Source organism: Coffea arabica, chromosome 3e (assembly GCF_036785885.1).
Source record: "Coffea arabica cultivar ET-39 chromosome 3e, Coffea Arabica ET-39 HiFi, whole genome shotgun sequence".
Classification (NCBI taxonomy): domain Eukaryota; kingdom Viridiplantae; phylum Streptophyta; class Magnoliopsida; order Gentianales; family Rubiaceae; genus Coffea; species Coffea arabica.
Window position 1 is genome coordinate 27,380,377 of NC_092315.1, and position 144,179 is coordinate 27,524,555.

A 144,179-nucleotide genomic window follows, 5' to 3' on the forward strand; every position below is an offset into this window, starting at 1 on the left:
ATGTTGAAGAGGGACCCTCAGTCCAGTTTGCAACGTATCTAGGTCAAATTTACCAAAACAATCCCAGATTTTCCAGTTCGCAGCTTACTGTGAAATTCAATGAGCAGTCCTGATTCATTCAATCATATCTCAGCACATATGACTCCAATTCAAGTGATTCCATAGCCATATGAAAGCTAAGATACCAGGATATAATTCTTACGAAGACATCGACAACCAAATCAGTAGTATTCCCGGTCAAACTAGCCAATTACAGAAGCTGATTATCAGGTTCGGACAGAAACAGGGCTGCAGGGGTATTTCGGTCTTTTCATAGGCTACGTTACTCCAATGGGACTGAAATTTTGTAGAAAACTATAAAACTTCATTTCCTACAACTTTCATGTTTTAGTCTAAGGCTGATTCGGCCTTTATCATGCTCAAATAAATTCGGATAGAACAGGCCTGTTTGGAACCCTAATCTGGAATTTTAGTTTCAAACCAACAATTTTTCACAAACATTCACTTCCAACACATACCAACTCCATCTTACACTATAGCAAACCATTAATCCATGACTAAACATGACTAAACAATAATTTATATATTAAAACAGAAAATCCTCAATAAATAGAAAAAAATTAGACAACTCCACCATAATACATGAAATACCCCACAAAATGGCATCTTTAACTACTAACACCTACTAAATTCACATGAGAACCAACAAAGAAACCATTCCTTAACCACTCACCTTATGAACACAAGCTACAAGGTAGATGAGAGTCTTTCCCCTCCAAACAAAACCACCAAGCACTTCAATACTACCTAGCAAGTTAGTTTTATGGAGGAATTTGGAAGATTAATGGTTGGGTTTCAAGATTGGAGCAAGTAAATGAAGCAAAAGTTGGAAGCTTTCTTTCCTTTCTCTTCCTAAGTTGCACGGCCAAGAGGATGAAAATGGAGAAGAATTTTGATCAAAATTGAATTCGTAAAGGCAATGAAGACTAGTCAAAATTCTAGCTTCCAATAGGATTGAAACATGTGGCACTTCTCAAGCTTATCTCCTTCCTTTGTTTCCAATACATAATTAACTAGCTAACCTCTAATTAGCTCATAATACAAAGTAGTAAAACTCCGTATATAAAATTTTCCCCAAACTACATTTACTGTACCAATCGCCCTAGTGGGTCCCACATCCACTGTACACCCCTATAACCACATAACTTGACTTATTTCAAGAAAATGATTTAAAATTCATGTGGTCTCATAAAAATCCCCAGAAAATGCACATATTAAGGAAAACACTAGAATTAAGCCCAAAAGCCTAAAACAAACACCTAGAAAATAAGAAAATTTTCGGGGTCTCATTGGGAGAAAGGACTAAACCTAAGGTGCCAGCTCGAGTGTACTCGTTAGAGCCTTAGCAAGTCTCAGATTCCTTCGAGGTCGTAGACGATACGATCCCTATATTCCACCGCTTTGCAAAGGTTTTAGTAGATCCCAGTGCCACCCATTCCTTTGTTAACCCTAATTTCATGTGTGGCATTGACATAAAACCCGCTAGTTTACCTTATGACCTAGAAGTTAGTACACCTACGGGGGATCAGCATTTGGTTACTAGTATGGTTTATAAAGATTGTGAAGTATGGGTAGGAGAGAGGAGATTGTTAGGGGATTTGATAAGCCTGTCCATTAAGGGGTATGATGTGATTTTGGGCATGGACTGGTTAGCCAGGTATAACGCCCAACTAGATTGTAAGAAGAAGATGGTAGAATTCCGCATTCCTGGAGAGGCAACCCTAAGGTTGGATATAAGAGGTAGGTTAGCCTCATCTGTTTTGATTTCGGGCATTTGGGCTAGAAAACTGCTAAGTAGAGGGGCGCAAGGATTTTTGGCCTTTCTAATCAATACCCCCACGGATAAATTGAAGGTAGAGGATGTGCACATAGTATGAGAATTTTTGGATGTATTCCCTGATGAGTTAGTAGCCCTACCTCCGGTGAGAGAGATAGAATTGAGAGAGATAGAATTCAAGATCGACCTGTTACCGGGAACCTTGCCTATCTCAAAAATCCCGTATCGGATGGCCCCTGCGGAGCTGAAGGAGCTGAAATTGCAATTACAAGACCTTTCGGAGCGGGGGTTCATTCAAGAGAGTGGGTCTCCTTGGGGAGCCCCTATGTTATTTATAAAGAAAAAGGACGGAAGTTTGAGGATGTGTATCGACTATCGGAGCCTGAACAATGTCACGGTTAAAAATAAGTATCCACTGCCCCACATTGATGAGTTGTTCGACCAGTTGCAAGGACCAATAGTCTTCTCGAAACTGGACCTTCGCCAAGGGTATTACCAGTTGTTAATCAGGAAGGAGGATATCCCGAAAACCGCTTTCAATTAAAGATATGGACATTACGAGTTCGCAGTTATGCCCTTTGGACTAACCAATGCTCCTGCCGCCTTCATGGACTTAATGCATAGGGTTTTCAAGCCCTATTTGGATCGATGTGTCGTAGTCTTTATCGATGACATTTTGGTTTACTCCAAGACACGTGAAGAGCATGAGCAGCATTTGAGAGTTATTTTGCAGACCCTAAGGGAGCATCAGTCGTACGCCAAGTTCAGTAAGTGTAAATTTTGGTTGGAGAAAATCTCTTTCTTAGGGCACGTAATTTCCCAAGAAGGCATCTCGGTTGACCCGGCGAAAGTAGAGGCCGTGACCAATTGGAAGAGGCCAGAAAACCCCACAGAGATCCGCAGCTTTCTAGGGCTGGCTGGGTACTACCGGCGTTTCATTAAAGATTTCTCCAAACTAGCCGGTCCTTTAACCGACCTGATAAAGAAACATGGTCAGTTCGTATGGAATGCTTGATATGAGGCAAGTTTCCAAGAGTTAAAGAAAAGATTGACCATGACTCCAGTTCTAGTCTTGCCTAACGGAGTAGACGGGTTTGCCGTTTATACCGATGCGTCGCGAGAAGGCCTGGGATTCTTTTTAATGCAAAACCAGAATGTGATATCTTTTGCTTCAAGAAAGTTGAAACTCCACAAGCAGAATTATCCGACCGACGATCTGGAGCTAGCCGTCGTCGTTTTCGCTCTGAAAAAGTGGAGACACTACCTATATGGGGTGACCTTCGAGGTTTACTCAAACCACAAGAGCCTTAGGTACCTCTTCTCGCAGAAGGAATTGAATATGAGGCAGCGACGGTGGATGGAATTTCTGGAAGATTACGACTGCACAATCAACTACCATCCGGGGAAGGCGAACGTGGTAGCCGATGCTTTAAGTCACAAGGCTCAAATAGCAGGGTTAGTGATTAAAGAGTGGGATTTGTTGGAATCCGTTTGTGAGTGGAAACCCTGCCTTGGGAGCCATAAGGTGATTTTTGGTAATATTAAGGTAACATCCACCCTGCTGGAACGCATTAAAGAAGCGCAAAAGGAGAATTTGATGGTGCGGAAGTGGGGAGAGAAGGTGGAAAAAGGGGAATTGACTGACTTCAACTTTAGTCCTAAGGGTATTCTAAAATATCGAAATCAAGTGGTGGTACCTAAAGATGAGACGATAAAAACGGAGATCTTAGAGGAAGCTCATCGGTCCAAGTATACAATCCATCCGGGTAGTAGCAAGATGTATCAGGATCTGAAAGGAGCCTATTGGTGGGACAATATGAAGAAGGAAATCGCTCTGTACGTGCAGAAATGTCTCGTTTGCCAACAAGTTAAGGCGGAGCATCAAAAACCATCAGGCTTACTACAACCTCTTGAAATACCTGAATGGAAGTGGGAAAACGTCACAATGGATTTCGTTTCAGGTTTGCCGTGAACGCAACGAGGACACGATTCTGTTTGGGTGATCGTCGATCGATTAACCAAATCGGCCCATTTCTTACCGGTAAACATGAAATACTCCATGGAGAAATTAGCTCAGGTGTACATAGACGAGATCGTAAGGCTACACGGCGTTCCTGTGAGCATCGTTTCAGACAAAGATCCCCGCTTCGTATCTAGGTTTTGGCAGAAATTCCAAGAGACTCTGGGGACCAAACTCAACTTAAGCACCACCTATCACCCGCAGACGGATGGACAATCGGAGCGAACAATCCAAACTCTTGAGGACATGTTAAGGACCTGTATTCTGGATTTTGGGGGTAACTGGGGTCAACATATGACCTTAGTGGAGTTTACGTACAATAATAGCTACCATTCGTCGATTCAAATGGCTCCATACGTGGCACTATATGGACGGAAATGCCGGTCACCGATCTATTGGAACGAAGTTGGCGAGAGGAAGGCGCTAGATCCAGCAACTATTCCATGGATGGAGAAGGCTTGAGAAAAGGTTAAGTTAATACGACAACGACTCCAAACAGCTCAAAGCGAACAAAAGAGCTACGCAGATAATCGAAAAAAAGACTTGGAGTTCGAAGTGGGAGACCATGTTTTCCTCAAGGTCACACCGTTACGGAGCATCACAGCGGGTAGAGGAAAAAAGCTCCAACCGAGGTTTGTTGGACCTTTCAAGATTCTCCAAAGGGTTGGTAAAGTAGCGTATCGCCTGGAACTACCGTCCAGTCTCTCTCGAATTCACGACGTCTTCCACGTCTCGATGCTTAAGAAGTACTATCCCGACCCATCCCATATCTTACAGCCAGAGAAAATCGAAATAGATGAATCGCTTACTTACGAAGAGAAACCTGTACAATTGCTTGACCAGAGAGTTAAAGAGTTGAGAAACAAGCAGATTCCGTTGGTTAAGATACTGTTGAGGAATCATGGGGTGGAGGAAGCTACCTAGGAGGTGGAAGAAGAAATACAAAAGAAATACCCTGAACTTTTCATGAGTCAAGGTGAGAAATTTCGATGGCGAAATTCTTTTAAGGGGGAGAGGGTGTGAGACCCAGTAAATTTTCTTATTTTCTAAGTTTTATTCTATTTAATTGCATGCTTTTTCGCATTTTCTTTATTAGGAAAATTTTTTAGATAATTTTTATGAGTAAATATAGTTTTTAAATTATTTTTCTAGTATCGGTTAGTTTTTGAGAAATTAAGAGCGTGTACCAGACGTGGGACCCGCTAGTGCGGGAATTTCGGTAAAATTCGGCCAGTTAGGTTTTGTTTTGTATACCGGATTTATTTTACCAGGTGTTAAGAGATAATTAGAGGTTGCCCAATGGATGAGAGTTGGAGAGACAAAAGGATAGCTTTGCATGAATGAGAGTGACATGTGTCAATTGGTGATTCAATCTTGATTTTGACCACTATTCATCACTTTACCAATTAAACTAAAAATTGACCCAAAATTATCCTTCATTTCAAGCTTCTTGGCCGGCCATCTTCAAAAGGAAAAGAAGAGAAAACTCACAACTTTCTTACCTCCAATCTTGTTCAATCGATTAAACTTGGATTTCCTCCATAAAAACCCTTAGTTTAGTGGTAGTAAGGTTGGTTGTGGAGTGATTTGGAAGACCTAGGTGCTAAGTTGGTTTTTTCTTGAGTTTGCAAGGTAAGTGACCAAGACACCTTTCCTTTGATCTTAATGGTGTTCAATTGGTAGCTTGTGTGAGTTAAAGAGCTAGTTTTAAGTGATATTTCATGACTCTTGGTTGAGATTCGGGAATTTTTCTATTTATTCATGATTTTTCTATTTTTATATGTTTAGTATTGTGTGGCCATGGATGATGGCTTGGGATAGTCTAGAATGAAGCCATAGTGCGTAAATTGTAGCTAATTGCGGAAAATTTCCACTTTGTGCGGAAAATTCCAGATTAGGGTTTCAATTAACCCCATTCTGCCCGGTACTGTTTGGATAGGAAGAAGGCCAAATTAGCCTTGGGTTAAAACATGAAAGTTGTAGCAAATAATTTTTATAGTTTCCTGTAAAATTTCAGCCCAATCTGAGCTCGGTAGCCTGAGAAAAGACAGAAATGCCCGGACTGCTGTAGGTAGAGTTCGGTGAACAGGGTTGACTTTTCACCCGATCTGACCGTGTCTGTTTATCTTGATACGTACTGATTTAACCTTTGGTCAAAACATAAAAATTTTAGTGCTGTGTCTTAGCTTTCCAACGCCCTTGGAAACGCCCCAATTGGACTTCGGTAGCCTGAGTTATGGTCATTTAACCAGAATGCGGTTTGCTAACCTGTTTAGCCTGAGTTCTGGTTTGGTACATTGAAATTTTGACCTAGTTGCACTACAAACTGGACTGAGTGACCTTCTTCAACATTGTAGCCCTTTCTTTTAGCTTCGAAACGGTATATATTACACCTCAATCCGACAAGGGTAGCTTTAGTTGTATTATTTCCGCTAAGCGATAGCAAATCTGCCTTTTGTTTTCCAATCTAAACTTCGTTTCCGCACATGTCCTAGTTTGATTTTGCACTTATACGTTCCATTTGATTTTACTTTAGTAGTATGTGGATTCGGTTTATGACTCGTATTCGAGTCTCATTGTGCTTGTTTGAATGTTTTAGGGCGTGACGGTGATTCAAGACGCTCTTTGGGCGGAAGTGTATGAAATTTCATTTGCTTGCTTGGTGAGTATACCACTCACTTGCTTGTTACTATGTGGCTTTGTTACACTTGAAATTGATGCCTTGAATGCTTATTTGCACCGTTGAAATTGGTTCAAGTGAGGGTGTACTTGATCACTCTCACCCTTTATGTCTTACATATGACTGTTTACTGTGTTACTGGAATGGTATATGAATATATTGGAATTGGTGTCGTTTAGACGAGTATCCAACGGCCATTACTGTTATCACTGAGCTCAACCCCATTGGTAGTCAATTGAATCGAGCCGGCAAGGGCTTGGTCATGAAAATTGACGAGCCATGGGGACTGTTATATGGAATCTTGTAGTATGAGACTCTCGATTCCGGTATACTCGAGTAGTACCAATTTTCCACTGTTTGGAGTTCGGGCCCGGTAGAGGTATGTTGGGTGGAAGGAATGGAAGTAAAGTGGAGTCTATGTTTGGTTATACTTTGTACATTGACGGAGGGTCAATGAGATACAATCAAGTATGGCGAGCGAGGAAAGGGGCTCTTGAGAGTCGTCCGTATCCTTTTACCATTGTTATTGATATGTGACTTTATTTAGCTTCCTTAATGAATGATTTGGGATTGATCGACTCCATGCATAATTGAGCTTCCTTGCTTGAGTGAAAGTATCTCACTGGGCGTAAGCTCACCCTATTACTTTTGTTTTCCTTACAGGGGTTTGAAACTTTTGAGAGACTAGGACCTTTGGTTGCCGAGTTGAGCTTGAGTAAATACATTTTGCATAGCTCCTTATTGGACAAAACCTTAAGTGCAATTTGATCCAACCTTTTCGTTTGAGTTGTAATTTGCAAACCGGACTTGTATAAACTTGTTGGATAACTTTTGTATGCTATTCTGACGTGTCCGGCACTGTTCATGTCGGTTCCGATTTTCGTTTCTTTTATTTTGTGATTTTGACTTGTTTGAGCGCGCTTTTATTTTCCCGGAACGTTTGAGATCGTGTTTAACTGCACCGTTAGTCCTGGCGAGAGTTGGGTAGGCAGTCCGCTAACCTCTTTGGTTCGCCTTAGAGGAAGGTGGGGCTGTCACACAATCTAATAAGTGTAGCTTCAATTGTGATCAAAACGCCAAAAGATGGCAAAGCTGCCATCTTCATTGTTTCTCGTTGCCTTTCTTTTGTTTGCCATTTCCTTGGTCCGACTTAACATGTACTTTTCAGGTTTTCTAAACCTGATTTCTAACATTCTAAACTAGTATTCAAAACATGGTTTGAGTTGCATATATTGGTTTTGAACTTAACAGTTTTTGATCATTTTCTTTTACAAATTATATGTGCACCTTGCCTATATGACTTACTATACTTTTCATGCCTTTTTCCTTTGATATAGAAATATAAGTTATGCAGCTTGCACTCTTGTATGATTGGCTCTTTGTGGACAATATTTGATGCAGATTTCGAGAGTGATCAAGGTGCCGACCCTGAACTGAATTTTGATAAAACGTGACTTGTTTAGAGTGAGTGTTTCTTGCATGTTTGTATATTAAATGACTGTGTACTTGTTGTGAATATTTGATTGAGTGTTAAATGCTTTCCAATGATTGCTAAATGGATTTTCGACGGGCAAGTGTGTACTTTATCGCACTCGACCCAAACAAAAGTGAATTTTCAATGATTGAATGCTACTTGTGCATGGATGTAAGCCTTTTGGCTGAACTGAGCCATTGCCCTTCATTGCCAGTCGACTCGAGCCAGAAATGGATTCGGTCGAGCGACTGGTGACTCTGGGATAATGTTTGGTATACTCGAGTATGACCACGAAGGTTAGTGGAGAACTAGCCAGTGAATTGGCTAGTGGCGGGAAATGAAATCAATGAATGAATGTCAAGAACACTGAGGAGTTTTCACTTGCAAATATTTTTCTAATATTGGAGGGATAAGGAAAATGGTTGGTGAATGAATGAACAAATGGCTCCACGTGAGCATGTATTCTTTTAATGAGTGTGTTCTCATTGCTTTTATATTGTGAACGTTTTCTCGATTGATTGTTATTAAATGACTAATGTCCTTGTTTCAATTGCTTGATTATGTGTATGGGAACCTCACTGAGCTTTAGCTCATCCCTCTATTCCATTACATTTGTTTTCCTTACAGGGTTTGAGAGCAAGGGCGAGTGATTAGAGGAAGACTAAACTTTTGACTAGAACTTTTGATGTGTAATAGTAATAGTATTAGTAGTTGGTTGGATCCTGAACTTTTGTACTAACCTTGAGAATTGTACATCTGTGTTAAAGTTTGTATATGTGACGACCCCACCGCACCCAGAGGCGTACCAGAGGGCTTAGCGGACCGTCTGCCTAGCTCGCGCCAGGACTCGAAAATGCAAAGCAATGAAAGCCATATAAACCAAAAGAGTACTATTCACAATATATATATTGGCAAAATGTGACGCCCCGAAAGTATAAGTGTGAGAACCCGAAAATTTTCTAATTTTCTAGGGTTTATTTTATTTAATCGCCCGCCTTTTCTACATTTTCTTTATTAGAAAAATTCCCCAGATAAAGTTTATGAGCAAATATAGTTTTAAAATGATTTTTCTTGTATCGGTTAGTTTTTGAGAAATTAAGAGCGTATTTTGAACATGGAACCCGCTAGTGCGGGAAATGCATTATATTTTTGACAACTTGTTGGAATTTTGTATTAAGTGATATTATTTTACAAGGTGTTAAGATATTTGTATTGGAGAGACAAAAAGATAAGTTTTGAACCAAAAGGTGACAAGTGTCACCTTGTGATTTAATCTTGGACTTTGACCATTTGACTTTACCTTTACCTTTACCAAATAAATACCAAAAATTGATCAAAATAAGCTTCAATTTGCAAGCTTCTTGGCCGAATGTTCTTGCTCAAGAAAGAAAGAAAAGCTCTCAATTTTTTCCTTCTATTTCTTGCTCAATCTTCAAATCCAACCAATAAAACTCCAAATCATTCCATAAAATCTCTTTGCTAAGTGGTCTTGAGGTGTTTTGTGGAGTTGTTTGGAAAGTTAAGGTGACTAGTTGCTCTATCTCTTGTATTGCTAAGGTGAGTTTTGAATGTTTTAATATGAGCATGATTGTGTGGCTATGTATGATGATTGGAAATGATGTTTAGTGACTCTAGGAGGTGGAAAAAGTGATTAATTGCAATCAATTTCTGTTTTGGAAGGAAAAGTGGAAAACTAGGTTTCAATGTTCTTCATTCTGTCCGAATTTATAGCTCATAGATAGAGTCCGAATTAGCCTTGGCTTAAAACATGAAAGTTGTAGGGAATGATATTTTAGAGGTGCCTACAAAATTTCAGGTCAATCGGAGTAGTGTAGAGTGAGAAAGTCAAAATTACTATTGCTGTTCTGGTTTTACCCGAATGTAAGAATTGCGCCTGTAATTGGTTGTTTTGGTCAGGATTGCTTCCGAATTGGTTGTTGAGGTCTTCTGATGAAATGTAGCCCTGTTTCTTATCTTTCATCTGGTTTTAGAATTTCTGGATTTGGACTTGTATGGCCTGATTTATGATGTTTCCGCTAGAATGCGTTCTGTGAATCTATTTTTGTGATTCTGGTGTAGTATCTTGCATTTTTGACCTGGTTACACTCGAAACTGGGTTGAGTGACCTTCTGTAATATTGTAGCCCTATCTATTAGCTTCGAAACGGTGGATCTTGCACCTTCATCCGACCATCGTAGTGCCTTTGGTACCATTACCGTAAAATGACGTCAAAACCTATTTTTCTGGTACTACTTGGAATTTAACTTTCATTTCCGGACTTTTCCCTAGCTTGACTTGTACTAGTACTACTTGGAGTGCTGAATGGCTATTGGATGAACTTGTTGTTGTGTGTGTACCTTTGGGTTGGAATGAGGAAATAATGAAGCCATGATGGCTGGAAAAGTTAGCAAATTCAGGGGAAGTGCTGTCCGAACTTTGAAGGGACTTGTTTGCACTGAGTTTGTGATCTAAGACTTGGATTTGAGTAAGGCAATGTTATATGATGGATGATTTCTGAGCCATTGAGGTGAGTGACCTTAAATGATTTCTAAAGTTATTTATGAATCGTTTCCTGCATTATTTACTTTTGGACTATTTCCAAAGTTACTTTTGAACCGTTTTCTTGCATTATTTACCTTTAAACTGTTTCCAAAGTTACTTTTGAACTGTTTTCTTGCATATCATGCGTGCTTGCATATGAGTGTTCCTTATTTGCTATATCCCTTGACTTATTGGCTTGTTATTATTGATTGAAAATGTGTTAAGTGCTTTCAATGATTGTTAAAACGAGTTTTCTAGGCGAGTGTGTACTTTATCGCACTCGACCTAAATAAATATGAAATTTTCAATGATTAATGGTTAAATGCTAGTTGCGCATGAATGTAAGCCGTTTGGCTGAACTGGCCACTGCCCTTCGTTACCGATCGACTCGAGCCAGAAGCGGACTCGGTCGGGCGATATGGTGATCCTGGGTGAATTCGGTATATTCGAGTATTACCTTGTAGTCCGGCTACGTCCGGATGGGTGGAGTCCGGTCAACGTCCGTAAAGGGGATGAACAAACAAAAGGATGAACGAGGGATTCTACTTACAAAAAAAAAAATGTATTTTCAAACGATTGGAGGAATAAGGGGGAATGTCAGGAAAACGAATAAACGAACAAATAGCTCCATGTGGGCCCGTATCCTTTTAATGAATGTTACTATCGCTTTCCATTGTAAATGTTTCTTGAATTATTGATACTCCATCATGGATTTATGACATCATTGAAATGAACTAATGTGAAACCGATTTGATTATTGATTTTTCTGGTTACTCGCTGAGCTTCTAGCTCACCCCAAAAATATTTTATTCCCCTCCACAGGGCTCAAGGTGAAGGAAGGGCTTGTAATACTTATTCACGTGAATGGATGGCCTATATCTTGTACAATTTGGATTTGAAATCATTTTATGTATAGTTGGGAATTGTTTCCGCTGCATTTGTGACATGTAATTATTGGAGACTTGGATGTATATTTGTGGACCATGTGATGTATATTTGAGTTATAATCGGGATTTATATTGTAATCTGTTTGAGGAATATAGTGAACGACTGAGTCCCGGCGAGAGCCGGGCAGGCGACCCGCCGAACCCTCTGGTTCGCCTTAGGGGGAGGTGGGGCCGTCACAGTTGGTATCAGAGCTTAGGTTTCAGATCTCTGTAGTGTATCCTAGGCTTGAAGTTTAGGATGCCGGACAGTGGGTTTGGTTCGAAATATTAGTGATTCTTGCGGAATGTCTTGACTTGATTGGTACAAGAGGGAATGTCGAGGACGACATTCTTTTAAGGAGGGGAGTTTGTGACACCCCGAAAGTATAAGTGTGAGAACCCGAAAATTTTCTAATTTTCTAGGGTTTATTTTATTTAATCGCCCGCCTTTTCTACATTTTCTTTATTAGAAAAATTCCCCAGATAAAGTTTATGAGCAAATATAGTTTTAAAATGATTTTTCTTGTATCGGTTAGTTTTTGAGAAATTAAGAGCTTATTTTGAACGTGGGACCCGCTAGTGCGGGAAATGCATTATATTTTTGACAACTTATTGGAATTTTGTATTAAGTGATATTATTTTACAAGGTGTTAAGATATTTGTATTGGAGAGACAAAAAGATAAGTTTTGAACCAAAAGGTGACAAGTGTCACCTTGTGATTTAATCTTAAACTTTGACCATTTGACTTTACCTTTACCTTTACCAAATAAATACCAAAAATTGAACAAAATAAGCTTCAATTTGCAAGCTTCTTGGCCGAATGTTCTTGCTCAAGAAAGAAAGAAAAGCTCTCAATTTCTTCCTTCTATTTCTTGCTCAATCTTCAAATCCAACCAATAAAACTCCAAATCATTCCATAAAATCTCTTTGCTAAGTGGTCTTGAGGTGTTTTGTGGAGTTGTTTGGAAAGCTAAGGTGACTAGTTGCTCTATCTCTTGTATTGCTAAGGTGAGTTTTGAATGTTTTAATATGAGCATGATTGTGTGGCTATGTATGATGATTGGAAATGATGTTTAATGACTCTAGGAGGTGGAAAAAGTGATTAATTGCAATCAATTTCTGTTTTGGAAGGAAAAGTGGAATACTAGGTTTCAATGTTCTTCGTTCTGTCCGAATTTATAGCTCATAGATAGAAGCCGAATTGGCCTTGTCTTAAAACATGAAAGTTGTAGGGAATGATATTTTAGAGCTGCCTGCAAAATTTCAGGTCAATCGGAGTAGTGTAGAGTGAGAAAAGTCAAAATTACTATTGCTATTCTGGTTTTACCCGAATGTAAGAATTGCGCCTGTAATTGGTTGTTTTGGTCAGGATTGCTTCCGAATTGGTTGTTGAGCTCTTCTGATGAATGTAGCCCTGTTTCTTATCTTTCAGCTGGTTTTAGAATTTCTGGATTTGGACTTGGATAGCCTGATTTATGATGTTTCCGCTAGAATGCGTTCTGTGAATCTGTTTTTGTGATTCTGGTGTAGTATCTTGCATTTTTGACCTGGTTACACTCGAAACTGGGTTGAGTGACCTTCTGCAATATTGTAGCTCTATCTCTTAGCTTCGAAACGGTGGATCTTGCACCTTCATCTGACCATCGTAGTGCCTTTGGTACCATTACCACAAAATGACGTCAAAACCAGTTTTTCTGGTTTTGAGTTTAACTTTCATTTCCGGACTTTTCCCTAGCTTGACTTGTACTAGTACTACTTGGAGTGCTGAATGGCTATTGGATGAACTTTTTGTTGTGTGTGTACCTTTGGGTTGGAATGAGGAAATAATGAAGCCATGATGGCTGGAAAAGTTAGCAAATTCAGGGGAAGTGCTGTCCGAACTTTGAAGGGATTTGTTTGCATTGAGTTTGTGATCTAAGACTTGGATTTGAGCAAGGCAATGTTATATGATGGATGATTTCTGAGCCATTGAGGTGAGTGACCTTAAACGATTTCTAAAGTTATTTATGAATCGTTTCCTGCATTATTTACTTTTGGACTGTTTCCAAAGTTACTTTTGAACCGTTTTGTTGCATTATTTACCTGTAAACTGTTTCCAAAGTTACTTTTGAACTGTTTTCTTGCATATCATGCGTGCTTGCATATGAGTGTTCCTTATTTGCTATATCCCTTGACTTATTGGCTTGTTATTATTGATTGAAAATGTGTTAAGTGCTTTCAATGATTGTTAAAACGAGTTTTCTAGGCGAGTGTGTACTTTATCGCACTCGACCTAAATAAATATGAAATTTTCAATGATTAATGGTTAAATGCTAGTTGCGCATGAATGTAAGCCGTTTGGCTGAACTGGCCACTGCCCTTCGTTACCGATCGACTCGAGCCAGAAGCGGACTCGGTCGGGCGATATGGTGACCCTGGGTGAATTCGGTATACTCGAGTATTACCTTGTAGTCCGGCTACGTCCGGATGGGTGGAGTCAAGCTACGTCCGGATGGGTGGAGTCCGATCAACGTCCGGAAAGGGGATGAACGAACAAAAGGATGAACGAGGGATTCTACTTACAAAAAAAAAATGTATTTTCAAACGATTGGAGGAATAATGGGGAATGTCAGGGAAACGAATAGACGAACAAATAGCTCCATGTGGGCCCGTTTCCTTTTAATGAATGTTACTATCGCTTTCCATTGTAAATGTTTCTTGAATTATTGATACTCCATCATGGATTTATGACATCATTGATTTATGACATCATTGAAATGAACTAGTGTGAAACCGATTTGATTATTGATTTTTCTGGTTACTCGCTGAGCTTCTAGCTCACCCCAAAAATATTTTATTCCCCTCCACGGGGCTCAAGGCGAAGGAAGGGCTTGTAGTACTTATTCACGTGAATGGATGGTCTATATCTTGTACAATTTGGATTTGGAATCATTTTATGTATAGTTGGGAATTGTTTCCGCTGCATTTGTGACATGTAATTATTGGAGACTTGGATGTATATTTGTGGACCATGTGATGTATATTTGAGTTATAATCGGGATTTATATTGTAATCTGTTTGAGGAATATAGTGAACGACTGAGTCCCGGCGAGAGCCGGGCAGGCGACCCGTCGAACCCTCTGGTTCGCCTTAGGGGGAGGTGGGGCCTTCACACAAAAGAGTTCTATTTACACCCTCAAAAGTAGATATCCAGACTGCTACATCACCTTGTGATAATAACCAAAATCAGAAAGTAGACCCGAAGAAGAGTCCTTACACGGATCACTATAACAAGAAGAACCAGTTTAATTGTCCGGTTATTACAACCTAAACCTAGCTATACTAGTGACAGTGCTCAAGAGTTTTCCGCGTCGGCCCCTGTTAAGGAAACAAAGTGATACGAATCGACCCAGCAAGAACCTGTTTTAAAGAACCAAGTCGATCAGGCAGCGGAAGGATCTATCTTGACCAGGTTATAGAACAATAACTACCTTGCTAGACCTAAAGAGAACCCGTCTCTCAAAACCTAGTGGATTGGTTATTGGTTATGGAACAATAACTACCTTACTAGACCTAAAGAGAACCCGTCTCTAAAAACCTAGTGGATTGGTTATTGGCTTGAAAGAACAAGATGATGTGATCATCTTGCCTTGAACACCACAAGTATCCAAGCTAAATACTTGATACTGTTCAAGGAGAAACGCAAGTTCCATCAAGGAACTCCATAAAAGGAGACAACTCTCTTTTTATTAATTCATATTCCATCTCCCTCAATAGTTAAATAAAGTTGGCTATTTATAGCCTTATAAGACTCAAAACCCTAATCTAAATTGGAAACAATACAAGCTTCCTTATTTGACTTGACACAACTTCCTAAATAAATTTGAAAGTAATTAACTACTTTTCTAAAACTCTAATTCAATTAGAATAGGAAACTAACTGACTCAATGGATTTAACTATGGTCAACATGACCTTAGCCTTTATTTCCCTTAATAACTCAAGACTAACTAACAAGTATTGCTGGAAACTTACTTAAATAAATAACAAGAAATAAGCATGACAAATCTTCAATGATTCTTGAACCCGATTGCACCATCAACCATCAATTGAATTTTCTTGAATTTGAAAGGAATCCAAATCTTCATGTTCTCATCATTCCCCTCCTCTTGAAAGACGATTTGTCCTCAAATCGAGTGCTTGTTTACAAAATAGTAACTCGGAGAATGTCTTGATAAATGCAATCCAAGAACCATGTCACCAACTCAACTTGATTATGAACGCGAACCATTGCACATGCTCCATTTGTCAAGAATATCTTCACCCAATTGTACTTGGCTAGAATTTGGAAGTCAACCAATATTTGGAAATCTATCTTCACCCAATTGTACTTGGCCAGAATTTGGAAGTCAACCAATATTTGGAAATCAATCAAGATTTGGCAATCAATCAGGATATCAATCAAGATTTGGAAATCAATCAAGATTTCAATCAAGATTTAGAAACCATTCAAGGCAAGGCTGCCTCTCTCTTTTTTTTTTCCTTCTTTCTTCCTTTTATTGTTTTTCTAACTTGCCAATTCAAGAAAATAAGGTAGCCGCACTTCAAGATTCAAAAGGATGATTTTTAGGGTTTTCAAAGTATCAAGATTTTTTTTTTTCAAGAACCCACCATGCAATCCAAGAACTTCAAGAAATTACCAAATCAACTACAAGAAACAAACACAAGGTAAAAAAATTTTTTAAAAAAAAAATTCGGATGAACAGTACTGCTACAGTAGCATCGGATGAACAGTACTGCTACAGTCATAAATAGTGCCGATGAATAGTACCGTCGTGAACAGTCCGTTTTTTTTTTTTTTTTGCTTTTTGCTTTTGATGACTCAACACAAGGTTACGACTTCACTTGGAAGAAATTTAATGGGAGTTAAACCCTTGAAAAACCTATTTTCAAGAATGTAATCACACCAAAAAATTCCAACCTCGATCAATCACAGGATAGGTTAGATTCAAGTGATAAAATCAAGAGAACAAGAATCAAAATTTATTTTTTTGTTTCTTTTAAATCAAAAGGCGGCTAGGGTTTTGGTAGAAAAATAAATAGAAGAAAAAAAAAGAAAAGAAAAGGATATTAACCTGAATCAAGAGCCGAAGCTCTGATACCAGATGATACGAATCGACCCAGCAAGAACCTGTTTTAAAGAACCAAGTCGATCAGGCAGCGGAAGGATCTATCTTGACCAGGTTATAGAACAATAACTACCTTGCTAGACCTAAAGAGAACCCGTCTCTCAAAACCTAGTGGATTGGTTATTGGTTATGGAACAATAACTACCTTACTAGACCTAAAGAGAACCCGTCTCTAAAAACCTAGTGGATTGGTTATTGGCTTGAAAGAACAAGATGATGTGATCATCTTGCCTTGAACACCACAAGTATCCAAGCTAAATACTTGATACTGTTCAAGGAGAAACACAAGTTCCATCAAGGAACTCCATAAAAGGAGACAACTCTCTTTTTATTAATTCATATTCCATCTCCCTCAATAGTTAAATAAAGTTGGCTATTTATAGCCTTATAAGACTCAAAACCCTAATCTAAATTGGAAACAATACAAGTTTCCTTATTTGACTTGACACAACTTCCTAAATAAATTTGAAAGTAATTAACTACTTTTCTAAAACTCTAATTCAATTAGAATAGGAAACTAACTGACTCAATAGATTTAACTATGGTCAACATGACCTTAGCCTTTATTTCCCTTAATAACTCAAGACTAACTAACAAGTATTGCTGGAAACTTACTTAAATAAATAACAAGAAATAAGCATGACAAATCTTCAATGATTCTTGAACCTGATTGCACCATCACCATCAATTGAATTTTCTTGAATTTGAAAGGAATCCAAATCTTCATGTTCTCATCATCACTCCACTCGACAAACAAGAGACCCAGGGTTCGTTACCCATCGACCAAGCCCTTACCGACTCGAATCGAGTAACTTGCCGCAGGGTTTCTGGAATTCCAGGAAGTGCGCACATCATGAACAAGTATATCAAATCAATTTCAACAATAAACAAGTATATATCAAATAAGGGCAAGTGCGATAAAGTACACTCTTGCCCGATCAAACCAATCATATATCATTTCATCATATTGATCAAGTATTGTAAACAAGTGTCCAGTTCAATCAGGTATTTGGAAGCACTCACCAAAATGAAGTGCCCCTAGTAATCACGTCTGGGTTATACTCCGGGTTTTGGAGTCTAAATCTGCGATAAAACTTTGTTTCAGAACTTTAAAAATCGACTAAGGTTCGAAACGTAGACGTTTCGTTCAATAAGAATCAAGACATGGAAATTCACTTGGAGAATATTTGTGAAACACTCGCTCGCTTTTCAAACTATATAACTTTGTACTTGGAAAATGCCATTTGAGTCGAAAGTACAAGGAAAACGTATTTCTAGTAGTCATGGTTGTATTTCTCAAGGGTACAAGTTCGGCCAAATCCTTACCTATATACCTCGATAAAAGAAGACGCAAATATCCTAGATAGTTCAAGTGGTAATCGATCTTAACCCTTACTCAAGCAACAAGTATGTCTACCTAGCCCTTGAGCGTAAATTTGGGCAGCACACCCTTTGTATTTTCCTATTTTCCAGCCATTTATGGCTTCATTCTTTTCCTCAATCAAACCCAAAGTTACACACAAAATAATTTCATTTCAATAGCCGTTCAATAGGCACAAGGTAATGCAATTACAAAAATCAAGCTAACGACATGTGCGGAAATGAAGTCTAGCAAAAGACAAATTTGACGTGGTTTTGCGTAACGGACACAACCGAGGCTACGCTTATCGGATTGATGTGCAACTTATACCATTTCGAAGCTAAGACAAAGGGCTACAATTTTGATGAAAACTACTCAGTCCAGTTTGTGACAGCCCCACCTTTCCCTAAGGCGAACCCTAGGGTGTCAGCGGACTGTCTGTCCAACTCTTGGCGGGACTCAGTCGATCAAAGTACTAATAACTCAAATGAGGCGGACGAAACATCTTCCATGCAAGGAAGTATAACCCTAAATAAAACATAATCACTTCACCAATTCTCCAAAAGCTTAGTATACATATAGCCAAAAGTCAACTTACATAGCAAGAGTCAAACTTACGGATACAAACTTACCAATCTGCTTAAACAAAAGTTACAACCTCAAAACACAAGTACAAGCAAAATAAAGCCAAGAAAGCTCTTGATTAAGTCCTTTCCCAATCTGTTAAGGAAAACAAAGGGAATGGGGTGAGCTAAAGCCCAGTGAGGTTCCAAATAAAGCAAATAAACACATAGCCACATAAGGTCACAAAATAACCAAATAACACCGTACAGTAGAATAACAGTTTAATCACAGTTCAATTCAAGGATACGGGTGACTTTCAAAAGCCAAAGATCCACTTGAGCTTGATCATAATTGCCTCCTGTTGACACTCCGTCAACACTTGTATGCACAGTATATAGGGTCCATAGAACACCACTTTCACCAATCTCCGTCCACCAATCAACCCCCTACCGGGCCCGAACTCCATAAACAGTAGTTTGGTAATATTCGAGTATACCGATTTCCAGTGTACAGTAAACAGTCCTCAAGGTTTATCGGCCTTCACGACCAAGCCCTTGCTGGCTCGATACGACCGACTCACCGATGAGGTTGGGTACCCAAACAGTAGCAGTAGTTGATGCGATATCGCCCAAACAACTCAATCACAGGCATTCATGGAGATATCACATCTCATAATAACCGTGTATATATAACTTCAGTGAAAACAAGAGAGATTGAGTGCGGTAAAGTACACACTCGCCTCCATTTTATCAAAACAGTGTTTCGATAAAATGGGTGAGGTTCCAAATAACAGTGAGCTAAAGCCCAGTGAGGTTCCAAATAAAGCAAATAAACACATAGCCACATAAGGTCACAAAAAAACCAAATAACACCGTACAGTAGAATAACAGTTTAATCACAGTTCAATTCAAGGATACGGGTGACTTCCAAAAGCCAAAGATCCACTTGATCTTGATCATAATTGCCTCCTTTTGACACTCCGTCAACACTTGTATGCACAGTATATAGGGTCCATAGAACACCACTTTCACCAATCTCCGTCCACCAATCAACCCCCTACCGGGCGCGAACTCCATAAACAGTAGTTTGGTAATACTCGAGTATACCGATTTCCAGTGTACAGTAAACAGTCCTCAAGGTTTATCAGCCTTCACGACCAAGCCCTTGCTGGCTCGATACGACCGACTCACCGATGAGGTTGGGTACCTAAACAGTAGCAGTAGTTGATGGGATATCGCCCAAACAACTCAATCACAGGCATTCATGGAGATATCACATCTCATAATAATAGTGTATATATAACTTCAGTGAAAACAAGAGAGATTGAGTGCGGTAAAGTACACACTCGCCTCCATTTTATCAAAATAGTGTTTCGTTCCAACGGTTATCAATCAAGTATTTCAGATATTTCACATAACAGGTAGCAGGTAGGGGAACACTCACCTGTCAAGTAATGCAATAGTCAAACATCAAGTATCTCAATTACGACCACCTTTGTTTCCCAATCTTAGGGCAACGAGTGAAATTGTTAACATATCAGGTTCATTTCCCACTCAATCGTAGGCTCATTAAGAGACCAAGTGAGCGGTTAAAGTCACTCAATTCATCATGTAAATTAGGCCCAAAATGCAGTAAAAGTTCATGAGAAAACAAGTTCAATAAGTGCATGAAAGTTGGGCAAAAGAAAAGTTTCATTCAAGCTTAAGAGTTTCTTCTCGGGTTGAACAGTCTTGCCCTGGCAGTCTTAGGAAAATGATCATAACTCACTGTAGAAAGGTCGGAATTTGGTGCCGTTGGTGGCGTTGGAAACTAGACTCGAAGGGATTTCCAACGGTATCAAGATCACACCATGGTTCATCCCCTATAAAAAACAGTAACTCAGAAAAGGTGGCTGTTTTTCCAACCCTGGATCAGCAATGACCGCATTCCAAACTACTCTAGTTCTAGATGCTAACTTCGTTTGTTTTGGTCCAAATTTACCCAAATCACTCCTCAAGTGATCATATACAAGGATTCAAGTCACCTAGAATCAATGGAGTTCACAACATGACACACAACATGATTTAAGGCAGCCACAATGGTCTTATAACTACAAGAATCCCAAAACAGTCTACTAATGGTTTAAGAGCACCACTTTACTTGCTTCAATTCCATTCCAACTCACTCATAGGCTTAACCAATAGTTAACCTAGTTTATTAGGCTTGATTAGGGCATAATTTAACAACAAATTTGAGGGAAAACCCCTCCTTCAAGAACCGGTCAGCCAAGAACAAAAGCAACCAGCCCACACTTTCCAACATTTGTTCAACTTTCAACCTTACATGTTTTTCACTCAAATCATCATATCAAGTGGTAGATCTAGCGTAAAAGAGGTTTAAAACATAATAATACCTTATAAACAAACATGAACAAGATTCAAACATTTCATCAAACACTTGGTGTGCATACTAAGAAACTTAACTACTACTTGTTTAATCCAAGAGACTAGCCCAAAATCTCAACCAAACAACTTGTATTTTTGCCATTAACACTTCAAGTGCATGATTTATCATCAAAAACCAAGATTTAAAGAACATATACCTCTCTTGTGGTGAGCTTGAACCACCAAAATCAATCCACCAAAGTAAGTCTTCAAGCTTGAATCAAGCACTTAAAGTTGGAGGAAACTCTCTTACTAACTCAAATCTTTCTCTTTTGATTTTTATTCTTGATTTGCTAGGGTAAGAAGGCAAAGTTATGGAGCTCACTCTCTCTCTCTCTTGAGGCTAAGAGGTTCGGCCATCATAAGAAGGAAAAGAGCCAAGTTTAGTTTTTTTTTTATTTTGTCTACCAATCCTTAGTCAAACCAACCCATGGCTAGGGTTTTGCCACATGGCCCTATTCTTGTCCAAACCTTTCTTAACCTTTGACTAATGGTGTCTTAACCTTTCCAATTGCACCAATAATTCTTTAACACCTCTAATCCTACATGTAAAGTCTCTACCACTAATATAAGGACATTTGGTAAAATGCAAGTAGTGAATTATTTAAAACCAATCCAAGAAAAAATGTTTTACTTCAAGTAAAAAGGAAATGAAATGGAATACATAAAAATGTTGTAACACATAGGGAATATAATGCAAGGGCATATAATGAGTGGTTTAAATCTTAGAATAAGGCATGTATTTTAGGGAAATTATATTTTAAAATGAGGGTTCTCACACAGTTTGTAGTGTAGCTAGGTCAAGCATTTCGAAGTACTAAACCAGAAGTGCACAAACGGGTCAGTTAACTGCGCTATGGTTAAACACCAATAACTCAGGCTACCGAACACCAATCGAGGTGATTCCAGGGGCGTTGAAAATCTAAGACAAAGTACTAAAACTTTCATGTTTTGGCTCAAAGCTAGTTCAGTACGTATCCAGGTGAACAAATGCAACCAACTTAGTGTACTGTCAAAACTGTCCACTGACTTTACTCCTAGGGCAGTCAGGGTATTTTCATCTTTTCACAGCTACGTTGCTCCGATTGAGCTGAAATTTTGTAGACAACCATAAAATGTCATTCTCTACAACTTTCATGTTTGTGCTAAGCCTAATTCGGCTTCTAATATGATGAAATGGAATCGGGCAGAACTGAAGCTACAATTTCCAGAAATCTGGAATTTTGCTATATTCAAGCTATACTTCTCATTTTTATCTTGAAACTACCACTACTATCTCCTTTACAAGATTATATACCACATATATACATCATACAACTCCTAACCCGCAAGAAACCTAACTCAAAAGTCATCCATCTAATCATCAAAATCACTTGAAACAAACATCACAAGCACAATACTACTATTAATACCCAACTTAATCATGATTAATGGGGAAAGAAAAGTTGATCAGCCATTATACCTCAAGATAAGAGCTTGCAAGAATGATCCTCCACCTTTCCTTGAAATTTTTTGTTCCTTAAGCTTCCCAAACTTCTAAGCTAGTGATTGATCGGTTTAGTTTTTCTTGTTTGCATTAAAAAGGATGGATTCAAGGTTGAAGATGGAAAACTCTCTTCACTCTCCTCCCTCTCCTTGCTCTCGGCTGACCAGAAAAAAAAATGAGGAAGAATGAGCTCAAATGGAGGATAAGAAGGCAAGACAAAAGGTTGGTCAAGGAACCATAGGTGGTTGACACTTGTCATCACCAAAACCAACTAAAATTTTGTTTTCTTTTCCTTGAATTTTGGCCACATATTTTGGTTATATGGATGAGGATGAGGGGGGATATTTTGTAAAGGTATGTGGTGGTCAAGTGGTGAGTTCAATCGGTAGTGATCGATATCTGTCGGTTCGAGCCGATTTTTCTTAAATCACGTATACTAGGGTTTTTGCCTTCTAATCACTAACTTATTATTATCACTTCTAATCATATAATATTTCCTCATTCAAAAGTCACTTTTACTCACCAATTTTGATCCTCACTCCGTATTGAATAGTCACACTACGGAAAAACGTGAAAACCATAATTCGCGCTAACTTAAAAACGAAAAGGGAAAACCTTTACTTTCATGTTCATTTGCACTTATTGTGGGGTGATTGGGTGGTAGTGCTATTATAAAATCATAATTTTCAATTAAAAGGAGATTTTTAAGAAAAACGTGAGGGATTTTACAATTCCATAAATTGAATTTAGGGTTTTGGTTGAAATATGAGAAATTTGAGAAAACGGTTAGTCACAAGTAAAAACTAGGGTTTTGATTAAACTTTAGGGTTTCTAGAATTTAGGGTTTCTAAAAAAATTGTTTTTAAAACAAAACAATGTCTTAAAATAAAAATAAACTAAAGAAATCGTAATATCCTCTTTGAAACTAAACAAAAATAATATCCTAAAAGTTGGGGTATCACATAAACTCCCATCTTTCTTCTTGAGAAATAAGACCGGGGCTCCCCACAGTTAATCACTCTCCTTTATAAAACCCTGTTCCAGTAAATCCTGTAATTGCTGTTTCAACTCTTTCAATTCAGCTGGAGCCATTCTATACGGTGTCTTAGAGATAGGTGCCACTCCCGGAGTCACATCAATCTTAAAAACTATATCTCTTTCCGGTGGTAAAGACTCTAACTCTTCGCGAAAGACATCTGGATACTCCTTCACTACGGGCATGTCTTCTAATTTCACTTTATCACTAGGGGTATTGATAAGAAAAGCCAAGTATCCCTGAGCTTCCTTACTTAACTTTTTCCTAACTCGGATCCCTGAGATAAGTGCAGATGAGGCTAACCTACCCCTTATATTCAATTTTAGGGTTGTCTCTTTTGGAATGCACAATTCTACTGTTTTCATCTTACAGTTCAACTGAGCATTATAACGGGCTAACCAGTCCATTCCTAGGATCACATCATACCTCTTAATCGCTAAACCTATCAGATCAGCCAATAATTTCTGTTCTCCAACCCATATCTCACAATTCTTATACACCAAATTAGCTAGTAAACTTTGATCCCCAGTAGGTGTTCTAACCTCTAAATCATAAGGTAACTTAATTGGTTTCAAGTCTATTCCACTCATGAAATTAGGGTTTACAAAAGAATGCTTTGCACTTGGGTCAATTAAAATCTTAGCTAAATGGTGGAAAATAGAGATCGTACATTCAACCACCTCAGTTGCATCGGAAATCTGTTGATGATCTAGAGCATAAACCCTAGCCGGTACTTTAGGTCGATTTCCTCCAGCACTAGTCTGCTTAGACGTTGACTTTTTTGGCTTTTAAGTGCTACCTTCTATTTTTGACGCCTTCGGACAACTTGCGAGTTGATGTTCAGCGCTACCACAGAACAAACATTTCCCAGACTTTCTCCAACAATCATTCTCTGAGTGGTTGGGTTTACCACAGTAACCACAAGTAACTTGCGGTGTCACTACCGAACAACTAAAAGGCACTCCTCTCGCTTGAACTGGCCCACTACGACCTCCTCTAGATAAAACTCCCCTTGAAGCTCCAGCAGTCCTCACTCCTTCCATTCCTCTTCCCATCTTGGAAGGTTGTGTACTCTTACTAGCCTGTCCAGAAGTGTGACTAGAAAAGTTCCTTTTCTTATTGTGGAAGTCCCTAACTTGCATTCTTGCACTCTCGACCCTTTGCGCTTTCTCTAGAGCCTCAGTAAATGTAGAGATTTGGGCCGCAGCCAAGCCCTCCTGGATTTCTACATTAAGCCCTTGCACAAACCGTCTTATCCTTTTCCGCTTGTTGGTCACCAATTCGGGAGCGTACTTAGAAAACTCAGTAAACTTCCCTTCATACTCAGCCACACTAAGAGTTCCTTGTTTCAACTTGATGAACTCATCCTCCCTCTTCTCTTGGATTAAAAAGGTGAAAGAAATTTCTCATTAAATTCCCTCGTGAAATTCTCCCAAGTTCAAGGGGTTTGGGCTCTCTCCCACTTTCCCTTTATCACGTCCCACCAAGCACGTGCTGTGCTACTCCCTCAAATTGGAAAATAGCAAAATTCACTCGCCTATCTTCAGTATAGTCTAAGGCGGGGAATATGTTGTTCATCCTCTCCAACCAATTCTCCGCTACCTCAGGATTAGGTTCACCAGTGAAGTTAGGCGGGTTAAATTTCAGGAACCTCTCCAAGGCTCTATCTTCCCCTCTATCCTAACTCCCAAGTTGGTTAAGTGGTCCTGGACCTTGTCTCACTGCTAACTGTTCAAGGATATCAGTCATCCTATTAATAGCAGTAGCCACTTGATTACCCTCCAAATTTCCTTGTCCTTGAGTTGGCTCAGTTGCCGATCCCTGATCATCTCCTTGAGGTTGGGCTTGCCTAGACCCTCGCCCACGATCTCGACCTCTCCTTTGTCCGTCCATAATTCTAATGGTGCCTAGTGCAAAAATAAAAGTGATTACGCAAGGAAATACTCAAAATAAGAGTCAATCGAGAAACATTGGAAATAATAATAATTTACATTCATTAACACTTCAAAGTTCATACAATTAGCAAGTCATGTGCGAATTTACAAAAATATAGCACATAGGTCCACAAAAGTACTTTTAGTCACATACGACTAAAGTAAAGTCAAGTGCCTCAAAAGTAGGCTACACAGTCAAATAAAAATACAATGGCCTTGGCACTAGCATCACCCCAGATAATTCTAACTATATCAGTCAAAAGGTCGGTCACTCTAAGCCGAGTCCTCAGGGGCTATCAGGTGGAACCTCCTCCTCAGGGTCCTCCTCCTGAATTGGGCTCTGGACAACCTCCATCACCTCATCTATCAGTATAGTGGCATCGGCCATGATCCCGGAAGCCCGATCACGGACCTCCTCACAGATCCTAGTAAGTCGAGCCCTACCTCTCTGAAGTTCATCATGGGTGGCCTCAGTCCTAGCCACCTCGTCCACTAGTGTCCCCTCCAGCTTAGCAATCCTAGCGCTTTGAGCATTCACCATAATGCTCAGCTCCTCTACCTCTTGGAGTAGATCTCGGTTGGCATCCACCAACTGACGGCGCTCATCGTCAAGAACAAATACAAGGTGGTTCGGGTAAGCATGTGTCCTCCTATAGACACATTTGGGGAACCTAGTAGAGGGTGAGTAGCGTACACGAGTTCCTCTGTCCTGTGCGCTATAGTAAATGGATCTAAGAGGCTCTATATGGCCATTAGCATGGCCATTACCATCAGCAGCAGGTCCTCCATTTCCATTCTCCATCCCTGCAAAACAACCACAATTTCTAGATTAGAAACTTAAAGTTACGAATTCACTTAAATATAACTTAGGGTATGACTAAGTCATCTCATCTCAAATCTTAAGGGTAAAGTCCCTAACACATCTCCCAATTAGGTCTCTAACCTAGCGCTCTGATATCAACTGTGACGCCCCCACTTCTCCCAAGGGCAAACCCAAGGGTATTCGCGAGACGCCTGCTCAGCTCTCGCCAGGACTCAAATCAATTCAATTCAAACTTAACGATACATACCAAATTAATACAAGTCTAAATAAAGAAAAGTCGTTTCCTTAATCGAATATCCAAATCTTACATTAGGTTCTCAAAAGATACATCAAGTCCCAAAATACAACCATTAAAAAGTCGACTAAATAGTTACAACCAAGATTCCAATCAAAACATAACCTATTCGGCTTTTCATAATCTTCCAATCCACCTGTTAAGGAAAACAAACTAAATGAGCCAATACTCAATGAGGCCAAGAAACATACATGCAGGCACATTGTCCGAGTAACAATCCCATTTAACAAATAAACAGTAATATTCAAGTAAATAACAATTCGGGCGAGAAAAGTAAATAGAAACAATTCAAGGATATAAGAGCTCTCATGAGCTATTTTCCACTTGCACGATCAAGAACCTCCACAAGTTGACACTCCGTCAATCGGGTAGGTTATAATGCGTAGACCTTCACTTACTCGTTTCCCGATCACCATTACATACCCCTGTATCAGGCCCACCTGTCTTTTATTTAAGGTGATACTACTCGAGTATGCTGAGCAAGATCTCCCTATTAGATCAATCTTATACACGTTTCTCATGGCTCACCAAGCTTCTCGACCGTGCCCATGCCGGCTCGAGTTGCAAGGTCGGCCGATGAGATTTGGGCGTCCCCCACTAGTATCACTAGGAGTCAAGGAGATTCACTCCAATCGACTTATGCAGCCATAGCATAATTAATCATCGAAACACTTCACTTAATTCACTTAATGAGTCATTTCAAGTAATTCAATTATACTTCACGTAAATATTCATTTCAAGTATTTCATGTCAAGTAATTCAGGTACACTTCACTTTAATGAGAACGAGTGCGGTAAAGTACACACTCAACTCAGCATTTTCAAATTACTCAATTTCCAATCACAATTAAACACGTAACACGTTTTCACACACTTGACACTCACCTAATCAAAATGAGAGTGGTACTCAATTCAAGTGTTTAAGCGTCCGTTGTGAGGTCCTCTTGAAGGTCTCCTTGAATGCCTGAATAAACAATAATTATCTATCACACACTGTGATGCCCCCACTTCTCCCTAAGGTGAACCAAAGGGTATCAGCGGGACGCCTGCCCAACTCTCGTCAGGACTCAAGCAATTTACGTTCAAACTTATAGCGATACTAGACGTCACAACCAAATAATATAAATGCAATTTGTGCGGAAGCGTTCAAACTTAACAATATTTAACAATTATCCAATCCATACATCAGGTTTCCATAATACAACCCAAAATACACCATAGCTACAAGTTCTACTCAAAAGAATTGGAGCTCTGTTACAAAAGTCCCAAAAGTACATAAAAGGAAATTCCCTCCGAGTCTCATTCCAAGCCCAATCCTGTTAAGGAAAACAAATCTACAAGGTGAGTAAAACGCTCGTGAGGCCAAGAACACACAGGTAAGTACATTGTTCAAATAACAATCCCAATTTACTAGCCAAGCAATAATAATTCAATAATTAACAATTTACTGGAAAGATAAACAGAAACAACTCAAGGATACTGGAGCTCTCAGGAGCTATATTCCACTTGCACGATCAATAACTTCCACGAATTGACACTCCGTCAATCGGGTAGGTTTAGTCCGTAGAACTCCACTTAACCTGTCCCCTTTCACCTTACATACCCCTGTATCAGGCCCGCCTGTCATTTGTTTGTGGCGATACTATTCGAGTATGCCAAGCAAGACCTCTCAACAGGTCAAGCTTATTTATCTCATGGCTCGCCAACGTTCCCGACCAAGCCCATGCCGGCTCGAGTCCAAGGTCGGCCAATGAGATTTGGGCGTCCCCATGTGCATTTGTGTGTCGAGGAGATTCACTCCAACGACGTATGCAGCCATAGCATACCATATCATGTATCAAGCATTGATATATACAAGCAATCGATGTATTCAAGCAATCGATATATTCAGGCAATTTGAGCACGAGTTAAATCATTTCGAATGAGAATGAGTGCGATAAAGTACACACTCGACTCCATTTTCCAAAATCTCAAGTCATCAATAACAAGTAAACGTACATTGAGTTCACAATAGTTCAAATAACATGCACTTGACACTCACCCAGTAGCAAGAAGAAATGGCACTCGAAGTTCAAGCGTCCACCGAGGGATCCTCTTGAAGTTCCTCTTGTGTGCCTAAGCAATTTAACAATAGACTATCACTGATAATCCCCAAGCGATGAGGAACGTTGTACACTAGTATGGTCTAGAAAATATCTTAAAAATCAAGATTGGGTTCCCTTTTAAAATCGAGACTCAAAAGAGTTACAAAATTCGAGTAAAAATGGTTTATTATCCTTAAAATCATTGGACGGGAACAGTACGTGCGAATAGATTTCAAAACGAACAACCGAAATCGGAAGAGGGCTGGCCACGTCACAATTCGGCCGGATTGGAGGTAGTGACCAAGCCTCTATTTTTTTCAATTTCCATCACCAATCCGGCCGACTATCCGGCCAAGAACTGGCCGGATTCTAGTGAATAGTTTCCCGTGCGGATTTCCTTTCAAATGGTCACAATTTTCGATTTTTGGTGCAATCTTTGAAAAATCATAACTTACTCCCTGGTTGTCCAAAATTGGAAACTTTGGTACCGTTGGAAACGTCTTTCAAAGTACTAAAAGTTCTATAAGACACCTTTCCAAGAATCTAAGTGGAAGGCATTCAAATTTTGGCTTGAAGTTGATAACTTGAGTTATCAAGACAGTTTTAAGTTTGTTTTTGGCCAACATTGAAAATTCGGCAAAATTCACTCAATTTGAACCAGCCTTTGCAATTTGGAACTCTATTAGAGTTGCAATCCATGTTTAGAGCAAAACAAACAGAACGAGAATTGAAGTTTTGAGCACCCAGATATGGTGACCCAAAGTTACCAAAATTTCCTTGTTAAACAAGGGTTTCCCAAACTCAAATCATGAACTTTGGAAATCTAGTTGAACAATGAAACGAACTCGGAATAGCACCAAATTTGGTATGATTATTCTACCATATAAGGGTTATCCCTCTACCAAATTTCATGGATAAATAAGCACGGAAAGTCACTTAACAAAATCACTGAAGTTCCCAAAATTTCAAGGCAAAGCTGCCTTGTGCATGGAAATTTCTTTTTCTAAACTTGTGACCAAGGAAAATGCCTAAAACATGTCCCATTTAGGATAATCAAATCTAGTAAGGGTTCAAGACATATTTGGTAGGTGAGTTACACCAAGAATTTCGAGTACAAGTCCCAAACCAAGATTAGTCAAGGATTAGTCCAAAGTAAAGGATTCCATTACTGAGTCAGTCCAAAACTTTGGCCACAACTCCCTCAATTTAACTCGGAATTGAGCATGGTTGATGGTGTTGAAAACTAGATTCATAGGGCTATATTTTCTCAGAAGAAACTGTTTTCAAAATCTGTCCGTACCCAGCTCATTCGTGAGCATCAAGTTACAGCTCATGTGCTGCCTTCCAGGAAACAATGAAACAGGACAGCAATTTTCAAACGAGTGGTTTGGCTCCGTCAGATGGAACCAGAATGTGCATTTTATACCGTTGGAAAACTGGGAATGTCTAGTTTCCAGTGCCACAAATAGCACTCGATTTTGACATTGGAGTAAAAATATATAGCCGAAACAAAAACACTGCCTGGGTGAATACGGGAATAGTTTCCAGATTTCTAAGCTTTCGTAAATCCAACATTTGGGTGACCAAATCAAGTTATTTTTCAATGAAAATTTTTACACACTCAATATAACATGTAAACAACATAAGAAAGCCATTAGAACCTCAAAATTTCACACCAAAATGCTCGAACAAAGCGGTGGTAAAATGGTCACTTTTGGTCATTGCACCATCCTTGAGTTTCTATCAATAACCCAACATTAATCCACTAGTTTAAGCACTAAATAAACATTATTACCATCAAAACATCACAAATCAGTCCATATATCCAAGGTGGGACTTCATAGAACCCACACAACCAAATTTTCCTCAAAATAATGCTACCCACTAACATGCATGAGCATATATGAGCACTAGAACTTCCATAAACCAAGTTTTCAAGGTTTGATCGTTACCTACTTCACTTGGTGTGCAAAACTGAAATTTTCGGTCCCTCCTTGCTCCAAGAAAACCGTGAAAAGCTCCCCCTTTTTTAGCTAGATATAATCTCCAAGTGTTCAACTAGGTGTAGTTCAATTTTGGTTTGATTTGGTTGATGATTTGTGCAAGATTTGGAGATGGAAAAATGAAGAGCTCTTGGGTTATTTTTGCAGCTTGATGGCCGGCCAAGAGAGACTAGGAGAGAGAATGTATTGATCAAATGAAGCTTCCTTGAGAAGCTTTAATGTGTGGCCCAAGTTGGTGCAAAAGTCAACTCTCCTTCGCGCGTGTACGCGCGCGTTTTGTGCTCGATTCCTCTTGAGTTTATTTCACTAGTGCACTAAACCTCCAATACACTTATATTCATATAAATATTATTCACTCTTAATTGTCCCAAAATGAGGGTCTAAAGTCTCTCAATAAAATCGCGCATGTGAAAACGCGTATTTCCAAATTAAGCGCGATAAAGCGAAACCTCCAAGAATTTCTTATAACGATAGTACTAATAACTATCACTTGAGTATTTAAACATAAAATTACCTATTTTAGGACCATTGTGTAAGTCTCCAATTTTCCAAACTTATTGTACTCTCAATCGATTAAAATTTCCAAACACATTTTCACTATTTTCACTAAACGAGTTTTCAAAAATTAATTTTTGAAACAAGTCACTTTAAAAATATAATGAAGCTATAACTCCATGTATTTAGGTCTAATAAGGTTAGAAAATATTATTCGGGGCAAATATCCAAATAAATAATTAAATGAGCCAAAAATAGGGGTTTGAAATAAGAATTTTACGAGTCCTCACACACACTATCGCTTAAGACCCCCCTCAATTATCAAGGAAGATTGTACTCTTGTACAATCTAAGAAAATATCATGAAAATGAGCCTTAATTACTTGTAAATTGAGACTCAAAAGTGGGGTTTAATAATACAAGGAAAAACTAATTTTCATCTTTGAAATCAAGTGTAAAATGGTCAAGCAATATCAAAGAGAAATGGAGAGTTCTAAAAACCCAATTTCCTTTTAAGTTCAGAAATTTCAGATTTGAGGTGCATTCTTTGAAAAATCATATCTCAATCTCCATAGGTCAAAAATTGGAACCGTTGGAAACTACTTCCAAAGTACTAAAAGTTCCTAGAAGACACTTTTCCATGATTCTAAATGGAAGACACTCAAATTTCGGCTTAAATCTACTGACTTGCACTTCCAAGACAGATTCGGGGTTGGTTTTTGGTAAACTTTGGAAATTTGGTAAAATTCACAAAATGTGAACTAACCTCTAAAATTTGAAACTCAATTAGAGTTACAATCAAAGTTTAAAACACACCAAATGGAACAAGAATTGGAGTTTTAAGCGCCAAGATATAGCAGCTCAAAGTTAGTTCAAAATGAAGACCATTGGGCAATTTTCCAGATTTGAAACATAAATTTTGGGACTTCAGTTGGGCATCGAAATGGACTTGGAGTGGCACCAAATTTGGTATGATTACACTACCATATAAGGACTACTCCTCTGTCAAATTTCATGCAAAAATTCATACGGGAAGTCAGTTAACAAGACCACTAAATATCCAGGAATTTTCAAGGCAATTCTGCCTTATGCTTCTGTTTTCTTTTTTTCGAACCTTTGGCCAATGAAATCATCTCAAACATGGTTCATTTATGAATGAAAGGTCTAAGAAACATCCAACATACACTTGGTAGGTGATTAGCACCAAAAGTTTCAAAATAACAAGTCCCAATTCGAGCTAAGCCATTCGGCTAGCCACAATTAGGGTTTTCTATCACTGGTGCGGTTCTGTAATTTGGCCATAACTCAGTCATTTCAATTTGGAATTGGGCATGGTTGGTGGTGTTGGAAACTACATTCATAAGGTTACATTTCATCAGGAGATATTGTTTTGAAATTCAGTTCATAGCTGGCTCAAATTCAAGCAACAAGTTCCAGTACATCACTGACTCTCTAGCACAGCCGTAAAACAGAACAGGTAACTTTAAAGAACTGGTATGGCTCACTCAAGCCAAATCAGGGGATAAATTTTATACCGTTAGAAAACTGGAAGTGTCTATTTTCAAATTCCACAAACGGCACTCGATTTCGATGTCGGAGCAAGGAGTTATGATCGTTCAAAGTTGCTGCCAGGTAACCCCTGTTACCCGTTTTCCAGCTTTGAAGGATTTTCGAAAATGCAACTTTCACCCAACCAAATCAAGTGATTTTTGGTGGAAACTTTCCACACAACCTATACAACATATATACATCAAAATCAAGGTCATTTGGTCACAAAAAAATCGCATCAAGTGCTCTGCAAAAATAGGGTAGAATTCGGCCCTTTCTCATGAAAGCTTTCCTTTGATTTTCTTTTCACTTTTTCAACTTATTTCCACTAGTTTAACACTTAATCAACATAAATAACACCTAAAATCATCATATCAGTCCAAAATATCCATTGTGGGATTTCATAGAGCTCACTCAAATGATTTCCAACAAAATAAAGATACCCACATGAAGCTACAAGCTTCCAAGTGAAATCTAACTCACTAGAATCAAGTTTCAAAGGTTGGATGATTTACTACCTCTTAGTTGATGAAACTCAGAAATTTCGACCACTAAGAGCTCCAAGAAAACCGTGGAAATGATGCTCTCTTCCTAGTCCAAGTGAGTCTCCAAGTTGTTGTGAGTTTGTGTAGTGAATTTGGAGTGAAAATGTGCAAGATTTGAGTGAGATGAGATAAAGTTTTGCTCCTTCTTCTTCCTTGAGGGTTTTGGCAGCTTTGAGAGAGAAAAGAGAGAGATGGTGCTGATATGGGAAGCTTGGTAGTTGTAATTCAAATTTTGGCACAAAAGTTAACTCTCAATAGTGCGCGTACGCGTGCGTTTCGTGCCCGTTTCCTCTCGGGTTTGTTTCACTTGTACACTAAACCTCTAATGCACTTCTTTTAACACTCTTAATAGTCCAACAATAATTTTCTAAAGTCTCTCAATTAATCGCGAGCACGAAAACGCGAACTTCCAATTTGTGCGCGATAAAGTGAAATTTCTAAGAAATTATTGTAACGATAGTATAACTAACTAATACTTGGGTGATTAATCATAAAAATAACTATTTTAGGGTAAACCAATAAATAAGTGAATAAATCGATAAAATAAAAAAATAAAATAAAATACGAGTCCTCACGTAGTATAGCTAGTATAGCTCATCCCTCTTGTACTAATAGCTAGATTTGGATGAAGATTTGAGGAGCAAAGATGGAGAGTTGGAGCTCATGTGACAAGGGTGACTTCTCTCCTATCACTTTCTCTTTTATATTTGATTTCATGTTTAGCTATAATACAAGTTTGGTGTTTGTTTTCATGTGTTGCTAAAGTTTATGCCTAGAGTTATAGATGAACATTCTATATCTTATTTGTGATATTTGCTTGGTTATTTGACGATATTATTTTGAGTAAGTTATTTAGCACTTTTACTTTTCTAATCATTATTAACTGGCCATTAATTGTGATAATCTAAAGGTATTAAGTTTGCAATGAAAATTGGAATTTGACACTAGTTCAAGAAATGCTAAACCTAGGGAGTTCAATCACGAGAGTTGAGGAGTACCTTTGTGCCTCTAGTGACTTATTTCATGTAATTTCATAGAAGAAATGAAGTTGTAGTTACTTTTATAATCACGCGAGTAGGTATGGGTTAATTAGAAGTAGAGTTGATTCATTCTGAGGGTAGATTTCACATACATTAGGAAATTAAACCATAACTAGCCAAGATAATAACATTTAATTAATCGGTAATTTCATTTGCAAAAGTAGTGTTGGAATTCCATATTGTTACATGAGGAGCTTTCTATTGTTATTTTTATTACTTTTATTTCATGTTTGTAGTGTAGTTTTAATCTTTTGCATTGGTGGTAGTATAAATAATAAAGGAGTTTGAAAATCGTCGATAATTATTCAATCTTCCCTGTGGATTCGACCCTTAATACCCTATACCCGTTCATGACCTGTATACTTGCAGAAAATCGCATGTGGGGTATTTAGAATTTTATAAATATAAAACTTGATTGTGGAATGAGTTTAATTGTTATTTGTATACCCCGCGCTCATCAAAGTGGGTGACATGCTGGCCATTTTTGCTATAGTATCTGCTGCTGCATTGACCTCTTTGTAGCAATGTCGGATTACAAAAGAGCTACAACCCTATAAGGACTTTATACGTGTAACCACCCAAAAAATATGCCATGGATATATTTTATTAGATAGCATTACATGATATATTTTATTAGATGAGTTGCACCAAATGTACTTTATACAATAATAATTTCAAGCTTTATTGTTCCAAATTAATGTTCTCTTTACAAGAGTTTCAATAGGATAAATTATTTGCATTTGTTTTACTATTGATAGCAGAACAATTATTTTCTTCAAGGAAAAAAAGATTTAAATTTGGGATACATTTTTCTCATCCTTTGTCATTAATACTGGCATGTATTACTATATGGTCATACAAATTTTTTGAAGCACTATGGTTGTCCTATTTGTTTTAATTTAATGCATCCATTGATCAAGCATTTTAAGATAGTTTTCAATTTGTTTCAAATATATCTCCATAAAAGTCCCATAAATTTTGTTTCTAGTTTTCTAATAGACTTCTTCCTTTCCTCCGTTCTTAGTAAGATATATCCTTATATAAATATTTTTTTCCAATTTACTTTTTCCCTTTTCCCCTCTCTTCTTATTGAGATATATCCTCATAGAATAAATTTTGTGATAAATTCTTATAGGTGATTTGTTTGACATTAAATTTAAGCAGATAATAGTTATTTTGTGATAGCCCCACCTCACCCTAAGGCAAACCAGAGGGTTCGGCGGACCGCCTGCTTAGCTCTCGCCGGGACTCGAAGGTAAAAGCAAATAAAAGCTATTCACACGGAAAAAGAGCACTATTCGCATTATATACATCGGCAAAAGAGTTCTATTTACATCCTCAAAAGTAGATATCCAGACCACTGCATCATCGCATGATAGTAATCAAAATTAGAAAGTAGAACCAAAGAAGGGTTTTAATACAGGCTACCAAAACAAACAAAAATATCTTAGTTGTTCAACTATTACAAACCAAACCTAACTATACTAGTGATGGTGCCAAAATTTCCCCGCGTCGGCCCCTGCTAAGGAAAACAAAAGAAAAGGGGGTAAGCTCTAAGCTTAGTGACTAACCAGGGGTAAAAATGTAATTTTTTTTAATGCCAACATTTGCACAGTGAGAGGAAAGCAAAAGCAGAAAAGTAACACCACATGGTAAGGATACGGGTGGCTCCAAAGCCAACTCATTCGTCGAGTTTGATCACTGGTTGACCCTTGAGATCCTGAGCCACACAGCTCGCTTCTCTTAAAGGATCTCACATAGAGAGACCATGAGTCTCAGCTCAAGTCACGAGCAATAAATGCTCTAAAATATTTTTTTCAAGCAATAAATGCTCTGGTTCAAGCAATAAATGCTCCATAACAAATCACCAAAATCATATTTCACAGGTATCAATAGCAACTAATGGGGTTTAGGTTGAGTACGATAAAGTACACCCTCGCCTAAGTACCCATTTTTCATAGTAAACTCATATTAGCATTGAATTACACAGAAACCCTGATTACTCACCTAAAGAGCAAGTATAACAAGAGAAAGTACGGAAATGAATTCAAGTCGCCAGCTAGTGGGCCCCACCGGCTCCGTCTAGCTCACCACCGTCTGAAATAGAAGATTGCATCACAATATATCACAAACGGCTACTAACATGCATAACTCAAGTAAAACGGCAAAATCGACACATGCATGCGCGGAAACGGCATACAACGGAAATGGCAGCACAACCGTTTTGGTGTCAAAAACTGTTTTGAACACAATCGAAGCTACGAGTGTCAGATCAAAGTGCATGAGGTACCTTTCCGAAGATAAGAGGAAGGGATACAATTTTCATGAAGACACCTTAATCTAGATATGAATGGAAGCAGGTCGAAAGTATGGAAAACAGTACCAGAAGTTTGCATTTTAGGGTGACGGACAGGGTCTGTTTGCTGAACCATAACTCACAGCTCACAAATCCAAATCAAGAAATTCCAAAAGCATTGGAAAGCTATCTCATAATTCTAAAACTTTTATGTTTTGGTTAAAACCTGAATCAATACAGGGCAGGGTGAAAAATGGGTCCAAAGTTCCTGTCAGAACTGTCCAAATTCAAAGGCAGTTCTGATAACCGATCTTGTTGTGGTCGTAACTGGAGCTAAGGATCTCAGATTTGGATACACTTTATACCGTTTCGAAGCTAAGACATAACCCTACATTTCTTATGAAGACCACCAAAGCCAAATCATACATTTTCATGGTCAAAAATGGAAATTTCCACGAAAACAGAAATCTGGGCGTGAAACAGGGCACATGGCAGTCAAGGGTATTTCGGTCATTTCACATGATACAGTGCTCAGATTGAGCTGAACTTTTACAGGTAGCTAGCTAACTCAATTACAAACAACTTTCATGTTTTTTGAAAAGGCTGATTCGGTCTCTAACATGCCCAAATAAATCCGGTCAGAACAGGCAAATTTGAAACCCTAAACCTGGAATTTCCGCACAAAGCTGAAATTTTCCGCATCCAACTACAACTAACATATAAAAGCCTCATTTTACACCATATCAAACCATTATACATGGCCAACCACTAATGATCATATAAAATCAGAAAAATCCCCAATAATATCTGAAATTTAACTAATTCCACCTCAAACCACAAAATCTTCCATAAAATAACATGTTTAGACACTACAAGCTACTAATTGACCATTATTAAGAACAAAAGGGAGTTTCCAAGCAAAATACCTTGACACCCCAAGAAAGGTAGTAGCTTAGGTTTCTTTCTTCTAAAATAACTCCACCAAGTCCTTGAAACACCCTTAGCAAATCACTTTTATGGACAAATTCAAGATTTAATCAGTTGGTTTGCAAGATCCAAGCAAGAAATGAAAGATATAAGTTGAAGGTTTTCTGTCTTTTCCTTCCTAAGAGGTTCGGCCCTCTCTCTCTTTATTTCTTTCTTATTTTTGTTTTTTAATAACTTGGTTCCTCTTGAATATTCTAGATATAAGCTTAGTCATAAGCCTAGTCAACACATGAGAAGATATTTTCTTATCACCCAATCACATAAAAGTTTCCATTTTGCTCCTTTAACCCTTACACTTCAACTTACCCTTTTATTCCACTCTTGTCCTTAAACATTTGAACTCCTTACAATTTACTCCATAGGACTTAAACTTAATCTAGTCCAATCTCATTAACCTTACTTAGTTTCTCTACTAAGTACTTTCCTATCTTAATCACCTATACTTAAACATACTTTATTCTACATCAAAGCAATTAAACAACAACCTTTTGTCATAAGCAAAAATTAGGGTTTTAATAAAATTCCAAATTAAGGTTTTTTTTTTCTAAAAGCAAAATCACATGTAAAGAATTACCATCATCCTTAAAATCAAATGTTATAGCAAAATTTAGCACTAATAATCCTTATTCAAAATTAAGGGCGAATCGGGATCTCACATATTTATTCATGTTTTTTGAAGTAATCTAGGAAAAGTAAATTATTGTTAAGGAAAAATTGGAAGCTTTATGGTGAAGGGGGAAAAAAGTGAAAAGTCTTATATGGACTAAATAGGTTATGGTGGGAATATGATTTAAAAGTGTATTACTATCTATATCTATATATATTTGAAGACAACTTTTCATATTCCACCTCTTAAAGAGCTTCCAACCTCCCATCCTTTTTCTGAGAATTTTAATTTATTTTAAGTGTATAAAATTTATTAAATTTTTCCATTACATACTTACTATATACATTTAGTAATTAACACCATTTTCTGAAACCAACACATTAAAAAAAAAATAACATGCTAGCACAATTTCAAAAACCTACCAAATTTATACATGACTACAATTGAAAAGGATATATGCTACTATATGGAAAAAGAAAATAACAATATTTTAATCCTTCAATTTTGGTAACAATACAATTAAAATAACTTAGCAAATTACCAAAATTATACAGAAATATAACATTCAAGAAGGAAACACCATTAATATTCCAATCCTTCTGTTGGTAAATCTGACATAAATATGTTAACACTTTTCAACATAAAGCACAACACGATAACCTACAAAATTTATAAACTTATAATTAAAAAATAACAATAGCGGTCCAAATCATTCAAGTTGAAAGAATTTAACAAATTAACAAATTTAAGAAAAAACAAATTTTAAAAGGAAACAACAATGCTTCAAATATGTGAACTAAAGTAAATAAAATCTACCCAAAATATAATATAAAAGATAGTTATCCAATGGTTCAAGTTAAGAATCATAATGCAAAGAAAATAGGATGAAACTTTTATTCTTACCTATATATTAGTACATACCAAGTAAACTTATTTCTTTCTCAAGATAGCATCTCTACCATAAATAAATGCATGTATATCTCCTCCTAATTTTTAAATCTCAATTTTTCAGGTACATGTCTTTTAATAAAAATGGGAAAATAACATACACACACTTTGACTTTTATATTTTTAGATTATCATGCAATCTATACTATGAGAAAAAAGTGATAGAATAAGATCAAAGAAATGGTTACATGAGGTTCAGTATAATTTATGAGTTTTCAAGCATCATATGTTTTTAATGACTAACTTTCAGAGTTTTTGTTCAATACTTTCTTGATAATAGCAAGTATATTACAAGAAGAGCCTAAAAAACCCAAGTGGATTCTTAGTAGCATTGGATATTAATTACTTTTTGCCTTCTAATTTTCTTTTCTTTTTCTTTATATACAAATCTGCAATACAGTAATGTAAACTTTTTTTTGCCTCCCCTCGTGTATGAGGTTTGCCTTAAAAAAATAGTAATGTAACTTTTTGAATGTAAATATTAGAGATTGTTAGTTTTTCTTTTGCTTTTTTAGGTGCAATATTGACTTGCAATTGAAAGATCAATTTTATTTCTTTTATTTTTTTTTTGGTTTCATATTACGATAGTTAAAGTTAAGCATGAAATTCAAGGTCATGGGACTTTTTCCAATTCAACATTTATGTGATGACCCCACCTCCCCCTAAGGCGAACCAAAGGGTTCGGCGAACCACCTGCCCAACTCTCTCCAGGACTACCAAGCCAAAACACACGTAAACCCTACTGAACGGGCAACTGAACTTCGATTCTTTCCAACGGATACAGGAAAAGTACACATAGCCGAAGAATCATGCATTTCAATTAATATACGTAACCATACACTTGCATAAATATATACATTGGAGTTTTCAACAAGTTAACTTGAAGTACAAGCCATAGTATTCATACTTATACAAAATATAATTAGGGTTTCTGTTACAGAAGAGGAGCGTAAACAAAAGAATGTCTATAACTAGCTCAACTCTTATCTTCAAAATCATAGTTTCCAAAATATTGAACTCTGTAAGGAAAACAAAGATAACGGGGAGGGGTGAGCTTATGCTCAATGAGGTACCACAAGTACAAATAGTCAAGAATCATGGAACTTCACTTTTAATCAGGGAAATATACACACCAAATAAGGAAATGAAAAACACCTCAAATAGAAAGGATACAGGTGGCTCTCAGGAGCCAAATTTCCATTTGCAGTACTTGATCCAAAACTCGTTGACTCTACGTCAACGTTTGAAGAAACAAACATGACCGTAGATCCCACTTTACACCAAATTTCATCCACCAAACATACCCCTTACTGGGCCCGAACCCCTCAACAGGAACAGGGATGGTAATACTTGTGAGGACTTGCAAATTCCTTATATTTTTCTTAAAAATGCTCTTTTATTTGGAAATTATTCATTTATTATGGCCCTACTACCCAATCATTCCACAATAAGTGCAAATGAACCTAGAAAATAGGGTTTCACTTTTCGTTTTCAAGTTGGAGTAAGTTAGGGTTTTCACGTTTTCCGTAGGGTGATTTTTTGGTACGGAGTGAGGATCAAATTTGGTAGGTAAGAGTGACTTTTGGATGAGGAAATATTATATGATTGAAGTGATAATAATAAGTTAGTGATTAGAAGGTAAAACCCTAGTATACGTGATTTAAGAAAAAATGGCTCGAACTGACGGGTATCGATCACTACCGATTGAACCCACTACTTGACCACCACTTTCTTACTACCACATACCCTTGATATTTTTGCAAAATATTCCCCCCATCCTCAGCCATGTGGCCGAAAATTATGGCCAAAAATGCAAGGAAAGAAAAAAAAATTTTGGATGGCTTTGGTGGTGACAAGTGTCACTCATCTATGGTCACTTGACCAACCTCTTGTCTTGCCTTCTTATCCCTTAATTGAGCTCATTTTCCCTCATTTCTTTCTGTTTTTGGCCGAGAGCAAGAGGAGCAAGAGAGTGAAGAGAGTTTGCCATCTTCTACCTTGAATTCCACCATTTGAGTGCAACCAAGAAAAACTAAACCGGTCAATCACTAGTTGGAAGCTTGGGAAGCCTAAGGAACCAAGAATATCAAGGAGAGGTGAAGGATCATCCTAGCAAGGTCTTGCCTTGAGGTATAATGGCTGATCAACCATTTCTTTTCCATTAATCATGATTAAGTTGGGTATTAATGTTAGTATAGTGCTTGTGATGCTTGTTTCAAAGAGTTTTGATGATTGGATGGATGACCTTTGAGTTAGGGTTTATTGTGGGTTAGGTGTTGTATGATGCATATATGTGGTATATGATCTTGTAAAGGTAGTAGTAGTGGTAGTTTCAAGGTGAAAATATGAATTATAGCTTGAAATAACAAAAATTCCAGATTTCTGGAAATCTTAGCTTCAGTTCTGTCCGGTTCTATTTCATCATGTTAGAAGCTGAACTAGGCTTAGAAAAAAACATGAAAGTTGTAGATAATGACATTTTACGGTTGCCTACAAAATTTCAGCCCAATCGGAGCAATGTATCCTATGAAAAGACCAAAATACCCTCACTGCCCTAGGATGCATCCAGTGATCCGTTTTGGACAGTTCATCCAATTGACCGTGTCTATTCACTATGATCCGTGCTGATTTAGCCATTTTCCAAAACATGAAAGTTTTATTATGTTGTCTTAGCTTTTCAACGCCTCCAAGAACATCTCAAACGGACTTTGGTAGCTTGAGATATGGCCATTTGAAGGCAGTACAGTTAATTAGCCGATTAGTTGGAATTTAGTTCTGTGAATTGGGAATTTGACTAGGTTACACTGGAAATTAGAATAAGTGGTCTTCATCAAAATTGTAGCCCTGTGTCTTAGCTTCGAAACAGCACAAATTTCATCTCAATCCGATAAGCGTAGCCTCGGATGTGTCCATTTCGTAAAAACATGTCAAATCTGTCTTTTGTTAAACTTCATTTCCGCACATGTCATTAGCTTTATTTTTGTACTTGTATTATCTTGAGCCTATTGAACGGCTATTGAAATGAATTTGTGTTGTGGGTAACTTTGGGTTTGATTGAGGAAAATAATGAAGCCGTAAATGGCTGGAAATAGGAAAAATACAAAGGGCATGCTGCCCAAATTTATGATCGAGGACTAGAGAAGTATACGTGCGACTTGGGTAAAGTTGGTAAAGGAATATCACTTGAACCATCTAGAACATTTGCTACTTTGGTTATCGAGGGTTATACGTTAGAACCTAGCCGAACTTGTACCCTTGGGAAATAAAATATGATTGCTCGAAGTATGTTTTCCTTGTACTTTCAACTCAAATGGTATTTCCAAGTATAAATGTTACAAAGTTTTATCATTTAAAAAGCGAGCAAGTGTTTCACGGCTACTTTCCAAGTGAATTTCAATTTCTTGATTCTTATTGAACGAAACGTCTAAGTTTCGAACCTTAGTTGATTTTCAAAATTTTTAAGTCAAGTTTTATTGCAGATTTGGACTCCAAACTCGGAGTACCACCCAGACGCGAACACTAGAGGCACTACTTTTGGTGAGTGCTTCCAAATATCTGATTGAACTTGATATTTGTGATTTATCTTTGACTAGTGTGATTACATGATATATAAGTGATTTGATAGGGTAAGGGTGTACTTTATCGCACTTGCCCTAGCGAGAATTGTTCTTGTTCATCGATTTCAATTGTCTTGCTCTACATGCATATGAATTATAACTTGCCTGGAATTCCAGAAACCCTGTGGCTAGCTAATCAAGTCGAGCAGACAAGGGCCTGGTCGATTAGATAACGAACCCTGGGTAACTAGTAATGTCGAGTGGAGTGTTATCTCCTCGGCTAATCGGTATACTCGAGTAATACCACCCGTGTTTCGTGTGGCGTGCGAGCCCGGTAAAAGGGGTTGATCGGTGAACGGAGGCTGGCGTGAAGTGGGGTTTTTCTGGACTAGATCATTATTTGAAAGTTGACGGAGTGTCAACTACCAATTGATCAAGCTGGGATGGAGCCAAGAGATTAGCCACTGTATCCTTACATGTGAATGTGAACCAGATATTTCTTGACTATCTGAAATGTTATTTCTCTGATTCGACTTGTTTGCTCGCTATTTCACTGTCACACTGTTATTACTTGTTTTGATGTCCAATTTGATATTTGGAACTTCACTGAGCTTTGGCTCACTCCGTTAGTTTTGTTTTCCTTACAGGGGTACGAGCGAGGCGTAAGATATGTAAAGACTAGCATAGCCTAGTTATTTTGACTTTTGACTTATACTCGCGCCATTACTCGATTAGGATGATTTGTACTTGGATTGTATTCACTTTGAACCAATTTGGGTATATAGAGGCTTTGTATATTGATTATGCATCGATGTAAATTATAAGTGTGAATTGCGACGTTATTTAGTATCTATGGATGTATGCAAGTGATACGAGTGAGTGAGTCCTGGCGAGAGCTGGGCAGGCGGTCCGCCGAACCCTTTGGTACGCCTTAGGGGGAGGTGGGGTCGTCACAATACTCGAGTATACCAGGAATCCAGAGTCTCCCATACTCAAAGATCCCTAAGAAACAGGCCCCCATGGCTTGTCAATTTTCCTTGACCAAGCCCCTTGCTGGCTCGATTCAATTGACTCCCCATGAGGTTGAGCTCAGGTTTAACAGGAAGGTCGTTGGATACACCTCCAAACGACATCAGATCATGCACAGGCAACAGATTCAGGTGTATACAGGAACCAGTCAAACAGGCGAGAGAGCGAGTGTGATAAAGTACACTCTCGTCTCATACAAAATATATGGAAGTTACAATTAATCAAGTCGAAAATTGCAAGTACAGATAAACCAGTTAAGCAACAAATCATGGGAGTAGTACACTCACCAGTTCAAACTAGAATAACTTCAAAAGTTTCTTCCCAAAGTATGCCTTTAATCACCGACACTTCCTAAGAACAACCAAGGTAAAACAATTATGACTCCCACATCCACAAGCCCAGTAAACGGAATGCACAAATAAGGCTTGACTACAAGTCGTATGCCTATTCAAGTTAATTACTAGTGCAAAGAGATTAAAAAAAAGGTGGCTTTGAAGTAAGAAGGTAACAATTGGTCCTAAGGACATGAACGACCCCAAAACCCTTCTCTTCTACCCGAAAACCTTACCTACAATGATTTGCCAACTTCAAAACTAAAGTGGAAAATGAAAGTAAGAACTGTTCTAAGAAAACAGAATTTTCTAGTTTTGTGAAACACTATTTGAAAAATCATATCTCAAGATTCTTAAATCCAAAATTGATAAACTTTATACCATCGGAAAATAGACACAAAGGGTTACAATTTTCCAGAAGACACGTTTGTAAGATTCAGTCCACAAGTTAGTCAAATTCGAGTCTCAAGTTGCTGCTTCATCCAAAAAAAGACAGAACAGGTTTGCAATTTCAATCAACTTTGAAAAATCACAGATATTCAAGAAAATTGAGAAAAAGGCTGAAATTTTCACGGTTGATACTCTGACTCTAATTTCCAACGCAACAAATGGAACTCAATTCCAACTTTTCCATATCAAGTTATAACAGATTTCCTGAGACTGCATAGGAGTTCCTGCGGAAAATTTCGACAGCATTTTCCTTTGTTTTTCTTTACTTTTCCATCCAAAAATCAACACCCAATTTCATCTCAATTCAGCCACAATTTCACATATAAATCGCAAGCTATTAAACACACCTAATTAGGGTCACAACACCCTTCAATTTAAGCCAAGGGATAGCTCCAAAAACCAATCACAATCAAGCTCCTCATCCATCATAAATAGTTTCCTTACTCAAGTCCAAGCCCTAGATCACGAATATCATGTCAATCAAAGGAAATTCTATAATCATCAAGTTCCACTCACCTTTTGGCATTTTAATCATAACTGAAGCTACACTTATCGGATTGGGGTACATTTTATGGCATTTCGAAGCTAAGACAAAGAGCTACATTTCTTATGAAGACATCAACACCCAATTCATGCATTTTTAAGGTCAAAATGTGAAATCTCAGAGAAAACAGAAAGCTGCCTGTGAAATAGGGCTTTCGGCAGTCAGGGGTATTTTAGTCATTTCATATGCTACAGTGCTCCGATTGAGCTGAAATTTTACAGACAGATAGTTACTCCATTCCCTACAATTTTCATGTTTTGAGCAAGACCTGATTCAGCCTCTATCATGGACGAATATGTAGGTAAGAAACAGGGCAGATTCATCATCAAAGCTAGAAATTCCTTTAGGCAAGTTAAACTAGCATATAAAACTTCAATATTTCACATAACAAGGCTGATGCGGTTGAGCACGAGACCTATGGTGCTCCAGTAGACCCTGTAAAGGTGCTCCAAGGCCCAATGACACGAGCATGAGGTAAGAGATTCAAGGAATCGCTTCAAGCCTTGGTTCATGCCGTCCAAGCTCAAGAGAAACCGCCCATTGAAGGGATTGAGTTGGAAGATCCTTGCAAGACGACTAAAGTGTTGCTTACAATTGAAGATGCTCTCCGCTGAGTTCCTTGTTATTTTTCCAGTTTATTAGGTCTTCGTCACGGCTATAAATAGCCTCAAGTCGCACTACAAGAAAAAAAGGCATTAGTGACAACATTTCCTAGTGATGACAAAAAGTCGTCACAAAATGAGGTTGTTTAGTCACGACATTGAAGGTTGTCACAATTGACTCAAAACAGCTAAGTTTTCAGTGACAACCATTAATTGTCGTCACAAAACTACTTCGCGCCATGGGACTTGGAAGGCGGGAGTTTTGCGATAGTGACAACTTGATAAAAGTTGTCAGTAATTCTACCTCTTTCTTTGACAACTTTTCATTGTTGTCACTATTTATATTTATTGAAGACCAATTTTTGTCAGTAAAACTATAATGTAGTTAGTGACAACATAGTATCATCACTAACTTGAACATCTCCAATGCATTTATTTAATTGTGAGCCTCAATATTAATTTAATTTTTTTAAAAATTTAAAAATTTATTAAACTAGTCATAGTTACTCAAATAATAATAGGTTTTTAACTGGAAAAAATTAATGAAAGTTTCTAATTAGAACAACTATATAAACTATTACAACTTGAAAAAGAGTACATTTACCGGTTGTTCGAATTTAGCAAAAAATTTTCATCCATTATAACCTTTTAATAAATATGTTAAGAAGTAGTGATTAGAAATATATTAGTAAATTTAAATAAAAATTGAAGCTAAAAGTTGACTTGGATTGCCTTGATTGACTAGTACCAAATATTTGTTCAAGCTAAACATGAAAAAAAATGACCCGGGTACTATACAGTATACACTAGAAAAGGAACCACTCTTACTTCCCACTTCCAGATGCCTTTAGTACTCTTAACACTCTCAATCCCTCGGTCAACCCAACCCCCTTTATTCGTTTTCCAAATCCTGAGCAGCAGTAGAGGCGACAATCGGCAGCTGCCGCCGTAAAAAATGCAAATCTTCATGGAAATCCTGATGGGGAAGACCATCACCCTTGAGGTGGAGTCTTCTGACACCATCGACAATGTCAAGGCCAAAATCCAGGACAAGGAGGGGCATCCCCCCCGAAACCAATAGCGCCTCATCTTCATCGGCAAGCAGCTGGAGGACGGCCGTACCCTAGCCGACTACAACAGCCGAAAGGAGCCAGAAGGAGTCCACCATCCACTTCTTCCTCCACCTCCGTGGTGACGCAACACCAAGCCCAAGAAAAAGAAGGCAAGTTTACCAGAAGGCCGGCGGTGATTAAGGGAACTCTAGACTAATTGTGCATTCAACGCTGAAGGGGATCGATGTGCTCTCCACCAACTCTCAGGTAGGTCCTCTTATGTCTCTCCTTGTTTCCCTAATTTTTTCCTCAATTAATTTGCCCTAAATTTTTTCCCCAAATTTTTGGCAAAATTTTTACGGTGCCTAGTTTGAGTCGTGGACTCCTTCTAGTAGAGAACTGTTTGATCTATAGTTGCAATTGCTTAAGTTATTTTTGTACAACCATGGGATGTAGACTTGATCACCCAATTCCATATGTGAGTCATGGTGACAAAATTCAATGGGTTTATGTGCGGGTGCGGTTTTGGCTTGGGACTAGGTGGTGCAAAAATTGATGCCTAATTGGATGGTGGTGAAGGGAGTGGAAGAGAGCAAGGAGGTGATTATAGTACGATGTTGCTATGAGTGGCTGCTGGTGAGAGAAATAGTGGGTTAAATGGTGCTGGGTGGAGTGGGAATTGGGGAGTGATTAGTTGATTATCTATGTAGCTGAGCAAAGAGGTAGCACATTAAAGTTTAATCTTCAAAATTTCCCGAAAGCTTCAAACTTTGCTTGAAACTAAGCTAAACCAGAACAACCCATTAAAGTACCTACAGAAACGATTCTTGAAAGGGTTCTTCGAAATTATTTGGATTTTTATCAAAAATCAAAGCAATAGCTACTGGCTCGTTGTTAATGAGCTTTATTAATTAGTAATAGTACTAATAATAATATTTACATACATGCTGTTACAATTATCCAATGAAATGACATAGAAAAGATTTGAAAGGTAGGAGGTGTGATTGGATGAATTGTGTGGTCTGTTTGAAGCTTTGGTCTTTTCTGGTAGACCAAATATATAGGCTGAAGATATCTATAATTATAGCCCTAATATACATAGGAAAAGAAATACAAATATATAGGCTGACGATATCTATAATTATTTTCCTAAGTAGCATGCTGGTCAATTTGATATTTGTGATTGTTTTCATGGTCAATCTAATTATTCTACACAATTGTATGGTGGCCATGCATGCTATATGATAACATCATGATTTCTCCTTAAAGTTTTAGTAATTGTTTTTCTTTTTTGACTTCTAGTTTATCTCATGATTAACTAATCATACAAGTAACTTGAAACCTATTATAACTTAGAAAGCATCATTCTAAGTTATGAATATGGAATTCATTCCAGTATGCTACTTCCAACTTTGAATTGTACTCATATTCCCTTTTCATATATTGTTGATTTGGCGTGCTACTTATATGCATATAATTACATAAATCAATACAGTGTGGATTAGTTTCAGGTAGATCACAAAAATTACTTTATTTCTCTTAGATTTGATTGATTTCTTATTTTTTTGTAGCAATTGAAGTTGTTGACATAGGCTTAGGGTCTTCCTCGGATATTCTCATTGAGTTGCGTTTTTCACTTTGAGGTACTTTACAGGCACTCTCCCTCAGTCCTTTTTCTTTTGTTTAGTAATCATGAGTACACTTTACTAGAATTTTTGCTTTGCGAATGACCTACAAAAATGTAGTGCTGTTCACCAGTACTAATGTTTATTTAAATTATAAGCATTGAGTTGTCATCTGATGATAACGCTGATTTAATAGTGCATCATGTTCATATTTGTTTTACTTTTAGCACATGCACTTGATTGTGATCAATTTGAATGATAAAATTTGTGTTTCATTACTTTGGAGTTTCTTTGTTGCTGTTTGTGATGATTAGTTTCCCCAATTTAGTTATTGTGCCTTCATTAAAATAATCTTGGATGCATATATCTTTATGTTAGGATACAAGATAGAGAAAACATGGCTAGGAGTTGGATGATTAAAAACTACCTAGATCCCAAATATTTAGATGGAGTTGGATGTCAATTAAAACTTTTTACTGCCTCATTAATCTAAAGCTGTTTATGCCAATAAGTGATTCATTGAAAAGGAAGGATAAAAAAATCATGAAAATTTTCCTTATGAAACTAAGGTGGCTATTTAATTTTGTTGTTTGTTTTGATTTATTTGAGTATCAATTTACAAGAATGAATAGGTAGCCTTTGTGTATCCCTTTCTTTATAGATGAATCCAATAAAGACTATTTGTATTCGTCTTGTGCTTTTAATTTCATTCTCAGCTATGAAATTAGTCATGTACTGTTAGATTATAACAGATTTGTCCCTAGTCAGTCAGATTGAGATACGAATGCCACTTTGGTTAGTAGCATCCCTAGAGATTCTGTTGTGAATAAGATTCTGCAGCATGATTCTAATGCGATACTTGCCAAGTTTGCTACCTTGCTGTCATAAACATGTAAAATTGCCAGATAATCAGGAAACATGCTAATTCGGTTGCTTTAGATTAGGGGATTTGTCTGGTTCTAATGACTTTATTAGCCTATTGTAATCTCTCAGGTTTCTAGAATACCTGAGAAAATGAGCGAGTGTGGACTTTAATTGTATCAAAAAGTTTGCTATCCAACATCACTATTATTCCCTTTTTTTGGTGGTGTGAAAGACTTGGCATTATCATTGTTAATTATCACTTTTAAGTTTCATTTCCTTATGATATTCTAGGAAGAGTTGTCTTATGTGTTTTTTTGTAATGTTAAATGACGTATTGAGACTGATAGAATAGAGCATTTCCTTAAAGATGCAACGGAATGATCTTTTGACCAGGATTTTTGTAAGAAGCTGGCATGGCTTTTCAAGCAAGCTAGGAACTTTTTGTGCCTTTTAATTGTTGGAGAAGATCAATTTGATGAATTTCTTATTGGATGATTACTCCTTCCTTTGACATGCTAAAATTGCTACCATTCTAAAGGTCATGCTAGAAAACCTGTTGTAAAGTGGATTGAGGTACTCTTGCTCTGCCTTCTTTCTAGACAGGCTAGTGGTCAAGTTGATCATTTTTTACGTGAATATTAACAATATTTATGTTACTGGATGCATATTTAGGTCCATAATTATAGAAAAGGCAGTAAAATTACCTCTATGAAGATGGTTCAGCTGATGCAACAAGAAAATTAACCCCAAACCATTTTTCCAAAAGCTGGCTTTTTGATCAAGACGAGTTAGAATTCCCAGATGCCAAAAGGTGCTTCTTATCAATATGCTTTTGCTTTTGTGTGGAAATATAGACAACCAGTATTTGTGCATGCATCAACCCCAAACCATTTTTCCAAAGATTTTAAGCACGATTTTATGGTTAATATGTTTATTTCACATGCAAGTGCTTTCCTACTAGCATAGTCTCTCAAAAAGTCACCTTTAGATCTAGTTGGCGTGATAAGAGGACAAATTTCTTGGCTACAAGTTGATGAACTAAAATTTTTTTGTCTTGTAAGATGCAACTTTTACAAGTTGTTATATTTAATTAACTCATAGATTTTAACAATGTAAAACATATAATAAATAAATTCTAACAAATGTGAGATAGCTTTAAAGCTGATAACTTGTGTTCCACTCCTTTGTTCCAAATGGATGTCCTAGCTAGAGTCGGCTCTACTTTAAAATGAACTTAGATAACAATAATGTTTGAAACTTAAATAAGAAGTGGGAAACACATGGATTGCATTATGAATTGAATTTAATAAATGGAGAAGGTTGGGTAACAAGTAGTCAATGGTAAAATTGAGAAAATCGTTACCACTCTTTTTCTTATTGCATGGCATTAAATGCAAAGTTAGACATCAATTTATCATGAGCAGGGAGTAAGTTGGGATCTTAGTAGATCCACAGAATCTTTATATTGTATAAGATCAAGTTTCCTAAACCTTCACAAGTCCAGCTGGGTACCCTTTCCTTGACTAACTTTTATGTATAGAACTCAGGTATGTAGAAATTTATCAGGAATAGAGGTGTTTGAGGACACTTTCTGATTTGATTGTATTTATTGATTGTCTTGTTTGTAAAGTCCTAGGAAGGCCTTGTTCCTTCAACAGCATGTTTTCTCTATCCTGTCATGAAAAGTATGTACAACCATTTGCTAGCTATGATTTCTTGCATATCTCTACTTGTAGTTGGTTTTCTATTACTGTTTTGAGTGTGTGTAAAATGATATCCAATAATTTACTATTCGAGTTAGAGATAATATTCAGTCAAAAAATTCTTTGTTAGCTTTTGGCTCCATGACTTTGTTAGGAAGACATGTTAAGCCACTCCGTGAAAAGCTAGTAATATTTTTGTTTGGCCTTGAGTAGTTTGTTAAAAAGGTATTGACCTCACTAATACTTAACTAGCTAACTTCTAAGCTAATTTGGGATATTGTCCTTGTTATGTTGATTTTCTGCCTTATTTGTTCTTGTCTTGACCAAGATTCTAATCGTGATTGAGTTTTGTTATAGGTAAATATAAGATAGTTTATTTTTTTGCTCAAGCTACTTGTTACCTACTAATTATTGTACTACTTTATGCAGACTTGTATTGCTTGTTCAAACTCTTTTGGCCTCTAATCCACAGCTACTAATTGATTGAAGAACAATGAAGACAAAGTTGTTTTTTGCTCTTGAAGTGTTTCGGCAGTAGCTGCTAGCTAAGTTTAGGACTTAGATTTATTTTTGTAAAGCTGTAGCAGGATGTTGAACTTAAGTATGATATTTTGGCATTTCGAATGTAATGGATGTCTTCTGCTTTTAATTAGCAGGCTTTGTTGTTATTTTTCTCAATTCGTAAATTGAATTGTTGGATTGATTAATTCTAGTATAATTTTCTTTATCAAACTACACGGTTACAGTATATTGTCACTAATTAGACTTCTCCACTGACAATGAAATGTTGTCACTAATTAGTATCTCTAAACTTAAAACCTATAGTGATGACAAAAAGTTGTCAATATCATGTCTATTTTAGTGACAAGCGTGAACCAAAGTTGTTAGTAATTAGTCAATACAAGCAACAATCATCAAGAAGTTTCAGTGACAATGTTACTGGGGCCATCACTGACAAGATATAAAGTCATCACTATATTTGTACTTTTTATTGACGAAGTGAGTTGTCACTAAAGAATGTTATTTACTGACGACATATAAAGTTGTCACTGTACATCTTTACCGACGGGCATTCACTGACGACTCTGTGGCGACTTAAATGTTGTCAGTAATTGTCATCAGTGACGACTTTTACTTTTTTTGTGACAAGAGCTGGTTGTCATTGATGACCTTTTTTCTTGTAGTGTCGGATGTTACATTCAGTTTTTGAGATTATTGAATAAAATTTTCAGAATTTCATCCATTCCTTGTGGCAAAAATCCCTTAGCTTGAGAAAGCTAAGTTGAACATCCTAGAGTTGATCCTAGGTTGCTCTTGACTTATCAATCAAGCACACACACTTGATTGTGGCGTCCTCTACCGTTGAATCTGTTCTTGAGTGGTCCAAGTTCGAGTTCAACTCCATCAAATCATCAACGTGTTCCTCTAGATCCGAAGTAGCTTCCGCGTCTCGCATCAGTTAGAGTTTTAGGAAAGTAGTTAATTGCTTCTAAATTTGTTTAGAAAATTGTGTCAAGTTTAGAAGCCAAGTCAAATAAGGAAACTTGTATTGTTTCCAACTTAGATTAGGTTTCAGAGTCTTGTAAGGCTATAAATAGCCAACTTTATTTAACTATTGAGGAATATGATGTTGAAGATGAATTAATAAAAAGAGAGTTGTCTCCTTTTATGGAGTTCCTTGATGGAACTTGAGTTTCTTCTTGAACTGTATCAAGTATTTAGTTTGGATACTTGTGGTGTTCAAGGCAAGATGATCACATCATCTTGTTCTTTCAAGCCAATAACCAATCGACTAGGTTTCTAGAGACGGGTTCTCTTTAGGTCTAACAAGGTAGTTATTGTTTCGTAACCTAATCAAGATAGATCCTTCTGTTGCCCGATCAACTTGGTTCTTCAGGACAGGTTCTTGCTGGGTCGAGTTCGTATCATATGGTATCAGAGTTTCGGCTCTTGCAGGTTAATATCCTTTACTTTTTTTTTTGTTTTTCTACCAAAACCCTAGCCACCTTTTCATTTAAAGAAGAAACAAAAAAAAATTTTATTCTTTTTTTTATTTTATCGCTTGAGTCTAACTTACCCCCTTGATTGATCGAGGTTTGAATTTCTTGGTGTGATTACGTTCTTGAAAACAGATTTTTCAAGGGTTCAACTCCCATTAAATTTCTTCCAAATAAAGTCATAACCTTGTTTCGAGTCGTCAAAAGCAAAAAAAAAAAAAAAAAAATCGGACTGTTCACGAAGGTACTGTGTCATCTGTACTGTTTATGACTGTAGCAGTACTGTTCATCCACGCTACTGTAGCAGTCACTGTTCTTGCTTGTTTTCCATACCTTGTGCTTGTTTCTTATTGTTCTTGCTTCTTGTAGTTGGCTTGGTAATTTCTTGAAGTTCTTGGATTGCATAGTGGGTTCTTGAAAAAAAATCTTGATACTTTGAAAACCCTAAAAGTCATCCTCTTGAATCTTGAAGTGCGGCTACCTTGTTTTCTTGAATTAGCAAGTTAAAAATAAAGGGAAGAAAGAAGGAAAAAAAAAAGGCAGCCTTGCTGATATGAACGTCGCCAACCTTGTGACGAAACCCGTAAAAGATTAGTTTCAGGATCGACAAGAGGACACCAAGTTTGGAGCGGATGACCTCAACCCATTAATCATGTGGTTAACGAACCTTGGTATAATAGTAGAAGACGCCACAACCTAGTGCGATTCTAGATTGATAAGTCACGAACACCTAGAGAAATTCTGAGGTATTCAAGAAGCCTTGGAGAAACCAAGAAAACTCTCAAAATCTGATTTATTGATTGAATGCCTAAAACCGTTGGAAGTGTGGGCTATTTATAGCCTTACATAGAGATGAAAAACTAAATAATGTGGAACTAGTCCAGAATTGTGGGCTTGACTAAGACTAAGAATTGTAGGCTCGACTATTTCCATAAGACTAAGAATTGTGAGCTTGACCGAACCTTATGAGGTCATTCCTTAGGTAAATAAAGCAAGGCTACAGACCATTAAGCCCTTATTACAATGACTTAACTAAAACAGCAAATGTGACTAGAGAAGGGTCACACATGGTTCTCTTTGACGTACACCACATGGATGACCTTCATTCCTTCATGCTCAAGTCCCTCAATGACCTTGGGGACAATTTCTTGGCCTTGTATCTCACGAACAAGCCCTTGGAGTTCCTCCTTCATCTTCTTAGCTCGTGCTCGAGTCACGGGTCTTAGGGGAACTCGAATAGTTCGCAATGGTGTCTCTTGGTTCGTATCATCCCCCTCATCTTGAAAAGGATTTGTCCTCAAATCAGTTTCATCGTTTGCAAGAAAAAGAGATAGATCAGAGACATTGAAGCGCTCACATTGTACTCACCGAGTAGGTCCAGTTTATAAGCATTGTCATTGATGTGCTTGATGACTTGAAATGGCCCATCTCCTCGGGGAAATAATGTATTGCGCCTTTGGACTGGAAACCTTTCCTTGCGTAAATGTAACCACACCCAGTCATCAGGTTCAAACACGACGCGTTGGCGTCCCTTCTGAACCCGTTGAGCAACTTGGTCCATCCTTCGCTCAATGTTTAGGCGTACCTGCTCGTGTAATTTCTTGACAAAATCTGTTCATTTAGCACCATCCATGTTAATGTACTCAGAAGAAGGTAAAGGTAATAAGTCTAGTGGTGTTAGAGAGTTAAAACCATAGACTATTTCAAATGGTGAAAAATGAGTAGAACTATGCACCGTGTGATTGTATGCAAACTCAACATGGGGTAAACACTCTTCCCAGGTTCTAATATTTTTTCTAATGACGGCACGCAAGAGTGTAGATAGTGTACGATTGACAACCTCAATTTGGCAATCAGTTTGTGGGTGACTAGTAGTAGAAAATAGCAATTTGGTACCCAATTTTTCCCACAAAATTTTCCAAAAGTAACTCAAAAATTTGACATCCCTATCAGAGACAATTGTCCTAGGCATGCCATGCAATCTAATGATTTTTTTGAAAAACAAATCAGCAATGTGCGATGCATCATCTGTTTTGTGACATGGTATAAAATGTGCCATTTTTGAAAATCTGTCAACAACAACAAAGATGCTATCATTTCCCCTATTTGACCTAGGCAACCCTAAAACAAAATCCATGGAAATGTCGGTCCAAGGTTGTTCATAGGGTTGAAGTTTAGACTTAGCTTTGTGGCAAGTGATGCATTTAGCAACCATTCGTTCCACATCTCACTTCATCCTTGGCCAGTGGAAGTGCTCTTGAAGGATAGCTAAGGTTTTAGCCATGCCAAAATGTCCCATCAAGCCACCTCCATATGCTTCCCTAACAAGTAAAGAGCGAATAGAGCAGTTAGGTATACACAGTTGATTGAGATAGAAAAGAAATCCATCAAGGATGTAGAATTTACCTTGAGTTGTGAACCACAAGACTCATAAATACCTGAGAAATCTGGGTCATTGGTGTATAACTCTTTAAATAATTCAAATTCTGACAACCTTGCATCAAGTTGAGTGAGCAAAGAGTACCGGCGTGATAATGCATTAGCAACAACATTAGTTTTCCCCACTTTGTACTTAATCACATAAGGGAAGGTTTCAATAAATGCAATCCACCTAACATGACGCTTATTCAACTTGTGTTGTGACTTAATGTGCTTAAGCGACTCATGGTCAGTGTGTATGACAAATTTCCTTGGTCTCAAGTAATGTTGCCAAGTTTCTAAAGCACGGATTAAGGAGTACAACTCCTTATCATAAGTGGAATAGTTCAAAGTTGCCCCATTGAGTTTTTCACTAAAAGTATGCAATTGGTTTGCCTTCTTGCATTAGGACAGCTCCAATACCCACCCCAGATGCATCACACTCTATTTCAAATATCTTGTCAAAGCATGGCAATGCAAGTAGTGGTGCGTGTGTGAGTTGATGTTTAAGCATTTGGAAAGCACGTTCTTGAGCATCACCCCACACAAATGACTCATTTTTCTTAATTACAGCAGTTAGAAGTGCAGCAATGGTACTAAAATCTTTAACAAATTGTCTATAAAAACCAGCAAGACTATGGAAGCTACGTACCTCACCTACCGTGCTTGGAGTAGGCCATTCTCGAATTGCTTTAACCTTCTCCTCATCCACTTTGATTCCCTGTTTACTCACAACAAAACCTAGGAAGACAAGTTGATCAGTACAAAAGGAGCATACATCAAGAACAAGCTTCACATGTTCAACATGCTCATCTAGACTCCTACTATAAATCAAGATGTCGTCAAAATACACAACTACAAATTTTCCAAGGAATGGACGAAGTACATGGTTCATCAACCTCATGAATGTACTAGGTGCATTAGTTAGTCCAAATGGCATAACTAACCACTCGTACAAGCCATGTTTGGTTTTAAAGGCCGTTTTCCATTCATCCTCTTATTTCATCCTAATTTGATGATAACCGTTTTTTAGATCAATTTTAGTGAAAATCACAGCACCATATAACTCATCTAACATATCATCAAGTCTAGGAATAGGGTGATGATATTTTACCATTATTGCATTGACGGCCCTACAATCAGTGCACATTCGCCAACTTCTATCCTTTTCAGGCACAAGATGACGGGAACCACATATGGGCTCAAGCTTTCTCTTGCCCATCCTTTTGTTAGAAGCTCTTCGATTTGGCTTTGGAGCTCCTTTGTCTCATCTGGTCCCATATTGTAGGCTAGTCTGTTAGGAAGTGGGGCACCTGGAACCAAGTCAATTTGTTGCTCAACTCCCCTTATTGATGGTAGTCCATTTGGAATCTTATCGGGGAAGACATCCTCATAATCCTGCAAAAGAGAGACAATACTAGATGATAGAGTGTTAGTAAGATCACTTGTAACAACCAACACCTCTTTGCACAAAAGTACAAAGATGGGTGTATTAACACTCAAAGCTTTTCTTACTACATTGGCTTTTATCAATAGATTTTGCCTTTTCTCTCTCTTTTCAATTTTAGCCGACTCACCATATGTCTTTTTCCTCTCAATTTTCTTGGCCTTATCATTTTCTGTTGAGCTCTCAACTTTTTCTATTTTTTTCTTCTCATTCTCGAGCTCACTCTCCTTGAACAAGCTTTCTTGATCTTCACAAACTTGGATAGGAGTGAGTGGCACAAGAACAATCCTCTTCTCGCCCTGCTTGAAGAAGTATTTATTGGTAATGCCATCGAATGTAACTCCCTTGTCGAATTGCCATGGTCTCCCCAATAGTATGTGACATGCTTGCATAGGGACCACGTCGTATAACACCACGTCCTCATACTTTCCAATTCGGAAAGGTACTTGGACTTGCTTGGTCACACGAACATCCCCACTATCATTCAACTATTGCAAACGATAAGGTGTTGGATGTCGTAGAGTGGATAGTGCTAGTTTCTCTACCATCAAGGCACTAGCGACGTTAGCACAACTACCTCCATCTATGATCAAACTACATACCTTGCCTTTGGTATAGCAACGGGTGTAGAAAATGTTCTCCCTTTGTGCATGGTCGGCTGCTTTCACTTGGGTTGCTAAGGCTCGTCTGACAACGAGTCCAACTCGTTCATCGACGGGCAATACTTCCTCTTCTTCCTCAAGGGATTGTAACTCCTCCTTCTCATCTTCATCATCGGTGAGAAACTCACCATTGGGTAAGATGATCATAGTGCGTTGGTTCGGGCATTGACTAGCAATATGCCCTTGGCCTTGGTGTTTGAAGCATCTAGTATCACGATTTCGCCCCATGCTCGACTCAATGGCAGTCTTTGGTATTGCCTTAGACTCCAACTTAGTCATATCCGGCCTCGGTCTTGAAGGGGTGGAATTACTCGGCCCTTTATCCTCCTTCTTTGGTGGTGTAGTTCGGGGATAAGAGGGTGAAAAGTTGGAGTAACTCCGAGTTGAACCCCTTCTCTTAATCCTCCTTTCAATCTTGATGGTCTTCTCCACCAAGTCCCCAAGTTCCGCATAGTGGTATAACTCCACTTGGTCAGTGATTTCGAGCCTTAGTCCGTTCAAGAAGCGTGTCATTGTTGCTTCTCGATCCTCCATGATGTCTGCCTGTAGCATAACTATTTCCATTTCCTTGTGATAATCCTCGACACTTCGTGCTCCTTGGTTGAGCGTTTGAAGCTTTTGGTACAAGTCACGGTAGTAGTGACTTGGTACGAAACGCTTCCTCATTAGTCGTCTTAGCTCTGTCCAAGTTTGAATGGTAGGTTCACAACTCCATTCCCAAAATGTAAGTCTCAAGTACCTAGTAGCTAGCATCGCCTCAACTCTGGAGTACTCGGGCACGAGAATCCGAAATAAGATAATTCACATCTCGAGCTGGCCAGTCCCAAGAGTAAACTATCTACAATCGAAATTCCCACCTAACGTCCCTATCTATGGTCCTCAGATGTCATAAGAACATTCAAGGCCTATAACAATTCACAATTTATAGCTTATGCTCGAACGAGCACTTAATCCTTCATACCTATTCACCACTCAGTCCAGGCTCACTCCGCGCAGAGACCACGCGAAGCAGGCTCTGATACCACCTGTGACAGCTCCACCTCCCCCTAAGGCGAACCAGAGGGTTCGGCGGACCGCCTGCCCAGCTCTCGCCGGGGCTCAGTCGAACCTCAATCAAATCTAAAATAAAACCACAAGATCAAATGAAATAACAATCCAAAACTTAAAGTGAAACTTATATACATTTCTATCTCAAAAGGAAGTACAAATATCGAATATACAAAGGTTCTCAATTCGTCATACATCCGGCTCGTGCCAAGCACTAGGGCGAGAACCATTACAAAACAAAAAAACTAGACTAGGCTAACCTACACTGGGCTCTCGTCCTTGCACGCATCCCCCTGTTAAGGAAAACAAAACTAAAGGGGTGAGCCAAAAGCTCAGCGAGGTTCCGAACACATATTAAACAACAAAGCCAAGACATTAACCATCGATAATCAATAATTCAAGAAACATTTACAATGGAAAGCGATAATAACACATACATTAAAAGGATACGGGCTCACAGGGAGCCATTTGTTCGTTCGTTCGTTCGTTCGTTCTCCTGTCATTCCCCTTATTCCTCCAATCATTTGAAAATGCATTTTTGTAAGTAAAACCCTCGTTCAATCGTTCATTTCATTCACCCCCTCCTGGACGTTGGCCAGGCTCCACCAACCTACATGGTAATACTCGAGTATACCAACGTTCACACCCAGGGTCACCATATCGCCCGACCGAGTCCGCTGCTGGCTCGAGTCGATCGGGAACGAAGGGAAGGGCCCAGTTCAGCCAAAAGGCTTACATCATGCACAACTAATGTATCAATCATTAAATCGTTGAAAATTTCACGTTTCATTTAGGTCGAACGCGATAAAGTACATGCTCGTCTAGAAAATTCGTTTTGGAAATCATTGGAAACACTTAACACATTATCAAACAATAACAACAAGTCATGAAGTCAAAGAGAATATAACAAACAAGGAACACTCATCTATGTACGCAAAACAACGTGCAAAATATTCTTCCAAATATTATCCTTAGTCACCGAGAAAACCTAAGATTAAACGAGAAAGAATATTACAGTTCATCTAGCACAAACAATTAGGTGAAATCAAAGAAACTCAACAATTGATGAGTAGAACGTATAAAAAAACTTTAAAGTGAAACGAGAACATTTGGACCTGTGGACAAGAATAATTAGGGTTTTGTAGACCAAACGTAAAATCAAACTAACACAACTGAAGCGACACTAGTCAGATTGAGGTACAATTTACACCGTTTCGAAGCTAAGAGAAAGGGCTACAATGTTGAAGAAGGTCACTCAGTCCAGTTTGCAATGTATCTAGGTCAAATTTACCAAAACAACCCCAGATTTTCCAGTTCGCAGTTCAACTAGCAGTCCTGATTCATTCAATCATATCTCAACACACGCAACTCCAATTCAAGTGATTCCAAAGCCATCTGAAAGCTAAGATACCAGGCCATATTTCTTGAGAATACATCGACAACCAAATCAGTAGTATTCCCGGTCAAACTAACCAATTACAGAAGCGGATTATCAGTTTTGGACAGAAACAGGGCAGCAGGGGTATTTCGGTCTTTTCGTAGGATACGTTGCTCCCATCGGGTTAAAATTTTGCAGGAAACTATAAAACATTATTCTCTACAACTTTCTTGTTTTGTGGTAAGGCTAGTTCGGCCTCTAACATGGTGAAATAGAACCGGGCAGAAGCAGGGCAGGTTATCATCCAAGCTGGAATTTATGCTTACAAACCAGAAATTTCTTTAGGCCAAGTAACCTAACATCTAAACTCTAGCTATTTCACATATCAAAGCTATCAAACCATAACTAATCATTAATCTTCATATTAGGGCAGAAAATTCACCAAGAAACTGAAATTTTCATAAACCTACTTCAACCCATAGAATTCTCTCACAAAATTTCTAATTCAACAACTATAACCACAAATTGCCCATTAATTGAAGTAAAGAAGGAGTTTCTTGACAATTTACCTTTACAACTCAAGAAAGATAGTAGCTTAGGTTTCTTTCTCCCAAAACAACTCCAGCAATAGCTTCAAACCTCCTTAGTGAGCACTTGTATGGAGTAGATTCAAGTTTGGTTGGTTGGAACTCAAGATTTGAGCAAATTTGGAAGTTAGAAATTGAAGAAGCTTTCCTTGTTTTCCTCCTTAGAACAGCCGGCCAAGAGGGATTAAAAATGGAGAAAATTTGGTCAAAATTTGGTTTTAGTAAAGGTAAGAAGGTTTGGTCAAAGTCCAACTACGAATCGGATCGCGACACGTGGCCCCTTAGATGTTTAAGTTTATCTTCTTGTCTCTCCATACTAATTAATCTAACTAACCTCTAATTGTCTCCTAGCACCTTGTAAAATAATATCACTAAATACAAAACTCACTTAGTCACCAAAATTATATCGCACTAGCGGGTCCCACGTCTATAACGCACTTCAAATTAACGTACACTAACTCATACTAGGAAAAATGATTTTAAAACTATACTTACTTATAAAAATGCATAGAGAATTTAATATTTTCAAGGAAAGTATAAAATGTAGGCAAAGAAATAGAATAATGCTGAGAAAATGTGAAAATTTTTGGGTTCTAACACTCTCTCCCCCTTAAGAAATTTCGTCCTCGAAATTTTACCTTCAGTTGCTTCAGACGAGTCCGGAACTTGTTGGTTGTCTAAGGCATAAACCTTTGTTGGCACAATTGTTCGATCCCCTCTTTCTTTCACTGGTTTTGATTTGGTTCCATCCAGTAATTGATTACTTCTCTCCCGTGACTGTTTCCTTGGGCAGTTACTAACTTGATGATCCCCACTTCCGCAAATCAAACACTTCCGCCCTTTCCGCCAACAATCATTCTCAGCGTGATTGGCCTTTCCACAATAGCCACAAGTCGAGTGAGAAGCCATCTTTTGGCTTCCTGGAGAAATCTCCCCATGTCCGATTTGACTATTTTTTGTAGACCTTTCATCTAACACCCCTAATGTCCATGATGGGCGGGGTAACGGGTTCACTTTCTGCACTTTAGAAGGTGCGATTGATTCACTAGGTTCCTCAATCACACTACCAGCTGCACCTCTTTTCCGAGTTTGGGAGGCTTTTACCTGTGCCTTTGCATTCTCAATTCGTTGGGCTTTCTCAAGGGCCTCCGTAAACGTATTAACCTGCACTGCTGCTAAGGCTTCCTGGATTTCCAAATTTAATCCCTGTATGAACCGCCTTACTCTTCGCCGTTTTGTGGCTACCAATTCGGAAGCAAACTTGGATAGTTTGGTGAACTTCGTTTCATATTCGGCCACACTTAAGGTTCCCTGGCGTAGTCCAATAAACTCATCCTCCCTCCTTTCTTGGACTAAAGGTGGAAGATACTTTTCATTAAATTCCCTTAGGAAGTTAGCCCATGTCCATATAGTTTGTTCTCTTTCCCACTTTGCCTTAATCACGTTCCACCATGCTCGGGCCGTTCCTTCAAATTGAAATACCGCAAAGTTCACTTGCCTTTGTTCGGTATAGTTCAAAACTGCAAAGATGTTGATCATGGCCTCCAGCCACTGTTCGGCTACATCCGGATCAGACCCTCCAAGGAATTTCGGAGAAGCAAACTTCTGAAACCTCTTAAGAGCCCGATCTTCTCCTATTTCAGGGTTCGGAGGTTGATTCACAGGTATGTGACCTTGTTGGTCCACCAACCTTGCTAAGATGTTTGTCATTTATTGAATTACCGTCGCCATTTGGTCCCCGGCTTCAACCCTCGGTCCTTGCTCTTGTGCAGCTGTTATTTCCCTTTCCTCTCTTGGCTCTTGAGCTCATTTATTCCCACGGTCACGTTCACGTCCACGACTACATCTCCCGTCCATATATATGTTTTCCCTCTCTCTTTTCTTTTCTTTTCCCCCCAAAAAGGTAATTTAGTGAATAAACACAGTAAATTGACTAAAGTAGCAAATTCCAGCACACCAAATACACAATTAAACATATACACACATAACACACCATATATCAAGAAGACAGATGATCAAATACACAAAGACATATCAAATTAGATAGATAATCATATGCACAAATACACCAACTAACGTCATGTGTAACAATAATATAAGGGCAAATCAAAAGAAAAGGCGATATCGTCCTAGTTTCAGCTGAATAACCCTGTTCGGTCTCTCACGTCACTTACTATCCAAACTAGATATCCATTGACCTTTTGTGCTCATTCTAGCCAGACAAAGCCTGTTCATGTTCCCAAAATGCAAGTCTCAAGTACCTAGTAGCTAGCATCGCCTCAACTCTGGAGTACTCGGGCACGAGAATCCGAAATAAGATAATTCACATTTCGAGCTGGCCAGTCCCAAGAGTAAACTATCTACAATCGAAATTCCCACCTGACGTACCTATCTATGGTCCTCAGATGTCATAAGAACATTCAAGGCCTATAACAATTCACAATTTATAGCTTATGCTCGAACGAGCACTTAATCCTTCATACCTATTCACCACTCAGTCCAAGCTCACTCCGCGCAGAGACCACGCAAAGCAGGCTCTGATACCACCTGTGACAGCTCCACCTCCCCCTAAGGCGAACCAGAGGGTTCGGCGGACCGCCTGCCCAGCTCTCGCCGGGGCTCAGTCGAACCTCAATGAAATCCAAAATAAAACCACAAGATCAAATGAAATAACAATCCAAAACTTAAAGTGAAACTTATATACATTTCTATCTCAAAAGGAAGTACAAATATCGAATATACAAAGGTTCTCAATTCGTCATACATCCGGCCCGTGCCAAGCACTAGGGCGAGAACCATTACAAAACAAAAAAACTAGACTAGGCTAACCTACACTGGGCTCTCGTCCTTGCACGCATCCCCCTGTTAAGGAAAACAAAACTAAAGGGGTGAGCCAAAAGCTCAGCGAGGTTCCGAACACATATTAAACAACAAAGCCAAGACATTAACCATCGATAATCAATAATTCAAGAAACATTTACAATGGAAAGCGATAATAACACATACATTAAAAGGATACGGGCTCACAGGGAGCCATTTGTTCGTTCGTTCGTTCGTTCGTTCTCCTGTCATTCCCCTTATTCCTCCAATCATTTGAAAATGCATTTTTGTAAGTAAAACCCTCGTTCAATCGTTCATTTCATTCACCCCCTCCTGGACGTTGGCCAGGCTCCACCAACCTACAAGGTAATACTCGAGTATACCAACGTTCATACCCAGGGTAACCATATCGCCCGACCGAGTCCGCTGCTGACTCGAGTCGACCGGGAACGAAGGGCAGGGCCCAGTTCAGCCAAAAGGCTTACATCATGCACAACTAATATATCAATCATTAAATCGTTGAAAATTTCACGTTTCATTTAGGTCGAGCGCGATAAAGTACACGCTCGTCTAGAAAATTCGTTTTGGAAATCATTGGAAACACTTAACACATTATCAAACAATAACAACAAGTCATGAAGTCAATGAGAATATAACAAACAAGGAACACTCACCTTTGTACGCAAAACAACGTGCAAAATATTCTTCCGAATATTATCCTTAGTCACCGAGAAAACCTAAGATTAAACGAGAAAGAATATTACAGCTCATCTAGAACAAACAATTAGGTGAAATCAAAGAAACTCAACAATTGATGAGTAGAACGTATAAAAAAACTTTAAAGTGAAACGAGGACATTTGGACCTGTGGACAAGAATAATTAGGGTTTCGTAGACCAAACGTAAAATCAAACTAAAGACAAGTCGGAATCCAACTAGATAGGCTAAGAAATACTGTTTTCGAAATCGTTTATATGGTTCAAAATCATCTCATATTCAAGTAGATATTGTACACTAAAGGTCTTAATGAAATTCATGAAAAAAAAGAGGTCAAAATACCCAAGAAAACCCTAAACCACTCCTCTTTATTTGGGTAAGAGTAAGTACACATTTGAAGTTTCCAATTGAAGAAGGATCATGTTTTAAGATGGAAAACGGTCATAGTATTTGCCAAACGAAAAATATACAAGTTCAAATAGAAACTTAGCCCTCGAGCGAAAATTTGGGCAGCACAAACCATTTATGGCTTCATTGTTTTCCTCAATCAATCCCAACATTACACACAACATAAATAGCCACTCAATAGGCTCAATGTCATATGATTACCAAATCAAGCTAGGACATGTGCGGAAATGACGTTTAGGTTGGAAAACAAAAGGCAGATTTGTTGTTGCTTAGCGGAACTAACACAACTGAAGCGACACTAGTCGGATTGAGGTCCAATTTACACCGTTTCAAAGCTAAGAGAAAGGGCTACAATGTTGAAGAAGGCCACTCAATCCAGTTTGCAATGTATCTAGGTCAAATTTACCAAAACAACCCCAGATTTTCCAGTTCGCAGTTCAACTAGCAGTCCTGATTCATTCAATCATATCTTAGCACATGCAACTCCAATTCAAGTGATTCCAAAGCCATCTGAAAGCTAAGATACCAGGCTATATTTCTTGAGAATACATCGACAACCAAATCAGTAGTATTCCCAGTCAAACTAACCAATTACAGAAGCGGATTATCAGTTTTGGACAGAAACAGGGCAGCAGGGGTATTTCGGTCTTTTCGTAGGATACGTTGCTCCCATCGGGTTAAAATTTTGTAGGAAACTATAAAACATCATTCTCTACAACTTTATTGTTTTGTGGTAAGGCTAGTTCGGCCTTTAACATGGTGAAATAGAACCGAGCAGAAGCAGGGCAGGTTATCATCCAAGCTGGAATTTATGCTTACAAACCAGAAATTTCTTTAGGCCAAGTAACCTAACATCTAAACTCTAGCTATTTCACATATCAAAGCTATCAAACCATAACTAATCATTAATCTTCATATTAGGGCAGAAAATTCACCAAGAAACTGAAATTTTCATAAACCTACTTCAACCCATAGAATTCTCTCACAAAATTTCTAATTCAACAACTATAACCACAAATTGCCCATTAATTGAAGTAAAGAAGGAGTTTCTTGACAATTTACCTTTACAACTCAAGAAAGGTAGTAGCTTAGGTTTCTTTCTCCCAAAACAACTCCACCAATAGCTTCAAACCTCCTTAGTGAGCACTTGTATGGAGTAGATTCAAGTTTGGTTGGTTGGAACTCAAGATTTGAGCAAATTTGGAAGCTAGAAATTGAAGAAGCTTTCCTTGTTTTCCTCCTTAGAACAGCCGGCCAAGAGGGATTAAAAATGGAGAAAATTGGGTCAAAATTTGGTTTTAGTAAAGGTAAGAAGGTTTGGTCAAAGTCCAACTACGAATCGGATCGCGACACGTGGCCCCTTAGATGTTTAAGTTTATCTTCTTGTGTCTCCATACTAATTAATCTAACTAACCTCTAATTGTCTCCTAGCACCTTGTAAAATAATATCACTAAATACAAAACTCACTTAGTCACCAAAATTATATCGCACTAGCGGGTCCCACGTCTATAACGCACTTCAAATTAACGTACACTAACTCATACTAAGAAAAATGATTTTAAAACTGTACTTACTTATAAAAATGCATAGAGAATTTAATATTTTCAAGGAAAGTATAAAATGTAGGCAAAGAAATAGAATAATGCTGAGAAAATGTGAAAATTTTTGGGTTCTCACACCTTGCTTATGCTCATAGTTGTTGTCCGAATTAGAATCGCTAGACTCATGTGCATAAGCCTTTCACGGCTGTCTTTGGAGCTTTCATGAGACAATTCTAAGCTGTCAATGCGTTAGTGCATCAGTTCAAGTTTTTGGTCCATCATGCGTCCCAATTCGCCTTTTATTGCGTCTGTGAAAAGTTTAAGATAAAAAACTTGGGAGCTTGCTCCCCCCTCGTTAGCCATGGTGAAGTATAGGCTAAAAATAATAATGGAAAGAAGCAAAGTTTACCTCGCACACTTCCTCACGTGTTTAATCTCGCTCTCGTGTTTGAACACTCTAATGAACTCACCAAGGTGTTTTCAAGGCTCCTCGGTCAACTCCTTGAAGAAGTTAGAACTCCCTCTAGTGTGGTTCAACTTACCAACCAAGGTCACAAGATTGTAGCACTTTGAACGAAAAAGAACAAAAGATGAAGAGACTGACCACGATTCAATGAATGACTCAAAGTTAAATTTTAACGATCCTAGAGAAAACTCTACCCGAAACTGGAATTTTGAGTTGCTGGTTGCTACATTTCTGGTCAGTGTTTTGGTAGGTAAATGGACACTTAGAGGATTCAGAATGACACTTAAAACTGATCTAATGATGCACAAAAATTTCCAAAATTAATGATTGGACAGAAATTCCCCAACGGTTGCAAAGATGGAATCCGAATAGAAAAGGAATTTGTGTTGCGGTGGGACTGTTTTGGAACCCCAAGGCTGACTTTTCTTCCTTAATCCTTTGGAAACAAGAATTAATCTTCCTATTTGCTAGTTCCCACGAAATTCTAAGGTCAAGGTCAAGATTGGAACTGATTTGGTTGTTTTTGGGAATAAGGCTGGAAAATTTGACTTGAACGGGTTGGAAATTTTGACTTGAATAGGTTGGAAAATTTGACTTGAATAAGCTGAAAAAAATTGACTTGACTTGGGGTCTCTTAGACACCAATATTTCGATGGTCAGCTTTTAGGAGGGCATTTATCACAATCAATGGTCAAATTTGGAAGCTTTCAAGAGTCAAATTTCGTGGCTTAGGAAGGCTGGTTTTCAAGAGTCAAATTTCATGGCTGAATGTTCTTCTTCTTATCAATGGTCAATTCTGAAGGCTTTCAAGAGTCAAATTTTGTAGCTTAGAATGGCTGGCTTTCAAGAGTCAAATTTTGCGGCTTAAATGTTTTTTATCAAGAAAGAAGATTATTGTGGTGAAGACAAGGATTTTGGCAGCTGGAATTTTGCAGCCTTGTTGTTTACCAAGATTTGGTTCCCAAAACCCAGAAACTTCAAAATTCTTTCAAGAATTCAAGATGTTAATTTCCAAAATTCAAGAAACACGAAATTGAAGATGATTTCCTCCCCAAACAATCCAAGATTTCACGATTTGATCAAGACAGATTTTGGTTGACTTCAAGAATCCCAACTAAAGTTTCAAGAACTTCAAGATTGTGGTTTTAAACAATCAAGAACTTCAAGAAACCCAAGTTTCGATCAAAACAAATTTCCAAGAATTTTGTAAGGTCATCCAGCTATATTTTTTTTTGTATGTAAACAACAAGAACACAAGGTAACAACTAGATAGGACTCTAAAACCCTTGCTATAAACTGATTTTTTTTGGATGAATAGTAACCACGGATGATCAAATAGAACAAAAGATTGGAATTAAATGGATATAATAGAATAGAAACAAGACACAAATACAAACAAAGAATAAAGAATAAGACACAAAAAAAAGGCTGGACCAAACAAGGCTAACCACAACAATTAACAACAACTAGACGCAAGTTTATGACGTGACAAATTTGGAAAAATAACGCAAGCACACGATGCAACAAATCTGGAAATTACGGATAGCAAACTTAGAACACTAAAACAGAATTTTGGACAACTTGACTCGAAAAGGAAATAAATAAAGGGATATAACGTGATACCTCTTAACTAACTCTGATTACCAACTGATACGAATGTCGCCAACCTTGTGACGAAACCCGTAAAAGATTAGTTTCAGGATTGATAAGAGGACACCAAGTTTGGAGCGGATGACCTCAACCCGTTAATCACGTGGTTAACGAACCTTGGTATAATGGTAGAAGACGCCATAACCTAGTGCGATTCTAGATTGATAAGTCACGAACACCTAGAGAAATTCTAAGGTATTCAAGAAACCTTAGAGAAACCAAGAAAACTCTCAAAATCTGATTTATTGATTGAATGCCTAAAACCGTTGGAAGTGTGGGCTATTTATAGCCTTACATAGAGATGAAAAACTAAATAATATGGAACTAGTCTAGAATTGTGAGTTTGACTAAGACTAAGAATTATAGGCTTGACTATTTCCATAAAACTAAGCATTGTGGGCTTGACCGAACCTTATGAGGTCATCCCTTAGGTAAATAAAGCAAGGCTATGGACCATTAAGCCCTTATTACAATGACTTAACTAAAATAGTGAATATGACTAGAGAAGGGTCACACATGGTTCTCTTTGACGTGCACCACATGGATGACCTTCATTCCTTCATGCTCAAGTCTCTCAATGACCTTGGGGACAATTTCTTGGCCTTGTATCTCACGAACAAGCCCTTAGAGTTCCTCCCTCATCTTCGTAGCTCGTGCTCGAGTCACAGGTCCTAGGGGAACTCAAATAGTTGGTAATGGTGTTTCTTGGTTCGTATCACTTGCATTGGATTTGGAAACTGAGAGGAATTTGGAATCTTATCTCCACATTCTTGATTTCTAATTCTTGTTAGACTTGGTTCATTATTATCAGCTGCCAAAATCCAAAAATACACTTAGGAAACCTTCTCAAAATAGCAATTTGCTTTCCAAACGTGAATCCAAGAATCAACCAAACTGAGCTTCCAAATTCTAGCCAAGTACAATTGGGTGAACATATTCTTTGACAAATATCCAACCTAAATACTTGAACACCACAAGTATCCAAGCTAAGTACTTGATACAGTTCAAGAAGAAACTCAAATTGATATGCTTCTCGGTCAACTTGTTCCAAGACACGTAGCACGATTGCCCAAGGATCTAAAAGGATGACCAACCGTTTGGATTGCAGAACCTAGAACCAAGATGGACGGCACAACTTGATTAAAGGTGGTAGAACAACGACTCTAATTGAGGTGGTTACTCAAGTAGATAGGCTGGATGAACAACCAAGGACATTACGCGAGATTGCTTAAAGAACCCTTGCCTAGCAAGTAGGAATGTAACTCTCGGATTTTGAAGAGAAACAAAGTGAATTTTTATTATCAATAATGTCTACCCTTTGCTTGTACAAAAGATGCCTTTTTATAGGCTAGAAACCTAGGAGCCTAATCCTTTGTGGTCAAGGATTGGCGACCCATCTGCTTAACTAGAAAGGGAAATTCGGTACACTCTTTGAACAAGTGCGGGCCGATTATTCAACTCCAATAACTAATGAACTAGTAATTAAAACATGACTAACAATGCTAACTAACAACTAATGACTCGATAATGATCAAACCGACTTGCAACTTAAACGACTAATGGTGCAAAGGTTCGGCCAACTCCTATTAGTCACACGCGTGGTCCGCACTTGGCTCCTCATGGGCTTGGATCAACGTGTAGACAACTTGCTTAACCCCGTCCAAGCATTCAATGTTTCTATGGACCCTTTGTTGGTCTTGAACATTTCTAACAAGGGCTTGAAGAGACTCTTTGAATTGCTTTGCTCGTGCACGTGTAACCGGCTCCAATGGAACTCCCACTTGAGCATCATCCATGCACACATCAGTCCCCTCCACTTGGGAAGGATTTGTCCTCAAATCTGGATCATCCTCGTCAAGGAACGGGCTCAAGTCCGTGACATTGAAAGTCGCGCGCTAACATGGTACTCCCCGGGAAACTCCAACTTGTAGGCATTATCATTGACACGTTGAAGCACTCGGAAAAATCCGTCGCACCTCGGAGACAACTTGCTGTGGTGTTGCTTAGGGAATCGTTCCTTCCTTAAGTGTTGTGAGAACTCGAAAATTTTCACATTTTCTAAGTATTATTTTATTTCTTTGCCTACATTTTTATACTGCCCTTTAAAATATTAAATTTTCTATACATTTATAAGTAAGTATAGTTTTTAAATCATTTTCATGGTATAAGTCAGTGTATGCTAAATTTGAAGTGCATTGTAGACGTGGGACCCGCTAGTACGGTAAGTGCGATAAAATTTTGATGACTAAGTGATTTTTGTATAAAGGGATATTACTGTACAAGGTGCAAGGAGGTAATTGGATATTAGCTAGATAGCTTAACCATTGGTAGATAAAAAGATGAGAACAAAACCCTTAAAGTGCCAAGTGTCGCAAACCGATTGAAAGTTGGATTTTGACCTAATTCTTACCTTCACTAAATATCCAATTTTGACCCAATTTTCTCCCATTTTTATTTGTCTTGGCCGGCTGTTTTGAGGAGAAAAACAAGAGAGAAAACTCCATTTTCTACTTCACTAGCTAGCTTGATCTTGAGTTTTAGCCAACCAAATTGGAAACAACACCACACAAGTGCCCACTAAGGAAGCTTAAAGGCTTTGGTGGAGTTATTTTGGAGGAGGAAAGACTAAGCTACCATTTTCCTTGAGGTTCCAAGGTAATTTGATAAGAACATCTTCCTTTGTTCCTAGTAGTTGTAAATTAGTGGCATGTGGTTGCCACTTTGGTAGTTTTTTGCAAAATTTCTGGGTTAGAAGTGGTAATGTGTGGATTTTCAGTTTTCTTAGAGAATTTTCTGCCTCATGTGATGATTAATGGTTAGCCATGTTTTACTAGTTTTGATATGTGAAAAATCTAGTGTTTTGGTGTTAGTTTCATTTGTCTAAAGAAATTTCAGCTTGGGTACATCAATTTCAGTTTTAGGGTTCCTAATTTGAGTATGATTAGGGTTAGTTTTGGAGCTAGCAATTGGTTGTATTTTAAGGGGGTTTATTAGCCTATGATGTATATGTGAAATTTGGTTGATTGTTATCAGATTTGGTGGTTGGTTGCAACATGGAAAGTAAAGGAAAAACAAGGGAAGTGCTGCTGAAATTTTTCGCAGGAGCTCTTGAGCAGGTTTGGGAAATTTACTATACCCAATTGTAGAAATATTGGAATTGAGTTTCATTTGTTGCGTTTTAAACTAAATTCATAGAGCTATAAACCGTGAAAATTTCAGACCCTGGTTCGGTCTGTACGATTTATGATGATTTTACAAAGTTGACTGAAATTGCATACCTGCTCTGTCTTTTACTGGATAAAACAGCAAATTGAGGCTCGAATTTGAACAACTTGTGATCTGAATCTTATAAATGTGTCTTCTGATAAATTGTACCCCTTTGACTCTATTTTCCGACGGTATAAATTTTATCAATTTTGGACTTAAGAATCTTGAGATATGATTTTTCAAATGGTGGTGCATAAAACTGAAAAATCCTATTTTCCTAAAAGTGTCCTTACTCTCATTTTACACCTTAAGTTTGGAGTTAGTAAATCATTGTAGGTATGGTTTTGGTAGAAGTGAAGGGTTTGGGGTCATTTATGTTCTTAGGACCAATCGTTACCTTTTTACTCCAAAGCCGCCTTTTTATCTCCTTGTACTAGTAGTTATTCGGATTTTCTTTGATTCAGCAAAACTTTGGATGGTAGAACCGTAATATTTTCTCTTGGTTATTCTTAGGGTTTCTTGGTGATTGAGGGTATTATCCGGAAGGATACTTTGGACGTTATTTTGCTTAAATAGGTGAGTGTTCTTTGTACGTTATGTTTCCAATGACTATGGGGATTGTTGTGACTAAGTGACTATTTGTGAATGTTCGATTAAATGTTAAATGTTTTCAATGATTTTTAAAAATGAATTTTACCTGGCGAGTGTGTACTTTATCGCACTCGACCTAAGTGAATGTGAACTTTCCAATGATTAAATGATTAAATGTTTACATACTACTTGTGCATGAATGTAAGCCTTTTGACTGAATTGGGCCCTTGTCCTTCGTTGCCGGTCGACTCGAGTCAGAAGCGGACTCGGTCGGGCGATTGGTGACCCTGGGTTAATGTTTGATATACTCGAATTTGACCACGAAGTCTGGTAGAGACTGGCCAATGACCAGTAGGAAGAAAATGAAATGAATGAATGAATGGCAAGAACAATGGAGGGGTTTTCACTTACAAATATAATAATTTTTTAATGATTGTAGGAATAAGGAAAATGGTCGGTGAATAAATGAACGAATGGCTCCACGTGAGCATGTATCCTTTTCATGAGTGTGTTATCGTTGCTTTATATTGTAAATGTTTTCTGGATTACTTGTTATTACATGATTATTGTCCTTATTTAATTACTTGGCTATGTGTATGGAACCTCACTGGACTTTTAGCTCATTCCGTTAGTTTTGTTTTCCTTACAGGAGGTGCGAGCAAGGGCGTGAGACCGGTATAGACTAGCATAGTCCAGTTTGTGAAATTTTTGTGTTTGTTCTCGCGCTAGTGCTCCGTTAGGATTGATTGTATAGGGAACTTAAATTTTTTGTAATATTTGGGACTGTATTACTGGTGGAGATAGAAATGAATGTAAGTATATGTTTCAAGTTTGGGAATTGTTATTTCGCTTGGTCTCGAGGTTATATCTTTTCACTTGAAGAGAACAATCGAGTCCTGGTGAAAGTTGGGCAGGCGGTCCGCCGAAGCCTTTGGTTCACCTTAGGTGGAGGTGCGGCTGTCGCAGGTGGTATCAGAGCCACTTCGCATGGTTTCTGCCCGGAGTGAGCTTGGGCCAAGTGGTGTTATGGTCCTGATTCCGTGAATAAGTATGAAGGACTAAGTGCTCTTTTGAGCATAAGCTATGAATCATGAATTGTTATAGGTCTTAAATCTTTATAATGGTACTTGAGGATAATAGATATGTACGTCAGGTAGGAATCTCGATTGTAGATAATTTACTCTTGGAACTGGTCAGCTCGAGTGGTGAATTATCTCGGATTCTTGTACCCGAGTACGCGGGAGTTGAAAGCAATACTAAGGACTTGTGATCTTTATTGCGGGGAGCAGGAATGGGCTAATGTTTGGTGAGAGTAAGTGCAAAGGGTTAACGGACTTCTAGTTCGGATAGTAAAAGAAGTGAGAGATCGGACAGGGAATATTTTAACCGAGTGTGGAACGGCATGTCGCGTTTTCTTCTTGTTTTGCCCCTGTAGTGTTACTGTATGTATTTGGCTTGTGGCTTGTGACATGTCAATACTTACATGTATAGTATTTGCTGTACTTAATTTTGTTCAACTTGATATGTATCTTTGTGAATTTGGTGTATTATATTTTGCCGATTTAGTCAATTTACTTTGTTTGCATACTAAATCACCTTTTGAAAAAAAAAACAAAAGAGAGAAAAGGATTATGGAAGGGAGACGAAGTCGCGGATGTGGAGTTAGTCGTGGCCGTGGGGCTAGGCAAGCTGAAAAACCAAGAAAAGAAATAGAAACAGCAGCTGAGCAAGATCGTGGGCCGAGGGTTGAGGCAGGAGACCAAGTAGCGACAGCGATACAACAAATGACAAATATCTTGGCACGATTGGTAGATCAACAAGGCCATATGCCAGTGAATCATCCCCAAAATCCCGAGATAGGAGAGGATAGGGCTCTGGAGCAGTTTCAAAAGTTTGTTCCTCCTAAATTCCTTGGTGGGCCTGATCTAGATGTAGCTGAACAGTGGTTAGAGGCAAAGAATAACATCTTCGCAGCCTTGAACTACACGGAGCAAAGACATGTGAACTTTGTTGTATTCCAATTTGAAGGACCGGCCCGAGCGTGGTGGAATGTTATTAGGGCAAAATGGGAGAGAGAACAGACTGCATGGACATGGGCGAACTTTATAAGAAAATTTAACGAGAAGTACCTCCCACCTTTGGTCCAAGAAAGGAGAGAGGATGAGTTTATTGGATTGCGTCAGGGAACCCAGAGTGTGGCCGAATATGAGACTAAATTTACTAAACAGTCTAAGTTCGCTTACGAATTAGTGGCTACAGAGCGAAGGAGAGTAAGACTATTCATACAAGGCTTGAATATGGAAAATTCGGAAAGTTTTAGCGGCAGTTCAAGTTAATACTTTTACGGAAGCTCTTGAGAAAGTGCAGAGAATTGAGGATGCGAAAGCACAAGTAAAAGCTTTTCAAATGCGAAAAAGAGGTGCATCTAGTAGCATACCTGAGGACCCTAGAGAAAAGATAACGCCCTCCAAAGTGCAAAAAGTGAATCATTTACCTCATCCACCATGGACATTAAGAGCACTAGATGAAGGATCTAAAAAAGAAAGTCAAATAGGACAAGAGGCGATTTCTCCAGAAGGCCAAACAGGAGCTCCTCGCTTGGCTTGTGGATATTCTGGGAAGGCCAATCACACAGAGAATGATTGCTAGAGGAAAGGGCGAAAGTGTTTGATTTGTGGGAGTAGCAATCATCAACTTAGTAATTGCCCGAAGAAACAGCCATGAGAGAATAGTACTCAACAAGTGGATGGAACCAAACCGAAACAAACTAATGAAAGAGGGAACCGAACAAAAGTACCAGAACAGGGATATGCCGTAGACAAGCAACAAGCTCCGGGGTCATCTGAGGCAACGGAAGGTAAAAATTTCGAGGACGAAATTTCTTAAGCGGGAGAGAGTGTGAGAACTCGAAAATTTTCACATTTTCTAAGTATTATTTTATCTCTTTGCCTACATTTTTATACTGTTCTTTAAAATATTAAATTTTCCATACATTTTATAAGTAAGTACAGTTTTTAACTCAATTTCATGGTATAAGTTAGTGTCCGTTAAATTTGAAGTGCATTATAGGTGTGGGACCCGCTAGTGCGGTAAGTGTGATAAAATTTTGATGACTAAGTGATTTTTGTATAAAGGGATATTACTGTACAAGGTGCAAGGAGGCAATTGGAGGTTAGCTAGATAGCTTAACCATTGGTAGATAAAAGGATGAGAACAAAACACTTAAAGTGCCAAGTGTCGCAAACCGATTGAAAGTTGGACTTTGACCTAATTCTTACCTTTACTAAATATCCAATTTTGACCCAATTTTCTCCCATTTTTCTTTGTCTTGGCCGGCTGTTTTGAGGAGAAAAACAAAAGAGAAAAACTCCATTTTCTACTTCACTTGCTAGCTTGGATCTTGAGTTTTAGCCAACCAAATTGGAAACTACACCATACAAGTGCTCACTAAGGAAGCTTAAAGGCTTTGGTGGAGTTATTTTGGAGGAGGAAAGCCTAAGCTACCATTTTCCTTGAGGTTCCAAGGTAATTTGATAAGAACATCTTCCTTTGTTCCTAGTAGTTGTAAATTAGTGGCTTGTGGTTGCCACTTTGGTAGTTTTATGGAAAATTTCTAGGTTAGAAGTGGTGATGTGTGGATTTTCAGTTTTCTTAGAGAATTTTCTGCCTCATGTGATGATTAATGGTTAGCCATGTTTTATTAGTTTTGATATGTGAAAAATCTAGTGTTTTGGTGTCAGTTTCATTTGCCTAAAGAAATTTCAGCTTGGGTGCATCAATTTCAGTTTTAGGGTTCCTAATTTGAGTATGATTAGGGTTAGTTTTGGAGCTAGCAATTGGTTGTATTTTAAGGGAGTTTAATAGCCTATGATGTATATGTGAAATTTGGCTGATTGTTATGAGATTTGGTGGTTGGTTGTAACATGGAAAGTAAAGGAAAAACAAGGGAAGTGCTGCTGAAATGTTTCGCAGGAACTCTTGACTAGTTTTGGGAAATTTACTATATCTTGTTGTAGAACTATCGGAATTGAATTCTGTTTATTTTATTTTAAACTAGATTCATGGAGCTATAAACCGTGAAAATTTCAGACCCTGGTTCTGTCTGAGCAATTTATGGTGATTTTTCAAAGTTGACTGAAATTGCATACCTGTTCTGTGTTTTACTGGATATAACAGCAATTTTGGACTCGAATTTGACTGACTTGTGATCTGAATCTTACAAATGTGTCTTCTGAGAAATTGTACCCCTTTGAGTCTATTTTCCGGCAGTATTAATTTTATCAATTTTGGACTTAAGAATCTTGACATATGATTTTTCAAATGGTGGTGCGCAAAACTGGAAAATCCTGTTTTTCTAAAAGTGTTCTTACTCTCATTGTCCACCTTATGTTCGGAGTTAGTAAATCATTGTAGGTATGGTTTTGGTAGAAGTGAAGGGTTTGGGGTCATTTATGTTCTTAGGACCAACCGTTACCTTTTTACTCCAAAGCCGCCTTTTTATCTCCTTGTACTAGTAGTTATTCGGATTTTCATTGATTCAGCTAAACTTTGGATGGTTGAACCGTAATATTTTCTCTTGGTTATTCTTAGGGTTTCTTGGTGATTGAGGGTGTTATCCGAAAGGATATTTTGGACGTTATTTTGCTTAAATAGATGAGTGTTCTTTGTACATTATGTTTCCACTGACTATGTGGATTCTTGTGACTATGTGACTAATTGTGAATGTTCGATTAAATGTTCAATATTTTCAATGATTCTAAAAATGAATTTTGCTAGACGAGTGTGTATTTTATCTCTCTCGACCTAAGTGAATGTGAAATTTTCAATGATTAAATGATTAAATGTTTACATACTACTTGTGCATGAGTATAAGCCTTTTGGCTGAATTGGGCCCTTGTCTTTCGTTGCCGGTCGACTCGAGCCAGAAGCGGACTCGGTCGGGCGATTGGTGACCCTGGGTTAATGTTTGGTATACTCGAGTTTGACCACGAAGTCTGGTGGAGACTGGCCAGTGACCAGTAGGGGGAAAATGAAATGAAATGAATGAATGGCAAGAACAATGGAGGGGTTTTCACTTACAAATATATTATTTTTTAATGATTGAAGGAATAAGGAAAATGGTCGGTGAATAAAATGAACGAATGGCTCCACGTGAGCATGTATCCTTTTCATGAGTGTGTTATCATTGCTTTATATTGTAAATATTTTCTGGATTACTTGTTATTACATGATTAATGTCTTTGTTTAATTACTTGGCTATGTGTATGGAACCTCACTGGGCTTTTAGCTCATTCCGTTAGTTTTGTTTTCCTTACAGGAGGTGCGAGCAAAGGTGTGAGACCGGTATAGACTAGCATAGTCCAGTTTGTGAATTTTTTGTGTTTGTTCTTGCGCTAGTGCTCCGTTAGGATTGATTGTATAGGGAACATAAATCTTTTGTTATATTTGGGACTATATTACTGGTGGAGATAGAAATGAATGTAAGTATATTTTTCAAGTTGGGGAATTGTTATTTCGCTTGGTCTCGAGGTTATATCTTTTCACTTGAAGAGAACGATCCAGTCCTGGTGAGAGCTGGGCAAGCAGTCCGCCGAACCCTTTGGTTCGCCTTAGGGGGAGATGGGGCTGTCACAGGTGGTATCAGAGCCACTTCGCGTGGTTTTGCGCGGAGTGAGTTTGGGCCAAGTGGTGTTATGGTCCTGATTCCGTGAATAAGTATGAAGGACTAAGTGCTCTTTTGAGCATAAGCTATGAATCATGAATTGTTATAGGTCTTAAATCTTTATCATGGTACTTGAGAACAATCGATATGTACGTCAGGTAGGAATCTCGATTGTAGATAATTTACTCTTGGGACTGGTCAGCTCGAGTGGTGAATTATCTCGGATTCTTGTACCCGAGTACGCGGGAGTTGAGAGCAATACTAAGGACTTGCGAGCTTTATTGCGCGGAGCAGGAATGGGCTAATGTTTGGTGAGAGTAAGTGCAAGGGGTTAACGGACGTCTAATTCAGATAGTAAAAGAAGTGAGAGATCGGACAGGGAATATTTTAACCGAATGTTGAACGGCATATCGCATTTTCTTCTTGTTTTGCCCCTGTAGTGTTACTGTATGTATTTGGCTTGTGGCTTGTGGCATGTATTTGGCTTGTGGCATGTATAGTATTTACTGTACTTAATTTTGTTCAACTTGATATGTATCTTTGTGAATTTGGTGTATTATATTTTGCCGATTTAGTCAATTTACTTTGTTTGCATACTAAATCACCTTTTGAAAAAAAAACAAAAGAGAGAAAAGGATTATGGAAGGGAGACGTAGTCGCGGATATGGAGTTAGTCGTGGCCATAGGGCTAGGCAAGCTCAAGAACCAAGAAAAGAAAGAGAAACAGCAGCTGAACAAAATCGTGGGCCGAGGGTTGAGGCAGGAGACCAAGTAGCGATGGCGATACAACAAATGACAAATATCTTGGCACGATTGGTAAATCAATAAGGGCAAATGCCAGCGAATCAACCCCAAAATCGCAAGATAGGAGAAGATAGGGCTCTGGAGCGGTTTCAAAAATTTGTTCCTCCTAAATTTCTTGGAGGGCCTGATCCAGATGTAGTTGAACAGTGGTTAGAGGCACTGAATAACATCTTCGCAGCCTTGAACTACACAGAGCAAAGACAGGTGAATTTTGCTGTATTCCAATTTGAAGGATCGGTCTGAGCGTGGTGGAATATTATTAGGGCAAAGTGGGAGAGAGAACAGACTGCATGGACATGGGTGAACTTTATAGGGGAATTTAATGAGAAGTACCTCCCACCTTTGGTCCAAGAAAGGAGAGAGGATGAGTTTATTGGATTGCGTCAGGGAAACCAGAGTGTGGCCGAATATGAGACTAAATTTACTAAACAGTCTATGTTCGCTTCCGAATTAGTGGCTACAGAGCAAAGGAGAGTAAGAAGGTTCATATAAGACTTGAATTTGGAAATCTAGGAAGCTTTAACGGCGGTTCAAGTTAATACTTTTACGGAAGCTCTTGAGAAAGTGCAGAGAATTGAGGATGCGAAAGCACAAGTAAAATATTTTCAAACGCGAAAAAGAGGTGCATCTAGTAGCACACCTGAGGAACCTAGAGAAAAGATAACGCCCTCCAAAGTGCAAAAAGTGAACCATTTATCTCATCCACCATGGACATTAAGAGCACTAGATGAAGGATCTACAAAAGGAAGTCAAATAGGACAAGAGGCGATTTTTCCAGAAGGCCAAACAGTAGCTCCTCGCTTGGCTTGTGAATATTCTGGGAAGGCCAATCACACTGAGAATGATTGCTGGAGAAAATGGCGAAAGTGTTTGATTTGTGGGAGTAGCAATCATCACCTTAGTAATTGCCCGAAAAAACAGCCACGAGAGAATAGTACTCAACAAGTGGATGGAACCAAACCGAAACAAACTAATGAAAGAGGGAACCAAACAAAAGTACCAGCACAGGGATATGCCGTAGACCAGCAACAAGCTCCGGGGTCATCTGAGGCAACGGAAGATAAAAATTTCGAGGACAAAATTTCTTAAGGGGAGAGAGTGTGAGAACTCGAAAATTTTCACATTTGCTAAGTATTATTTTATCTCTTTGCCTACATTTTTATACTGTCCTTTAAAATATTAAATTTTCTATACATTTTATAATTAAGTACAGTTTTTAAATCATTTTCATCGTATAAGTTAGTGTACGTTAAATTTGTAGTGCATTATAGACGTGAGACCCGCTAGTGCGGTAAATGTGATAAAATTTTGATGACTAAGTGATTTTTGTATAAAGGGATATTACTGTACATGGTGTAAGGAGGTAATTGGAGGTTAGCTGGATAGCTTAACCATTGGTAGATAAAAGGATGAGAGCAAAACCCTTAAAGTGCCAAGTGTCGCAAACCGATTGAAAGTTGGACTTTGACCTAATTCTTACCTTTACTGAATATCCAATTTTGACCCAATTTTCTCCCATTTTTCTTTCTCTTGGCCAGCTGTTTTGAGGAGAAAAACAAGAGAGAAAAACTCCATTTTCTACTTCATTTGCTAGCTTGGATCTTGAGTTTTAGCCAACCAAATTGGAAACTACACCATGCAAGTACTCACTAAGGAAGCTTAAAGGCTTTGGTGGAGTTATTTTGGAGAAGGAAAGACTAAGCTACCATTTTTCTTGAGGTTCCAAGGTAATTTGATAAGAACATCTTCCTTTGTTCCTAGTAGTTGTAAATTAGTGGCTTGTGGTTGCCACTTTGGTAGTTTTATGCAAAATTTCTGGGTTAGAAGTGGCGATGTGTGGATTTTCAGTTTTCTTAGAGAATTTTCTGCCTCATGTGATGATTAATGGTTAGTCATGTTTTATTAGTTTTGATATGTGAAAAATCTGGTGTTTTGGTGTCAGTTTCATCTGCCTAAAGAAATTTCAGCTTGGGTGCATCAATTTCAGTTTTAGGGTTCCAAATTTGAGTATGATTAGGGTTAGTTTTGGAGCTAGCAATTGGTTGTATTTTAAGGGAGTTTAATAGCCTATGATGTATATGTGAAATTTGGCTGATTGTTATGAGATTTGGTGGTTGGTTGTAACATGGAAAGTAAAGGAAAAACAAGGGAAGTGCTGCTGAAATTTTTCGCAGGAACTCTTGACTAGTTTTGGGAAATTTACTATATCTTGTTGTAGAACTATCGGAATTGAATTCTGTTTATTCTGTTTTAAACTAGATTCATGGAGCTATAAACCGTGAAAATTTCAGACCCTGGTTCTGTCTGAGCAATTTATGGTGATTTTTCAAAGTTGACTGAAATTGCATACCTGTTCTGTCTTTTACTGGATAAAACAGCAATTTTGGACTCGAATTTGACTGACTTGTGATCTGAATCTTACAAATGTGTCTTCTGAGAAATTGTACCCCTTTGAGTCTATTTTCCGACAGTATTAATTTTATCAATTTTGGACTTAAGAATCTTGACATATGATTTTTCAAATGGTGGTGTGCAAAACTGGAAAATCCTGTTTTTTTTAAAAGTGTCCTTACTTTCATTTTCCACCTTAAGTTTGGAGTTATTAAATCATTGTGGGTATGGTTTTGGTAGAAGTGAAGGGTTTGGGGTCATTTATGTTCTTAGAACTAACCGTTACCTTTTTACTCCAAAGCCGCCTTTTTATCTCCTTGTACTAGTAGTTATTCGGATTTTCATTGATTCAGCTAAACTTTGGATGGTTGAACCGTAATATTTTCTCTTGGTTATTCTTAGGGTTTCTTGGTGATTGAGGGTGTTATCCGAAAGGATATTTTGGACGTTATTTTGCTTAAATAGATGAGTGTTCTTTGTACATTATGTTTCCACTGACTATGTGGATTGTTGTGACTATGTGACTAATTGTGAATGTTCGATTAAATGTTCAATATTTTCAATGATTCTAAAAATGAATTTTGCTAGACGAGTGTGTATTTTATCTCTCTCGACCTAAGTGAATGTGAAATTTTCAATGATTAAATGATTAAATGTTTACATACTACTTGTGCATGAGTATAAGCCTTTTGGCTGAATTGGGCCCTTGTCTTTCGTTGCCGGTCGACTCGAGCCAGAAGCGGACTCGGTCGGGCGATTGGTGACCCTGGGTTAATATTTGGTATACTCGAGTTTGACCACGAAGTCTGGTGGAGACTGGCCAGTGACCAGTAGGGGGAAAATGAAATGAATGAATGAATGGCAAGAACAATGGAGGGGTTTTCACTTACAAATATAATTTTTTTTTTAATGATTGAAGGAATAAGGAAAATGGTCGGTGAATAAATGAACGAATGGCTCCACGTGAGCATGTATCCTTTTCATGAGTGTGTTATCATTGCTTTATATTGTAAATATTTTCTGGATTACTTGTTATTACATGATTAATGTCCTTGTTTAATTACTTGGCTATATGTATGGAACCTCACTGGGCTTTTAGCTCATTCCGTTAGTTTTGTTTTCCTTACAGGAGGTGCGAGTAAGGGCATGAGACTGGTATAGACTAGCATAGTCCAGTTTGTGAAATTTTTGTGTTTGTTTTCGCACTAGTGCTCCGTTAGGATTGATTGTATAGGGAACTTAAATCTTTTGTTATATTTGGGACTGTATTACTGGTGGAGATAGAAATGAATGTAAGTATATGTTTCAAGTTTGGGAATTGTTATTTCGCTTGGTCTCGAGGTTATATCTTTTCACTTGAAAAGAACGATCGAGTCCTGGCGAGAGTTGGACAGGCGGTCCCCTGAATCCTTTGGTTTCTCCTTAGGGGGAGGTGGGGCTGTCACAAGTGTAGTCAGACCCAATCTCCAGGTTCAAAAATCATCTTGCGATGATGCTTATTAGCTTGTTGGAGGTATTGCTGAGTACGCTTTTCAATGTTGGTTTGAACAGTTTCGTGCAACCTGCGTACAAAATTAGTTTTTTTTTCCATCTAAACTTGTGTGCTCAGAGGAAGGTAAGGGTGCCAAATCAAGGGGGGTTAGTGGATTAAACCTATAAACAACCTCAAATGGTGAGTAGTGTGTTGCACTGTGGACAGCTTAACATGTGGCAAACACTCTTCCTAAACTTAAGGTTTTTCTTAATTAAAGGCCTTAACAAAGTTCCAAGTGTGCGATTGACAACTTCAATTTATCCATCACTTTGGGGATGACTAGAAGTTGAAAATAAGAGTTTAGTGCCAAGTTTAGACCACAAAGTCTTCCAAATGTAACTCAAAAACTTCACATCTCTATCACTAACAATTGTTTGAGGCATACCATGTAAAAGCACAATTTCTTTGAAAAACAAGTTAGCAATATGAGATGCATCATCAGTTTTATGACAAGGGATAAAATGAGCCATCTTTGAAAATCTATCAACTGCCACATAGATGGAGTCATTACCTATTTGAGACCTAAGCAGTCCCAAAACAAAGTCCATAGACAAGTCTACCCAATGATATTTTGGAATAGGCAATGGGGTATACAAGCCATATGAGTTTGTTTTAGATTTAGCCTTATGGCAAGTAGCACATCTACCAATCATGCGTTCAACATCCTTTCGCATGTGTGGCCAATAAAAGTGCTCTTGCAACATTGCTAAAGTCTTAACAATGCCAAAATATCCCATGAGACCACCACTATGTGCCTCTCTAACCAATAAGTCACGAATTGAGGAATTAGGCACACACAACTTATCAACATAGAATAAGAATTCTTCATGCAAAAAGTATTTTTCATGCGGACTCTTGGTACATGTTGCATACATTTCACCAATATCAAGGTCATGTGCATACAGCTCTTTTAGCATTTCAAATCCAAGTAACTTAGCATCTAGAAAAACTAGCAAAGAATGTCTATGGGATAATGCATCAGCTACAACATTCGTTTTACCAGTTTTATACTTAATGACATAGGAAAAGGTGTCAATAAAACTTACCCACTTGGCATGCCATTTGCTCAATTTCGGCTGCCCCTTGAGGAATTTCAAAGATTCGTGGTCAGTGTGTATCACGAAGTCCCTTGGACGGAGGTAATGTTGCCAAGTTTCCAAGGCTCTTACAAGTGTGTACAACTCCTTGTCATATGTGGGGTAATTCAGAGCAGCACCTCCCAGTTTCTCGCTAAAGAATGCACAAGGCCTCTTGTCTTGCATTAGCACAGCTCCAATTCCTACACCAGAAGCATCACATTCAATCTCAAAAGTCTTATTAAAGTTAGGTAATGCTAAGACAGGTGCATGTGTGAGTTTGTCCTTAAGAGTAAGGAAAGAATTTTGTTGTGCTTCTCCCCAATGGAATTTGTCATTTTTCTTTGTCACGGCGGTCAATGGGGCAGTAATGGTACTGAAGTCCTTGACAAAACGCCGGTAGAAGCCAGCTAACCCGTGAAAGCTTTGCACATCCGCAACGGACTTTGGCGTTGGCCATTGCTTGATGGCCTCAATTTTGGATTCGTCTACTTTGATGCCCTGTGAACTTATAACATAGCCTAGAAACACAAGTTCATTAGTACAAAAAGTGCACTTCTTAAGGTTAGCATAGAGGCTTGCCTTTCTAAGTGTTTCAAGTACCAATCTAAGATGCTCCATATGTTCATGCATGTTTTGACTATATATCAAGATATCATCAAAGTAAACAATGACAAATTTTCCTATAAACTGTCTTAAAACATGGTTCATTAATCTCATGAAAGTGCATGGTGCATTAGTTAACCCAAAAGGCATGACTAACCACTCATAAAGGCCATGTTTTGTTTTGAAAGCCGTTTTCCACTCATCTCTCTCTTTCATCCTAACCTGATGATAGTCACTTCTCAAATCAATTTTTGTGAAAATAACAGCACCATCAAGTTCATCTAACATATCATCTAATCTAGAAATAGAATGATGGTATTTAACAGTTATAGCATTAACAGCTTTACAATCAGTACACATATGCCAAGTACCATCCATTTTTGGAACAAGTATAACAAGTACAGCACAAGGACTCAAACTTTCTTTAACCCAACCCTTACCTAGTAGGTAATCAACTTGCCTTTGGAGTTCCTTAGTTTCCTCTGGGCCCATGCGGTAGGCAGGTTTGTTGGGTAATGGTGCTCCAGGAATGAGGTACTTGATCCCTCGGATTTGGTGCTCGATCTCTCGGATGGATGGTAAGCCATCAGGGACCTCATCGGGGAACACGTCCTCAAATTCCTGCAACAATGCAACTACACTCGAAGGCAAGGCCTTTTCAAGTTCATCAACACTTAAAAGCACATGTTTGCATATCATAAGTAGCACAGGCTGATCAGAATTCACAACTTTCCTCACATCTTTCCTCTTGTATAACTTGAACATGAATTATTGGATCTCATGTTCGTATCATTCCCCTCCTCTTGAAAACAATTTGCCCACAAATCGATGGATTGGAGAGAATGTAACAACTCGAGCATTACTCTCATATGAGTTACAAGCAAAGACTTCAACCAAGGTATGTACCAATGTACACGAAGCTGACTGTAATGCCACTTTGCTCTTAGATCACCATGAACAATCTCATTTGCATCTTTTAGATAGTAATCTTGATAGTGATTCTCAGGTAGACTAGTAAAGCCCCAACTTTGATTGTACAAAATTGTAAAATCCATCACTAGGTGATGTTGATCTAGAACTTCTCGCACGGATGAAGCTAGAGCAACTTATTCCATGGATGAGGCATTAATCAACAAGTTAGAATAGCTTTTGGATCTAGCTTTTGGATCTTGCTTGAAACACAAGTTCATGTCTTCTAACATTCAAGGCAGCGAACAATTGAAATTCATCCCATATGAAGCACACGAACTACCACAAGTTGAAGTTGATAAAATGAACTCTTGGCAACCAACTTTTGGACGTATGAATAAGCATGAAAGATTACAACATTCTGCAGTAACAAGCATGAAATCTAGTTCCATTGCACAAGATAATTTTGGACACGGTTGGACAGCTTTACAACCTACAAAAACAAAATAAATCTCAACTTGATTTGAACCAGAAATTGGATATATAAGCAATGGAACATCATTAGCTAAGTGGTAAGAAGGTATAGAATAAGAGTTAAATGCAAAAACTCCCTTTGACACTTCATTATTCCTTCAATAAAGCCAAAAACAGAAGAAGACATCTTGATTACATTGAAGAAATGAACATAACAGATCCAGACAGCACCCCGTCTGATACTCCAGATGAAGACATGTATTATTAGTTTGTTGTGGATCATCATGTTGGCCATTACTAAAAGATAAGCTTGTCTTGTAATAAGAAAGTCAAAAGTTAAAGAATTCGTTGCTGGCTCTTTACACTTTCCTTCAAAATCTGCATAAGAAATACAAGTTACGAATGAAATTATGCTCAAAATAAGGTAAAGATGATGAATAACCCGAAGTTAGCAAACGAGAGTCAAAATCTGGAATTCTTCCTTCATGATGAGTTTGAATTAATTCTCCACGGGTTGCATGAGTTGACATCAAATAGATTTAACTCCTAGAAAACAAACTCCATGAAAACTAGTGAATTGTACAAGTGACATTGGAATGGAACATTGTATGACAAATTCCACTTGACTTAGTTTAATCTATGCAAAAGTAGAAACACTAAACAAAACAAAGGTAAGTTTGTTAGGAAAACAATAAGCTCTCACATTCTCACTCAAAATTAGCTCACTTGTTTTTGCACTCATCTCATCAAAAATTTTTTATCTCTTTTTCGAACTCATTGCTCTTGATTTTTACCTCAAGTAAATTCTCAAGTTTTACCCCACACTCAATTTTATCTTCCTACTTGCTAGCTTCAATTACAAGTTCCTCAAATTCGGTCCTTTCAACTTGTTTTTTCTTTTGTTTTTTTTTTGCAGCAAGCATTGGTAAGTATCCCATACACTGCCACATACTTCATCTATGGTTGATGTATTGGTATACTTAGACTTGGAAGAAATTGATGTAGTAGGCTCCTTTTCCCTTTTGAGCTGTCTTTTCCCCTTTGATTCACCATATGTCAATCTATTGAGATTATGGACATGAAATGAAACTCCTCAAAGGTGCAAACTGATTTAGTTGTTGATGAACTCCTTTTAGATATTTGGCATGTCCTCCTTTGGTTCTCTTTATGGTCATCACAAGTGCGTTTATATTTCTCATAAGCACTTAGTGCAAAACTCATAAGCACTAAGTGCACGATCACGATCCATCTCCTCCTTAAGGGTTCAAAACTCATGGTTGGACACTTTATCACGGCTACATTGCATGGAACCCCTCCTCTTGAGAGATTCATTCTCGATTCTATCAAGCCTTTTATGCGTGAGTTGGATTGATTTGTTTAACTTCCTTTCAACTTTTCCCAATATGGATTCCAACATACGTATAGAATCAAGGTGGTGTGAACTACCTTTGGTATTCATCTTTGACCTGCAAAAATGGTTAGCAAAAAACAAAAGAAAGTTTCCTCATAACACACCCTCATGTGTATGCACTCGCACTCATATTTCACTCAAGTATTTAATTCGCTCTAATAGGCTCACCAAGCAACTTTCTTGGTCGTTGATCTCTTTACTTGAAGAAATCAGAAATTTCTCAACACAAGAAAGTGACGTAGATGAAATTGGTACACTTGAGTTGAGATTTGAGCACAACAAGGAGACTCAAAAATGCCGAAACAAGGCTGAAAATTCCCTTGTTTGGTTCGTGAGAATGGAACTCGAAAACCCTAACAAAATTTGTTGAAACCCAAACAAATTTGCTGCTAGTTTGTGCTGATTTTGGACCAGATTTAAGACACAATTTACATTTGACTTATTGCTGAAAATAGACACCAAAAACTTGATTTGATTTGGTGCTTAATTCAGCCAAGAAAGATATAATATAAGGAGGATTCGATTTAGGAAACCTAGGACTCAAATTAGGAAACTAGTTAAGTCTTTGTAAACCTAGATTGATTTGGACTATTTATACTCGAATAAAACTAGAAAAATTTACTCAAAACATGACAAAGTGTGGCTGGACAAATTACAAATGAAATTTTGAACAACAAACGACTGGGCAAAATTATTTTTGGACCCTAGAAATACTCTACCCGATGGTATTTGATGGTTGGAATTTAGAAGCTTGATTCAAATGACCTTTGGATTCACTTTAGGAATGTAAGATGCTATTTTTAGGAGCTTTTCTAAGTGTATTTTTTGGATTTTTGTAGCTGAAAATATAAACTGTGACAGCCCCACCTCACCCTAAGGCAAACCAGAGGGTTCGGCGGACCGCCTGCCCAACTCTCGCCGGGACTCGAAGGCAAAAGCAAATAAAAGCTATTCACACGGCAAAAGAGCACTATTCGCATTATATACATCGGCAAAAGAGTTCTATTTACATCCTCAAAAGTAGATATCCAGATCACTGCATCATCGCATGATAGTAATCAAAATTAGAAAGCAGACCCAAAGAAGGGTTTTAATACAGGCTACCAAAATAAACAAAAATACCTTAGTTGTTCAACTATTACAAACCAAACCTAACTATACTAGTGATGGTGCCAAAATTTCCCCGCGTCGGCCCCTGCTAAGGAAAACAAAAGAAAATGGGATAAGCTCTAAGCTTAGTGACTAACCAGGGGTAAAAATGTAATTTTTTTTTCATGCCAACATTTGCATAGTGAGAGCAAAGCAAAAGCAGAAAAGTAACACCACATGGTAAGGATACGGGTGGCTCCAAAGCCAACTCATTCATCGAGTTTGATCACTGGTTGACCCTTGAGATCCTGAGCCACACAGCTCGCTTCTCTTAAAGGATCCCACATAGAGAGACCATGAGCCTCAGCTCAAGTCACGAGCAATAAATGCTCTAAAATATTTTTTTCAAGCAATAAATGCTCTAAAATCGTGGTTCAAGCAATAAATGCTCTGGTTCAAGCAATAAATGCTCCATAACAAATCACCAAAATCATATTTCACAGGTATCAATAGCAACTAATGGGGTTTAGGTCGAGTGCAATAAAGTACACCCTCGCCTAAGTACCCATTTTTCATAGTAAACTCATATTAGCATTGAGTTACACAGAAACCCTGATTACTCACCTAAAGAGAAAGTATAACAAGAGAAAGTACGGAAATGAATTCAAGTCGCCAGCTAGTGGGCCCCACCGGCTCCGTCTAGCTCACCACCGTCTGAAATAGAAGATTGCATCACAATATATCACAAACGGCTACTAACATGCATAACTCAAGTAAAACGGCAAAATCGACACATGCATGCGCGGAAACGGCATACAAAAACGGAAATGGCAGCACAACCGTTTTGGTGTCAAAAACTGTTTTGAACACAATCGAAGCTACGAGTGTCGGATCAAAGTGCATGAGGTACCTTTGTGAAGCTAAGAGGAAGGGTTACAATTTTCATGAAGACACCTTAATCTAGATCTGAATGGAAGCAGGTCGAAAGTATGGAAAATAGTACCAGAAGTTTGCATTTTAGGGTGACGGACAGGGTCTGTTTACTGAACCATAACTCACAGCTCACAAATCCAAATCAAGAAATTCCAAAGGCATTGAAAAGATATCTCATAATGCTAAAACTTTTATGTTTTGGTTAAAACCTGAATCAATACAGGGTAGGGTGAAAAATGGGTCCAAAGTTCCTGTCAGAACTGTCCAAATTCAAAGGCAGTTCTGATAACCGATCTTGTTGTGGTCATAACTGGAGCTTAGATTTGGATGCACTTTATACCGTTTTGAAGCTAAGACATAACCCTACATTTCTTATGAAGACCTCCAAAGCCAAATCATACATTTTCATGGTCAAAAATGGAAATTTCCACGAAAACAGAAATCTGGGCTCGAAACAGGGCACATGGCAGTCAAGGATATTTCGGTCATTTTACATGATACAGTACTCCGATTGAGCTGAAATTTTATAGGTAGCTAACTAACTCAATTACTAACAACTTTCATGTTTTGGAAAAAGGCTGATTCAGTCTCTAACATGCCCAAATAAATCCGGTCAGAACAGGCAAATTTGAAACCCTAAACCTGGAATTTCCGCACAAAGCTGAAATTTTCCGCATCCAACTACAACTAACATATAAATGCCTCATTTTACACCATATCAAACCATTATACATGGACAACCACTAATGATCATATAAAATGAGAAAAATCCCCAATAATATCTGAAATTTAACTAATTCCACCTCAAACCACAAAATCTTCCATAAAATAACATGTTTAGCCACTACAAGCTACTAATTGACCATTATTAAGAACAAAAGGGAGTTTCCAAGCAAAATACCTTGACACCCCAAGAAAGGTAGTAGTTTAGGTTTCTTTCTTCCAAAACAAATCCACCAAGTCCTTGAAACACCCTTAGCAAATCACTTTTATGGACAAATTCAAGATTTAATCGGTTGGTTTGCAAGATCCAAGCAAGAAATGAAAGATATAAGTTGAAGGTTTTCTTTCTTTTCCTCCCTAAGAGGTTCGGCCCTCTCTCTCTTTATTTCTTTCTTATTTTTGTTGTTTCATAACTTGGTTCCTCTTGAATATTCTAGATATAAGCTTAGTCATAAGCCTAGTCAACACATGAGAAGATATTTTCTTATCACCCAATCACATAAAAGTTTCCATTTTGCTCCTTTAACCCTTACACTTCAACTTACCCTTTTATTCCACTCTTGCCCTTGAACATTTGAACTCCTTACAATTTACTCCATAGGACTTAAACTTAATCTAGTCCAATCTCATTAACCTTACTTAGTTTCTCTACTAAGCACTTTCCTATCTTAATCACCTATACTTAAACATACTTTATTCTACATCAAAGCAATTAAACAACAACCTTTTGTCATAAGCAAAAATTAGGGTTTTAATAAAATTCCAAATTAAGGTTTTTTTTTTCTAAAAGCAAAATCACATGTAAAGAATTACCATCATCCTTAAAATCAAATGTTATAGCAAAATTTAGCACTAATAATTCTTATTCAAAATTAAGGGCGAATCGGGATCTCACATAAACCAAGTCCAACAAGGATTCTATGTCTAGATTTGGAAACAAATCCAAGTCACAATTGGTTTCCAAACCGTAACGCAACTTTCTTGATGGCTTATGATCTGATTCAAAAATTTGTTTCTTTCTTCTTCTTTTTTCATGGATCAATCAGATTCTTTTTTTTTTCAATTCAACTTGCCACTTCAAGAAACAAAATCAGCTACAAATTTCCAAAAGATGAACTAGGATTTCAAGAATTCCAAAATTTGGAAATTTTTTATTCAGGACTTTCAAGAAACCCTTTTTGTATGATTCAAGCATATCAAGAAATCACCCAACCAACTACAAGACTCAAGAACAACAAGAGACAAACAAGGTATGGAAAAAAATTTTCAGATGAACAATACTGTTACAGTACTTCGGATGAATAGTACTACTACAGTATACTATAATATGTGAATAGTAATGCTACAAGAATGTAAACAGTAACTTTTTTTGACTCAACAAATAAAAGAAAACAAATTATGGATTCAAACAAGCATTGACTCAACAAGGAATCAAGGAAACAACTAGAAACAAACGGCACAAATAGAACTATGGAGATTCAAACCCTAAAGGTGGAACTTTCTTTTTTTTTGAATTGGTTGAGACGCCCTTCGGTCTCCTGAAATCGAGCATGGGAGGCGTCAATCCTCGACGCTCCTCAAGCACCTTAGCCTCTAGCTCCTGGATCTGGGCAGCCTAGGCCTCCATAGTGGCCTCCATCTCCTCTCCCTTAGCTCGTGCTATCCTGAGGTCACGAGTTAACTACCTCCGCTTCTCGACTACCCCTAACACCAAGTGGTTAGGGTAGGAGAATCTCTCTCAGCATGGGCATGTCCTACCCTACCTAGCAGGTGTGTACCGCAGGAGGGGTCCGCGTCCAACCATGCGATCCGAGATTACAGGGAGAGGTCCCTCAATCCTATCATCATCACTGCTGTTGTCCATATCCTACAAATAACCCACAAAACTAAAGGTCAAGCCCTTATAGTCACTGATACCAACTAAAAATTCAACTTAAGATCTATCATGGATTTCTATGACCAAAAATTCTAGGCTAAAAACTCCTAACCCTACTCCAGGTATTTCAAACCTAGCGCTGATCTGTGCAAGGACCTTAGCCCAAGTAATGACCCAGTTCGAGTTCCATTGGGCCCAGTCACACGTGCACGGGCCAAGCGCTTCAAAGAGTCCCTTCAAGCTCTTGTGCGAAATGTTCAAAACCAACAAGGAGTCCATCGGGATATTAAAGGCTTCGAAGGTGATAATCAAGTTGTCTACATGATGATCCAAACCCACGAAGAGAGCCCATGAAGAGTCGAGTGGACCCCCATGTGGGGATGGTCGACTAGGCCTTCGGCCTTAGTGTTAGGTTCACTTGTTTAGAGTTGGATTAGATTATTTCATTTGAGCCATGGGTCGGCCCATCTTATCCAAGGAGTGGCCGACCCTCCTTTAGCTAGTTTATTAGGGTTTCATTAGCCCCTTAGCCTATATAAAGGCTCACTTTGTACGGTCAACGGGTACACAATTTTCATAATAAAATTCTGATTTGTTTCTCTTCAATTATTGAGGGCATTCGATCCTTTACTTGCTTTTGGCAAGGGTTCTTGAGCAATCTTGCGAAGGTCCTTGATTGTTCTACTGACCTATCTATTAGAGTAATCACCTCTGTTGGAGTCGTCGTTCTACTACCCTTCAACCAATTCGTGTCGTCCATTTTGGTTTTAGGTCCCGCAATCCAAGCGTTGGACAACCTTGCTAGATCCTTGGGCAAGCGTGTTACGTGTCTCGAAACGAGTTGATCGAGGTCCGTATCAGTTGGTATCAGAGCTTAGGTAGAGGTATCTTTCGTTATATCCTTGTTTTTCGTACTTGTGTTGAAGGGGTTTTGTGTTTTGTCCGCTGCCTTGTTAAAAAAAAAAGAAAAAAAAAGACACTGTTCATTGTTACTGTTCACGTTACTGTTCATCCGAACACAAAATCTGTTGGTGTGTTATCCCTTTTGTGTTTGTGTCTAGTTTGTCGATAATTTCTGTCCAAAATTTGCCGTAAGGTTGTGTTCCCAAATCTATCTTGGTCATTAGTCATCACTTGAGCAACAAGAAAACAAGTGGGGCGGCAGCTAGGGTTTCATTTGCGCTAGGGTTTCTTTGTTTCAAATTTGTCCAAGTATTGCTTGCTTCATCCAAGTTGTTTACTTAATTTTCAAAACTGATTTTTAGTAAAACTAGTTGGTGGTTTGTGAATCTTTAGAGAATCTACAAGATTTAAGGGCTTCTTGAATTTCTTGTTTACCAACTTGAAGTTCTTGAAATTCTTAACAAGTATCTTGGAAGTTCTTGAGGGAAGTCGAATATTGTTACATGTCTTAAGCCGAAACCAAATCTGGAATTGTTTCTTTCGGCCAAGTGCCTTCGTTGTTCGTCCTTTGAGTTCCAAAAAAAAAAAAAAAAAAGAGAGGGGCGCCTTCGGTTGCCAAGAAAAAGAAGGGAAAGTTGAACTTTATTGCCACATCCGTTTCTTACATCGTGATTTATACTCCAAAATAGAAAAAAAAAATTCAAACCAAAAGCAAAGGAATTCAAAAGTTTTGACCCACTTCTTCTTGAAATTCTTGAATTTCTTGGTTCTTGGGAACTTGTTTCACCTGCCTCTTGAACATCTTCTTGTACTCCCTTGCGGTGGTGAAGGGTTTCCTTGGCTTGGGAGTAAATTTCTTGGGAAAATCTTGAGTAACCCATTGGGGGGAGCTTGAGTAGGGTTGTGTGCATCACCTTGGGAATTCTCCATTAAAGTGAGAGGGGTTCGAGGCTACCTTAGGGTTTCTTGCACAAAGGAAAACAAAATCTGATCTTGTGCTTGGGTGTGTGAGTTGCGGTTTTCCTTGGGGACTTTATAGGGCCACAACCGACTTTAGTGAAGGAGAAAAAAACTGATTTTCGGTTGGAAAGGTGGGAACCAAATCTGATTTGTAAACTTTCTTGGAAAGGAATTTGGGAAGTTGCTAAAGTTATTTGAGAAAGGAAAGAATTTTTTAAAAGGTTCCAAAACTAACTTGTTTTCCAAATTCATATAGGAAACTAAGTAGGCTTCTTGGATAACTCTTTTGTTTTCACTTGGACACCATCCTACATTTTAGGAACACACCCTACATTTTAGGAACACCTTCCTACATTCTAGGAACACACTCCTACATTTTAGGAAGCTAGGTTTTCATTGAGATTCCATTCACACTAGCACATTACTCAAATCCGTCCGCCACTTGGAACCTTCCAAAGGGCACGTGTATTCCATTCTTTTCACCTCCAATTCGTGTCTTGTTACTTCAATACTCTTGTGGAAATGGTTGGTGACATTTATTGGACTTGTGCGGCATTTCTCAACTACCTAATCCAACGGGTAAAGGTATTTGGTAAGATCATTAGAGTGTTTTGAGTGACAATTATGAGAGTTGAGTGATACACGAGTGATGAGCACATACACGTAAGCTTGTGAGTCATGAGGAATCTCTTTTTCTTTGCTAACCATTTTTGCAGGTCACGTAATCATGCCTAGGGGAGTTGCCTCTTACTCATACAACCAAGAATTCTTGGAGAATGAGCCTTTCAAGAGGAGGGGTTCCAAGCGGCCTACTCCCAAGTACTCTAGTTCCATGGAATCTAGTTCACAACAGGAGTTTCGTTCACTCCGGGAGGAGATGGAATGCTACCGTGCTTCGTGTGTATATGAAAGGTATAAACGAGATTGTGATGAGTATGAGAAGCAAAGAAGTTTGCACAGAGCATCTAAATCGAGGTCAACCTCAAGCAAACGAGATTCATCTAAGAAGTGTCTTGACAATCAAGACAAGGAGTTTGAGAATTCTCGAATTGAGTCAAAGCTTCGTGAATCAAAGGATGAATTCCGAAGTCGGACTAAAGCATTGGTTGATTCTATGATGGACAGACTTAGCCAAGTGCTGGATTCCCACTTGGAGCAACTTAATCATGTGTCAACCGGTGGTAATAAAGGGAAAATTCATCCTAGTCCCTCGTTGATTGAAGAGCCATATATGAATGAGTTGCAGCCGAGCCATGAACATGAGTTAGACAATGAAAATCCAAACTCAAGTGCAATGAATGAACAATGGTATGAGAAGAATGGAGTGGGAAAAGGCAAGAATAATTTGGCCTTATTGACGAGTAAAGAGGAGGAGTTGGCCATGTTTGCAAAAGTTGAAAGCTTGGACGTTTTGTTTGCTAACAAGCTAACATGTATTTTGTTTAGTACCTCTTCTTTTGTGCAGATTAAACAAAGTCAAGTAGAGTTGGTCATGACATGTTCCATTCCCAAGTCACTTGGACACTTTGCGAGTTTCCATGGAGTTTGTCTTCTAGGAGCTAACTCTCTTTGGTCTCAATTCATGGAACCATGTCAACTCAAACATGTCCACACCATTGGAGGATTGATTCGAGCTCATCTTACAGGGGGAATTACAGATTTCACTTCTAGTTCTTTACCAATGGGTCATTCATCATTTTTGGCTTATTTTGAGCATGTTACTCGTCCTAAATCTTGTCGTTCCTATGTAGATTTTGATGAGAAGCGTAGAGAACCCGCACTAGATTCTAAAGTTAAATCAAGTGGTGGAAGGCACGTTGAAGTGTCAAAGGGAGTTTTCACATTTAAATCTTGTTCTACACCTTCTTACCATTTAGCTAATGATGTCCCATTGCTTCTTTATCCAATTTCTGGTTCGACACAAGCTGAAACTTATTTCATTTTTGTAGGTAGTAAAGCTGTCCGAAAATTTTCAGCCTTGACCAAATAATTGCAACCTGATTTCATGCTTGTTCCAGCTGCATGTTGCGAAGAAGGGCCGAACTATACCAACGTGTACAACCCGATTCAGGATTTTTCTAGCTTCAATGAGCATCATTATGAAGATCCTTATCTTGTGCACGTGACTGGTAAGCCATTGCATAGTTTTATACCTATGACTACTCACTATGTGATTTGTTGTGTAGGTAACATCATGACAGTCCATGCTCGAAGGCTAATTAGAGAGTTTTGGGTTGCAACCTGGAATTCTCGCAAGCCTTATACACGTTCTTTCCTATCTTGGCGAATGTCCTTGTTTAAGAGCCCCTTGAGGCTGGCCAAACAGCACTTAACTTGGCTCGTGACCCTTCAATTCTTTCCAACATGGTTGTCCTCCAAGCGTACCGTCGATTTGAGGCCAAATCGCTTTCAAGAGGAGGGAAATGATGCAAACATGAAGATCATCCTCCAAACTATTGAGTCAAATGAAGAGTGGCTGCAATCTGTTTCCTGTGACGACCCCACCTCCCCCTAAGGCGTACCAAAGGGTTCAGTGGACCGCCTGCCCAACTCTCGCTAGGACTCACTCACTCGTATCACGTGCATACATCCATGGACCATAAATAACATCGCAATTCAAGCTTATAAATTACATTGATGCACAATCAAGATACAAAGCCTCAATATACCCAAACTGGTTCAAAGTGTATACAATCCAGATACAAAACATTCGATTCGAGTAATAGCGCGAGTACAAGTCAAAAGTCAAAACAACTAGACTACGCTAGTCTTTACACGTCTCACGCCTCGCTCGTACCCCTGTAAGGAAAACAAAACTAACGGAGTGAGCCAAGGCTCAGTGAAGTTCCAAATATCAAATTGGCCATCAAACAAAGTAATAATAGTGTAATAGTGAAATAGCGAGCAAACAAGTCCAATCAAAGAAATAATACTTCAGGTAATCAAGAATATATGGATCATATTCACATGTAAGGATACAGTGGCTCATGTCTCTGCTCCATCCCAGCTTGATCGATTGGTAGTTAACACTCCGCCAACTTTCAAATAATAACTAGTCCAGAAAGAAAACCCCACTTCACGCCAGTCTCCGTCCATCGTTCAACCCCCTTATCCGGGCCCGCACGCCACATGAAACACGGGTGGTAATATTCGAGTATGCCGATTAGCCGAGGAGATAACACTCCACTCGACCTTACTAGTTACCCAGGGTTTGTTATCTAATCGACCAGGCCCTTGCCGGCTCGACTCGATTAACTAGTCACAAGGTTTCTGGAATTCCAGGCAAAATATAATTCATATGCATGTAGAGCAAGTCAAGTGAAATCGGTAAACAAGTACAATTCTTATTAGGGAAAGTGCGATAACGTACACCCTTGCCCGAGCAATCATTTATATATCATGTAGTCACATTGGTCAAAGATAAATCACAAATATCAAGTTCAATCAGATATTTGGAAGCACTCACCAAAAGTAGTGCCTCTAGTGTTCGCGTCTGGGTGGTACTCCGGGTTTGGAGTCCAAATCTGCGATAAAACTTGATTTAAGAACTTTGAAAATCAACTAAGGTTCGAAACTTAGACGTTTCGTTCAATAAGAGTCAAGAAATTGAAATTCACTTGGAGAATAGTCGTGAAATGGTTGCTCGCTTTTCAAACTGAAAAATTTTGTAAGATATATACTTGGAAATAACTTTTGAGTCGAAAGTGCAAGGAAAACGGATTTATAGTGATTATTACCGCTTTTCCTAAGGGTACAAGTTCGGCTAGGTTCTAACGTATAACCCTCGATAACCAAAGTAGCAAAAGTCCTAGATGGTTCAAGTGATATTCACTTATCAACTTTACCCAAGTCGCAAGGGTATTTCTCTAGTCCTCGAGCGTAAATTTGGGCAGCATGCCCTTTGTGTTTACCTAATTTTCCAGCCATTTTCGCTTCATTATTTTTCTCATTCAAACCCAAAGGTACAAACACAACAATCTAACTTCAATAGCCGTCCAATAGGCTCAGGACAATACAAGGACAAAAATCAACTAACAACAAGTGCGGAAATCAAGTTTAACAAGAGACAGATTTGATAGAGTTTTACGTAACGGACACAACCGAAGCTACGCTTATTGGATTGGGGTAAAACTTATACCATTTCGAAGCTAAGACGAAGTCCTACAACTTTCATGAAGATCACTTGGTCAAATTTCTAGTGTAACCTAATCAAATTCCCAGTTCACAGAACCAGGTTCCAACTAATCGGCTAATTAACCGTACTACATTTAAATGGTCATATCTCAGGCTACCAAAGTCCGTTTAAGGCGTTCTTTGAGGCGTTTAAAAACTAAGACAGAGTAATAAAACTTTCATGTTTTGGGAAATGGCTAAATCAGCATGGATCATAGTGAATAGACACGGTCAACTAGATGAACTGTCTAAAACGGATCACTGGAAACATCCTAGGGCAGCGAGGGTATTTTGGTCTTTTCACAGGCTACATTACTCCGATTGGGCTGAAATTTTGTAGGAAACTATAAAATATCATTCTATACAACTTTCATGTTTTATGTTAAGCCTAATTCGTCGTCTAACATCATGAACTGGAACCAGACAGAACAGGGCTATAATTTTCCAGAAATCTGGAATTTTGGGATTTCAATGGAAACTTTCTTCATTTCTTGCCTCAATCATCACCACAACCTCTTATATAAGCTTAGATACAACATATATTATCCATACAACAAGTATAGGCAGAAAATCATCAAACCCTAACTCACATACATCACCTCAAAATCATAACAACAACTTGTATAACTACTAATCTAACCAAAACATAAGCTATATAACAACTTAAACAAAAATAAAAGAACCAAAGCCATAGTCAGACCTTATACCTCAACAAAAAGAGCTTGCAAGAGTAATACTTCACCTCCTCTTGAAATTTTTGGTTCCCCTAGCTTCCCAAGTTCACAACTCACAAGTTAATCGGTTTAGAATTTTGTTTCCTCACTTGGATGGCTCAAACTCAATATGAAGGAAGGTTGTTTCTTGCTCTCTCTTTCTCCTCTCTAGTCTCGGCCAACCAGAAGAAAAATGAAGTGAAAATGAAGCCAAATAGATGATAAGAAGGTTGGACTTTGGCTTGGTCAAGGAGCCATGATAAGCCAACACTTGTCACCACCCAAGCCAACCAAAATTTCTTTTTCTTTCCTTGTATTTTTGGCCCTAATTTTCGGTCAAAACCAGCTGGAAATAAGAGGATATTTTGCTCAAGTATTAATGAGCTTATATGGTAAGAAAGTGGTGATCAAGTGGTGTGTTCAATCGGTAGTACACAGTACACGTCGGTTCGCACCGTTTTTCCATAAATCACACGTACTATGGTTTTTACTTCCTATTCACTAACTTTATATCATTGCTTCTAATCACATATTATTTCTCACCTAAAAGTCACTCTTAAGCACCAAATTTAATCCTCACTTCATACCGAATAATTACACTACGGATACACGAAAAACCCTATTTCACTTCGAATTGAAATCGAAAAGGAAAACCCTAATTTACTATGATCATTGGCACTTTCCTATGGTGATTGAGTAGTAAGATGGTATAGAATAATAATTTCCAAATAATTTTCAAATAAAAGGAAATTTTCAAGAAATATATAAGAAATTTGCAAGTCCTCACACTCTCTCCCCCTTAAGAGAATTTCGACCTCGAAATTCATACCTTTCGTCGTGAACAGGTCGGGATATTTCTCTTGCATGTCCTTTTCTAGTTCCCAGGTTGCTTGTTCCACGTCATGATGCTTCCATAGAACCTTTACTAATGGAATCTGCTTGTTTCTCAGGTCCTTCACCTTCCGATCCAATATTTGAATAGGTCGTTCTTCATAGGTTAAGGACTCGTCTAGTTCAACATCTTTGGGTGGCAAAATGTGAGTCGGATCCGGATGATATTTCTTAAGCAAGGAAACATGGAAAACGTCATGGATCCGAGACAAACTAGCTAGTAATTCAAGTCGATAAGCCACCTTTCCTATTCGCTGAAGTATATTGAAAGGTCTTATGTACCGTGGTTGCAAAACCCTTTTCCTGCTCTACTCTTTCCTTTCAACGGGGTAATTCGAAGAAACACCTTATCTCCTATCTCGAACTCCAAATCCTTCCTCCGATGATCGGCATAACTTTTCTGTCAGCTTTGGGCTGTTTGAAGTCTTTGGCGGATCACCTTTACCCGTTCGTATGCTTCCTCAACCCATGGTATTGTAGCCGGATCTATAATCTTTCTCTCTCCTACTTCATTCCAATGGATTGGAGATCGACACTTTCGTCCATACAAGGCTTCATATGGGGCCATTTGAATAGAGGAATGATAACTATTGTTATATGCAAATTCAACCAAGGTTAAGTATCGGCTCCAACTTCCTCCAATGTCCATAATACAGGCTCTCAGCATATCCTCAAGAGTTTGAATGATTCTCTCAGATTGCCCATCAGTTTGCGGGTGATATGCTGTGCTATAATTCAACTTAGTTCCTAGAGCCTCTTGCAATTTCTGCCAAAATCGGGATACAAACCTAGGGTCTCTATCAGATACAATGCTTACTGGTACCCCATGTAGTCTTACCACTTCATCCATATAAAGTTTGGCAAGTTTCTCCAAAGAATATTTCATATTTACTGCCAGGAAATATGCGGTCTTAGTTAATCGATCCACTATTACCCAAATCGCATCATGCCCCTTTTGTGTTCGTGGCAACCCTGATACAAAATCCATTGTTATGTGCTCCCATTTCCATTCAGGGATCTCTAAAGGCTGTAATAGACCTGACGGTTTTTGATGCTCAGCTTTTACTTGTTGGCACGTAAGACACCTTTGTACAAACTGAGCAATCTCCGTCTTCATATTCTCCCACCAATACAGACTTTTGAGATCTTGGTACATCTTATTATTTCCTGGGTGCACCGTATACCTAGAGCCGTGAGATTCCTCCAAAATCTCCCTCTTTAACTCCTCATCCCTAGGTACAACGACACGATTTCGGAACTTTAAGATTCCATCAGGACCTAGGTTAAAGTTAGGCAACTCCCCTTTCTTCAACTTTTCCATCCACTTTTGCACCATTGGGTCCTTCACTTGGCCCTCTTTGATCCGATCCAACAGTGTCGATTTCACCTCAATATTTCCAAAAATCACCTTCTTTGGTTCCAGACGAGGTTTCCACTCACCTACATCTTCCAACAAGCTCTACTCTCTCACCATGGAACTTCCTAGTTGAGCCGTTCGGCTTAAAGCATCTGCTACAACATTGGCCTTTCTGGGATGATAGTTAATCGTGCAATCGTAATCTTCTAAGAACTCCACCCACCGACGTTGTCTTAGATTTAGCTCCTTCTGAGAAAACAGATACTTAAGGCTCTTGTGATCCGTATATACCTCGAAAGTCACACCGTATAGATAATGTCGCCATTTTTTCAAGGCAAACACAACAGCTGCAAGCTCCAAGTCATGGGTTGGATAGTTCTACTCATGTGATTTTAACTTTCGAGAAGCATAGGCAATCACATTCCTATTTTGCATCAACACGCACCCTAACCCCTCTTTTGAGGCATCGGTATAAACCGTGTAGCTATCGTTCCCATTGGGTAAAGCTAAAACTGGAGCCATAGTCAATTGCTTCTTAAGTTCTTGGAAACTACTCTCACACTTAACATCCCAGATGTGCTTTCCTTGTTTCTTTGTCAAGTTAGTTAAGGGTCCCGCAATTCTCGAGAAGTTCTTTATAAATCGGCGGTAGTACCCTGCTAAACCTAGAAAACTTCGCACCTCTGTGGGATTCTCTGGTCGCTTCCATTTGGCTACGGCTTCCACTTTCGCCGGGTCTACAGCAAGCCCATCTTGTGAAATTATATGACCAAGGAACGCCACTTTTTCCAGCCAAAATTCACACTTGCTGAACTTAGCGAACAATTGGTGCTCTCTTAGGGTTTGCAGCACTATTCGCAAGTGTTGTTCATGCTCCTCCCTAGATTTCGAATATACTAGGATATCATCAATAAACACCACTACAAACCTATCCAAGTAAGGTTTAAACACTCGATGCATTAAATCTATGAACGCTGCTGGGGCATTGGTTAAGCCAAAAGGCATTACCGCAAACTCAAAATGCCCATATCGAGTGTTAAACGCCATTTTTGGCACATCCTCCTTTCTGATTCTCAACTGATAGTACCCTTGTCGCAGATCCAATTTAGAAAACACCACCGCCTCTTGTAACTGATCAAACAATTCATCGATGTGGGGCAAATGATATTTATTCTTAACAGTTACTGCATTCAGTCCTCGATAATTAATGCATAACCTTAAACTCCCGTCTTTCTTTTTAACAAATAGCACTGGAGCTCCCCAAGGTGACTCGCTCTCATGTATGAACCCCCGTTCTAGCAAGTCCTGCAATTGCACCTTTAATTCCTTAAACTCAACAGGTGCCATTCGATAAAGGGTTTTAGAGATGGGAGTAGTTTCGGGTACTAGATCAACCTTAAATTCAATCTCCCTTTCAGGTGGCAATGACCCCAACTCCTCCGGAAATACGTCGGGATATTCACTAATTATCGGCATGTCGTCCAACTTAATCTTTTCTCCCGGAGTATTAACTAAAAAAGCTAGATAACCGTGCGCCCCACAACTAAGCAATTTTCTAGCCCTTATTCCTAAAATAAGCGCAGATGAGGCTAACATACCCCTCACGTCTAACTTCAACGTTGCCTCACCTGGTATGCAAAACTCTCCCACTTTCATCCTACAATCTACTCGAGCATGGTAATGAGCTAGCCAATCCATACCTAGAATGACATCATATCCCTTAATGGCCAGACTAATGAGGTCGACTACTAATTTCCGTTCGCCCACCCAAATATCACAATTTCTGTATGTGACAGCCCCACTTTCCCCTAAGGCGAACCAAAGAGGTTAGCGGACTGCCTGCCCAACTCTCGCCAGGACTAACGGTGCAGTATAGAGCGATCTATTGCGTTCCGGAACTTATAAATGCGCGTAAACAAGGCAAAAGGGCAAAATAACCCAAAATAAAAAAAATGAAATCCGGAGTCGGTCATGAATAGTAACCGACCCGTCAGAACCCAACCAAAAATCAAGTAAACATTCACATATGGAACTTGAGCAATTACAACCCAAAGTAGCATACAAAAGTTGTCAAAAGTGAATATATACACGATTTGCCAAATTGAAAGTGAAAACGGCCCTAAAGATACATTTAGGGTTTCACTTCATATACAATACAAAAGAAATATACATCTAGGTCATTCGGCAACCATCTATCAAGATTCATTCCAAAAAAGTCATATTCTTGTAAGGAAAACAAAAGAAACGGTGTGAGCTAATTGCCCAGTGAGATACTATCACTTACGCACCCAAGTGCATATAAGCATCAAGCTTTCATTCAATATAGTAAAAATAAGCAAAGGCACACGTCAAATATGGTGATAAAAGGATACAGATGGCTCTCAAGAGCCCTTTCCTCGTTTGCATTTCTTGATTGAATGTCATTGACTCTCCGTCAATTTTCAACCCGAACCAACCGTAGACTCCGCTTTACTTCCATTCCTTCCACCTAACATTCCCCAACCGGGCCTGAAATCCAAACACTTGCATTGTGGTATTACTCGAGTAAACCGAAATTGAGAGTCTCTGATACTACAAGATTCCATATAACGTTGCCCCAAGGCACATTAATTGGCACGACCAAGCCCTCGCCGGCTCGATTCAATCAATTACCAATGGGGTTGAGCTCATTGATAACATTTGTAGTCGTTGGAGACTCGTCCAAACGACACCAAGTCATGTATTTCATTTTATATAACATTTCATATAACATTCCAATAGCTTTCCAATAACATGCGAAACAATAAGTGAGAGTGATAAAGTACATTTTCACTTCAAGCAATTTGTGACAGCCCCACCTCCCCCTAAGGCGAACCAAAGGGTTCGGCAGACCACCTGCCCAGCTCTCGCCGGGACTCAGTCGTTCACTCACACAAATCAGAAATAGAACCACAAGAAAAAAAACAAAACGAGGATCCAAAATTTAAAACAAAACTTATATACATAGATATCTCAGAAGGAAGTACAACCGTCAATAAACAGAGGTTCTCAATTCACCATACAACCAGCCCGTGCAAAGCACTAGAGCGAGAACCGTTACAAAAGAAAACCAAGAGCTAGACCCAGCTAGTCTATACAGGCTCTCATCCTTGCTCGCTTTCCCCTGTTAAGGAAAACAAACTAAAGGGGTGAGCTATAAGCTCAGTGAGGTTCCGAACACATAAGCAACAAGAAGTTCAATGCATTCATTACACGTTACTAATAATTCAAATACAAAAGAAAGCGATAAACACCTTCATTAAAAGGATACGTGCTCACAAGGAGCCATTCGTTCATTCATTCGTTCATTCATTCTCCCTTCGTTCCCTTATACCTTCAATCATTTGAAAATGCATTTGTATATAAGTAAAACCCTCATTCATTCATTCATTCATTCACGAGGCTCCACCAACCTCCACCAACCTACAAGGTAATACTCGAGTATACCAAAACGTTCACCCAGGTCCCTAATCGCCCGACCGAGTCCGTTTCTGGCTCGAGACGACCGGTAACAAGGGGCAGTGGCCAGTTCAGCCAAAAGGCTTACATTCATGCACAAATAACATTTCAATCATTGAATCATTGAAATTTTCACAATCATCTAGGCCGAGTGCGATAAAGTACACACTTGCCTAGAAGACTCGTTTTAACAATCATTGAAAGCATTTAACATATTATCAAACATTCATACCAGCCATATAGTCATGAAACATAACAAACAAGGAACACTCACCTATACACGCAAAATAACGTCCACTTCTCAATCACCAATGAAACCTAAAAGTAAACAAAGAACACATTACAATCCATCTAGCATGGTTTAGATGAAATCAAGGATTACCCGACTACTCGCGAGTAAACGTATAAAATGACTTTTAAAGTGTCAAAAGAGCATATGGATCCGTGGACGGAAATTACTAGGGTTCATAAACCAACCGCGAAACCAAACTCAAAAAGGTTATGAAATTTCCGGCAGAAAACACTTTAACCAACGACAAATCAAAATCCAATAAGGTAAGCTAAGAAGTATTGTTTCCGGAATTGTTTATGTAGCTCAAAATCAATAGACTCTATGCCTTGATGAAAATCATGAAAAGTGGCAAAACTATCTCCCTTTCACTCTTAAAACTTCATTTAAAAGTTATTCACTTGTGGCCGAGAGAACCCTAGGTCAATCTCTATATTTTGGTAAACCGTAAGTAAACGTTTGGAATTTCAACCCAAAGAGGTATTAGGTTTTCGAATAGTAAAATGATCATTTTATTTGCCAAGCGGAAATATACAGGTTCAAATAGAAATTTAGCCCTCGGCCACCTTTTGAAAGAGCCGGTAACATTTTCAGTAAATACGTCCAATTCGTCACAAAATACATTCGCCAAATTACTTTAACTTGCTCACATTACAAGAAGATAAACGGACGGCATGTCCTTTGTGTTTACCTATTTTTCAGCCATTAATGGCTTCATTATGTTCCTCAAAACAGTCCCAACATCTCATATAGAATAATCTCATGTCCAAAAGCCATTCACTAGGCTTAAAGTCATGTAAATATAAAAATAAATACAAAAATCAAGCTAGAAACATTTCCGGATAAAAACAGTTTTTGACACCATTTTGCGGTTTTGGCACCATTGGCGTTACGATTATCGGATGAAGGTGCAAGACACACCATTTCGAAGCAAACAAATAGGGATAAAATGTTGAAGAAGGCCACTCAGTCCAGTTTGTAGTGAAACTAGGTCAAAATTAACATATATGAAACCAGAAACTCACAAACAGGTTGGCTAACCGCACAATTGTTAAACAGCAATAATTCAGGCTACCGAAGTCCGATTGAAGTGTATCTTATGGTGTTTCGAAGCTAAGCCACAACCCTACATTTCTTATGAAGACCTCCATGGCCAAATCCTGCATTTTCATGATCAAAAATGGAAAACTACACAAAAACAGAATTCTGGGCGCGAAACAGGTTTCATGGACAGTCAATGGTATTTTGGTCATTTCACATGTTACAGTAGTTGGATCAAGCTGTAATTTTACAGGCTACTAGTTTATACCATTGGCTACAACTTTCATGTTTTAGCCAAAATCTAATTCGGTAAGGATCATGGTGAAAAGTCACGGTCAGATTGGGTGAAAAGACAACCCTGTTCGCTGAACTCCTACCTAGACCAGTCTGGGTATTTTCGAATTATCTCAGCATATACAACTCCAATTCCAGTGATTCCAAAGCCATTTGAAAGCTAAGATACAAGGCTATGATTCTTAAGAAGACATTAACAACCAAATCAGTAGTATTCCCAGTCAAACTACCCAATTACCAAAGCTGATTATTATTCTCGGATAGAAACAGGGTAGCAGGGGTATTTCGGTCGTTTCATAGGCTACCGAGCTCAGATTGAGCTAAAAATTTACAGGTAACTAGAAAACATCATTCTCTATAACTTTCATGTTTTGTGCTAAGGCTAATTCGGCCTCTAACCTAGTCAAACAGAAACGGGCAGAATTGAGGAAATGAAACCTTAACTGGAAATTTTTGCATTCAAGTCAGAAATTTTCCACTAAAACATCTCTTTAGCTATCACAAGTCATTAATTTAACATAATCAAGAACAAAGGAAGGATGGCTAGACATGATACCTTCAAATATCAAGAAAGGTGATGACTTAGGAATTTTTCTTCCAAAACAACTCCACTAGAAGCTTTAATCCTCCTTAATAAGTAACTTTGATGGAGTAATCTTCACTTTTAATGGTTAGAAATCAAGATTGGAGCAAGGGATTGAAGTACAAGATGAAGGATTTCCTCTCTTTTCTCTCCTCAAAATTTCAGCCAACAAGGTGAAAAATGAAGAAACATTTGGCCAAAATGGATGTTTAGTAAAGTTAAGAAAAGTTAATCAAAGTCCCCATCCAATGGTTTCATGACACTTGTCCCTCTCATTAATGTCATGCCTAACTTTTTTTGTCTTTCTCACACCTATCCACTTGGTACCTCTAAATATCTCATAACACCCGATAAATTAAACCCAGTATCCAAAACTTAACCTAACTGGCCAAAATTTTTCGAATTTTTCGCACTAGCGGGTCCCACGTCCGATATACGCTCTTAATTTCTCAAAAACTAACCGATACTAGAAAAATCATTTAAAAACTATATTTACTCATAAAATTGATCTAGAAAAATTTTCTAATAAAGAAAATGCAGAAAACGTGCAATTAAGAAAAGTACGGGTCCTCACACTCTCTCCCCCTTAAAGAAATTTCGTCCTCGAAATTTTTACCTTCATTTGCCTCAGACGAGTCCGGAACTGTTTGGGTGCCTAACGCAGAAGCTTTTGCTGGCCCACTAGTTCGGTTCCCTATTTCATTTGCTTGTTTTGTTTTAGCTCCCTCTAGTTGCGGAATACTACCTCCGCGTGACTGTCTCCTCGGACAGTTGCTAACTTCGTGCTCACCACTCCCACAAATCAAACACTTCCGCCCTTTCCGCCAGCAATCGTTCTCGGTATGATTGGCCTTTTCGCAATAGCCACAAGTCAAGTGAGAAGCCATCTTTTGGCTTTCTTGAGAAATTTCCTCAAGTCCGATTTGGCTTCCTTTAGTAGACCTTTTATCTACCGCCCCTATTGTCCATGGTGGGTAGGACAAAAATTTTGTTTTCTGCGTTTTGGAAGGGACTATCGATTCACTTGGTTCCTCACTCATACTACCAGCTACACCTCTTTTCCGTGTTTGGGAGGCTTTTACTTGTGCCTTTGCATTCTCGATTCGTTGAGCCTTCTCAAGGGCCTCCGTAAATGTATTCACTTGCGCTGCTGCCAACGCCTCTTGGATGTCCAAATTTAGTCCTTGTATAAACTGTCTCACTCTTCTCGGTTCCGTGGCTACTAATTCTGAAGCAAACTTGGATAGTTTGGTGAATTTCGTTTCGTATTCAGCCACACTTAAGGTCCCTTGGCGTAGTCCAATAAATTCATCCTCCCTCCTTTCTTGAACTAAGGGTGGGAGGTATTTCTCGTTAAATTCTCTTACAAAATTCGCCCATGTCCAGACAGTCTGTTCTCTTTCCCACTTTGTTCTAATTACATTCCACCATGCCCGGGCCGGTCCCTCAAATTGAAACACTGCGAAGTTCACCTGCCTCTGTTCAGTGTAATTCAAAGCTGTGAATATATTCAGCATGGCCTCTAGCCATTGTTCAGCGATGTCCGGATCAGGCCCTCCAGCGAATTTTGGAGGTGCAAACTTTTGAAACCGCTCCAGAGCCTTATCCTCACCCGTCTCAGGGTTCCGGGGTTGATTTACGGGTATTTGACCTTGGTGATCTACTAATCTTGCCAAGATATCCGTCATTTGTTGCATTGCCGTCGCCATTTGGTCTCCAGTTGCAACTCTCGGTCTTTGTTCTTGTTCGGCGGACGTTTCCCTTTCTGCTCTAGGTTCTGGGGTCCGTTTAGTTCCACGGCCTCGACCACGTCCCTGACTACGTCTCCCGTCCATATTTTTTTCCTTCCCTCTCTTTTTTTTTTCCAAAAGTGGTTTAATGAATAAATGCAGTAAGATGACTCAAAAGTAACCAAAATTAAGGCACCAAATACACAAGTAAACATATACGCACATAGCACTCCACATATCAAGAAAATAGATGATCAACTACACAAGTACGTATCAAATCAGGCAAATATTCATATGCTCAAATACACCAATTAACGTCATGTAATAAGAATATATGGGTGAATCAAATGAGGAGATGATGTGTCGTCCCAGTCTTAGCTAAGGTAACCCCGTCCGGTCCCTCACGTCACTTACTATTCACACCAGATATCCCTTAACCTCTTGTACTCATTCCAGTCAAACAAAGCCTGTTCAGGTTCCCACAATACAAGTCTCAAATACTTAGCACTACCTCAACTCTGGAGTACTTGGGTACGAGAATCCGAAATAAGATAATTCACCTCTCGAGCTGGCCAGTCCCAAGAGTAAACCATCTACAAGCGGAATTCCTCCCAGACATACCTATCTATGGTCCTCAGATTCCACAAGAAAATTTAAGGCCTATAACGTTCACAACTCATAGCTTATGCTCGAACGAGCACTTAATCCTTCATACCCATTCACCACTCAGTCCAGGCTCACTCCGCACAGAGACCACGCGAAGCAGGCTCTGATACCAACTGTGACAGTTCTCAGGGTCACATCACGGGGTACCTATCAGCTTGCCACCCGCACGCGGGCATCCCCTACGGAGAGTTTCGCTTCGTGACTCTTCACGAACGAGAGGCTCGGGGCTTTTCCAGACGAAGGACTTAAAGTCCCAACTGTCGGCATATGGCTCTGATACCAACTGTGACAGCCCCACCTCCCCCTAAGGCGAACCAAAGGGTTCGGCAGACCACCTGCCCAGCTCTCGCCGGGACTCAGTCGTTCACTCACACAAATCAGAAATAGAACCACAAGAAAAAAAACAAAACGAGGATCCAAAATTTAAAACAAAACTTATATACATAGATATCTCAGAAGGAAGTACAACCGTCAATAAACAGAGGTTCTCAATTCACCATACAACCAGCCCGTGCAAAGCACTAGAGCGAGAACCGTTACAAAAGAAAACCAAGAGCTAGACCCAGCTAGTCTATACAGGCTCTCATCCTTGCTCGCTTTCCCCTGTTAAGGAAAACAAACTAAAGGGGTGAGCTATAAGCTCAGTGAGGTTCCGAACACATAAGCAACAAGAAGTTCAATGCATTCATTACACGTTACTAATAATTCAAATACAAAAGAAAGCGATAAACACCTTCATTAAAAGGATACGTGCTCACAAGGAGCCATTCGTTCATTCATTCGTTCATTCATTCTCCCTTCGTTCCCTTATACCTTCAATCATTTGAAAATGCATTTGTATATAAGTAAAACCCTCATTCATTCATTCATTCATTCACGAGGCTCCACCAACCTCCACCAACCTACAAGGTAATACTCGAGTATACCAAAACGTTCACCCAGGTCCCTAATCGCCCGACCGAGTCCGTTTCTGGCTCGAGACGACCGGTAACAAGGGGCAGTGGCCAGTTCAGCCAAAAGGCTTACATTCATGCACAAATAACATTTCAATCATTGAATCATTGAAATTTTCACAATCATCTAGGCCGAGTGCGATAAAGTACACACTTGCCTAGAAGACTCGTTTTAACAATCATTGAAAGCATTTAACATATTATCAAACATTCATACCAGCCATATAGTCATGAAACATAACAAACAAGGAACACTCACCTATACACGCAAAATAACGTCCACTTCTCAATCACCAATGAAACCTAAAAGTAAACAAAGAACACATTACAATCCATCTAGCATGGTTTAGATGAAATCAAGGATTACCCGACTACTCGCGAGTAAACGTATAAAATGACTTTTAAAGTGTCAAAAGAGCATATGGATCCGTGGACGGAAATTACTAGGGTTCATAAACCAACCGCGAAACCAAACTCAAAAAGGTTATGAAATTTCCGGCAGAAAACACTTTAACCAACGACAAATCAAAATCCAATAAGGTAAGCTAAGAAGTATTGTTTCCGGAATTGTTTATGTAGCTCAAAATCAATAGACTCTATGCCTTGATGAAAATCATGAAAAGTGGCAAAACTATCTCCCTTTCACTCTTAAAACTTCATTTAAAAGTTATTCACTTGTGGCCGAGAGAACCCTAGGTCAATCTCTATATTTTGGTAAACCGTAAGTAAACGTTTGGAATTTCAACCCAAAGAGGTATTAGGTTTTCGAATAGTAAAATGATCATTTTATTTGCCAAGCGGAAATATACAGGTTCAAATAGAAATTTAGCCCTCGGCCACCTTTTGAAAGAGCCGGTAACATTTTCAGTAAATACGTCCAATTCGTCACAAAATACATTCGCCAAATTACTTTAACTTGCTCACATTACAAGAAGATAAACGGACGGCATGTCCTTTGTGTTTACCTATTTTTCAGCCATTAATGGCTTCATTATGTTCCTCAAAACAGTCCCAACATCTCATATAGAATAATCTCATGTCCAAAAGCCATTCACTAGGCTTAAAGTCATGTAAATATAAAAATAAATACAAAAATCAAGCTAGAAACATTTCCGGATAAAAACAGTTTTTGACACCATTTTGCGGTTTTGGCACCATTGGCGTTACGATTATCGGATGAAGGTGCAAGACACACCATTTCGAAGCAAACAAATAGGGATAAAATGTTGAAGAAGGCCACTCAGTCCAGTTTGTAGTGAAACTAGGTCAAAATTAACATATATGAAACCAGAAACTCACAAACAGGTTGGCTAACCGCACAATTGTTAAACAGCAATAATTCAGGCTACCGAAGTCCGATTGAAGTGTATCTTATGGTGTTTCGAAGCTAAGCCACAACCCTACATTTCTTATGAAGACCTCCATGGCCAAATCCTGCATTTTCATGATCAAAAATGGAAAACTACACAAAAACAGAATTCTGGGCGCGAAACAGGTTTCATGGACAGTCAATGGTATTTTGGTCATTTCACATGTTACAGTAGTTGGATCAAGCTGTAATTTTACAGGCTACTAGTTTATACCATTGGCTACAACTTTCATGTTTTAGCCAAAATCTAATTCGGTAAGGATCATGGTGAAAAGTCACGGTCAGATTGGGTGAAAAGACAACCCTGTTCGCTGAACTCCTACCTAGACCAGTCTGGGTATTTTCGAATTATCTCAGCATATACAACTCCAATTCCAGTGATTCCAAAGCCATTTGAAAGCTAAGATACAAGGCTATGATTCTTAAGAAGACATTAACAACCAAATCAGTAGTATTCCCAGTCAAACTACCCAATTACCAAAGCTGATTATTATTCTCGGATAGAAACAGGGTAGCAGGGGTATTTCGGTCGTTTCATAGGCTACCGAGCTCAGATTGAGCTAAAAATTTACAGGTAACTAGAAAACATCATTCTCTATAACTTTCATGTTTTGTGCTAAGGCTAATTCGGCCTCTAACCTAGTCAAACAGAAACGGGCAGAATTGAGGAAATGAAACCTTAACTGGAAATTTTTGCATTCAAGTCAGAAATTTTCCACTAAAACATCTCTTTAGCTATCACAAGTCATTAATTTAACATAATCAAGAACAAAGGAAGGATGGCTAGACATGATACCTTCAAATATCAAGAAAGGTGATGACTTAGGAATTTTTCTTCCAAAACAACTCCACTAGAAGCTTTAATCCTCCTTAATAAGTAACTTTGATGGAGTAATCTTCACTTTTAATGGTTAGAAATCAAGATTGGAGCAAGGGATTGAAGTACAAGATGAAGGATTTCCTCTCTTTTCTCTCCTCAAAATTTCAGCCAACAAGGTGAAAAATGAAGAAACATTTGGCCAAAATGGATGTTTAGTAAAGTTAAGAAAAGTTAATCAAAGTCCCCATCCAATGGTTTCATGACACTTGTCCCTCTCATTAATGTCATGCCTAACTTTTTTTGTCTTTCTCACACCTATCCACTTGGTACCTCTAAATATCTCATAACACCCGATAAATTAAACCCAGTATCCAAAACTTAACCTAACTGGCCAAAATTTTTCGAATTTTTCGCACTAGCGGGTCCCACGTCCGATATACGCTCTTAATTTCTCAAAAACTAACCGATACTAGAAAAATCATTTAAAAACTATATTTACTCATAAAATTGATCTAGAAAAATTTTCTAATAAAGAAAATGCAGAAAACGTGCAATTAAGAAAAGTACGGGTCCTCACACTCTCTCCCCCTTAAAGAAATTTCGTCCTCGAAATTTTTACCTTCATTTGCCTCAGACGAGTCCGGAACTGTTTGGGTGCCTAACGCAGAAGCTTTTGCTGGCCCACTAGTTCGGTTCCCTATTTCATTTGCTTGTTTTGTTTTAGCTCCCTCTAGTTGCGGAATACTACCTCCGCGTGACTGTCTCCTCGGACAGTTGCTAACTTCGTGCTCACCACTCCCACAAATCAAACACTTCCGCCCTTTCCGCCAGCAATCGTTCTCGGTATGATTGGCCTTTTCGCAATAGCCACAAGTCAAGTGAGAAGCCATCTTTTGGCTTTCTTGAGAAATTTCCTCAAGTCCGATTTGGCTTCCTTTAGTAGACCTTTTATCTACCGCCCCTATTGTCCATGGTGGGTAGGACAAAAATTTTGTTTTCTGCGTTTTGGAAGGGACTATCGATTCACTTGGTTCCTCACTCATACTACCAGCTACACCTCTTTTCCGTGTTTGGGAGGCTTTTACTTGTGCCTTTGCATTCTCGATTCGTTGAGCCTTCTCAAGGGCCTCCGTAAATGTATTCACTTGCGCTGCTGCCAACGCCTCTTGGATGTCCAAATTTAGTCCTTGTATAAACTGTCTCACTCTTCTCGGTTCCGTGGCTACTAATTCTGAAGCAAACTTGGATAGTTTGGTGAATTTCGTTTCGTATTCAGCCACACTTAAGGTCCCTTGGCGTAGTCCAATAAATTCATCCTCCCTCCTTTCTTGAACTAAGGGTGGGAGGTATTTCTCGTTAAATTCTCTTACAAAATTCGCCCATGTCCAGACAGTCTGTTCTCTTTCCCACTTTGTTCTAATTACATTCCACCATGCCCGGGCCGGTCCCTCAAATTGAAACACTGCGAAGTTCACCTGCCTCTGTTCAGTGTAATTCAAAGCTGTGAATATATTCAGCATGGCCTCTAGCCATTGTTCAGCGATGTCCGGATCAGGCCCTCCAGCGAATTTTGGAGGTGCAAACTTTTGAAACCGCTCCAGAGCCTTATCCTCACCCGTCTCAGGGTTCCGGGGTTGATTTACGGGTATTTGACCTTGGTGATCTACTAATCTTGCCAAGATATCCGTCATTTGTTGCATTGCCGTCGCCATTTGGTCTCCAGTTGCAACTCTCGGTCTTTGTTCTTGTTCGGCGGACGTTTCCCTTTCTGCTCTAGGTTCTGGGGTCCGTTTAGTTCCACGGCCTCGACCACGTCCCTGACTACGTCTCCCGTCCATATTTTTTTCCTTCCCTCTCTTTTTTTTTTTCCAAAAGTGGTTTAATGAATAAATGCAGTAAGATGACTCAAAAGTAACCAAAATTAAGGCACCAAATACACAAGTAAACATATACGCACATAGCACTCCACATATCAAGAAAATAGATGATCAACTACACAAGTACGTATCAAATCAGGCAAATATTCATATGCTCAAATACACCAATTAACGTCATGTAATAAGAATATATGGGTGAATCAAATGAGGAGATGATGTGTCGTCCCAGTCTTAGCTAAGGTAACCCCGTCCGGTCCCTCACGTCACTTACTATTCACACCAGATATCCCTTAACCTCTTGTACTCATTCCAGTCAAACAAAGCCTGTTCAGGTTCCCACAATACAAGTCTCAAATACTTAGCACTACCTCAACTCTGGAGTACTTGGGTACGAGAATCCGAAATAAGATAATTCACCTCTCGAGCTGGCCAGTCCCAAGAGTAAACCATCTACAAGCGGAATTCCTCCCAGACATACCTATCTATGGTCCTCAGATTCCACAAGAAAATTTAAGGCCTATAACGTTCACAACTCATAGCTTATGCTCGAACGAGCACTTAATCCTTCATACCCATTCACCACTCAGTCCAGGCTCACTCCGCACAGAGACCACGCGAAGCAGGCTCTGATACCAACTGTGACAGTTCTCAGGGTCACATCACGGGGTACCTATCAGCTTGCCACCCGCACGCGGGCATCCCCTACGGAGAGTTTCGCTTCGTGACTCTTCACGAACGAGAGGCTCGGGGCTTTTCCAGACGAAGGACTTAAAGTCCCAACTGTCGGCATATGGCTCTGATACCAACTGTGACAGCCCCACCTCCCCCTAAGGCGAACCAAAGGGTTCGGCAGACCACCTGTCCAGCTCTCGCCGGGACTCAGTCGTTCACTCACACAAATCAGAAATAGAACCACAAGAAAAAAAACAAAACGAGGATCCAAAATTTAAAACAAAACTTATATACATAGATATCTCAGAAGGAAGTACAACCGTCAATAAACAGAGGTTCTCAATTCACCATACAACCAGCCCGTGCAAAGCACTAGAGCGAGAACCGTTACAAAAGAAAACCAAGAGCTAGACCCAGCTAGTCTATACAGGCTCTCATCCTTGCTCGCTTTCCCCTGTTAAGGAAAACAAACTAAAGGGGTGAGCTATAAGCTCAGTGAGGTTCCGAACACATAAGCAACAAGAAGTTCAATGCATTCATTACACGTTACTAATAATTCAAATACAAAAGAAAGCGATAAACACCTTCATTAAAAGGATACGTGCTCACAAGGAGCCATTCGTTCATTCATTCGTTCATTCATTCTCCCTTCGTTCCCTTATACCTTCAATCATTTGAAAATGCATTTGTATATAAGTAAAACCCTCATTCATTCATTCATTCATTCACGAGGCTCCACCAACCTCCACCAACCTACAAGGTAATACTCGAGTATACCAAAACGTTCACCCAGGTCCCTAATCGCCCGACCGAGTCCGTTTCTGGCTCGAGACGACCGGTAACAAGGGGCAGTGGCCAGTTCAGCCAAAAGGCTTACATTCATGCACAAATAACATTTCAATCATTGAATCATTGAAATTTTCACAATCATCTAGGCCGAGTGCGATAAAGTACACACTTGCCTAGAAGACTCGTTTTAACAATCATTGAAAGCATTTAACATATTATCAAACATTCATACCAGCCATATAGTCATGAAACATAACAAACAAGGAACACTCACCTATACACGCAAAATAACGTCCACTTCTCAATCACCAATGAAACCTAAAAGTAAACAAAGAACACATTACAATCCATCTAGCATGGTTTAGATGAAATCAAGGATTACCCGACTACTCGCGAGTAAACGTATAAAATGACTTTTAAAGTGTCAAAAGAGCATATGGATCCGTGGACGGAAATTACTAGGGTTCATAAACCAACCGCGAAACCAAACTCAAAAAGGTTATGAAATTTCCGGCAGAAAACACTTTAACCAACGACAAATCAAAATCCAATAAGGTAAGCTAAGAAGTATTGTTTCCGGAATTGTTTATGTAGCTCAAAATCAATAGACTCTATGCCTTGATGAAAATCATGAAAAGTGGCAAAACTATCTCCCTTTCACTCTTAAAACTTCATTTAAAAGTTATTCACTTGTGGCCGAGAGAACCCTAGGTCAACCTCTATATTTTGGTAAACCGTAAGTAAACGTTTGGAATTTCAACCCAAAGAGGTATTAGGTTTTCGAATAGTAAAATGATCATTTTATTTGCCAAGCGGAAATATACAGGTTCAAATAGAAATTTAGCCCTCGGCCACCTTTTGAAAGAGCCGGTAACATTTTCAGTAAATACGTCCAATTCGTCACAAAATACATTCGCCAAATTACTTTAACTTGCTCACATTACAAGAAGATAAACGGACGGCATGTCCTTTGTGTTTACCTATTTTCCAGCCATTAATGGCTTCATTATGTTCCTCAAAACAGTCCCAACATCTCATATAGAATAATCTCATGTCCAAAAGCCATTCACTAGGCTTAAAGTCATGTAAATATAAAAATAAATACAAAAATCAAGCTAGAAACATTTCCGGATAAAAACAGTTTTTGACACCATTTTGCGGTTTTGGCACCATTGGCGCTACGATTATCGGATGAAGGTGCAAGACACACCGTTTCGAAGCTAACAAATAGGGTTAAAATGTTTAAGAAGGCCACTCAGTCCAGTTTGTAGTGAAACTAGGTCAAAATTGACATATATGAAACCAGAAACTCACAAACAGGTTGGCTAACCGCACAATTGTTAAACAGCAATAACTCAGGCTACCGAAGTCCGATTGAAGTGTATCTTATGGTGTTTCGAAGCTAAGACACAACCCTACATTTATTATGAAGACCTACGTGGCCAAATCCTGCATTTTCATGATCAAAAATGGAAAACTACACAAAAACAGAATTCTGGACGCGAAACAGGTTTCATGGACAGTCAATGGTATTTTGGTCATTTCACATGTTACAGTAGTCGGATCAAGCTGAACTTTTACAGGCTACTAGTTTATACCATTGGCTACAACTTTCATGTTTTGGCCAAAATCTAATTCGGTAAGGATCATGGTGAAAAGTCACGGTCAGATTGGGTGAAAAGACAACCCTGTTCGCTGAACTCCTACCTAGACCAGTCTGGGTATTTCCGAATTATCTCAGCATATACAACTCCAATTCCAGTGATTCCAAAGCCATTTGAAAGCTAAGATACAAGGCTATGATTCTTAAGAAGACATCAACAACCAAATCGGTAGTATTCCCAGTCAAACTACCCAATTACCAAAGCTGATTATTATTCTCGGATAGAAACAGGGTAGCAGGGGTATTTCGATCGTTTCACAGGCTACCGAGCTCAGATTGAGTTGAAACTTTACAGGTAACTAGCAAACATCATTCTCTATAACTTTCATGTTTTGTGCTAAGGCCAATTCGGCCTCTAACCTGGTCAAACAGAAACGGGCAGAATTGAGGAAATGAAACCTTAACTGGAAATTTTTGCATTCAAGTCAGAAATTTTCCACTAAAACATCTCTTTAGCTATCACAAGTCATTAATTTAACATAATCAAGAACAGAGGAAGGATGGCTAGACATGATACCTTCAAATATCAAGAAAGGTGATGACTTAGGAATTTTTCTTCCAAAACAACTCCACTAGAAGCTTTAATCCTCCTTAATAAGTAACTTTGATGGAGTAATCTTCACTTTTAATGGTTAGAAATCAAGATTGGAGCAAGGGATTGAAGTACAAGATGAAGGATTTCCTCTCTTTTCTCTCCTCAAAATTTCAGCCAACAAGGTGAAAAATGAAGAAACATTTGGTCAAAATGGATGTTTAGTAAAGTTAAGAAAAGTTAGTCAAAGTCCCCATCCAATGGTTTCATGACACTTGTCCCTCTCATTAATGTCATGCCTAACTTTTTTTGTCTTTCTCACACCTATCCACTTGGTACCTCTAAATATCTCATAACACCCGATAAATTAAACCCAGTATCCAAAACTTCACCTAACTGGCCGAAATTTTTCGAATTTTTCGCACTAGCGGGTTCCACGTCCGATATACGCTCTTAATTTCTCAAAAACTAACCGATACTAGAAAAATCATTTAAAAACTATATTTACTCATAAAATTGATCTAGAAAAATTTTCTAATAAAGAAAATGCAGAAAACGTGCAATTAAGAAAAGTACGGGTCCTCACACAATTAACATTCAAAGCACCAAGTTCAAGTAGCAAAGCCATATATTAACACACAAGTGAGTAGTACACTCACCACGCTAGCAAATGTGGTTTCATGCACTTCCGTCAAAAGAACGTTGTGCACCACCGTCACGCCCTAAAAACATGCAAACAAATACAATGAGACTCGATAACGAGTCATAAACCAAGGCCAAACATGACCCCAATAGGGTTCCATAAGCATGTACAAACATTAAAGGAAACCAGAAATTTCGGAAACGTAACTAGCTTTGGCCCTGAAAAAAATAGTTTTTATCCTCATTTTGCGGTAATGGCACAAATTTCACTACGCTTATCGGATGAGGGTACAAGACCCACCATCTCGAAACTAAAAGATAGGGCTACAACATCACAGAAGGTCACTCAACCCAGTTTTGAGTGCAAACAGGTCAAAAATGCAAGATACGTCATCAACAACGTAAAACAGATTCACCAAAACTCATTCTAGCGGAAACATCATAACTCAGGTTCTACAAGTCCAAATCCAGAAATTTCAAAACCAGCTGAAAGCTAAGAAACAGGGATAAATTTCATCAGAAGGTCTCAACAACCAATTCGGAAGCAATTCCAGCCAAAACAACCAATTACAGGCGCAGTTCTCAATTTCGGGTAAAACCAGAATAGCAATAGTAATTTCAACTTTTCTCATTCTACACTGCTCCGATTGATCTGAAATTTTGTAGGCACCTCTAAAATGTCATTCCCTACAACTTTCATGTTTTGAGCTAAGGCCAATTCGGCCTCTATCTAGTACCTAAAAATTCGGACAGAATGCTCCCTTAAGAACCCTAGGTTTTTCAATTTTCTTCCAAAACAGAAATTGGTTGCAATTAATCACTTTTTCCACCTCCTAGAGTCAATATAGACCATTTCCAATCATCATAGATAGCCACACAATCATGCTTATATTAAAACAGAAAAATCCCCAAAAATAATAAAACTTCATCATTTCAACCACAAATCAAGAAATAACCCATAAATTTGCATCTCATACAACCACTAAGCATGATTTAAGCATCAATTAAAGGAGGAGGGTGGTTCTTCACAACTTACCTTTAAAACAAGAGAGAGAGAGAGAGCTATTGGTCACCTTAACTTTCCAAACAACTTCACCAATCACCTCAAAATCACTAAGTGGAGGAGTTTTATGGAGCAATTACAAATTTAACCGGTTGAAGTTGGAGATTGAGCAAGGTTGGAGACCAAAATTGTGGAGAGTTTTCTTTCCTTTGTGCTTGAAAGGAGTCGGCCAAGAAGAAGAGAAAATGGTGAATTTTTTGGTTATTTTTTGATTTATTTGGTCAATGGTAAGAAAAGGAATAGTGGTCTTACTTCAAGACCAATCCAATGGTGACACTTGTCACCTTTTTATTAACTATCTACCTAACTTGTCTCTCTCATATCAATCCAAATTGCAACCTCTACTTATCTCTTAACACCCGGTAAATTAACTCCAGTATTCAAAACTTAATCTAGTTGGCCGAATTTTTCTGAACTATTCGCACTAGTGGGTCCCACGTCAGGTATATGCTCTTAATTCCTCAAAATCCATTCAATACTAGAAAAATCATCTAAAAATTATATCTGCTCCTTAAAATTATCTAGAAATTTTTCTAATCACGAAAATGCAGAAAACAAGCCATAAAAATACGAGAAACCTAACAAATTAAAATTACGGGTTCTCACACTCTCTCCCCCTTAAAAGAATTTCGCCCTCGAAATTTCTCACCTTAACTCACGAAAAGGTTAGGGTATTTCGTTCGCATCTCCTCTTCCACTTCCCAGGTCGTTTCCTCTACCCCATGGTTTCTCCATAGTATCTTCACCAATGGAATCTGCTTGTTTCTGAGCTCCTTGACTTTCCGGTCAAGTACTTGGACAGGTTTTTCTTCGTAAGCAAACGATTCGTCCACGTCGATCTCCTCTGGTTGTAAGATATGGGAGGGGTCAGGATAGTACTTCTTTAGCATCGAGACGTGGAAAACGTCGTGAATTCGAGAGAGACTGGACGGCAGCTCTAATCGATACGCTACCGCTCCTATTCTTTGGAGAATCTTGTAAGGTCCAACGAACCTCGGTTGGAGCTTCTTTCCTTTGCCCGCTGTGACACTCCGTAATGGTGTAACCCTGAGGAAAACATGGTCTCCCACTTCGAATTCCAAGTCTTTTCTCCGGTTGTCGGCGTAGCTCTTTTGTCGGCTTTGAGCTGTTTGAAGTCGTTGCCGTATCAACTTGACCTTATCTCGAGCTTCCTCCATCCATGGAATCGTGGTTTGATCTAATGTCTTTCTCTCGCCAACTTCATCCCAGTAAATTGGTGATCGGCATTTTCGTCCATATAATGCTTCATATGGAGCCATTTGAATCGACGAATGGTAGCTATTGTTGTACGCAAACTCTACTAAGGTCATGTGTTGACCCTAGTTGCCTCCAAAATCCAGAATGCAAGTTCGTAGCATGTCCTCGAGAGTTTGAATGGTTCGTTCTGATTGTCCATCCGTCTGAGGGTGATAGGTTGTGCTCAAGTTGAGTTTCGTCCCTAGAGTCTCCTGGAACTTTTGCCAAAATCGAGATACGAACCGTGGATCTCGATCCGAGACGATGCTCACCGGAACACCGTGCAGCTTTACAATCTCGTCCATGTACAGTTGAGCCAACTTATCCATGGAATACTTCATGCTCACCGGTAAGAAATGAGCCGATTTGGTTAACCGGTCGACGATCACCCAGACGACATCGTGTCCTCGTTGCGTTCGTGGCAATCCTGAAACGAAGTCCATGGTGATGTTCTCCCACTTCCATTCAGGTATCTCAAGGGGTTGTAACAAGCCCGATGGTTTTTGATGCTCTGCTTTCACTTGTTGGCAAATGAGACATTTTTGCACGTACAGAGCAATTTCCTTCTTCATATTGTCCCACCAATAGGTTCCTTTCAGGTCTTGATACATCTTGCTACTACCCGGATGATTGTATACTTAGATCGATGGGCTTCCTCCAGAATCTCCGTTTTCAACGATTCATCCTTCGGCACCACTATTCGATTTCGGTATTTTAAAATACCCTCAGGACCAACATTGAAATCAGTGGTTTTCCCTTTTTCCACTTTCTCTCCCCACTTTCGTACCATCTGATCCCTCTTTTGAGCTTCTTTAATTCTCTCCAAGAGAGTGGAAGTCACTTTAATATTGCCAAAAATCACCTTATGGCTCCCAGGGCAGGGTTTCCATTCACACACGGAGTCTAACAATTCCCACTCTTTGATCATTAGACTCGCGACCTGAGCATTGCGACTTAGGGCGTCGGCCACCACGTTTGCTTTTCCCGGATGGTAGTTGATGGTACAGTCGTAATCCTCCAGAAACTCCATCCACCCTCGCTGCCTCATGTTCAGTTCTTTCTGTGAGAAAAGATACCTCAAGCTTTTGTGGTCGGAGTAAACCTCGAAAGTTACTCCATATAAGTAGTGCCTCCACTTCTTCAGAGCAAAAACAACTGCAGCTAGCTCCAGATCGTGGGTCAGGTAATTTTGCTCGTGGGGTTTTAACTTCCTCGAGGCAAAAAAGATCACATTTCGGTTTTGCATTAATACACAACCCAGGCCTTCTCGTGATGCATCAGTGTACACAGCATATCCGTCTACCCCGTTTGGTAAGGCTAGAACTGGAGCCATGGTCAATCTTTTCTTTAATTCTTGAAAACTTGTCTCACTTCGGGCGTTCCATAAGAACCGACCAAGTTTCTTCGTCAAATCGGTTAGAGGACCGGCTAGTTTGGAGAAGTCCTTGATAAAACGCCGGTAATATCCAGCCAGTCCTAGAAAGCTGCGGACCTCTGTGGGAGTTTCTGGCCTCTTCCAATTAGTCACAGCCTCTACTTTCGCCGGGTCGACTGAAATACCCTCTTGAGAAATTACGTGCCCCAGAAAAGCAATTTTCTCCAGCCAAAATTCGCACTTGCTGAACTTGGCGTACAGTTGATGATCTCTTAGAGTTTGTAAAACAGTCCTCAAGTGCTGCTCATGCTCTTCACGCGTCTTGGAATAGACCAGGATGTCATCGATGAAGACTACTACAAAACGATCCAGGTAGGGCTTAAAAACCCTATGCATTAGGTCCATGAAGGCTGCAGGAGCATTGGTTAGTCCAAAGGGCATCACTGCGAACTCGTAATGCCCATATCTCGAGTTGAAGGCGGTTTTCGGAATATCCTCATTCCTGATTAGTAACTGGTAGTACCCTTGGCGGAGGTCCAGTTTCGAGAAGACCACCGCTCCTTGCAACTGATCAAATAGCTCATCGATATGGGGCAGTGAATACTTATTTTTAATTGTAATATTATTTAGGCCCCGATAATCAATACACATCCTCAAACCACCATCTTTTTTCTTCACAAACAGTACAGGAGCTCCCCAAGGAGACCCACTCTCTTGAATGAATCCCCGCTCCAGAAGGTCCTGTAATTGCAACTTTAGCTCCTTGAGCTCGGCAGGAGCCATTCGGTATGGTGTTTTTTAGATGGGTGAGGATCCCGGTAACAGGTGTATTTTGAATTCAATTTCTCTTTTCGGAGGTAAGGCTACTAATTCATCAGGAAACACGTCCGGAAATTCCTTCATTATGGGCACATCCTCCATTTTCACTTTATCTGTAGGGGTATTGATCAAAAAGGCCAAAAATCCTTGCGCCCCTCTACTTAGCAATTTCCTATCCCGAATGCCCGAAATCAAAGCAGATGAGGCTAACCTACCCCTTATATCCAACCTTATGGTTGCCTCACCAGGGATACGGAATTCCACCACATTCGTTTTACAATCCAGTTGGGCATTATACTTGACTAGCCAATCCATACCCAATATCACATCATACCCCTTAATGACCAAACTTATCAAGTCCCCTAGCAATCTTTTCTCTCCTACCCACACTTCACAATCCCTATAAACCATACTAGTGACCAACCGTTGATTCCCCGTGGGTGTACTAACTTCTAGGTCGTATGGTAAACTAGCAGGTTTTATATCGATGCCACACATGAAATCAGGGTTAACAAAGGAATGGGTGGCACCAGGATCAATTAAAACTTTGGCAAAACGGTGGAAAATAGGGATCGTACCTTCTACGACCTCTGAGGAATCTGGGACCTGTCGAGGTTCTAAGGAATAAACTCGAGCTGGCACCTTAGGTTTCGCCTCATTCCCCTTATTCGGTCCTGTGTTGGTCTTTGACGTGGTTTGAGCTCCCCTTCCTTCTTGCGTCATAAGTGGGCAGGTAGCAAGCTTGTGGTCTGCACTTCCACAACGCAGACATTTGCCTCCCTTCTTCCAGCAATTGTCTTCAGAGTGATTCGGCTTTCCGCAGTACCCGCAAGGTCCACGAGATGCCGAACCTGAGCCCTTCTGGAAGTTTCCACCTTGGCCTCTCCCGGCTGGGCCGCCCCTAGACTGAGCCCCTCTGCCGGAACCTGACTGTCGTCCACCTCCAGCTCCGCGTCCGAACTTGGAGGGAGTACCTTTGTCCCCTTGTCCAGAGCTGCTTCCAGGAAAGCCCCGCTTTTTCACCTGGAAGTTCCGGACCTGCAATCGAGCACTCTCTACCCTTTGGGCCTTTTCTACGACCTCGCTAAAAGCATTGATTTGAGCCACTGCGAGGTCCTTTTGGATTTCGACGTTCAAGCCCTGGATGAAACGCCTGATTCGCCGTTGCTCTGTCTTGATCAGCTCAGGCGCAAATTTGGACAAATGGGTAAACTGGCTCTCGTATTCCGCCACCGATTGAGTTCCTTGGCGGAGTCGGATGAACTCGTCTTCCTTCCTCTCCTGAACTAGAGGAGGGAAGAATTTTGCATTAAATTCCCGGATGAAATTCACCCAAGTCCTGGGCGTTTGTTCCCGTTCCCATTTTTGTCTTATGATGTTCCACCAAGAACGGGCCGCCCCTTCTAACTGGAATACGGCAAAAGTCACCTGCCGTTCATCGGTGTAGTGCAAAGCCGCAAAAATATCGACCATCTTCTCGAGCCATCGCTCGGCAACATCCGGATCAGGTCCCCCAATGAATTTGGGTGGATCAAACTTTTGGAAACGTTCGAGAGCTCTGTATTCGCTCTCGACATGATTGCCAGGGTTTCCGGGGTTTCCAGGATTAGGGTTTGGGTTCTGGCCTTATTGCTGCACTACTTGTGCTAGTAGGTTAGTCATTTGCTGCATAGCGGCAGCGATTTGCACATTGGGGTCAGGGTTAGGTCCAGTAGAGGTTTCCCCAGTACCCCTATCCGGTGTGGGTTGTCTATTACAGCGCCCACGTCCCTGTCCACTACGTGTTCCTTCCATAACCTTTTACTTGATCTAGGCAAGGATACTAAACCAATATAAAACATTGCATGTAAGTAAACTCAAAACTTTCCAAACACACATATATACATTCCAAACAAGACAAACAACACACATATATACAATCAGTCAAGTCAAGTTCAGTCAAGTCAAGTACAAGCATGGACAATCCCCAAGGGAATGGCCTCATCAAAAGAAATATACACGTAGCTAATCTAGCCGTACAAAATGATTAGCTAAGGCCCTTCTCCCTATCCACCCTATATACAAAACCAAAACTGTCCAAAACAACTCTAGGAGTCGTAACCTAGACCGATGACGAGCTATGAGACCCACCCGACGGAGTGGATCCAGCCCCAGCCTCAGGACCCGCGCAAGAGTCCTCGTCACTCACGCCCTCGACCACATCCGCACAAAGGTTCAGGATCGATGCAGCTTGAACCTTCACCTTGCGAGCTCGCTTACTCTCGCGCTCTTGGACCTCCTTCAGCTGAGCGCAGAGGTCATCAACCCTATCCTCTGCATCAAGTACGTCGTACTTCAGGCCCTCAACGCGCTCGGCCTGTCTCTCACTGGCCGCCCTAAGTTGGGTCACCTCGGCCTCAAGTCGAGCATTCTCTCCGGCCAACTCCTTACGCTCCTTGTCCAGAGCAAACACCAGAGCGTTCGGATAGGCATACTTATGTTTACACTCACACCGTCGGAGACGGTTAGACGGGCTCCAGCGCACGACGACCCCTCCTGGCCGTATCTGGTACGGAATCACTGGGAGTGCTCCGCGTGGTCTCTCGCCCGGAGGACTATCACTAGATTCACCCTGTCCGGCCATCCTACACCAAAAGAGTAATTAACCATAAATATAAGCTTAAAGGCCATAAACAAAGAACCCTCAAATCAAGCATTCCTCTAACACCCAGGCTAATTCAAACCTAAGCTCCGATACCACCTGTGACAGCCCCACTTTCCCCTAAGGCGAACCAAAGAGGTTAGCGGACTACCTGCCCAACTCTCGCCAGGACTAACGGTGCAGTATAAAGCGACCTATTGCGTTCCGGAACTTATAAATGTGCGTAAACAAGGAAAAAGGGCAAAATAATCCAAAATAAAAAAAATGAAATCCGGAGTCGGTCATGAATAGTAACCGACCCGTCAGAACCCAACCAAAAATCAAGTAAACATTCACATATGGAACTTGAGCAATTACAACCCAAAGTAGCATACAAAAGTTGTCAAAAGTGAATATATACACGGTTTGCCAAATTGAAAGTGAAAACGGCCCTAAAGATACATTTAGGTTTCACTTCATATACAATACAAAAGAAATATACATCTAGTGTGACAGCCCCACCTCCCCCTAAGGCGAACCAGAGGGTTCGGCGGGTCGCCTGCCCGGCTCTCGCCGGGACTCAGTCGTTCACTAAAGTCCTCAAATGAATTACAAGAATAAACCTCAAATATATATCACATGGTCCACAAATAATTACATGTCATAAGCGAAGCGGAAACAATTCCCAACTATACATAAAATGATTCCAAATCCAAACTGTACAAGATATAGGCCATCCAGACACGTGAATAAGCACAACAAGCCTTCCTTCGCCTTGAGCCCTGTGGAGGGGAATAAAATAGTTTTGGGGTGAGCTAGAAGCTCAGCGAGTAACCAGTAAAAGCAGTCATCAAATTTATTGCACAGTAATGTATTCCAATGATGTCATGAATCAGAGATCAAATGTACGTCTTTTGCTCTCGTGAGCCAGTGAAATCATAGCACTTGAACACCCAACGCTCAAATAGATCATTTAACATTAACATAGAGAGGGAGCCCCTTTTTGAGCTCCAAATAAACATGAACTTGAACCATAAACAGAGTGGAGACGTTGGTGTCCAGCACAAGACTTTCCCAGAACTCATTGAAGCCAAATCATGTCATGAATCCACATGCAAGCACGCATGATATGCAATCGAATAAATAATGCAAGAAACATTTCACAAGTACTTTGGAAATAGTTTAGGGTCACTCACCTCCACGGCTCAGAAATCATCCATCATAGAACATTGCCTTGCACAAACTCAAAGCAATCAAGCCCTTTAAAAGTTCGGACAGCACCTCCCCTGAATTTGCTAACTTTTCCAGCCATCATGGCTTCATTATTTCCTCATTCCAACCCAAAGGTACACACACAACAACAAGTTCATCCAATAGCCATTCAGCAAGCTCCAAGTAGTACTAGTACAAGTCAAGCTAGGGAAAAGTCCGGAAATGAAAGTTAAGCTCAAAACCAGAAAAACAGTTTTGACGTCATTTTACGGTAATGGTACTCAAAGCGGTACGATTGTCGGATGAAGGGACAAGACCTACCGTTTCGAAACTAAGAGATAGGGCTACAATATTGAAGAAGGTCACTCAACCCAGTTTCGAGTGTAACAAGGTCAAAAATGCAATCTACTATACCAGAATCACAAAAACAGATTCACAGAATGCATTCTAGCGGAAACATCATAACTCAGGCTCTCCAAGTCCAAATCCAGAAATTCCAAAACCAGATGAAAGCTAAGAAACAGGGCTACATTTCATCAGAAGACCTCAACAACCAATTCGGAGGCAATCCTGACCAAAACAACCAATTACAGTCGCAATTCTTACATTCGGGTAAAACCAGAACAGCAATAGTAATTTCGAATTTTCTCATTTCACACTACTCTGATTGACCTTAAATTTTGTAGACACCTTTAAAATGTCATTCCCTACAACTTTCATGTTTTGAGCTAAGGCCAATTCGGCCTCTATCTAGGACCTAAAAATTCAGACAGAATGTTCATCACAAAACCCTCACTTTTCAATTTTTCATCCAAAACAGAAATTGGTTGCAATTAATCACTTTTTCCACCTCCTAGAGTCATTAAACATCATTTCCAATCATCATACATGACCCCATAATCGGGAGTGGGCTGACGGGTATGATCTATCGCATGTCTCACATTTGGCCAGGGGCCGTTCGGATCACGCTCCTTTGCTGATATGCTGTCGGAATGGAAGTCCTCCCAAATGCTCATTTAAGTTCCTGAATGTTTGGCGGGGCCAGCCTGGGTTTAAGGAGGTGGTCAAGCGATGTTGGGAGAAGTCGGTGGAGGGAGAGGGGATGCCGAAGTTCTATAATAAATTGAGAGAGGTGAAGGGTGGTCTACAGGTCTGGAATGCCCAGGTTTTTGGAAATATCTTCAACAATGTAAAGCAAGCTGAGGCCATGATGAAACAGCGAGAAGAGGATTTTGACACAGGCCGAGATCCTGCGTCCAGGGCTTCACTGGAGGAGGCCAAGGCGGTTTATGCACGGGCCTTGGCTGTGGAATGTGAGTATTGGAGACAGAAGGCGGGTATCAAATGGTTACAGGTGGGGGATGCTAATACGGCATATTTCCACTCGCGTTATAGGCAGCGACGGAATTGCAATTTTGTGGCTCGCATTAAGGATGCGACAGGAGCATGGTTGGAGGATGAACAAGACATTCGGAGGTCAGCAGTGGATTTCGTGTCCTCCTTGTTTACTTCTGAGCAGAATGGGGGGCAACCTCCAACGATTCCCTTCACGCTACCACAGCTTTCGGAAGAGGATAATGGGATGCTTTCTGCGCTCCCTGAGCTGGCAGAATTGCGAGAGGTGGTTTCTGGTTTGGAGGCTGATAGTGCACCGGGGCCTGATGGATTTGGAGCAGGTTTTTACCAGGATTGCTGGGAGTGTATTAAGATGGATTTGCTAGAGGCGGTGAAGGCATTTTTCCAAGGTATGGGGTTACCTAGGAGTTTTACTAGCACATCTATTGTTCTCTTGCCTAAGATCGCAGGTTCCATGTGCTGGAAGGATTTCCGGCCAATTAGTCTTTGCAACACTTGCTCCAAAATTATTTCAAAATTGGTTGCTCGTCGGTTGGGGAGAGTACTCCCGACATTAGTTTCACCGTGGCAAACGGGCTTTGTTTCGGGACGGGGGATAACGGATAACATTCTACTCACCCAGGAGTTGGTGATGGATTTAGATAGGCGATTGCATCATCCGAACATCATGCTAAAATTGGATATGGAGAAGGCTTATGACAGGGTCGAGTGGCCATTTCTGTTGTTTATGCTGAGGCAATTTGGCTTTCAGGAACGGGTGGTAGATATTTTCTATAGGTTGGTGTCCAATAATTGGTTTTCGGTCTTGGTTAATGGTGACCCTGCTGGTTTTTTCAAGTCGTCCCGGGGTGTTCGGCAGGGGGACCCGATGTCGCCTGGGCTGTTCGTGTTAGTGACCGAATTTTTGGGTCGTGGCCGGCACCATTTGTTGGACTGTCGGCCGGGAAGGTTCTTTGTCTCGGCCGGGACTCAGGTTCCTTATCTGGCTTTCGCGGATGACATGCTTGTTTTTACCCGATGTTCCGAAGAATGTCTGAGTGCAGTCAAGGTTTTTCTAGAGGGGTACCAACAGGTATCAGGCCAACGGGTGAATGTCAATAAGAGTGCCTTTTTCTTGGCGGTGGGAGCCACTATGGGGCAGGAGCAGATGGTAGCGAGGGTCCTGGGATTTCATAGGGCTTGTTTCCCTTTTACGTATTTGGATGCCCCTATTTATAAAGGGCGCCGGCTAAGTTCGCTGTTTGATGGTCTTGTGGCTAAAATGAGGGACCTTCTTGGGCACTGGAGTACTAAGATGCTATCTTTTGGGGGTAAGCGGGTTTTAGCTCGGCATGTTCTTTCTTCGCTGCCGATGTATTTGCTTCAGGTGTTGAGCCCTCCTAAGGCGGTGATCACACGTTTGGGCATCATTTGTAACTCCTTTTTGTGGGATTGTAGAGGGGAGAAGCGTCTCCATTGGGCCGCATGGGAAAAGCTGTGTTTCCCTACTGATGAAGGGGGTCTGGGTTTTAGGTCGTTTAAGGACATGGCTCGGGCTTTTGCAGCTAAGCTATGGTGGCGTTTTCGAAGTGGAGACTCCATTTGGGCGGAATTCATGCATGCAAAATACAGTAATGGATGTCATCCTTTGGCGGCCTCGTCTGTCCGGCCTTCCCATACTTGGAGACGTCTTGAGGCGATTAGGAGTTTGGTGGAGCCGAACATTAGGTGGTGTGTAGGGGAAGGTCTGGTGGATTTTTGGAATGATAGATGGGCTTTGAATGAGCCTTTGGAAGATGTGGTGGATGGAGCAGAGCAGCCGCATTTTCTGGTTTCGGAGTTTTTGACGAATGAGGGCTGGGATGAGGTTCGTCTTGGCCAATGGCTTCCGGATTCGGTTATCACTGTAATCAAGGACGTTCCATTTGATGTTTCTCAGAAGGATAGATTGGTTTGGTTACCTTCTACATCGGGGTTGTTTACGGTGAAATCGGCTTGGGAGGTGCTACGGCAACGCAGGTGTCCTTCCTTGGTCGACTCACTCCTTTGGCAGCCAGCTTTGCCGGCCAAGATGTCATTCTTAGCGTGGCGTTTGGTGCGGAGTTTTATCCCTCTGGATGTGGTGTTGAGGTCACGGGGATTGGCGATTCCTTCCAGGTGTGGGTGTTGCTTTGGGGAGGAGGAGGCTCTCTTGCATGTGTTTGTTTCAGGGGCGATTGCATCGGAGGTATGGAAGAGAATGTCTAGCCGGTTTGGGTTTCAGTTGTGCAACTGCACAAGCATGGCCGCGGTGTTTATCGCATGGTTTCTGACGTCTGAGGCTATGTCGAAAACCCATATTAAGGTGCTCATTCCAATTGTGGTGTGCTGGTTTCTCTGGCTGGCAAGGAACCAGGAGCGTTTTCAAGGAGGGCGTTGGGAGGTCAACAGGATTATTCGCGAGGTGGATAGCTTTATGGAGCAGTTGGGGAGGGCAAATAAGCTTTGTCGGTCCCAGTTCTCAGGTGATGCCGATTGTGAGTTGCTTCGGTGGGTCAGACGGTCTCCGAGGCGGCGGTCCCCATGTGCGATTGCCTGGGTCAGGCCGCCTTTTGGGGAGTTTAAGTTTAATTCGGATGCCAGTGTGCTTCAAGGGAAGGCCACGGGGGGTGGGTTGCTGCGTGACTATCAGGGGAAGTTGGTTTTTGCCTTCTACAAGGAGTTCGGGGATCAGGGGGTGTTAGAGGCAGAGTGTATGGCGTTACTCTTTGGGTTGCAGTTGTGTCTACAACGGGGTGTGTATCCTTCATTGGTGGAGGTAGATTCCAAGGCCTTGGTGCAGTTGGTTGTCTCTGGGGCGATTGCGAAGTGGCCTCTTTGTAACAGTTTAATGAAGGTGAGAGGTCTTCTGGAGGTTTTTTTGGCTGCCATTTCACATGTATATCGGGAGGCCAACGTACCCGCAGATAGGCTTGCAGCGGTTGGGTTAATTGGCTCTCAGGTTTATGAGCAGGGACACCAGTTGCCGGCGATTGTTCGGTCTGCCATTTTACTGGATTCACGGGGAGTCCCAGGGGTTAGGTGGTTAGCGGAGGATGGCTAGGCTGCAGTCTTCAGGTTTTCGGGTAGGTTCTCGGGCATTTGCGCTTTAGAGCGATGGGTTTGGAGGCAGTGTAAGGGAGGAAGTACTCCTTATTTTGTTTTTCGCATGCTGGGTTTTGGTCTGTTTTCCTTTGATTTATTAAAAGTTCCTTTTTCTTAAAAAAAAAAAAAAATATTCATATGAAAACAGAAAAATCCCCAATAATTATAAAACTTCACCAATTCAACCAAAACCAAGAAATAATCCATAAAAGTGCATCTTATACCACCACCAATCATGAATTGAACATCATTAGAGGAAGGAGAGGGGTCCTTCACAACTCACCTTAGCAATACAAGAGATAGAGCAACTAGTCACCTTAGCTTTCCAAACAACTCAACAAAACACCTCAAGACCACTTAGCAAAGAGATTTTATGGAATGATTTGGAATTTTATTGGTTGGATTTGAAGATTGAGCAAGAAATAGAAGGAAGAAATTGAGAGCTTTTCTTTCTTTCTTGAGCAAGAACATTCAGCCAAGAAGCTTGCAAAATGAAGCTTATTTTGATCAATTTTTGGTATTTATTTGGTAAAGGTAAAGGTAAAGTCAAATGGTCAAAGTCCAAGATTAAATCACAAGGTGACACTTGTCACCTTTTGGTTCAAAACTTATCTTTTTGTCTCTCCAATACAAATATCTTAACACCTTGTAAAATAATATCACTTAATACAAAATTCCAACAAGTTGTCAAAAATATATTGCGTTTACCGCACTTGCGGGTCCCACGTTCAAAATACGCTCTTAATTTCTCAAAAACTAACCGATACTAGAAAAATCATTTTAAAACTATTTTTGCTCATAAACTTTATCTGGGGAATTTTTCTAATAAATAAAATGTAGAAAGGCGGGCGATTAAATAAAATAAACCCTAGAAAATCAGAAAATTTTCGGGTTCTCACACTCATACTTTTCGGGGCGTCACAATCTCCCCTCCTTAAAAGAATGTCGTCCTCGACATTCCATCTTGTACCAATCAAGTTGAGACATCCCGCAAAAATCACTAATATTGCAAACCAAACCCACAGTCCGGCATCCTAAACTTCAAGCCTAGGATACACTACAGAGATCTAAAGCATAAGCTCTGATACCAACTGTGACAGCCCCACCTCCCCCTAAGGCGAACCAGAGGGTTCGGCGGGTCGCCTGCCCGGCTCTCGCCGGGACTCAGTCGTTCACTAAAATCCTCAAATGAATTACAAGAATAAACCTCAAATATACATCACATGATCCACAAATAATTACATGTCATAAGCGAAGCGGAAACAATTCCCAACTATACATAAAATGATTCCAAATCCAAACTGTACAAGATATAGGCCATCCAGACACGTGAATAAGCACAACAAGCCTTCCTTCGCCTTGAGCCCTGTGGAGGGGAATAAAATAGTTTTGGGGTGAGCTAGAAACTCAGCGAGTAACCAATAAAAGCAGTCATCAAATTTATTGCACAGTAATGTATTCCAATGATGTCATGAATCAGAGATCAAATGTACGTCTTTTGCTCTCGTGAGCCAGTGAAATCATAGCACTTGAACACCCAACGCTCAAATAGATCATTTAACATTAACATAGAGAGGGAGCCCCTTTTTGAGCTCCAAATAAACATGAACTTGAACCATAAACAGAGTGGAGACGTTGGTGTCCAGCACAAGACTTTCCCAGAACTCATTGAAGCCAAATCATGTCATGAATCCACATGCAAGCACGCATGATATGCAATCGAATAAATAATGCAAGAAACATTTCACAAGTACTTTGGAAATAGTTTAGGGTCACTCACCTCCACGGCTCAGAAATCATCCATCATAGAACATTGCCTTGCACAAACTCAAAGCAATCAAGCCCTTTAAAAGTTCGGACAGCACCTCCCCTGAATTTGCTAACTTTTCCAGCCATCATGGCTTCATTATTTCCTCATTCCAACCCAAAGGTACACACACAACAACAAGTTCATCCAATAGCCATTCAGCAAGCTCCAAGTAGTACTAGTACAAGTCAAGCTAGGGAAAAGTCCGGAAATGAAAGTTAAGCTCAAAACCAGAAAAACAGTTTTGACGTCATTTTGCGGTAATGGTACTCAAAACGGTACGATTGTCGGATGAAGGGACAAGACCCATATTTTCAAAACTAAGAGATAGGGCTACAATATTGAAGAAGGTCACTCAACCCAGTTTCGAGTGTAACAAGGTCAAAAATGCAATCTACTATACCAGAATCACAAAAACAGATTCACAGAACGCATTCTAGAGGAAACATCATAACACAGGCTCTCCAAGTCCAAATCCAGAAATTCCAAAACCCGATGAAAGCTAAGAAACAGGGCTACATTTCATCAGAAGACCTCAACAACCAATTCGGAGGCAATCCTGACCAAAACAACCAATTACAGTCGCAATTCTTACATTCGGGTAAAACCAGAACAGCAATAGTAATTTCGACTTTTCTCATTCCACACTACTCTAATTGACCTGAAATTTTGTAGGAACCTTTAAAATGTCATTCCCTACAACTTTAATGTTTTGAGCTAAGGCCAATTCGGCCTCTATCTAGGACCTAAAAATTCGGACAGAATGTTCATCACAAAACCCTCACTTTTCAATTTTTGGTCCAAAACAGAAATTGGTTGCAATTAATCACTTTTTCCACCACCTAGAGTCATTAAACATCATTTCCAATCATCATACATGACCCCATAATCATATTCATATGAAAACAGAAAAATCCCCAATAATTATAAAACTTCACCAATTCAACCAAAACCAAGAAATAATCCATAAAAGTGCATCTTATACCACCACCAATCATGAATTGAACATCATTAGAGGAAGGAGAGGGGTCCTTCACAACTCACCTTAGCAATACAAGAGATAGAGCAACTAGTCACCTTAGCTTTCCAAACAACTCAACAAAACACCTCAAGACCACTTAGCAAAGAGATTTTATGGAATGATTTGGAATTTTATTGGTTGGATTTGAAGATTGAGCAAGAAATAGAAGGAAGAAATTGAGAGCTTTTCTTTCTTTCTTGAGCAAGAACATTCAGCCAAGAAGCTTGCAAAATGAAGCTTATTTTGATCAATTTTTGGTATTTATTTGGTAAAGGTAAAGGTAAAGTCAAATGGTCAAAGTCCAAGATTAAATCACAAGGTGACACTTGTCACCTTTTGGTTCAAAACTTATCTTTTTGTCTCTCCAATACAAATATCTTAACACCTTGTAAAATAATATCACTTAATACAAAATTCCAACAAGTTGTCAAAAATATATTGCGTTTACCGCACTTGCGGGTCCCACGTTCAAAATACGCTCTTAATTTCTCAAAAACTAACCGATACTAGAAAAATCATTTTAAAACTATTTTTGCTCATAAACTTTATCTGGGGAATTTTTCTAATAAATAAAATGTAGAAAGGCGGGCGATTAAATAAAATAAACCCTAGAAAATCAGAAAATTTTCGGGTTCTCACACTCATACTTTTCGGGGCGTCACAATCTCCCCTCCTTAAAAGAATGTCGTCCTCGACATTCCATCTTGTACCAATCAAGTTGAGACATCCCGCAAAAATCACTAATATTGCAAACCAAACCCACAGTCCGGCATCCTAAACTTCAAGCCTAGGATACACTACAGAGATCTAAAGCATAAGCTCTGATACCAACTGTGACAGCCCCACCTCCCCCTAAGGCGAACCAGAGGGTTCGGCGGGTCGCCTGCCCGGCTCTCGCCGGGACTCAGTCGTTCACTAAAATCCTCAAATGAATTACAAGAATAAACCTCAAATATACATCACATGGTCCACAAATAATTACATGTCATAAGCGAAGCGGAAACAATTCCCAACTATACATAAAATGATTCCAAATCCAAACTGTACAAGATATAGGCCATCCAGACACGTGAATAAGCACAACAAGCCTTCCTTCGCCTTGAGCCCTGTGGAGGGGAATAAAATAGTTTTGGGGTGAGCTAGAAACTCAGCGAGTAACCAATAAAAGCAGTCATCAAATTTATTGCACAGTAATGTATTCCAATGATGTCATGAATCAGAGATCAAATGTACGTCTTTTGCTCTCGTGAGCCAGTGAAATCATAGCACTTGAACACCCAACGCTCAAATAGATCATTTAACATTAACATAGAGAGGGAGCCCCTTTTTGAGCTCCAAATAAACATGAACTTGAACCATAAACAGAGTGGAGACGTTGGTGTCCAGCACAAGACTTTCCCAGAACTCATTGAAGCCAAATCATGTCATGAATCCACATGCAAGCACGCATGATATGCAATCGAATAAATAATGCAAGAAACATTTCACAAGTACTTTGGAAATAGTTTAGGGTCACTCACCTCCACGGCTCAGAAATCATCCATCATAGAACATTGCCTTGCACAAACTCAAAGCAATCAAGCCCTTTAAAAGTTCGGACAGCACCTCCCCTGAATTTGCTAACTTTTCCAGCCATCATGGCTTCATTATTTCCTCATTCCAACCCAAAGGTACACACACAACAACAAGTTCATCCAATAGCCATTCAGCAAGCTCCAAGTAGTACTAGTACAAGTCAAGCTAGGGAAAAGTCCGGAAATGAAAGTTAAGCTCAAAACCAGAAAAACAGTTTTGACGTCATTTTGCGGTAATGGTACTCAAAACGGTACGATTGTCGGATGAAGGGACAAGACCCATATTTTCAAAACTAAGAGATAGGGCTACAATATTGAAGAAGGTCACTCAACCCAGTTTCGAGTGTAACAAGGTCAAAAATGCAATCTACTATACCAGAATCACAAAAACAGATTCACAGAACGCATTCTAGAGGAAACATCATAACTCAGGCTCTCCAAGTCCAAATCCAGAAATTCCAAAACCCGATGAAAGCTAAGAAACAGGGCTACATTTCATCAGAAGACCTCAACAACCAATTCGGAGGCAATCCTGACCAAAACAACCAATTACAGTCGCAATTCTTACATTCGGGTAAAACCAGAACAGCAATAGTAATTTCGACTTTTCTCATTCCACACTACTCTAATTGACCTGAAATTTTGTAGGAACCTTTAAAATGTCATTCCCTACAACTTTAATGTTTTGAGCTAAGGCCAATTCGGCCTCTATCTAGGACCTAAAAATTCGGACAGAATGTTCATCACAAAACCCTCACTTTTCAATTTTTGGTCCAAAACAGAAATTGGTTGCAATTAATCACTTTTTCCACCACCTAGAGTCATTAAACATCATTTCCAATCATCATACATGACCCCATAATCATATTCATATGAAAACAGAAAAATCCCCAAAAATTATAAAACTTCACCAATTCAACCAAAACCAAGAAATAATCCATAAAAGTGCATCTTATACCACCACCAATCATGAATTGAACATCATTAGAGGAAGGAGAGGGGTCCTTCACAACTCACCTTAGCAATACAAGAGATAGAGCAACTAGTCACCTTAGCTTTCCAAACAACTCAACAAAACACCTCAAGACCACTTAGCAAAGAGATTTTATGGAATGATTTGGAATTTTATTGGTTGGATTTGAAGATTGAGCAAGAAATAGAAGGAAGAAATTGAGAGCTTTTCTTTCTTTCTTGAGCAAGAACATTCAGCCAAGAAGCTTGCAAAATGAAGCTTATTTTGATCAATTTTTGGTATTTATTTGGTAAAGGTAAAGGTAAAGTCAAATGGTCAAAGTCCAAGATTAAATCACAAGGTGACACTTGTCACCTTTTGGTTCAAAACTTATCTTTTTGTCTCTCCAATACAAATATCTTAACACCTTGTAAAATAATATCACTTAATACAAAATTCCAACAAGTTGTCAAAAATATATTGCGTTTACCGCACTTGCGGGTCCCACGTTCAAAATACGCTCTTAATTTCTCAAAAACTAACCGATACTAGAAAAATCATTTTAAAACTATTTTTGCTCATAAACTTTATCTGGGGAATTTTTCTAATAAATAAAATGTAGAAAGGCGGGCGATTAAATAAAATAAACCCTAGAAAATCAGAAAATTTTCGGGTTCTCACACTCATACTTTTCGGGGCGTCACAATCTCCCCTCCTTAAAAGAATGTCGTCCTCGACATTCCATCTTGTACCAATCAAGTTGAGACATCCCGCAAAAATCACTAATATTGCAAACCAAACCCACAGTCCGGCATCCTAAACTTCAAGCCTAGGATACACTACAGAGATCTAAAGCATAAGCTCTGATACCAACTGTGACAGCCCCACCTCCCCCTAAGGCGAACCAGAGGGTTCGGCGGGTCGCCTGCCCGGCTCTCGCCGGGACTCAGTCGTTCACTAAAATCCTCAAATGAATTACAAGAATAAACCTCAAATATACATCACATGGTCCACAAATAATTACATGTCATAAGCGAAGCGGAAACAATTCCCAACTATACATAAAATGATTCCAAATCCAAACTGTACAAGATATAGGCCATCCAGACACGTGAATAAGCACAACAAGCCTTCCTTCGCCTTGAGCCCTGTGGAGGGGAATAAAATAGTTTTGGGGTGAGCTAGAAACTCAGCGAGTAACCAATAAAAGCAGTCATCAAATTTATTGCACAGTAATGTATTCCAATGATGTCATGAATCAGAGATCAAATGTACGTCTTTTGCTCTCGTGAGCCAGTGAAATCATAGCACTTGAACACCCAACGCTCAAATAGATCATTTAACATTAACATAGAGAGGGAGCCCCTTTTTGAGCTCCAAATAAACATGAACTTGAACCATAAACAGAGTGGAGACGTTGGTGTCCAGCACAAGACTTTCCCAGAACTCATTGAAGCCAAATCATGTCATGAATCCACATACAAGCACGCATGATATGCAATCGAATAAATAATGCAAGAAACATTTCACAAGTACTTTGGAAATAGTTTAGGGTCACTCACCTCCACGGCTCAGAAATCATCCATCATAGAACATTGCCTTGCACAAACTCAAAGCAATCAAGCCCTTTAAAAGTTCGGACAGCACCTCCCCTGAATTTGCTAACTTTTCCAGCCATCATGGCTTCATTATTTCCTCATTCCAACCCAAAGGTACACACACAACAACAAGTTCATCCAATAGCCATTCAGCAAGCTCCAAGTAGTACTAGTACAAGTCAAGCTAGGGAAAAGTCCGGAAATGAAAGTTAAGCTCAAAACCAGAAAAACAGTTTTGACGTCATTTTGCGGTAATGGTACTCAAAACGGTACGATTGTCGGATGAAGGGACAAGACCCATATTTTCAAAACTAAGAGATAGGGCTACAATATTGAAGAAGGTCACTCAACCCAGTTTCGAGTGTAACAAGGTCAAAAATGCAATCTACTATACCAGAATCACAAAAACAGATTCACAGAACGCATTCTAGAGGAAACATCATAACTCAGGCTCTCCAAGTCCAAATCCAGAAATTCCAAAACCAGATGAAAGCTAAGAAACAGGGCTACATTTCATCAGAAGACCTCAACAACCAATTCGGAGGCAATCCTGACCAAAACAACCAATTACAGTCGCAATTCTTACATTCGGGTAAAACCAGAACAACAATAGTAATTTCGACTTTTCTCATTCCACACTACTCGAATTGACCTGAAATTTTGTAGGAACCTTTAAAATGTCATTCCCTACAACTTTCATGTTTTGAGCTAAGGCCAATTCGGCCTCTATCTAGGACCTAAAAATTCGGACAGAATGTTCATCACAAAACCCTCACTTTTCAATTTTTGGTCCAAAACAGAAATTGGTTGCAATTAATCACTTTTTCCACCTCCTAGAGTCATTAAACATCATTTCCAATCATCATACATGACCCCATAATCATATTCATATGAAAACAGAAAAATCCCCAATAATTATAAAACTTCACCAATTCAACCAAAACCAAGAAATAATCCATAAAAGTGCATCTTATACCACCACCAATCATGAATTGAACATCATTAGAGGAAGGAGAGGGGTCCTTCACAACTCACCTTAGCAATACAAGAGATAGAGCAACTAGTCACCTTAGCTTTCCAAACAACTCAACAAAACACCTCAAGACCACTTAGCAAAGAGATTTTATGGAATGATTTGGAGTTTTATTGGTTGGATTTGAAGATTGAGCAAGAAATAGAAGGAAGAAATTGAGAGCTTTTCTTTCTTTCTTGAGCAAGAACATTCAGCCAAGAAGCTTGCAAAATGAAGCTTATTTTGATCAATTTTTGGTATTTATTTGGTAAAGGTAAAGGTAAAGTCAAATGGTCAAAGTCCAAGATTAAATCACAAGGTGACACTTGTCACCTTTTGGTTCAAAACTTATCTTTTTGTCTCTCCAATACAAATATCTTAACACCTTGTAAAATAATATCACTTAATACAAAATTCCAACAAGTTGTCAAAAATATATTGCGTTTACCGCACTTGCGGGTCCCACGTTCAAAATACGCTCTTAATTTCTCAAAAACTAACCGATACTAGAAAAATCATTTTAAAACTATTTTTGCTCATAAACTTTATCTGGGGAATTTTTCTAATAAATAAAATGTAGAAAGGCGGGCGATTAAATAAAATAAACCCTAGAAAATCAGAAAATTTTCGGGTTCTCACACTCATACTTTTCGGGGCGTCACAATCTCCCCTCCTTAAAAGAATGTCGTCCTCGACATTCCATCTTGTACCAATCAAGTTGAGACATCCCGCAAAAATCACTAATATTGCAAACCAAACCCACAGTCCGGCATCCTAAACTTCAAGCCTAGGATACACTACAGAGATCTAAAGCATAAGCTCTGATACCAACTGTGACAGCCCCACCTCCCCCTAAGGCGAACCAGAGGGTTCGGCGGGTCGCCTGCCCGGCTCTCGCCGGGACTCAGTCGTTCACTAAAATCCTCAAATGAATTACAAGAATAAACCTCAAATATACATCACATGGTCCACAAATAATTACATGTCATAAGCGAAGCGGAAACAATTCCCAACTATACATAAAATGATTCCAAATCCAAACTGTACAAGATATAGGCCATCCAGACACGTGAATAAGCACAACAAGCCTTCCTTCGCCTTGAGCCCTGTGGAGGGGAATAAAATAGTTTTGGGGTGAGCTAGAAACTCAGCGAGTAACCAATAAAAGCAGTCATCAAATTTATTGCACAGTAATGTATTCCAATGATGTCATGAATCAGAGATCAAATGTACGTCTTTTGCTCTCGTGAGCCAGTGAAATCATAGCACTTGAACACCCAACGCTCAAATAGATCATTTAACATTAACATAGAGAGGGAGCCCCTTTTTGAGCTCCAAATAAACATGAACTTGAACCATAAACAGAGTGGAGACGTTGGTGTCCAGCACAAGACTTTCCCAGAACTCATTGAAGCCAAATCATGTCATGAATCCACATGCAAGCACGCATGATATGCAATCGAATAAATAATGCAAGAAACATTTCACAAGTACTTTGGAAATAGTTTAGGGTCACTCACCTCCACGGCTCAGAAATCATCCATCATAGAACATTGCCTTGCACAAACTCAAAGCAATCAAGCCCTTTAAAAGTTCGGACAGCACCTCCCCTGAATTTGCTAACTTTTCCAGCCATCATGGCTTCATTATTTCCTCATTCCAACCCAAAGGTACACACACAACAACAAGTTCATCCAATAGCCATTCAGCAAGCTCCAAGTAGTACTAGTACAAGTCAAGCTAGGGAAAAGTCCGGAAATGAAAGTTAAGCTCAAAACCAGAAAAACAGTTTTGACGTCATTTTGCGGTAATGGTACTCAAAACGGTACGATTGTCGGATGAAGGGACAAGACCCATATTTTCAAAACTAAGAGATAGGGCTACAATATTGAAGAAGGTCACTCAACCCAGTTTCGAGTGTAACAAGGTCAAAAATGCAATCTACTATACCAGAATCACAAAAACAGATTCACAGAACGCATTCTAGAGGAAACATCATAACTCAGGCTCTCCAAGTCCAAATCCAGAAATTCCAAAACCAGATGAAAGCTAAGAAACAGGGCTACATTTCATCAGAAGACCTCAACAACCAATTCGGAGGCAATCCTGACCAAAACAACCAATTACAGTCGCAATTCTTACATTCGGGTAAAACCAGAACAACAATAGTAATTTCGACTTTTCTCATTCCACACTACTCGAATTGACCTGAAATTTTGTAGGAACCTTTAAAATGTCATTCCCTACAACTTTCATGTTTTGAGCTAAGGCCAATTCGGCCTCTATCTAGGACCTAAAAATTCGGACAGAATGTTCATCACAAAACCCTCACTTTTCAATTTTTGGTCCAAAACAGAAATTGGTTGCAATTAATCACTTTTTCCACCTCCTAGAGTCATTAAACATCATTTCCAATCATCATACATGACCCCATAATCATATTCATATGAAAACAGAAAAATCCCCAATAATTATAAAACTTCACCAATTCAACCAAAACCAAGAAATAATCCATAAAAGTGCATCTTATACCACCACCAATCATGAATTGAACATCATTAGAGGAAGGAGAGGGGTCCTTCACAACTCACCTTAGCAATACAAGAGATAGAGCAACTAGTCACCTTAGCTTTCCAAACAACTCAACAAAACACCTCAAGACCACTTAGCAAAGAGATTTTATGGAATGATTTGGAGTTTTATTGGTTGGATTTGAAGATTGAGCAAGAAATAGAAGGAAGAAATTGAGAGCTTTTCTTTCTTTCTTGAGCAAGAACATTCGGCCAAGAAGCTTGCAAAATGAAGCTTATTTTGATCAATTTTTGGTATTTATTTGGTAAAGGTAAAGGTAAAGTCAAATGGTCAAAGTCCAAGATTAAATCACAAGGTGACACTTGTCACCTTTTGGTTCAAAACTTATCTTTTTGTCTCTCCAATACAAATATCTTAACACCTTGTAAAATAATATCACTTAATACAAAATTCCAACAAGTTGTCAAAAATATATTGCGTTTACCGCACTTGCGGGTCCCACGTTCAAAATACGCTCTTAATTTCTCAAAAACTAACCGATACTAGAAAAATCATTTTAAAACTATTTTTGCTCATAAACTTTATCTGGGGAATTTTTCTAATAAATAAAATGTAGAAAGGCGGGCGATTAAATAAAATAAACCCTAGAAAATCAGAAAATTTTCGGGTTCTCACACTCATACTTTTCGGGGCGTCACAATTACTTGTAACAGCCCCACTTTCCCCTAAGGCGAACCAAAGGGGTTAGCGGACTGCCTGCCCAGCTCTCGCCAGGACTAACGGATCAGTTTACGTCGATCTACTACGTTCCGGAACACGCCAACGTGCGCAAACAAGTCAAAATCACAAAATAAAAAAAATAGGAAAATCGAAGCCGATGATGAACAGTACCGGCCATGTCAGAATCCGGAGTTCAACCAAACATCAATCCAACATATATACATCGAAATCCAACGTTTACAACCAAATGGCATGCCAAAAACCACTCATTACGAATATACATGTTCGGTTTGCCAATCAAAAGAAAGTGAACCCAATACACATTAGAGTTTCATTCAAAGAGCTATCCAATAGATACATTTACATGAGCTCAACTTGACAACCAACTAACACAACCTTTTCCAAAAGTGGTCATTTCCTGTAAGGAAAACAAATGGAACGGAATGAGCTTAAGCCCAGTGAGTTACTACCACATAAGCAACAAAGAGCATATAGCATAACCTTTCACTTCAAGTACACAATTAAAGAATAAAACAAGTCGGTAAAAGGATACGGACGGCTCTCAAGAGCCCATTTCCACGCTTACATTCTTGATCCAATCTCATTGATTCTCTGTCAACGTTTATGAGTACCAACCGTAGAACCCACTTCACTCCCATCCCTTCCACCAAACATACCCCAACCGGGCCCGCACTCCAATCAGTAGCTTTTGGTAATACTCGAGTTTACCGGAATCAAGAGTCTCATTACTACAAGATTCCCCAGTACAGTCCCCGTGGCATGTCAATTTTCACGACCAAGCCCTCGCCGGCTCGATTCAATTGACTACCAACGAGGTTGAGCTCAGTAGTACAGTAAGGCCGTTGGATACTCGTCCAAACGACACCAAATCAGTTTTGCATGAAGTGTTTTCAATATCTCATATAGCAAGTGCAGTATATCAGTGAAGCGGTAAACAGTCATTAACGGTATCACAAGGGGTGAGGGCGGTCAAGTACACCCTCACCTCAATCAATTCCAATAGCCAAATAAGCCTTCAAGGCATCAAAATCACATATAGCAAAGCCACATTGTAACATTCAAGTGAGTAGTATACTCACAACTCAAGTAGGTGATGTTTCATGCACCGTCGTCCAAAGTACGTCGTGTACTAACGTCACGCCCTAGAACACGCAAACAAGTACAATGAGACTCGATAACGAGTCGTAAAACAATGCCAATCACAATCCCAATAAGGTTTCATATGCATATATAAGCATTATAGCAAACCAGAAAATATAGACCTCCTAGAGTCAATATAGACCATTTCCAATCATCATAGATAGCCACACAATCATGCTTATATTAAAACAGAAAAATCCCCAAAAATAATAAAATTTCATCATTTCAACCACAAATCAAGAAATAACCCATAAATTTGCATCTCATACAACCACTAAGCATGATTTAAGCATCAATTAAAGGAGGAGGGTGGTTCTTCACAACTTACCTTTAAAACAAGAGAGAGAGAGCTATTGGTCACCTTAACTTTCCAAACAACTTCACCAATCACCTCAAAATCACTAAGTGGAGGAGTTTTATGGAGTAATTACAAATTTAACCGGTTGAAGTTGGAGATTGAGCAATGTTGGAGACTAAAATTGTGGAGAGTTTTCTTTCCTTTGTGCTTGAAAGGAGTCGGCCAAGAAGAAGAGAAAATGGTGAATTTTTTGGTTAGTTTTTGATTTATTTGGTCAATGGTAAGAAAAGGAATAGTGGTCTTACTTCAAGACCAATCCAATGGTGACACTTGTCACCTTTTATTAACTATCTACTTAACTTGTCTCTCTCATATCAATCCAAATTGCAACCTCTACTTATCTCTTAACACCCGGTAAATTAACTCCAGTATTCAAAACTTAATCTAGTTGGCCGAATTTTTCCGAACTTTTTGCACTAGTGGGTCCCACGTCCGGTATACGCTCTTAATTCCTCAAAATCCATTCGATACTAGAAAAATCATCTAAAAATTATATCTGCTCCTTAAAATTATCTAGAAATTTTTCTAATCACGAAAATGCAGAAAACAAGACACAAAAATACGAGAAACCTAGCAAATTAAAATTACGGGTTCTCACACTGTACACCTCATTTGCAAGTAAAATTTGATTACCTGTAGGTGTTCTTACTTCTAAGTCATAAGGTAGACTTTCAACTTTCATGTCAATTCCAAGCATAAACGTAGGGTTAACAAAATAACGAGTAGCACCGGGATCTATCAAAATTTTGACTAACCGGTGAAAAACAGGATTGTTGGTTCAGGCACGGATTGTTGGTCCAGCGAATACACTCTGGCCGGTACCCTCGACTTGGTCCCTCCGACATTGGTCGGTTTTGGGTTTGACCTGGCAGTCAACTGAGTATCACTGATCAACGAGCAGTTGACTATCTGGTGCTCCGTACTTCCATACCTTAGGCACTTCCGAG